The sequence below is a fragment of the Chanodichthys erythropterus genome, chromosome 10, assembly GCF_024489055.1.
Source record: "Chanodichthys erythropterus isolate Z2021 chromosome 10, ASM2448905v1, whole genome shotgun sequence".
In the NCBI taxonomy this organism is placed as follows: domain Eukaryota; kingdom Metazoa; phylum Chordata; class Actinopteri; order Cypriniformes; family Xenocyprididae; genus Chanodichthys; species Chanodichthys erythropterus.
The window spans coordinates 7,566,572-7,688,467 of record NC_090230.1 but is presented as its reverse complement, the minus strand read 5'-3'; the positions used below and the strand labels follow the sequence as shown (position 1 = coordinate 7,688,467).

The 121,896-nt window shown below is 37.2% G+C and overlaps 1 protein-coding gene across 6 annotated transcripts; it reads left to right on the top strand.

The window, feature by feature from the left end:
• Positions 1–2,331: 2,331 nt before the first annotated feature.
• On the top strand, positions 2,332–112,479 carry add3a (adducin 3 (gamma) a). Of its 6 annotated transcripts, XM_067395915.1 has the most exons (17): positions 2,332–2,430; positions 36,566–36,618; positions 79,732–79,954; positions 86,757–86,895; positions 88,745–88,896; positions 90,888–90,968; positions 101,254–101,403; positions 101,555–101,698; positions 101,816–101,914; positions 102,484–102,657; positions 103,653–103,904; positions 104,451–104,567; positions 105,037–105,120; positions 105,353–105,370; positions 105,684–105,807; positions 108,166–108,255; positions 110,252–112,479. In XM_067395915.1, the coding sequence occupies exons 3-17, from the start codon at positions 79,760–79,762 to the stop codon at positions 110,497–110,499; spliced, it is 2,067 nt and encodes a 688-aa protein (XP_067252016.1). In that variant the 5' UTR covers positions 2,332–2,430; positions 36,566–36,618; positions 79,732–79,759; the 3' UTR covers positions 110,500–112,479. The 6 variants fall into 6 exon arrangements, with proteins under 6 accessions (XP_067252016.1, XP_067252015.1, XP_067252020.1 ...); XM_067395914.1 differs by lacking the exons at positions 2,332–2,430; positions 36,566–36,618 and adding an exon at positions 72,927–73,215; XM_067395916.1 differs by lacking the exons at positions 2,332–2,430; positions 36,566–36,618 and adding an exon at positions 73,690–73,850.
• Positions 112,480–121,896: the final 9,417 nt, after the last annotated feature.

Here is a 121,896-nt window from a genome sequence, read left to right as displayed (position 1 = left end):
GTGAGCGAATAAGTATGTCCGAATCTTTAGTATTCAAAAAAAGAGTAGGTGAGAATTACCTGGGTGACGTATAATTCTCGCGAGATTCGGACGTCCGTCTACTTAAAGGGTTAGTTCACCAAAAAATGAAAATTCTGTCATTTATGACTTACCCTCATGCCGTTCCACAACCGTAAGACCTTCGTAAATCTTCGTAACACAAAGATATTTTAGTTGAAATCCGATGCACTGTAAAACCGAACAGTGAAATTAATTAAATTAAATGAGATTGTTTTACTCAAATAATAATGAAAGTTCATTGTACTTAATAGAAAAAAAGTTGCATGAACTCAAAATTTCATTGTAGTAAGCTGAACTTAATATGACTGAGTTGAGCTGCAGCAGATTTCTAATTCCCAGCATGCTTTGCGTCAGACCATATAAATAACTGTTGAAATTAAGTGTTATTTTGTGTGTTTTTGCGCAAGATTAACATATGGAGATATAAGTTAATGTTTAATGTTGTGTTATGTTGGGATTCAGGGTTATGTTAGTTTTGTAGGGTTACCACTGTGGTGAAGAGTAGAGCCTGTGGTTAGGTTTAGGATGAGCTGCAAAACATTTAAGACCACATATGTTGTTTGATTACATATATGTGTAACGACTCTCTGATAATGTCTCTCTGATAGTTATAATAGCATGTGTTATTTGCTATGTAACGTTTAACCAAGATCTGAATGTGATGTTTATGTAAATTAACTGTATGTAATTAACATTATGATGAGTTGGGAAAGGGATGCTGGTGACGGGATTGTTGGTGAGAGACACCTGTGCACCACACTGGCCTTGATCCGCTTCCATGGCTCTCAACCCTGTCCCACTTGTCACAAAAATTTTAAGTTCTACCAACTTTAAAAAAAAAAAAGAGTTTACTTTAATGTTTTGAGGTAATAAGTTTCCTCAAATGTTTTGAGTATCCTGAACTTATTGGGTTGTGTGGCTCTATGAGGCCTTCATAGGGAGCAATGACATTTCCACTCTCAAGATCCATAAAGGTACTAAAACATATTTAAATAAGTTCATGTGAGTACAGTGGTTTAATATTAATATTATAAAGCGACGAGAATATTTCTGGAGTGCCAAAAAAACAAAATAATGACTTAATGATGGCCGATTTCAAAACACTGCTTCAGGAAGCTTTGGAGCATAAATGAATCAGTGTATTGAATCTGCTGTTTGGAGCGCCAAAGTCACGTGATTTCAGCCGTTGGCAGTTTGACACGCGTTCCGAATCATGATTCGACACACTGATTCATTTGTGCTCCGAAGCTTCCTGAAGCAGTGTTTTGAAATCGGCCATCACTATATAAGTCGTTATTTTGTTTTTGGCGCACCAAAAATATTCTCCTCGCTTTATAATATTAATATTGAGCCACTGTACTCACATGAACTGATTTAAATATGTTTTAGTACCTGTATGGATCTTGAGAGAGGAAATGTCATTGCTCCCTATGAAGGCCTCACGGAGCCATTGGATTTCAACTAAAATATCTTAATTTGCGTTCCGAAGATTAACGAAGGTCTTACGGGTGTGGAACGACAGGGTAAGTAATAAATGACAGAATTTTCATTTTTGGGTGAACTAACCCTTTAAAGTGCGACCGGATATACTTACCTACTATGTAGTAGGGGGGAAAGCAGTAGGCGAGCGAATAAGTATGTCCGAAACCTCATAAAATAATCATAAAATTAAGTACAATCACAACATTACGTTATGGTGAAGCACGCTTCCGGTATTGTGATGTAATACCATTTCCGGTCACTAGGTGGAAGCATCGGCTCATAGAAATGAATTCGTATACATCTATGCATAAATCACAATGTTAATTAATGAATACAAATTAATTTACATACGGTTTAGCAAAATGTACAAAACAAATAAATAAAAATGTACATATGTACATAAAAAATAACAGTTTTAGTGCTGTCTTTTTTAAAGAATTAAACATTTAACAGAACATTTTATTTAATATATTATATATTGATTATAATAAATTATGTTAAATATAATTATTAATAAAATAATAATAAAAATATAGTTTGAAAATCCCTTTTGAAGATCATTATTAGTTTACAATTTTAAGGGGCTGCCATATTTTGCTCCTAATTTAAACACGACGAGCGCAGAGCAGCCTTGATTTCCTGCCATATAGTGCGCAGCGCCGTCCTACCGCAGATCGGTATCTTATGAGGATCAGATGAAGCCGTTCAGCCCCCGGTGTGACGTCAATCACTCTACTCGTGTCGTCTGCGCAGTGCTACTGACCTCACGCGCTCTTCACTGCAACTGCCCTGAACTACAGTTCAAATCGCTCGAGCTCTCCGGGCTGAACGTGCGCGTGGACTGAATGAAAGTACCAGATTGGGCGCAACTTCCCAAACGCGAAATAGGTAAGAGGCTTTTAATATCCTTTGCGTGGATTTATTATTTAGGCCTCTGTTAGAATACACAGGGATGTCTGTGACTTTATTTAATGGAAATCCCTCATCGCTTGGGAACGCGCTCGTGCTGTTTCATACATGCCTTCAGTTGCAGCACAGTTTATCCGTTTATGATGCTTGTTTGGAGTGATGGACGCAGTGGTGCCTTTGAAGTTACAGTATGTCCCTCCCTGCGCTGCACTGAAGTTGTTGTGGTTGTAACAGAGGCGCTGTCATGGAGATGCAGCAGTGCGTTTAATCACAGTAATAGTGTGTTTGATGCAGATGAATCAGAGGAATGCAAATGCGTGGGTTATTAGTGTTAGTGAAGTAGACACTGCTATATTTATAATTTCAAATAGAAAATTTAATGTCATTTTAAATAAAATGCATGAATAAATTAAATATAATGCAATCTAATACAGAATATTCTCTATATGTAAAATACAAAATCTTTAAAATATATGCATACAATATAAAATATAAAATATTTAAAACATATTCTATTTTAAGTAAACTATATATAAAATAGAATACATTATAAAGAAATTATTTTATTTTAAAATTATATTAAATTATGTATTCAATATAAAAATAATATTAGTATAATATAAATATATTAATATAGTATATTAATAATAATTATATATATATATATATATATATAAATATATAATAAAAAAAAAAAAAAATATATATATATATATATATATATATATATATATATATATTACTAATATAATCACAGTAATAGTGTGTTTGATGCAGATGAATCAGAGGAATGCAAATAAATTAAATGTAATGTAATCTAATACAGAATATTCTCTCCCTCTCTCTCTCTCTCCCTCTCTCTCTCTCTCTCTCTCTCTCTCTCTCTCTCTCTCTCTCTCTCTCTCTATATATATATATAATGTGTGTGTGTGTGTGTGTGTGTGTGTGTGTGTGTGTGTATTTTAATGGAAATTTACATATATTAAATATTTTTACATTGAATACATAATTTAATATCATTTTAAAATAAAATAATTTCTTTATAATGTATTATTTTAAATAAACTATATATAAAATATGAATATAAATAATATAATTAACATTTAATTTTAATATATATATATATATATATATATATATATATATATATATATATATATATGATAATAAATAAAAAATAATAATATAATTAATATAATAAAAGCCTTTAGATAATAGCTTATAGACTGTTACATCAACAGGCTCAAAACGCTCTAACTTTGGCTCTGGGCCTGCAGGCCATCATTATTGTTGAGGCCTGCTGATGCATAGTCAAAAGTCAAAGGCGCATACATCGATGTGTGTGCACTTTTAAAGCTGTCCTTGCATTTTAGTAATTCTTACATTCTTTAATTGGAGATTCTGGTTCATAATTCATTCTAATGTAGTCAAGTACATGAGATATAAAATCTAAAGATTAATTTGTCTGCAGGGCAAGGTGTGTATGTGCAATAAAAGTGCAATAAAGCCTCTTATGAGCTTTTAATATTTAATTAAGCCTGAACTTGCCCTCTGTTGACATTCAGGCCACTGACTAAAATGTGTTTGGCTCTGTCTCAAATCCTAGTGAGCTGCCTTCCTATTCAGCATTTAGGGCATCATAGATGTACTATACTCTATGCTTATTATGCCCAAAATTGCAGTCTGGGTAGGGAGGATGTAAGCAAATCATAGACTGTAAAAAAGTTGGACAGCGTTTCTCTGCTTCCTTCCACTGCAGTCAAAATATCCCACGGTCATTGCCGATACATCGTTCGGATCCCGAGTTGCAGTAGTAGAGCTGCGGTATCAAGGTCCCGCCCACACTCCCACTCCCACAGACTCAATAGCGACAGTGACCAAAGTGATATCAAAGATGGTGACGTCCATAAAAGACTCTATCGCAACTTTCATTTGCCAAGGACCACTCGAGAGGTCATCTAACTGTCATGTTTAGGGGCGTGAAAATGTAAAGTCGATGTCCCCACAATACCGGACCGGTGGCCAATTCATTCAAGAACATTGTGCAAGTTTACTGCAACAATGGTGCAACAAACTTTTGTTGAATTAGTTGATCCTGATAAGCACTTATCGTCACAGTTGTAAACATGATGGCTTTCTTCTTCCATAAGGGGGCTTGGCATCACAACGGCTTTGTTTCCAGGTGGACCTTTAAAGAATGCGACAAACTCATCTCCCGGAACTCCTGGAGAATTCAACCAATTGCATGACGACTTCGAAACTCCTGAAATGTTTCTCATTTTGTGTGCCTTATGCATCAGATGTTCTAGAGACTATATATCACTTTTGACACAACAAGATTTGCAATTGGAGTTGTCAAAAGTACCGACTTCGCTACCTATTGGTTCTGAAATTTAAAAAAGGTGACGCTTTGAGTGTTGAGCGGATTTGTAAACACCTCAGATTGGCCATTGTGTTGACGCGCTCATCAGATATGTCTGTGATTGGCTACGGTGATCAATGCACGGGAGCGTTTGAAAGGACGCAGAAGTGTTTGAATTTGAAAGAGTTTTGAAAGCGAGAGTGTTTGAAAGCAGGCGTCTATCAGTGGAATGATCGCAATAGACGCCTGCTTTCAAACGCTCCCATTTGCGTCACATTTTTTTTATTTCAGTACCGTAGTCATACTTTTGACAACTCTGTTTGCAAGTTCATACATCAAATCTTCATTAACCAGCAGGTTTTATGTCTGGATGGACAGCGGAGCATTTGAGTCGCACGTAGAACATAAAACTGATGGAAGAAACTCCAGTGGAGAACTGTGACCTGTCCATCCTGTAAATAACTGAACTGTGTGTAAACGTAACCATATTAAGGACTCAAATATTGGACTGACAACCATATTCTGTTGCGGAGTGAAAGAGGCCTTTGTTTGTATTGATAAACAGTTTTCTGGATTGTAGCTAAAATCGACTAGATTTTAAATGAAGGGTGAACATTTTTATCTTTAATACTAGAATTTGAGTTCTTAAACCATTTTTTTAGCATTTCTCCTTTGATATTTTTTCTGGCTCGATGGGTGTGTCTGCTTGTCTCTCTCTTCACGCATTTTTCATAAGGAGCGCATGAATATTGCAGATGATCAGGCTTCTTTCTGTTTTTCTTCTTCAGATCAGGAAAAAACCCATGATCTGACTTAGAATGTTTTCTGAGGTCAGATACATGTAGAGATGCATTTAGAGTATCTGTTATCCAGCAGTGTATAGAGAGAAACACAAATTGAAACCATAATTTTATCTTCTCTTGCCCTGACAAGCTCTGCATGAGTGTGTGTGTGTGTTTGCCTATGTGTGTCGGTGCTTGAGTAAGTATGAAACCATTTGGAAAGCACCAGTCTTTTATTTGAACCTGTCCAGTGGACAAGCATGACTTCATCATTACCTCACAGTTCCCCATTAACGCTTATCAGAAACATATGAGCTCCACATGCTGACTGCTTTCTGCCATGGAAACTTTTCATTTTGTTTTGAGGATGTGTGGAGCGTGTGTTAGTGCTGGTGGTGTTGTTTTTATTGTGTAAGTTACTCTCGCTGTCTTTGGTCTTGCTGCTCCATATGAGTTTAATTTTGGATTTGTTTTATCCTGGTTTCCTTTTTCACCATTTGCATGTGGCACAGCGACTGAAAAGTTGCAGCTGAGCACTTTTGTGTGTAAATGTGTTCCGTGCTGCTAATACTTTGGTTTAAATTAGGTAAAAGCCTACGTATTTTCAAAGTTGACTAGTTGTTGATCTGAATGATTAGTAGTAGAGCTGCACGATCCTGGATAAATTGAGAATCAAATGTTTTTTGTTTCAAATAGAGATCACAATTCTCCAATGAATCTGGACAAACTAAAAAAAATAACATGTCATTTACTAGAAGTTCTGACAAAATGTTAATTGCTGCGACTCACTCATAAACACTTGTTTCTTTACTGGATGATGAATAAGTGTTTTTGAATGAATCTCTTGAACAAATTATTCAATGACAAACACTTTTTTAACAGTCACTTGTCGCCACCTACTGGTGTAAAGATGTAATGATAAAATCGTTAAGTGCCAAGTTAAGGACAATTGAGGGTAATTGAGGACAATTGAGAGGGACTCAAACACAACTATTAAAAAAGCTGCAAACATTCACTGATGCTCCAGATGGAAACACGATGCATTAACTTTTGAACAGGATGAAGATGAGCAAATTTGTCTTACTTTTTCAATATCTTTTTTTCTTCTTCTTCATTTAGTACTGCCCTTCAGAAGCAACAGAAGACACTTAAATGTTTGCCAGAAGACAAATTAACTACAATATTCCTTGATCTTCAAATTCAAAAGTTTTCACCCCCTGGCTCTTAATGCATCGGGTTTCTTTCTGGAGCATCAGTGAATGTTTGAACCTTTTTTAATAGTTGTGTTTGAGTCCCTCTATTGTCCTCAGTGTGAAAAGATGGTTCTCAAAATCATACAGTCACTGTTGTAAATTATTCAAATACACAACATTTGCTGGAAAACTAAATTTTTTGGACCTGGAGGATTTTTTTTTGAAGAATATTGGAATATTGAAGAATATTTTTGAAGGAATATTGGGGTTTAACTACTCAGGACAAACAAGAGACTCATGAACAACCATCACAAAACATAAAAACAGTCATGGATCATCCAGGTAACCACACACAGTATTAAGAATCACAATTCATAAACTTCAGGTTCATAAACTTTTGAATTGGGTCATATTTATAAATTCAGCTATTTTTTGTCTTGTGGACAAAACATTGTTTATGTCAAATATCTTACTCAGGACAGTACTAAATAAAAAATGACATGCATTTTGTATGATCCCTCTTATTTTGTTAAAATTATTCACATTTTCACAGATTCTGCAAGTGGTTCACAAACTTTCAAGCAGCACTGTGTGTATATACACACAATTCATTACAGCAGCCATCTCTCAAGAGTCATTAATTTGTGAATTGGCCTAAAGCCAAAAGCAGTCCTTTTTTTGCATCAGCTTTTTAAGGTCAAGGACATAGGAGGTTGTAGTCAACACATGGAAATGTCCTTTTTCTTGATGTCTTTGACCTAAGAAATAGGCCTAACTTTTAAGAGAGGAATATCTCTTATTATCATCAGAAGACCCCCTTAAACTAGAGTTTTAAAGCCTGAAGTCCATTGGAGAAGAATGTCTGCATTGACATTACAGATTCCTGTAGTTTACCAGTCAAACACAAGATTTATAAACCCACAAAACGACGCTCAGCAGCATAATGTGGCCTTAGACATATCCACATATTGTTCTGCGGGGTTATTTGATTATAGATGAACAAGCTAAATGACAGAGCGCAACATGAGCAAGTCTTGTAATATAATTGGATGAGCCGGTGTAGCATATTAAGACAGCGTCATTGTCAGGAATGGCGTCTCTGTGGGATAAGGGTCAGAATAATCTCTTTATACATGTGTGGGTGGAAACAGGCCCCATAGATATGGTTCTCACAGCCTGTAACACAACTCTATCCCACCACAGGAAGTGAGAGGAGGACAGACCCCATGAGATCGCTTTGGATGTGACACTAAGGACTCCTTTCACTGACTTTGAATGGGCTTATGTCTTGTCTAAGAGATCTTTTCCATGTCCTCTTACACTCTCAACATCCTTCTATTCGGAGATGCGACAAGTTTCCAGAGTCACGTTATGTTTCTGTCCTCGCTGAAAGCATGACCAGTCAGAATTTGATGTTTAATTTGCAGCTAGCATGATTTTTGAGAAAAATTCATTTGGCTGTATCTAATCACACACAATTTTTAAGTTATAGATAAATGGTAGAACTTCACAATTCTGTGTAAATTAAAAATCTTTAAAATATAAAAAAAAAAAAAAAAATTGTTTCAAATAGAGATTGCGATTCTCACATGATTCTGAGCAGACAACTAAACAAAATAACGTAATTTATTAAAGGTTCTGACAAAATGTTAATTGCTGCATTCCAATTAAAAGTGTTAATCATTAATTTAAATGATTTAAAAAAAATAAACAATAGGTTTGAATGAATGATTCAATGACTCCCATAAATACTTCAGTTGTTTTATAACTGGATGAATCAACGTTTTTGAATGAATCTCTTGGATGAATGATTCAATGACAAATATATTTTTCAAGTAATTTGTCGGCACCTGCTGGTGCAATGATGTAATGATACAATCGTTATTTGAAGCTCCTATTTACTTTCAAAAGGGCATCTGCTCTATTTTGATCGAACGATAAACTTTCATCCCAGTACTTGTTCCTTTGAATGTTTGTAACACAGAAATAATGATACTGTGTGGTTGAAAAGACTGTTTAATACCTATACATGATAACTGCTCTCTGGCTCAGCAGCATCACGAACACAGATTTTAATGTTCCGCTGTGATTTTGTCCAAGGTGTAAAAGACAGGCAGATTGTTGTTATTAAGGAATGAGATTGTGATCTTTTAATGATTAATCATGCAGCTCTAATAAATAACACAATGAATTAAACATGACATTTTGAAGTACAAAGTAGAGTTATCAAATATACCGACTTCAGTACCAAGTCGGTACTGAAATTTTAAAAATGTGATGATTTGAGCGCTGCTGAGCAGATTTGTAAACACCCCTGATTGGCAATTGTTCACACACGCTCATCTTATATATATGTTTGTGATAGGCTTCAGTGATTAACACTTCAAAAACATGTTGTAGTCATCAATAACGCTCTTCACTGAATGCCTACACAGATACACACGGGAGCGTTTGAAAGCAGGCATCTATCGTGGACCAGTCCGCTGATAGACACCTGTTTTCAAACGCTCCCGTTTTCAAATTCAAAAACTTCCGTGTGCTTTCAAATCTTTCCAAGCGTTGATCATTGTAGCCAATTACAGACATCCGATAAGCGTGTGAACACAATGGCCAATCAGAGGAGTTTACGAATCCGCTCAACAGTGCTCAAAGCGTCACATTTTTAAAATTTCAATACCGTCTTGGTACTGAAATTTTAAAAAGTCTGTACATTTCTACTCTAGTAGAAAGACTGAAATAGTATGTTCTTGTAAAATTTACTCCAATAATCTTTTAATATTTAAATCTTCTAAAGTCTTTATATTTAAACTTTTGTTGAAAATGGTGAAAGTTTTTAAAACCAATGTGAACTAAAAGAGTGCATTTATAAGAACCTGGCACAAATATTTTCTCTTTGTTGTTTTAGGCATTAGCCTTTGGTGAACAAGCTAACAGCATAGCCTACCAGCATAGCATAGTGATATCTGATTAAGAAACATTCTTTAAATTAGCAAAAACAAGATCTCGATGAAGCCCTACATTTTTGATGAAGGGACTAGACTTTTCTTCTGAAGTTTACACAAGTTTACAGTATCCATTACAGACAGTGGTGGAAATGGCAGAGATTCACTGTAGTTGGTGACATACAGTATATTTTTAACCCTTGAATGTTTCGCCCATCATTTTTACATATTCGGGTCTTTAGCGACCCGGATCTTTATCAAACACAGATGGATCTCTACCTGTCGCGATAATATAAAACTCCTCTGATATTAGAGTAACAATTACAGAAGAATAAAATAAAGCATATTTTGTTACCTTTGGAGCTTGAAAGGGCTCGGTTTGAGCAAATGTTTTATGCCATCATCACTGTCCTCGTCAGAGCTCATTTCTCAGTACATTCAGCAAATGATAGTTTTGAGAATATGTTTGAGATTGCGAATAGTGACCCTATACAATTTTTACAAGAAATGAATGGGAAAATGGGCATTCTTTTAAAAATGTTTGATTTTTTTATTTTCTTGTTATATTGTTAATAATGAATTGATTGAGGAATACTAAAAAGGTTGATGTCTATCTTGAATGAGGAGGATGGTAGTGGTATGACGTGAGGTATGCATTTAACGGTTAAACCACAGGTGCAGAAAATCACACTATATTTTATGTATGAAATTTGCATGGCATTTGGTGGCTGTTATGTGGATAAGATGGAAAATCTCTACATTTTGAACTGAATCTCCATTCCCTCTTTGAACTTCACTCCTTGGTTTTATTCCCCTGAGCCATTTTTAGGACTGAATATAGATGCTGCATAAACTGTTTATTTTTGTCTGGTTTTGTAGTTTTTGGTTTTAAGTTTCTGGACTGTGGGAATGAAAATGCGTAGGCTCCTCAGTCGATTCCTCCTCTGGAGTGGCACTCGGGGTTCCTCCAGTCCAGCTGAATTCCTGCAAGCAGAGAATCCATTTGCATTGATATTAGCAGTCCTTCGCCATGGTTACGAGGTCGTACCCTGTGAGGAAAAAAAATGAGAAAGAGATGCCAAGAGCTGACTCAAATGAGTTTGAAACGAAACCGTTTGATGTCCCAGCCAATTTTTTTGCATGCTGGGTCTGAGAGGCCAGACGTCTTATGCAAGAGATTCAAATCAGACTAAATAAAATAAATTAAATGGTGATTAAAATTTAATTTTAATTTTAAAGAGATTGCATGCGCTTACAAGCAAGGCCATTTTCATGCTAGCTATCAATGTTTTGTAACAATTTTACTTTGCTGATGGTATTGGGAGGGATGTAGCTGTGGTTTGACAGTTTCCAGCTCAAGCAACTCAGATGTAGTTTGTGTGGGTAATAATGTTGTTTGGTGGTGTTTAGGGTGAGGCTTGACCCCGGAGGGCATGTGTCTGTGTTGGGACCACATTAGTAAAAATGTTCCAGGTCAGGAGTTTAATGGGCCCAATCACTGTCATTTCACATCTGCTGAGAGCAGCACAATCACTTCCAGATGTGGCCGTCACGTCTGTCTGTCTTTCTGCTTAAAAATGTGGTCTAAAATACTGTTATTGTGTTGGTACCCCTCTGTGAGCTAAAACCAAATATGAGATAATTTCAGGTGTAAGTAGTTTAGTTTTTTCGCATTTTTTCTTGTTTTGGTAAATATTGTATATGGGTGTTTCATCAATGTCAAGCACTTTATCTTGTTGTACACATGTTAAAACTATAATGAGCATGATAAAATAATGACAAATAACTGTGAACCATTTAAATGTATATTTGTAAATTGAAATGTATATATTTTTAAATTACAGCTTTTAAAAATTGTGCTGTTATTTCTATCTCAACAAATTTATATTTTTAATTTCAACAGTTACAACAGTTTTTAAAAATTAATATATTTCACATTATTATTGTTTTTACAGTATTTTGGTAAGATAAATGCACCCTTGGTGAGCATATAAGAGACTTCTTTCAAAAACATTCAAAGATATTACAGACCCAAAACTTTTGAACGTTAGCATATTTAACCCTTTTGCGTCAATTAAAAAAAGTTACACGTCGGTCCATGTAGTGGACAAAAATGCCCATGTTAAAACAGTCATAAAAATTTTAAGCTTGGGAGCACAGACTTAAGTTTGGTTTCATTTTAAAGAATACCCTTGGCAGAAGTTTATGAAATTGATTTATGAATATTCTTATATAAAATATATATTTTATGAAACATGTTGAATTTTAAAACTGCTAGAAAATCAAAGCCATAAATCTAATAAAGTTGTGTTCCAAATTTGAGGTTATCTCAAAAAATTAGCTTTCAGTAAGATATTTTGTTTGGGTGTAGTACCTAATTTTCCTTGATAGATGCCAGCAAAGCTCCACCGGGGCACACAGTGATTGGATTTGTGATTTGAAAAACTGAGTTTTTCTCTCTCAAATATTACAATCACTCGCGCACACACAATTTTTTATTTATTTTTTTTTTATTACACACAAACCACACTGTGACATCCATACCAACACACCCACACAATTATAGCTGCATAATTTATCCAATTGGCTCTATAATATGCAAAAGCAGAAAACAAGAATAAAGTGAATATTGCTTTATAGGCCAAACCTGAGAAAATGGCACCATCTGGTACAAAATGGTAACAATTTAAATTTTGAAGCCTTTCCAACAAAATGAAAGTCTATTAACAAAGATTGCAACATTTTATAGTTAAATGGCCCTGGGATTAAAAATGGCAGTTATAATGGGTTTCAATGGGGATATTTTTGTCCAAAAGGTCCTGAGACTAACTATTTTGTGTACCTAGTGCAAAGCAAATTTTTTTTAAAGGAAATGGGAGTGAAATACCAAAATTCCAATAAAAAACACACGTGCCAAAAGTTATGCAGTTGGCGTTAACACAGGCAAAATGATTTAAAAAAACAAAACTGAAAAAGACAAAAACGTCTATAAGGTTGGACAAGGATTAAATAACTTCTGACATTTGCATCAAAAGTAGCTTCATTTGGACTGAAAAACATCCATCACTCTGGATGTCACTGACCCTGCCAAACACAGGCCTTTTCCACAGGCCAAAGTTGGATCACTGTGATCTTTTGCTTTGAGAAAAACATAAACATGTCGAGACTGAATGTAGCTCCATACAGTGGTTTTGCATCGCTTCCAGTGGACCACAGGCCTTTGTTGCAGTTTAAAATCAACACTTTGTATCCATAAAATGCCCAAGGGGTCCTTTTGTCCAAAATTAAAAGGTTCCACCTTTGTGAATCTCAGGCGGTACTGCCATGAAAACAAAGACATCCAACCACTCTTCTCTTTATTGATAGATCCTAGGCGCTTATTTAATTTAACGTGTCAGATTCCGAGCACTTCGTTTCTCGGTAAGGTTTAAATCACACAGAGACTCAGATCTGGTCTACGAATCCTGAGATTTTAAATCACAGTCAGTTTAGAGGAAGTGGGTGTGAGCTCACATGGTTGAGGTGATTTTTATGGCCCAAGGAACAGAGCAGTTTGAGGTCAGATTAAAATGTACAGCATTTAGTCAAGCTCTTTTCTAAAGGCATCCTCCCTAATGCCTAGCATCTTTTTGACAACGTAATTGAAGGTGTGAATCGTCAAGTTAATCCTTGACTCGGCTTAATTTGTCATTGAATCTTTTGGAATTCGGAAAATCTACTTTTTTGCCGTCTCTCATGGTTGAGTACACAAACCTGAGCGCATGTATACTAATGAAGATATATACGTGCTGGCAGCCATACATCCCTCCCTCCGGCTAAAACAGCTCAGCTTTCCCAGGAATGCGCAGAGAGCATCTTCATGTGTGGGACTATCCCAAAGTTATACACATGTACGGTGCTCAGCGTAAATAAGTACACCCAATGAACACAAAAAACAATTTCCAAAATGTTGACAAGACTAAGTTTTATATATAACATCTGTTTAACTTTATAATATGAAAGTAAGGTTAATAATATAATTTAGATCAGTGGTTCTCAAACTTTTTAGCGTGGAGTACCCCCCCTGAAGGGATTCCCATCCTTCTGCGTACCCCCTCTCTTCCACTTTGACTGCAGTCACACCTTTTCCATTAAGGGACAATATTTGCCCCCTTAATTGATTTTCCAGTGCATATTTTGACGTTTATGAATAACTTTATAAAATAAAAAATGTTTAATAGAGAAATATGCAATGATGGTAAAACAAAGTGATACTTTTAAATATTAAACTACAACTGCCAGTAGGTGGCAGAAAGTCACTGTTTTTATGAGTGATTCATTGAGTCATTCATTCAGCAAGTGGCTGTGAATGAATCGCTGAATCATTGACTCTCACGATTCGTTCAAAGCCGCATTCGTGTGTTGTAGTTCTGCTCTGGTTTTCGTTAGAAATATTTTTTTTGTTGCAAAGTAGAGTAAATACTGACAGTACTGTGTTTAAAATTGTTGTATAATGCACGTTTGCAGTCATGTGGATATTTGGGAACAGTTGCATTCTTGTTCGTTATCATCATTAAATACAAGAACTCACACAAGGTATGTTTATGTATCGAAGAAAGTTTGAGTCTTAAATTGATATAAATCCACTATCTGTGTCTATATTTGTTCTTCATGCGAGTGCTAAATCCCTACTTTTACAAAGGTGCACTGTCGAGAATGGCAGTAATTTAGCGCGATTTAAGGCAGCAGACTGCACGCAATCTATCATATGCATGCTGCTTCTGTGGATACAGTCATTTTAGACTGCAAAACATGAGATAATTTGATTAAATGTAATGGATTTATGGCATTTTGCCAGTTAAGAAATACAAGCTCGGTTTTAATATTATTTTAAGGTATGGTAGAGTTAAATTAACTATAGTCCACATTTTGTTCGGGTACCCCCTTTTGTCACCTCGCGTACCCAGTTTGAGAAACACTGATTTAGATTACACATTTTTCAGTTTTACTCAAATTAGGGTGTTGCAAAAATGAGTACACCCCACTGAAAGTCTCTGGAGCAAAGCAAAATTTTAGACTACAAATGTCTAATTTAACAAGAATTCAGCCACAGGTGAGTCTAATTATTCATTACTCAGGTTTCCAGCAGACAGTTGACTAAGGGTGTTAAAACCCCTTCCCATTTCATGCTGTCAATAGGTCGCAAACCGGTCTTGCTGAGCACACATGGATACAAAGACGACGAAGAGAAAGTAAGTAGACGAGGAAGACCCCTACAAACTATCCCTGTGTCTCAAACAGCTCCCTAGCTTCCTAGGTCATGTATCAGTATATCATGTAAATGAATGTGGCCGACTCCCTGATCAGTGCCCTGACTATGGAACTAGGGAGCTGATTGAGACACACGCTATGGGTGCTCTGCCACTTCTTGGCCACACCAATAGATGTGTATTATTTCTGTATTTTTACTGTTGAATTTCTGATGAAGAACAGGGTGAAAGTGATTCAGTGGCTCCTGATCTGAACCCAATCGAACACCTATGGGGAATTCTGAAGAGACAAGTTGAGCATCACTCTCCGTCCAGCATCCAGTCTCTAAAAGAGGTCATTCTTGAAGAAAGGAAAAAGATAGATGTTGCAAAATGTCGGCAACTTGTTCATTCCATGCCTAGAAGAATTGGTGCGGTCATTAAAAATCATGGAGGCCATACAAAGTACTATATGTAGTAGTTTTTGTTGTGGGGTGTACTCATTTTTTGCATCACCCTAATTTGAGTAAAACTGAAAAATGTGTCCTCCTAAGTTATATTATTAACCTTACTTTCATGTTATAAGTTAAACAGATATTATATTAAACTTAGTCATTGTCAACATTTTGGAAATTGTTTTTGTGTTCATTGAGATATTGTTTAAAATGTTACTTTTCAAAGGGGGTGTACTCATTAATGCTGAGCACTACATATGTTGTATATTTGTATATGGATATTTCATCTGGATCAGTGCAGTTAGTGTGTTCTTTTTATAGCCACTTGTTACAGAGTATTGCAAAACAGCATTTTATTCAAGTTTTTCCATGTTGCGTATGAACAGAAACCTGCCCTGTAATGTACTTTCATACAAAAGGATTGTAAAACTTCATACACAATTAATATTCCATTACAAAAAAAAATCTCGTTTAATAAGCTTGTCTGTTTAAATGTGTATGTGTGTGACCCTCTGACTGTGACTTTGAGGGTGGTGTATGGCATCCTGCCCACAAAGGAAATGTGCTCTATTGAACTGATTGTGTAAAAAGAAAAAGAAAAAAAATAATAACCTAAATATAACGACTCATCTGCCTGGGCGGACACACCCTACACATAGTTCCTGTTATCGAGTGCCAAATCACATCTCTGTATTAACAAACAGGGTCCAAAAATTACTTTTTGCCACACCTGCCAGTGGTGAGTGAAATGAGAAAGTATAACGCAAGAGTATTTTGCCTTTTGTTTAAAAAAATAAAAAATGTTTGTTGCCATGACAATTAAATTATTTTTAATTTTGTTTTTTTGTTTTTTGCATGTTCGTAACAAACAGCTCAGTATGTCACTGGGGGGTGGGGAGGGATGCAAGATCTGTAAGACAGGAAGTCAGTGCAAAAAATAATTGTTTCTGTAGTGCTTGGAATTAAGATTATGGCTTCATATAGTCCATTGGTTCTCAACTGGTCACTCAGCCGTGACCCAAATTATTAGGAATTTGAACCAAGCAATTTTATTTCTCAAAAAATGGTGGACATACACACAAGTATTTTCCCCCTTTACTTACCACAGGCTCCGCATAAATTGTAAGAATTTCACTCACATTGATGAATAAACCGTATTATAAGGTAAGGCAGCAGTCCCAAACTAGTTAGTAAGTTGGTATGAGCCACCATAGTCATCAAAAATATAGAATTGGTGGTATTCTGGGTTAAAGTTACAGAAAGTACCATTACCTTTGTAAATGCACAATACTAACATGAACTGTTAATAAAACAAATGGACACTGATCCTGATGAATAGAATGAACATCATGCCTGCATGCAAATTCTTCCCAGCTAACACATGATGTACCACTTACGTAATTTATTGGTACTTTTTGGTAAATTTGGTAATTAACAGTGTAACTGTGATGCTATTTATGCTCTTAATTTTGACCGCAAAAATGCATTTTGTGTGAACCTGCTCTAACAATTTATGAAAATAACATTAGAATAATGAGACCTCTTATCTGACAGCAGATACTAAAACAGGACAATGCAAGACAAACAATGGTCAGTGAAATGGGGGAAAATAACCATGGAATGTCTAGAGACATTTTTTTTTTTAACTTGAGCGTAGTGTTTTTAGGATGCTGTGTCGTGTGAGATACTGCAAAAGACATGAGCACAACGGTCAAATATGTCCGTCTAGTGCGTTTACATAGAAAAACTTTGGAATTGTAGCGCAGTGGAATGGAAAAGCACGTTCTCTCTGACAGAAGAGCAAAGCCTCTGCAGAAATGTCAACAGCATTCACTCACGTCTTTCAAAATAAAAGTAAATAAATCTAGTTGTTGTTGTTTCTTTGACTACAAACTCTGCATCCCACCCAAAATGGTCTTGCGAGCCACCAGTTGAGAAACACTGATAGTCGACTCTCCTCATTCAAACCTTTAGAGGTGACTCTTGATGATGATTAGTTTTTCAGTTACCTACTGTACTACTACAAACACCCAGGGGTCATTTTCACAAATAAATATGTATATATATCATGTTACCATTAGAAGTTCTGGGTTTACTTTAACCCTTAAATGCATACCTCGGGTCTTTAGTGACCCGGGACATCATTCACTAGCCTCATCCTCGTTCATTTTTTAAACTTAGACATCAACCTTCTTGGTATTCCTCAATTCATTATAAAGAATATAACAAGAAAAAAAATCATAAAATTATAAAAGAATGCCTATTTTTGTATTCATTTTTTGTAAAAATTGTATAACGACCCGAGGTGTGTATGAGTGTACGTATATTTTTTCTGCACAACAATAATTGAATCTTAGATGACGGAATAAGTGCAATTCACCTTTATTCCACAAGGTGGCAATGTCTGATACACAATGCTGAAGTGACGACTCATTCAGACAGAAAACAAAATAATAAGAAAAACATGAAATGGCTCAGCAATTTACTGCAGAGCAAGTACTGAACGCAATCAAATATGACTGTATCTGTCACTGGATGGATCTGGTGAAGCTGTTAAAACTGTTAAGCTGTTCAAGCTCCAAAAGGTAACGAAATATGCTTTATTTTATTCTTCTGTAATTGTTACTCTAATATAAGAGGAGTTTTATATTATCGCGACAGGTAGAGATCCATCCGTATTAGATATAAATTCTGGGTCGATTAAGACCCGAATATGTATGAATGATTGGCGAAACAGTCATGCATTTAAGGGTTAAAGCGTTAATTTTTGGTGAATTATTCTTATATGAAAAATTCTAAAATTAGGAGTGACGCGCCCCTAATTGTTAAGAGTCGATTCTAAATTTCCATATTAGGAGCAACTTTTAGCCTTAAGATTTTTGGTGAATATGTACCCAAGTGCTTTAGCAGCTAGTAATGGGGATTTTGATTCATCCCAGTGACTGGAATCATGTTCTGTTCACAAAAAGATTTGTTCAGATTCAGTGTGCTTTATCTGCTGACTCTTTCTGTTGGTTACAAAATTACACCAGCAGGTGGCAACCAGTCAGTCTTATGAATATTTGAATCAGATTTGCTCAAAAACACAGTGTCATTTTTCCTTGCGAGTGTTTATTTTCACAAACAATGCATTAGTGTTTCATCTTAAATGCTCATATGACAAACCCAAACAAGACGTCACATGTGTTTCTGTTGGGTGTCACATACAAAATTAAAAATACCTCACAATTAATCGAAGGTCACATCTTGAAATAAATGGTTCCTGCATATAACAAAAGTGTATCACAAAGAATCATTTGGAGTTTGAGAATGATCATCTAATGTGTCTAGATTTAACCGATCTACTGAGAGATCTTTTAAAATTTCTATTGGCGGTTGATGGGAATCTGAGCTAGGAATGGCATTCACTTCGATAATGATTGTGTATGTTACAGTGGGTATTTATGGATGTGTTAATGACCAATAGGATCAAGTTTACTACTGTGTGCTGAAATAAGAGTGCCAAAGCCTTCTGAAGGTGGTGCTACAGCCAAATTATGGATGGACGTTCATGCTAATTCCAAATACATGGAATTCCCTTCTATTATTGGAGTTTCACCATGTACAGCGGGGGTCATGTTCTTCAGAGACGGTAGCTGCCCTGTTAAATATCTGATACACACGACCAGCTTTGATTTGGCATAAAATGACATAAATGATCTGCACGTAACACGGACTCAACAAACAAATGCACTGCTGTTTGACCTACAGTCCTTTGGTTCCAGGCAGTGTTCAAGTCCATGGAGAAGAAGCATGGCTATTTTTATCCAGCTTGTTGCATCCCTTCATAATGGATGAAGTTTAGTAGTTGTAACAGCAGAGTTTGGCCCTTGGTCACATTGCAGTGGTTGATTTCAGGTTTGGGGTGTCTGATCTGATGAAATTTATGGCATTCTTGCTGTCTGTCAGTCTCTCATGATTATGTCTGGCAAAGGCTAGTCTTGCTGAGCTAGAGTTTTGACTATTTACAAAGTATAGTTCACATTTGAGCTTGTTCATGATAAAGTAAAGGAACGTATCATCTAGTTGAATATGCACATACCGGGTTCTTAGAAATGTGTTGTTTCATATAGATTTTGAGAATTTTACACAATTTAAAAACAAATAAATTGCACTTCTCTAAAAAATGGCATGTGGTGTAACCACATCTTATTAAATACATGTGAGTTTACACACCTTTATCATTATTTTCTAAAGTTTTAAACATTTAAGTTAAATTTTTCTAAAGTAACCACATTATATACTATATATATATATATATATATATATATATATATATATATATATATATATATATATATATATATATATATATATATATATATATACTATATTTTCTATATTTTCAATATATAAAGTGTTTTTATGAATGTAATTATTACTTTATAAATATCATTACATTTTTGGGCAGTTGCACCACATGACACTTTACAAACTGAACTAACTTTGCCTTGTTTAACGGGGTCAAATTATCTGATATTTTAAGAGATTTATTGACCTTGACACATGGGCATGAGGGTCTGCATCATTTCCTGTTTTGTTGTTGTTGTTTTTGGTCACACCACATGACATTAAGGCATTCTAAAGGTTTTTTAAATAAGTAACTTACGTTAATAAGCAGCAAAACATTTTTGTTGTTTTTCTTTTTCTTTAATAATTGTGTAAAAAGGTTTTCTTGTCAATAATTAAAATATCTTTTAATGTTTTTATATATATATATATATATATATATATATATATATATATATATATATAAATGAATTTTAATTCACAAATTATATGCATTTCATTATTTTTTATTATTTATTTTATTTTATTTTATTTTATTTTATTTTATTTTATTTTTTATAACTTGATAGATTAAAAAAAGACAAAAAAAAATTGTCATGTCATTTACCCATCAGATAGATTATGGGTGAGGCTAGTCAGAAGCTAATAGAGAAGGATATTGCAGTTTGTTATCGTATCACTGTTTACAGGGCAGGGCCCACTCTTCAGCTGCGGTTAACACTTGCGTTATAATGTCCTAATTTTGCTACAATGTTGCTAAACTGGACATAACACTGAAAAATTTAAAGTGCAGGGCAGTGTTCTTGAATAATGACTGAGGTCTAAATGTACACTCTTTTCCACCAGCTCTTTAACACTTGCAGGCAGTTTCCTGGATGTGGCAATTTAGTCAAGGATGAGGCAGCAGTTTACTCTTAAAAATGACCCTGAAAGTAAGTGGCACAGCAGGTTCTGTCCGCCTGAGATTGTATTTTCTTGACATTTATGGTAGTAGATCTCCCTCGTGATATTTAACAATGGTTTACCTGCTGTTTTTGCAGTCATATTCTTCTGTAATATAAAACACCAGCATCAAGTTCGTAATGTGTTGTCACCTTAGAAACAAAAATCACAGAAAAAGAGGAAAAACAACTCTAGTTTCACTCTCGCTCAAGAGCGTTATTACCGGCCAACAAACCCCAAAGGCTTTTGGTGTCGAGCCACAATCTCTATGTGACGCTTTCAGTTCTTGAAACGACCGGCATCAATCAAACTCTGTCATGGGTCGCTATGCTAGTTTAGCATTTGTATTTTGACAGCAAGCCCACATTGACCCCCTCCCTGAGTAAAGCTGATATCATTGTGCAAAGAGTCTCTTACTGTTGTTTGTCTTAAGTACTTAAACCTTTTTTGACTGCTGCGCTTTTGAATTTGTGAAAAATGAGGCTTTTTGGAGTTCAAGGCCTCGTGGTTGCATTTAGGATATATTGCTGCAGCTGCACCTCTTAAACTTTGTCTCTTTGAGTTTGAAGTGTTTTGTAATGTGCTCTTGAAGATTGTATTAGTAACAAATTAAAATGTTCTTCATAATGGCTTCAGAAGACTTGAAATGTTTTTTTTTGTGTCAAAAATAGAACAGTCATATTGATTACTTTTTCGATGCTAATTACCTAGCTCTTTTGACATTTTAAAATGTTTTAAAAGCCATTTTATGGCATTTTGTACATTTTTGCTAGGGAGGGCACCTCACAGGTCTTTTAAAGTGGTTTGACTGTATTTGTGTGGATATTTTGAAAAATTTTACCTCAGAAAGTATAGCAAAACCAAATCTTGCATACACTGCTGTGCTTTCGCATGTCATCCCTACAGTGTTTTCCTGACCGTGAGATACACGCGGTTCACAGTGAGATAACCGAGCCCTGCAGGTCTGTGGCTTATCAAAGCACAGCTCCATATCATAGTTTCCACTGAGGATGTGTGGCCACAATATCAGTGTTGGGAAAGCTACTTTGAAGCTGTAGTAGCTAACTGTAGCTAAAGCTAGCAGATTCTTTTAAATTAAATAGCAATAAAGCTAGTCTACACTACCTATTAATGAAAAGTATTTTTTTTTTAAACCAGTTTATTGAAATTAACCTTCTGAATGGAAAATTCTCTAACGCTAACTGAATTCCCCAATATTTAGATGAGGACATTTAGGACAGCATGTTTAAAATTAGCGATTCAGCATTTTGTTGTGCTACACCACTACTCAATTATTAAAGCAGCTTTTTACTATTTTGTGAAACCAGCTGAACTCATGCTACTGAAAAATTTAGTAACAGCTACTTGCTACTTTTAGCCAGTGTGGACGCAGTACACAAATCAAGTACTTACAGATACCCTAATAAAATATTACTGCTCAAATACTGTGTATTTTATCAAAACTTGTCACTGAAAACTACTACTGATAATTCAAGTGTACAAACAAGTGAAAATAAAATCTACCATATAGTATATAGAAATGAGGAAAAACAAAATGTGACTAAATGTGTGTTCATAAATATAAACATACAATCTTAAACAGACATCACATAGGGCAAAATGTGTGAACATTTTAACATAGAACTCTATTGCAAACATACTAGTTTTACATCATTTGAAACTGCTACGGCAGCGGGGAAGATGCATGGGTGAGATACAACAAGAAGATGCGTGGATGTTAATAATTGCATTATTTTAACGTTATGATTTGTTTTTAAATAAAACCTACCCAGTTCAGATTGTAATACATAGATTTACATTTCATATAATTGGCTTAAATATGTCGCCCTTTTACAGCAGATTTAAAACAAAAAACAGATTTTAAACAGATTTAAAACATTGTTACTGTCCATCACCGCTTTAAGCTCCCTAACAGTGCTGTAAACCTATATGTGTTTGTTTTGTGTTTATGTTGTGAGTGTGTTCGAATGACAGAGATGCAGTCCGCAGCAGGAACAGGAAAGCATCTCGTTTCCTCTTCCTATTCTCGATTAAGTGGACAGGAAGTGCTCTTTTTCTTTTTGACAGATGGTCTCGTGGGTTACAAAGCTGACACAACAGGCTTTGAAGAAAGACAATGTCAATGGTGTCACTTTCTTTCCTTGAATTTGTCTTTTGTCAGTGGACGTATGTAGGTCACCCCATATGATCTCATGGAGCAGTCATTGTGATGGCTCTATTCAGGGAGGAAGAGGAAAACCGTGACCCTGTGATGTCACAAGATGGGTCTCCGTGATGATGGCAATGCACCGGATGGATCTGGTCCATGGCCTGAGTCACAAAATCCTCAAAGATTTGACAAGAACAATTTTTCAGTATTAAGAATCACAGTTTTGCTCAATGGAACAGTTCGGGAGAGTTATAGTATTCAGATATTTTCTGAAGTAGTGCTTACTTGGCTCTTGTGTGTCAGCCAAGAGTGGCATTTCACAACATGCTGATAAGCAAGATCACATTTGCCTCCGAAACTGAGGGGTATGTGGTCGGTCATTAAGATTACTAGTAGAAGTAAAAGCAGGGTGAAAAAAAGGGGGAATGTGAAGATTTCATGAAAATGGCTTTTTGCTATAGCCATACTTTTTTAGCATTGGACATTTTTTGACTTTGACCAGTATAAAAACTTTGAGATACTTGCAATCTGTTCCATTCCGTTGGGTTCCATCCAGCAGTTTTGGAACTTCTGCTGCACTTAAGCTAGGAAAAGGGGTGTCCAATCCTGGTCCTGGAGGGCCAGTATTCTGCAGATATTAGCTCCAGCTTGTCCCAACCTTCTCAGCCAACATTGCATGGTGGGGCCAATGTAGGCATGATATGGGCTTGAGGTATGGGCTCAACATGGGTTTGTCTATAGGTTCCATGTTGTCCCTATCTGAATTAGCCCCATAGACCCTAAATGTGTTTGTCCATGGCTTCCATGATGGCTGAAATGGAACCCATGGACAGACCAATGTAGAGCCCATATCTCAAGCCCATATTGTGCCTACATTGGCCCCACCATGCAATATTGGCTGGGTACCGGTTTGGAAATTTCTAGTAATCCTGAAGAGAAGCCCCATTTGATGGCAACTAAAACAACATTCTATTGGTTATTTTCAAAGTTATCTGGAATGCAGCACAAGGTCGCCAGTGGGAGATTTGAACTTGGAAATTCTCTTCTCTGACCTTGTCTGCAATGCAGTATTTTGTCTTACAAAAATTCATCCAGTCTCAATCAGGTAAACCAAGAATCCAGCGCAATGATACAGGGCTTCCTTAAAGGTAGTGCTGCACGATTAATCGCATGAGATTGTCATGCGTGTCTCATCAGTAAAGCCGGTTCTGTGATTAGCGGTAAATGTCCATCACCTGCTTTCAAATGGAGCGGCACTTAATATACAGAGCCGTAATTTGCGGATAAGCTACGCAATATCGTGTTCATAATCAAAGGTGATTCATCTGCGATTATGAACGCGATATTGCGTAGCTTGTCCGCATGTCATTATAATCTAGGGGGTGGGATGTTTTAGATTCTATGGAGCATTTGATTGGACATAAAATCTTATGAGAAGCTGAAGTGCAGGGTGATGTCATCAAAATCATTGATCCATATTGGCGGAAGTGAGAGACTGTAAGTTTTGAATGCTTATATGTTCTAAATACGAATTTTGTCATTGTTTTGGAGCACTCTAGCTTATAGATGACAATAAGGCTAACATATTCATACTAAAAGACAAAAAAACTTTTTTGAAACAAAAAGAGTTTTGATTTCATAGCGACTTTAATATCAGTTAGTCTGCTAGTCATACAGCCTGACTAGTAAATTTTGAAAATTTGTTTTCATTCCTAGTTAGTTTGACTAGTATCCGACGAAGTCGGATTCAGGATACTACGAAGTCAGTGCCTTCACTCCCATTAGTAGTCGCCACATCACTCTTCATTTGCATAAACTTGAACTGTTCTAAATTTTGTTACAATGGTATCGGTTAGAGGTGTTGCTAATAATCACCAACTCTCAATGAAAATGAGGTCTATTAGTTTGCATTTACATTTTCGTGTTCAATCCTACATGCAGTTGCCAATTTCATTCCTAGCTAATAGACATTCGACTGTAATATCCATCTATATCAGGAATCCATTCCATTGGTCCATTGCAATTTTGTTGCAACGGTAGCAGTTAAAAATTCTCCCATTAAAAATTAATGACTTTTGGTCTCTTTGTTTGTAAATCAGTTTGAGTGCCCCTTTTCTAGTTTTCCTGAAATTGTATTAAAGAGAGCTTGTCTTAATTATTGTGAGGTCTTCAGAAGGCTTTGGGAGGAAACGTTGTTTGGTATAGGTAGTTTGTGATCCAAGTGAGAGTTTAAACATGGCATTTTGCATATTTTATCCTCATTTGCATAGTTAAAACAAAAGATTGACAGTAAAGAACAAATGAGCCTGACATTGCATGAAAAGGTCACAGCCGCTTCCCCCTCCCGTCCATCTGTGTTTGGGCGTGTGCAGTCATCACGCCTCACAGGACATCTATGTGTATCAAATCAGTTGCTCTTTCAGTGCTAGATGAACTGAAACCCTCCCATCTCCACACTTATGTCCGTAAGATACAAATCATGATACATGAGGGTGTGACTGCAGATCACTGATGAGATTAGCAGTTTGGTGACTCATACCAGCATATAAACATACATTTTAAACAGATAGTTGTTCAGAAAAATGAAAATGTTTTTGTATACTCGCCCTAATTCAAAACCATATGCTTTGTGCAAGTCTTCTGAAAAGATGATAAATGTTTTGTGTAACTGAGATATCAGATTGAAATGACTCTTTAGTTATCTCTTAGTTAGCTCTTAAGTTTTTTTTCTGTTGTAGCCTTTTCCATGGAAAGATAACAACATACAGGTTTTGATGGAACAACAAGAATGCGTAAATAATCATTAAAGGGCATATTGCAGGTTAGAGCTTTAGTGATTCAATGTATAGAAAAATAATGTATGAAATATATTTTCTTGAAAAAACACGCATAAATACGCTACATAGGCTTCTGGAGCCGTTTTTTGTGAGAAAATTTTACTTCCGCATCTGAAAAATGTCCAATCGGACGTGACGTCAGTGAAGGGAGCGTGATCAATGTAAACAATAGGAAAACAATGGATCGCAATGATATTCGGACGCTGAGGAAATTGTAAATGCTTATTTACACTCGTATAACTAATCACAGCCATACAATTAGCCTGCTATGTGGTCAAGAGAGCAGGGACAGGCCAGAATTAGACAGAATAACGGTCAAAAGAGACAAATTGAGCTGTTGTGTGAGGAGAAGCAGTGGAGAACAGGACAGAGACCGGTGTTATCTTATAGATTACGTTAGGTAACGACATGTGCTCAGATCACAATATTGTACAGATTATTATCATGAATCAGGCAATAGCAAAGCTATTGGTCATCTAGGAGTAACTGATTACTAATAACAGAAACGAATAAACTTTGATCAAGCGTATGTCACACGCGTTAATATCCGTCCACTATAACGTTACGTGATATAGCCGTTTCTCATCATTGTTTAGCCGGCGGCCAAACATATAGTTACTGTATGTGTTTCATGTTATCCTTTATTCATTAATTCTGTGTTATGAGTTTATTCCGTGCCCATTCACTGATAGTGTGATGATGTATATGACGCCGTGATTATGTAGTTGTGTGAACTTGAATGTATATATAAGTTTACATACATGGCATGCATGAAATCGGAGTATTGACATTACAAGCACATAATTCAAAACTGTTTTGTGTAAGTGTGAGACTGTATGCATGTGTACATAATTTGTATTTATCAGTGTTGAAATTGATTCAAGTAAAAACGGTGAAGAAGCATAGCGTGTGTAGTTATTAATTTAATATAATCATTTACAGAAGTAGTACAATGTTGAACTCCATCATATCGCCAGGATGATAATCCTCCAGTCTATGTCCTGACAGGCCGAAGTTTGTGCAACCTCCACAAACACAATAATTTACCATTACGATGATAAATAGAATACAAAAACTACCGAAAACACACTGATTCATGGCCGCTGTTGCTAAATACCAATATATTCTGCACTGAATCAACACAGCGCTCTGCGAACATCGCCCTGTAGTGACGTAAAATGACGCGACACTGAAAAAAAAGCGGTTTTTACAGAGACCGTCACTTTATCTACTAAATTAATGCCCTTATGTCTCGCAAAACATTTTTAAACCCTGCAGTACCTTTTTATATGGTATTTTTGTACAAGGTTATATATTAATCTCGAAAAACATGTTAAACCTGCAATATGCACTTTAAATATTAAATAATGACTAATTTTTCCTTTTTTTTTGATGAACAGATTTAACATAATTGCTGCTTTTTTTTCTTTAAATTGGGTCTGTGTTTCATTAGAACTTCATAAATTCATAAGACAAATCAGATATTCAAGCAGTATTTAAAAGTTAGGAAACACCATTTGATGCAGTGACAGGCTGTTTTATATAAACCACATGCTGTTTGTTTAAAAATCTCGTTCTTTCATTCGAGCGATTTCGTCAGCCCATCTGCTCTAGCTATGAGATTGAAAGGACCTTGTATCTCTGCTGAGTGTTTATATGTGCTTTTGCTTTGGCTACGTTCGCTACACACAGAGTTCCTCGTAAACATTGAGCTGGTCGTTCCCAGGGGATTCTGAGTCACTACATCAGATAACCATCAGGCGAGTTAAAAGCAGGTTATCCTCTGGTACAACAGCAGTGTTTCATTGGGTCAATGATGAACCATTAAACCCTGTTTGCCAAGCACAGTCAGCAAAGCACACTAGTTAATGTAAAGCAGTCAATATTTATGTACTTTTCTTTTTTTCTCTCTTTTTTTTTTTTAATAAATCTTGTGCACTTTACTGTAAAAATGTTTCAGGCATTATTGGAAGCTTTTTTCAGTTCTTGTATGCAGTTCATAAGCCCATAGATAAATCATTAATAATTGTAATAATGTTAATATATCAACATGCTTGAACTACTAAAATCTGAATTGCGCCTTAAACAGTCATAATCAGCATAATAATACAGTTAGTAAAAAAGAAAACCACGCTGGCAGCTGGCGGTGTGGTTTTCAAACCTGGCAGCTGTGGTTGGCAGAATTGCACTGTAAAGCTACTGTGACAATTATTCTGGTTTTATGGGGTGCCTGATATTAAAGGGTTAGTTCACCCAAAAATGAAAATGTCATTTATTACTCACCCTCATGTCATTCTACACCTGTCACTTATCTTTGGAACACAAATGAAGATATTTTTGATTAAATCCGATGGCTCAGTGAGTCCTGCATTCAAAGCAATGACATTTCCTCTCTCAAGATCCATTAATGTACTAAAAACATATTTAAATCAGTTCACGCGAGTTTAGTGGTTCTACCTCAATATTATAAAGTGACAAAAATACTTTTGTGCGCCAAAAAAACTAAATAATGACTTTTGAATAATATAGTGATGGGCCGATTTCAAAACACTGCTTCGGAGCTTTACGAATCGAATCAGTGATTCGGATTTCCTATCAAACTGCTAAACTGCTGAAATCATGTGACTTTGGCGCTCCGAGTCACTGATTTGATTTGCAAAGCAACTTAGTTAACCAATTAACAGCTTTTTACTGTGGCATTTGTAGAGTATATTTCTGTAAAAATGTACAGCACACTTGATAAATTATTGTTGATACACGCAAACACAAAACATCATCAGGACAACACACATTAAAAAGCATTAACTAAACCAGAAAATTAAACAAAAACACATTTGATCAAATGAATACATGAACTTGTAGGTTGATTCATATTTTATAAGAAACTTTAACAATTTTAACAATGTTTTAATCAATGTATAAAATTCATGTTAACTATAAATTAAATGGTAATTTATAATTCCAACAAACAAAATTTACAGCATTTTAAAATAAGTAATGTCCTGTTAAATCAGTTTTTACTATGAGGCAGTTTACAAATACTGTACTAATTATAATACAAATACTGTAGAATTTGTATTTATTTTCATTAAAATAATTTTGTAGTGTTGTACTAGCCAATACTCTCCTGTAATGATGGCTGGGACAATCCAGTTTGTTTGTTTGTTACATTATGTAATTCATAATGTATTGGATGAGGTTCTACATCAGAACGTCGACTGATTATTGGCTGGCTCCTGCATCAGCATCACACATTCAGTCACACACTTTCATTAAAACAACTCAAACATGCATTTTAGTCTGGGACGTGGCTTAAGATTTGTCTGCGAAACCAGGGGATAATGTTTTATATACATAAAATATTACATTTTTAAATTTATGTAAAATATAAACTATTTTTGGGCTTGAAGACAAAATTTTTCATGCTTTGAAATAAGATTTTGGTCCATAAACTCTAGCATAAACACAAATGAAACTGCTGGTAAACTTGCTTTTATTGGACTATAAACACAGTCATGTCTCCCCTCCCCCTTTTAGTAACTCTGTGGCTTACTAAAGTAATTAAGACATTGCCTGCTCCTCAATGTGCAAACTATCCATCCTAAATAGTATGTGACATTAGTAATATTCATTACTATTTAGGGTGGATAGTATGCACATTGGGATGCAGGGAGTAATTAGGACCATATCCTTATTATGTCATGCCATGTGTAAGCTAGATGGGTGAATGAAATTCACTTTGTTTTGGGCAGAGAGGCTTGTATTGGCTGCTACATAACAGCACAGAGATTCTTCTCCATTCAAAAGTGCACAAGTGAAGTACCCTAGTAATCACTGGCATGAATGTGTTCTTGTTCTTAGGGCTTGTCAGTCACTGCATTGGTCCTGAGGGGTTTTATCATTTATTGAAAGGATTCCCAGGCACCATCTGTTCTGGCATAGATCAAGTATAAGGATACTCACATACTGAGATGATTTACTGAACGCTCATCTGCCCATTATTCTGTCAAATATAGTTTGTCAGCCATTCAAAGTGGACTTCCTCCTCTCTTTGATCACTCTTTTGAGTGCAGACCATGTCTGGCAACCACAGCAGCTGCCACAGGTGTATCTCATGTACACCTCATTTATACCCCGTAGGGCTGCACGGTTTTGGGAAAAAATTTATGTTACGATATTTCATTTTTCTGCGATTTATATTAGAGCTGCAGCTAACGATTATTTGATAGTCGATTAATCTGTCGATTATTTTTATGATTAATCGATTAATCGGATGAAAAATCTAAAAATTATTGCATGTTAACATTTTTTATTTTATTATTACATTTATTTTAATTCATTATTTTAAACAATATTATTTCACATCCTGCCCAATGCTGTCCATAAAATGTAAGTCAAAGGCATTAAACTGCACATGCATCTGTCAAAGCACGATCATATGGGTTTTGTCCATAGAAATGGGTTATTCACTACTGTAAAGCGACGTGACTGGCTGATGGTTTTTGAGCACAGCACGCAGATCTCACTAATCGATAATCAAATTTGTTGTTTTTATTGTCGATAATTATCGATTTTATCGATTAGTTGTTCCAGCCTTAGATTATATAAGATTATATATTAAATACGGGAAGTTTCACCAGATTACTTGCATAGCTCTATTTAGAAAGAACTAATAATTCTAGAACGATTGGGGTTATTTTGTTGGTGAGTGTATTTGCATAGAAAAATAAAATATTTTTACTCTGAAGACTTTTTTTTTTATAGTGCGAAATCCTTTAAGTTTACTGTTTACAAGAACCAACCCTAACCATAATGTGAACATAAGTGAAACAGCTTTTTAAAATCAAAACAAAAAAACAAACAAAAACAAAACAAATTCCACTTGAGTTTAATAGGCCACATTCACACTGTTTTTGATAATAAGCATGATTTTATTGTGATTATTATTATTAAATATATTAAACAATATAAGACATTTTAATTAAAAAACAAGATTTTTATTTCACTGTAAAATTACAATACTAAGTATATTTTAAAGGTGCCATCGAACGTTTTTTTACAAGATGTAATATAAGTCTAAGGTGTCCCCTGAATGTGTCTGTGAAGTTTCAGCTCAAAATACCCCATAGATTTTTTAAAATTATTTTTGAGGCATAATTAGAAATACACAGATTCAGGCTGCAGCCCCTTTAAATGGTTGCGCTCTCCGCCCCCTTCCGAGCTCTCGACTCTATCATTGCATAAACAAAGTTCACACAGCTAATATAACCCTCAAAATGGATCTTTACAAAGTGTTCGTTATGCAGCATGTCTAATTGCGTAAGTACGGTATTTATTTGGACGTTTACATTTGATTCTGTATGAGTTTGATAGTGCTCTGTGGCTAAAGCTAACATTACACACTGTTGGAGAGATTTATAAAGAATGAAGTTGTGTTTATGAATTATACAGACTGCAAGTGTTTAAAAATGAAAACAGCGACGGCTCTTGTTTCCGTGAATACAGTAAGAAACGATGGTAACTTTAACCACATTTAACAGTACATTAGCAGCATGCTAATGAAACATTTAGAAAGACAATTTACAAATATCACTAAAAATATCATGTTATCATGGATCATGTCAGTTATTATTGCTCCATCTGCCATTTTTCGCTGTTGTTCTTGCTTGCTTACCTAGTCTGATGATTCAGCTGTGCACATCCAGACATTAATACTGGCTGCCCTTGTCTAATGCCTCGATCATGGGCTGGCATATGCAAATATTGGGGGCGTACACCCCGACTGTTACGTAACAGTCGGTGTTATGTTGAGATTTGCCTGTTCTTCGGAGTTCTTTTAAACAAATGATATTTATATAAGAAGGAGGAAACAATGAAGTTTGAGACTCACTGTATGTCATTTCCATGTACTGAACTCTTGTTATTCAACTATGCTGAGGTAAATTCAATTTTCAATTCGATGGCACCTTTAATTTCTTCATATTCAAACAGCATGTAATCAAGCTTTTGTTTTGGCAGGTTGCCATCAAATAAATAAATGTGTTGGTGGTTTTAGAGTGAAGGCACTGGATGTTCATTTACACTGTAAGTGAACCAAGACTCTGAAACACTGTATCATGAACTACACGTGTGTAAATTACTTGCTTTACTCTGAAACCAGTATTTGCTTAAATAAATCAGGCTAAGCCATATCTTGTATTCGATATATCGTGCAGCATAATTTCCCAGATTAGTGCAGTAATATTGTTCATAATTCATAAAAAAAAAAAAAACATCAGCCAATCAGATTGGAGCTGTTAATTTTTAGCCAGCACTTGACATCTTTGTATGCAGCATGCATCAAGCAACCAGCGAATGGGCTGTGGGTGTGCCGTCTGAGGTTGAGGCTAGCATAATGATGGTGTAGGCTACCAAAGTAAACCCCAAAATTTCAGCACATTCCTCTCATAAGCCCCATAATGCTCAGGGTGACAAAAAGAGCCAAACACAGTAGTGAGAGCCTGTGAAAATCAGAGCTGTCTGACAGAATCACACTAACGATCCAGTGTTGCGTAAGTGTCCCGTTTCCCACAAACGCCGTGGTCTGAGTTTTTTAAAATAGCTGGGAGCTCACTGGTCTGCAATAAAACTTTTGTTACAGTTGCAACAGAAATGCGACTAGCCTGCTTGCATAAGTTGCAGAGCAGGAATCACCTCGCTTCAGGGGCCACTTGCTGTCTGTAGGACAACACAGGCCAGACATAATTATGTAAGTACTGATGTTATCTAAGTGACCCTGAACCCCATCGGCACGGTGAATAAAGCATACCAATTATCTGCATGTAGCGTAACAGGATTAAACAAATTTGAGTTTACTGAACATTAACTTTTAGAGTTGTTTTCTAACTGTGTATCTATAAAGGTTCCTTATTAGCATCTATGGATCAGTGAAGAATCTTTAAAGGGATAGTTCACCCAAAAATGAAAATTCTGTCATCATTTACTCCCCAAGTTGTTTCAATCCTGTATAAAAATCTTTGTTCTGCTGTGCACAAAAGAAGACATTTGGAAGAATAGTCCTCTCACTGAAAAGTTTCTTTGGGAACCAAAAATGATTCTTTGGTTGCATTACTGCGGAAACCCCTTATTTGGAATCTTTATTTTTAAGAGTGTAGCATAATCGGACATACAGAGCGAAATGATTCATAGACTTGCTGCATTTACTACCCACTGTGTGGTTGACCTAGCAGTGTTTAGACAGATGTGTTGGTACAGACGATAAAGATGGTTATCACATGCTGCGGAACTCCCAGAGGGCTCTAGACTGGGTCAGTTTGATGGGTTTTTCCCCTCAACTGAACTGGAGGTCTGTCTGTCTCTCGGTATGTAAAGGGGGTCTATAATTTTTAGAGCATTTAAGACTTTCTAAACAGAGTGAAAGGAAAAACGTCACATTTATTTGCAGGTGTCAATCCATAAATATAACAAGATTGTGCCATCTTACAGTTTTAGACAAGAATTGTAAAATGTTTTTGGTGGTGTTAAGTTTTAAAGTAATGGTGCGGTCACTTTTCTGCAAAAAAGGCCCATTGTCGTATAGCGTTGTATGAAGCACAGCTCATGCAGAAGTTGGTTTCAAATCAAGCATCTTTCAGCAATGTGCATGACCAACACAAACTCATTGTGAAATATTTCACCTTTATGCTAAAATTCCCGATTGTGTGTGGATTTCAGTTGACATGATTGGATTTCGCCCACAAACATTTGACAGTAACGATAAATGTGACTGCACCTTAACTTTAGTGGTACCAATAACATTATTATATAACCATTTGTTATTGTCATAAACGGTTTTGTTCACCTGTTGAGACTGTCCATTGTCAACAGAGGGTAGCAGTTTGTGTTGTCTGATCAAAGAAAACTGTATAATGCTTATAAAACTGTTTAACTAAACATAATATAATGTATAATGGTCAAGTCATCTTCATTTTTAAAGCACTTTTCACAATACATATTGTCTCAAAGCAGCTTCACAGTGACAATAGGAAAAATATTATCGAGCTAAAGTGGGTTTTTGATTAAATCACTTCCGTTGTAAAAATTGTTAATTATTAATTTAGGGGCCACTTAAATGACACATTTCCTGCTGAAAAACCAAATACCTTTATACATGTTTAGTCTATAGGTTTGCGTATTTGATCTATGCGAACTGGAATAATTTGCTAATGTTTTATCTATACATAGGGAAAGGAAAGGGAGGAGTCCTTCGCAGGGGATAGTTTAGTTGACAGTTTAGGGCTGCGTTATCATCATGTCTAGATGCAGGTCCTTCATATCATCTAGATACAGCCTGGATCTGGCAGGTTGTGGCAAACCTTGGGATAAACAGAGAGAGACTAATATTAGCGTAGACGCCATTATTCTTATGATGTATCGAGTACATGATCAGGTGTTATGGGAAGAGTTCCGTTTGACCTAATCTATGCAGCCTAACAATTTACATGAATTGAATTATAGGAGTCGATTATGTGTTTTATAGATAATGTGAATTATAGAAGTAGTTGTTATGTGTATGCAAGTTTAAACAGATGTGTTTTTAGTCTAGATTTAAACTGACAGAGTGTGTCTGCTTCCCGAACAGCGATAGGAAGAAAAGTTTAGGTGCCAAATAGGAAAAGGATCTACCACCTGCTGTTGATTTTGATATTCTAGGTATTATCAACTGGCCTGAATTCTGAGACTGCAATACACGTGAAGGACTATAATGCATTAAGAGCTCACTCAGTTACTGGGGAGCTAAACCATTTAGTGCTTTGTAAGTAAGTAGTACGATTTTTAAATCTATACGATGTTTAATAGGGAGCCGATGCAGTGTTGACAGAAACGGGCTAATATGGTCATACTTCCTAGTTCTAGTAAGAACTCTAGCTGCTGCGTTTTGGACCAGCTGTAGTTTGTTTAACAGCAGAACAACCACCCAGTAGAGCATTACAGTAATCTAGCCTTGAGGTCATGAACACATGAACTAAATGTTCCACATTTGTCATTGAGAGCATATGTCGTAGTTTAAATATATTTTTAAGATGGAAGAATGCGGTTTTACAGATGCTAGAAACATGGCTTTCAAATATAATAATATTTGAAAGCCATGCACTTGTGTTACCAGTAAAAAGTGTTACCAGTAAAAAGTGGCCTACATTATTTTAAATGTATCTATCAGCTTCAGAATCATGAATATTTTTATTCTGGTATCAACATTGTCCTGTGCATTGGGTTACCAGCACCAAGTCCAAGCCTATTCATTTCCACCCCCAATGTAATACTAAATTTAGCATTTTAAATCAAAAGGTAATAATTTGTTAACCTTTTACCATATGTCTTAAAGTATCGCAAAAATACTGTATGGTGAGTTCAGTATCGTGATATGCATTGAATCGTGACATGAGGGTATTGTTACATCCCTAATAATAACTATACATTTTTAATACTCATTCTAATTCTGATAATAGGGAAGTCCACAGCACAGCTATAACGATAACGTCAAAGAGGAACTATACCGTTGGAATCACTTTTAGAATTTTTTTTTTCCAGCTGATGGAACACTGACAGCCAATCAAAATACACCAGAGTCTAAAACGGCAAACGGCATAAAACAAAACTGCAGTGCACTTACAATAAACCAAATGTTATTATGTGTCGTGACGTGTGGGCGAAGCTAATGTAGATACTGTTATAGTGATTGTTCTCTGTGTGAACGGGCCTTAAAGGGTTAGTTCACCCTAAAATGAAAATTATGTCATTAATTGCTCACCCTCATGTCGTTCCACACCCGTAAGACCTTCGTTCATCTTGGCAACACAAATTAAGATATTTTTGATGAAATGTACTAAAGACATTGTAAAAACAGTCAATGTGACTGCAGTGGTTCAACCTTAATTTTATGAAGCGACGAGAATACTTCGTGTGCGCCAAAAACAAAACAAAAATAATTACTTTATTCAACAATATCCTCTCTTCTGTGTCATTCTCATACTTTTTTTGCGCTCGGCGCTTCCAGGTTCTACGTCAGAACGCCGACTCATTATTGGCCGGCTCTTGCGTCAGCATCACACGCATGTGTCATGCTGCTCACGTGTGCAGCTTTGGCCAATACTGAGCCAGCATTCAGACGTAAACACTGAAGCCTTCACTGTGCTTACTGTGGCAGCTACGTAAGGATAATGACATGGAAAAGAAGATGTTGTTGAATTAAATTATTTTCGTTTTGTTTTTGCGCACAAAAAGTATTTATAAAATTAAGGTTGAACCACTGCAGTTATGTCGACTGTTTTAACAATGTCTTTATTACCTTTCTGGACCTGAAAGTGTTGATTATATTGCTGTCTATGGATGAGTCATATACCTCTCGGATTCATCAAAAAATTATCTTAATTTAAACCTTGCAAAACGTACATTAACTAAAGAGTTAAAAAAACAGGAAGTGTTAACTTAGTTCTAGAATGCGGTTATCATTACCCTCGTACCCTGTAATGAAACTGTGAGATTTGAAGAAGAGGAGCGTAAAGCATGTTTAGCACAATTCCTGAAGGTTTGTGTGCAGGAGTTATAATTTTTAAGATTCAAAGAGTTTTGCCTGGCCTACTCTCAATGTTTTTCCATTTATTGACTGAGGGGCTTTTCTGGGGAGTTGACTGTCTACGTTTTTTAATCTTTTGGCTTTCGTGTGCATTCCAAGCGTTTGAAGAGATAACAAGTTACGTCGTATCAGGGAGGAAGTGCACCTAGTTATTTGGAAAGCTTTGAGAGAAATCTACTGAAGCTGATGTTTTCTTTCTTACTTCCAGCTGCAGCGTTTATCACTTTGGATGATTGTTATGTGTTTATGTTTATTTCAGGTGATCCAGCAGCGTGAGCATTAACAGGCGGTGTGGTCTCAGGCTCCCAGCAGGTAAGTCTAAATAAAGCTCATTCCCACAGCGAGTCCTCCAATTGAACCTTGACTCACAACACCTTTTCATTCAGCGCACAGCGAGACGTGCCCTCAGGGTACGACCTTTTGAGATGCTTTTAGATTGGAATGTTTTCAGAGGCTAAAAGTGAAAATGCTGTAATGTTTTGAAATGTTGACTTTATTCAATATATGCAAATGAGATTATATGCATATAAAAATTTACATCAGCTTATTAAATATGCATTATAGTCTGTCACAAATAAAAAGTAGTCGTCGATTGATATGGGTTTTTAACCCTTAAATGCATGATGTTTCGCCAATCATTCTTACATATTCGGGTCTTTATCAACCCGGATCAATATCTAACACGGAAGGATCTCTACCTGTCGCGATAATATAAAACTCCTCTGATATTAGAGTAACAATTACAGAAGAATAAAATAAAGCATATTTTGTTACCTTTTGGAGCTTGAAAGGGCTCGGTTTGAGTGGATGTTTTATGCCATCATCACTGTCCTCATCAGTAAATTCAGCAAATAATAGGCTAGTTTTATGTTTGAGGTCACGAACATGAGCCCATTCGCGATCTCAAACATATTCTCAAAACTATATAATTTTCAACATCTTCAAAATCAATATTTTGATTGCTAACAGCTTCACCAGATCCATCCAGTAAGTTACAGTCATATTTGATTGCGTTCAGTACTTGCTCTGCAGTAAATCGCTGAGCCATTTCATGTTTCTCTTATTATTTAGTTTTCTGTCTGAATGAGTCATCACTTCAGCATTGTGTATCAGACATTGCCACCTTAGTGCAATTCACCTTTATTCCATATCTAAGATTCAATTATTGTTGTGCAGAAAAAATATACGTACACTCATACACACCTCGGGTCGTAAGCGACCCTATACAATTTTTACAAAAAATGAATACAAAAATAGAAATTCTTTTATAATTTTATGATTTTTTTCTTGTTATATTCTTTATAATAACTTGATTGAGGAATATCAAGAAGGTTGATGTCTAACTTTAAAAAATTAATGAGGAGGAGGGTAGTGAATGAGGTATGCATTTAAGGGTTAATGGCCTTTGCCAATATCAATATGAGAACAAGGTTGTTTAAAAATAAATAGAAATTAAATTATTTTAATTTAAATACAATATGTGCTCAAAATTTACCACAAATATGAAAACAGAAATTTTTCCGTTAACAAAATTGTCACTAGATTTTAAATGTCAATTTTTTGGGGGGTTGGCATTTTTTGACCACAGTAATTTTAGCAAAATGGGCGAACAGGCAGGTGCCGATAATCTCGAAACGGTCAAATATTGGCTAATATATTGGTATATGACTTGTCAATATTGATATAAAATCAATCATAAATAAATTATAAATCATGTTATTTATTACTTAAAATTCTTTCTGAAAGTTTAGAAGTTGTAAAATATTGTGGAAAGTTGTAAAATTTTTGCCAACTTTTGTAAAATGGTTGGTCAAGTGGTGTTTTGGGCCTTTTTCTGAGTAAATGACATGGATGTAGTCACGACGACCTGGCGAGACATTTTACAGTCCTGGAGCAGGAATCGCTGACGGCTGTAATGACCACAAACCCAAAACCGGCAGCTTACAGCTTCCCTTCTCTGTTGCAGTCTCTCTCTTTTTCTGAGCTCTTGTGATTAATTTAACATCGCTGCAGTTCTTCCCGGTTCTTCGGCCACTAAGAGAGAGAGTGATGACGGTGCGTCCCTGAGCATTAGCGTGCTTTACGGGACTGTTGGGAGAGCCCTCAGAAACGAGGTTTAAAATGCTTGGATTACACTTCCTGAGTGATTTCTGACGTCTGGGAAATGCAACTGAAGCCCTGTAGATTTACTAGTTAGGTTTGCTGGGCTTTAGTGGCATAAAATATAAACGTAGACAGTTGACTTGAGGCAAAGGCGAGGTGGTTTTTGTTTTTGAGTTTCCCTAAATCTCTTCTTAGGGTCAATAACTTAATTTGAAGTGTTGTTTTGGGGTGCTTTTGTGAAGAGACAGAGGAGTTCTTGTCTCTTGATCAGTCTTTTTGCTTCTTGGACTCTTGTTGCAATGATGTTGCAATTCAGGGGCATTTGAGGACACAGACAGGGAATGATGGGCAAACGAACGGTGTGTGTGCAGTCGCTCTATTCAAAGTAGCCTCCACTCGTGTTGCTAAGTATGAAAAGTTTATACATGATGTGCATGTTCAGTGCACAAATGATGTCTAGAGGACATACTAAATGTTCTTTTTGTTTATTTTAGTTGTCTACCAGGCAAAAATCTTACATTTGATTACTCAGTAATAGCATACCTCTCATCAACTCATCAGTGTTTTTGGTTGTTTTTTTGGTTGTTTTTTTTTTTTTTTAAATTCAAGGATTTTCCATAATTTCAAATTATTTTAGTCACCGCAAATTATTCCTGATTAATAATTTAATAGCTTTATTGTTACTGGTCAGATATAAATGTAAAATAAATATTCATACAAAACAATAACAGCCAAAATGTGGCCCTCAATAATCATTAGAGAAATTGGTAATTTAATTAAGAACTCAAACATCAACATGTGGATAAATTGTTTAAATTTGCATTTTGTTAATCAAAATGACTAAAAATCTAATCAAATGAATGACTAAAAACAGAGACGAAGTAAGCAAACTGAAAATGCAGTATTAAGTTTATTAATCACTACATTAGACACAAGATAATTTTTAATGGACAAAAACATTCATCAGTAATCACTTTATTTTTTATTTTAATTAATATTTTATTTTAATCATTGAGTCACATTTGGGCTCCCGTATAAAACATGCCACCTTGCTGATTTGGCAAAGATAGATTTCTGCATTTCAGATTATTACTCCATTTTGCTCCATTGTTTCTGTATTTTTGGTATTTTCCGATTGGTCTTTTTTACTCTGGATAGACTCTGGAGTCATTGCATGAAAGTCATTTTCAGTATTCTTTTGGTTTTTTATGATGGTCTGTGGTATGTTTATGATTGTGAAGTCATCTGTGATCCTTTCCACACTATTGGTGTAATGATCTGTCGCCGAGGTCTTAGTCTCGCTTTACTTGCTGTATGTGATTTTTGGCTAAACCCACTTAATGCGACAGCTCTAATCAGGGTTACTGGTAAAGTGGATTTGGGTCGTGTTGTTATCATAATCCCATAAATCATAGTTCAGTTTAAGCAATGTGGATTTTGATGTGAAAAAGCATGCTGGGACTATAGAGAGCTGTTTTGGATGATTTGTTCACCGTTTTCCTCAGATTCTAAAGCAATGACGCATAATGAGCAATTGTTTGAGTCCAAAATGACTCTGTGTCTTTCTCTGCCTCTCTTTCTTTCTCTGCCTCTGACACAATTTCACGTGTTTTATATGTTAATGAAAGGTGAATAATGTCTTGAGAGCAGTCCAACAATTCACATAATTTTTACATCTTTGAACGACAAACAAACACCGATTTCTGTCTGCAAACCCCTTTAACCGAGCACATCAGAGTCTCATTGGCTGTTCTCTGCTGCCTCATTCTCTGGCTGGACTGCAGAAAACGTCCCAAATGGCTCCTCAAGCCTACACTTTCCTCCCTAGCCCCTCTCCTCCCTTCTTTTCTGTCTCTTTTGCTCTTTTTCACTGCACACGCATACACAAAACCCCTCTGAGCACTGATATCCCTCCCCACCTCCGTTATGATGTCATTTGTGCATTAGTTTGGGAGTTTAAACAGACAGGGTATGAAAGTATTTTACCATGCTACTAAAGTCAGAAACTGGACATTCTGTCCAAACTGAGTGAAGTTGCGAGTTAAATCCTTTGAACTCATAATTTTGTATGTGAAACTGAAAGATTTTTGGTAAGGTAAAAGTAAAATTTTAAGATATTTGGCAGGGTTGGAACTTTACCTTATCTTAATGAGTCAGTGATTAGCTGAATTAGTTAAAAATGTACTTGATTTTTTACCTGATTTTTCTGAGTACAATATATTTTTATGCTTGTTTAGAGTATAGTGCATTTACTTTAGCAACATGCTAACACCTAAAGACCCTGATATACTTTAAGCATAATCGAAGAACAAACTCATGTGAAGTTTTTTTCCGAACAAAATCAGGCCGAAACAAAATTCTTTGGAGCTCATTTCTGAAGTTCATAACAGCTTGACAAGCAAACTTTCCAGAAAAATTGACTCTGGACGGTAAACACTTTTTCAATGTGGTAAAATGTTGTACCTTGAGGAAGGCTGCTTGTCTGCTTAAACGAAAAATGAGTGTGCAGTTATAATGTCTTTTATTTATATAAGTTCATTTCTTTATTTGCACATCCAAAAGGTTTGCATTTGTTTAAAGGTGCCCTCGAATTAAAAATTTAAGTTCAGTACATGGAAAAGACATACATTGAGTTTCAAACCCCATTGCTTCTCTTTCTTATGTAAATCACATTTGTTTAAAAGACTTCCGGAAAACACGCGGATCTGAACATAACACCGACTGTTACGTAACAGTCGGGATCATTAATATGTATGACACCAATATTTGCATATATGCCAGCTCATGTTCGAGCATTAGACAAGGAAAGGCAGTATTAACGTCTGGATCTGTGCACAGACTAGGTAAGCAAGCAAGAACAACAGCGAAAAATGGCAGATGGAGCAATAATAACTGACATGATCCATGATAGCATGATATTTTTAGTGATATTTGTAAATTGTCTTTCTAAATGTTTCATTAGCATGTTGCTAATGTACTGTTAAATGTGTTTAAAGTTACCATCGTTTCTTACTGTATTTATGGAGACAAGAGCCGTCGCTATTTTCATTTTTAAACACTTGCAGTCTGTATAATTCATAAACACAACTTCATTCTTTATAAATCTCTCCAACAGTGTAGAATTAGCCGTTAGCCACGGAGTATAGCCTCAAACTCATAGAGAATCAAATGTAAACATAAAAAAAAAATACTTTACTCACATGATACGATGTATGCACACAGCATGCATGACGAACATCTTGTAAAGATCCATTTGAGGGTTATATTAGCTGTGTGAACTTTGTAAATGCGCTGTAATATAGTCGAGAGCTCGTGAGCACACGATTTAAAGGGGCAGCGCGCTGAAATAATCAGTGTATAGTTAATGATGCCCCAAAATAGGCAGTTAAAAAAATGTATTTAAAAAAATCTATGGGGTATTTTGAGCTGAAACTTCACAGACACATTCAGGAGACACTTTAGACTTATATTACATTATGTGAAAAAGCATTCTTGGGCACCTTTAAGCTATTGCTCTATTTAAGAAACACTTTTGAACTACCATTGGTCCGTGGCGATTATGTAATAGGTAGGTGTGGCTCTGAGGCTCTGCCTTCTCCTTCTGTTCGGTCCATCGAGGTCAAATGCGAATAAAATATGAACAAAGTAAAAACAAATGTAAAAAGTGACATTGACTGTTTTTTTCGTGTTTAATACAGTAAAGCAGCCTTCTTTAAAGCAATATAAAACTATAAAACTACATGAATATTTATTTACTGCAATACTAATTTCTCGCTGGAAATGACATCAAAAGTGGAAAAAGTTGGTCAAAAACATACATTGACACACAAACTGACCACCAACCACAACTTTCAGACACCATCTTTATTTTTTAACTTAACTGTTAAATGGAACGCACAGGATTGTGGGATATCAAAGGCAGTGAAGGATACATCTATGCTGCCTTCAGAAATCGATCAGATGAAGGTATCTCAGAATACAAGAAAATGAAGCTAACTTTGGATTCAGACTTGCCTACATTGGAATGTGTCCTCCAATGGCAGCATTTTTGAACTTTTGGATGCAGCCAAAGCCTTTTAAAGTACTCTCCATTTGATAATGTGCATGAACACAGGCACTCGACACAAATGAGCACACGAGAAAGCTTCATCTTTTTCTAGATTGGGCTATTTATCCCCCTCACACAAATGATTGTCATTGCATTGCTATTGTTGTTGTGTCTCCAGTTACTGTTGTTGTTGTTTTGTTTTGTTTTTTTCATTTTTTCATGTACTTTTTCAACTATGAAACAGCCAGTGTTTCCAACTTGTGGACCAATTAATTAGTGCTAAAAACAAATTTCTCCATGAAATCAAAATTGACAATTATAATATATATTGTTTTAATGAAATATTGCAGTATGTATTATAAATGATTTGTCCATGCACATCATTTTTTTTTTAATTCATGTGCCCTTAATGTGCCCATAATCTTTAACCCATTTTAGCCCACCAGCAACTGTCGCAGTGTATAGTTGTCATTTTCAATATTTTTTTCTAGATGTTATCCATGTTTTATGTCTCCATGACATGCAAGAAAACAACCAAATAAAGGATTTCAAGAACAAAAAAAGGTATTCACTTCCTTCCTGTCACATGAGGCTATCAACTTCCTTCCCCTACTTCCAGGAAGCATGGCGAAGGCAAACCCTCCCAAAGAAACACAATTTTCATGTTACTAATAAATATTTTTTGTTGACATATATATCTACATAATCATGAAGGTCTCTAGAATCATCCAAACAAGACAAATCTTACAAGAGATCTATAGTTTTTGGCATACTTAGTCAAAAGGCCAAGCAGTAACTATAGTTGCTGGTGGGTAAATAACTTGTAAGTATATCATGGGGAAATGGGGTATACTGTGGATGGGTTAATAAATCAAGGTTATTAGTCTTTAGTGCTTTTTGCTTTCATAATATCCCATCTAAAACATGCACGCTAAAAAATAATGGGTTAAAAATAACCCAAGTTGGGTTGAAAATGGACAAACTCAGCAATTGGCTTGTTTTGTTGGGTTAAATGTTTGCCCAACATGCTGGGTAGTTTTTTTTTTTTAACTATTGTTTAAAAATTACTATATGGCTGACTTAAAATGAACCCAAAATAGATTGGAAATTAAAAATCAGACATAATTACTAGTATCCATTTAACTTATTAATAAATGCTTATGCATTAAACCTTAAATAAAGATTCATTTCCAACATACTTTCGGTTAATTTTAAGCAAGCAATACAGTAATTTTTAAACAATTGATGTGTTGAATAAAACTGTCCAGCAGGTTAAGCAAACATTTAACCCAACCGCTGGGTTAAAACAACCCAATTGCTAGGTTTGTCCATTTTTTTTTAACCCATCTTTTTGGGTTGTTTTTAACCCAGCATTTTTTTACAGTGTAACTTCACCCTGTAACTGACATCGCTATAAATAGAATAAAATTAATAAATCTGTCAAAAGGAGGAGAAGAGAGAGCAGTCTTTCCACAGCTCTACTGTCCCACCCCCATGTCCCGTGTAATTTTTTCTTCATTCTATTTATTTTTATTTATTTTCATTTAACTTTTTGATACACACTTCCCTGCTGGGTCAACTTAATGGCTGCACTTTGTTCTGCACTATGCTTCACCTCTTTAAGACGGGATTTGTTGTTTGTTGTTTTTTCATATTCAAGAGATTATAAGCTAGATGCAGCCTTTTTGGGTTTACATCGAACGTTCTTCGACTTTTATACATAATCTGTTTATGAATAAAGATTAATCTGTTGAAAGCAGTTATTTTGAGTTAGTTGCCAAATGTTCTCCTCCTAGTTAAATTTTACATGGAGGGGGTGCATACAACATATTTGCCCACCGGCAATAGTTGCCACATATTCAAATATGATTTTCAAGAGAAAAAAAAAGAAAAAGAAAAAACCTGGGGAAAATAAATGCAAAACATGTTCTCAACTTCCATTTTTTGACTTAAAGGGTTAGTTCACCCAAAAATGATTCTGAAAATCTTCGGAACACAAATTAAGATATTTTTGATGCAATCCGATGGCTCAGTGAGGCCTGAAATCACCAATCACTAGATATTTCTGAATAAAGTCGCTATTTTGTTATTTTTGGCGCACAACGAGTATTCTCATCTCTTTATAATAATAGTCACATGAACTGTTTTAAATATGTTTTTAGTAGCTTTCTGGGCATTGAAAAAGGGAATGTTATTGCTGGCGATGCAGGCCTTACTGAGCCATCAGATTTTATCAAAAATATCTTAATTTGTGTTCCGAAGATGAACGAAGGGTGTGGAACGACATGAGGGTGAGTCTTTTGGGTGAACTAACCCTTTAATGTAGACAGCTAGGCAATCTAGCTTTTGGAGTGGAGCCTGTGTCTTACATGGATAGATAAGATTGTAAAGCTGTTGATTTCTCTGCTCTGTGGTCTTGTAATGTAATAAGAGCCTGACTGCATAAAAGGACTCACTCCCACTCAATACAGTCTGTCGAGTGACTTCACTGCTCTAGAATGCAGAAAACACAGTTAAAACTCAGACACTCTGTATTGAGGGGTGGGATTATTGTGTGTGTGTGTGTGTGTGTGTGATTATCCAGTTGGGTGTTTCCTCACAGGCAGCAGCTGAGTTAACCATGATGGCTCATGGAACTGCGCTGCACCATTGCTCTGCTGCATGTAATTGCATGTACAGTATGTTTGCGTCTGTGTCTGTGTTTACCGAAGGCAACTTCAAAGGGCCCTTTAGGCAGTAAACCAAAGGTTGTTGCGCACTTACTGGAATTGATTTTCTGGAAGAAAAAAAAATGAAAGGTTGTGTTTGTCCGAGTAATCTGTAGTGATAGCAGTGATCAGTCATGAAAATGTTAATTGCATGAGTTGACGTCAAAACATGACAATTTGAGACTGTTTTCTTCAAAACAAAAAGTTGCATGGTAAATGATGTAAGCGTGTGAGTGCGGACCAGTTAGGTAGTGGGGAGGGGGGACATTCGCGCCAGGGCACGGTTACAAGGTGCATGGTGTGAGTACACCCTAAATCCCTACATTAAAAATGAAGATAATAATAAAGAAAACAAAAATACAAATTCAGTGTTAACAGAAAAGAGGAATGTTCTGCATGAACACACACATTCACTCTGGACACAGTGACCTGTTACTGTCATTTCTTTATCCTGTAAATGTGAGATGCTTTACAGATAAGGATATAACTGTAAAATTGTAAAACTGTAAGCTTAGGAAACATATCACATGCAGCACACTCATCTGTCAATGCTGCCTGACAGGGCAAGCAATGTCAAACATTATGCAAATGCATTAGCTTGAAACTTAAAATAAAGAATTCTCATGTTTTGGGCAGCTTGAATCACATACCTTTTTCCAACAGCATTTTTTTTTATTTTTTAGATAAATTTTGTCCATATAAATGTGCTATTTAGTGCTGAAATTTGACATGACTGTCAAAAATTTTTACGCGGACGGTGGGCAAATGCGACTAATCGATAATCCGTTGTCAGCGATTTCATCGAATATTATCAATTTTATCAATTAGTTGTTGCAGCCCTGTATGTAACACTGCACTTTTGCTCTTTTGATCTCGTAACATATGGGTCTACATTGCATCTCTGTTATCCCGAAACACGCAACACAACAAACACATCTCTAATCATGGCCTCCTCCATCCTCCAGTTGTCAACTTCAGTAAATGCAGAACTTATATGACGCTTCTGTCAGTCGCTTCAGAGTTCCTACTCCCGGTGCAAATGCAACCAGGAAATTGTCCTGTGCAGTGGGGGAAATTATTTCTCAGGAAACCACCCTGGTGGCTAGTTCCTATAACTACGTGGTGCGTAAGGGGCTAAAGTTCTGGTTTGACACCTAGCACTTTTCTCATACATTTCTGAGATCTCGTCCAGCACTGCAGATGAACTTTTGCCTTTAGCAGCTGAAATGAGTCATTGTATTCTTTTTTGTGTTTTTTTTTTTCAGCTAAATTTGAGCTTGTCTCACACGGTCCCCTCCCTGCCTGATCTGATACGTTGTGTATCCCCATCAACAGGCACATTGTGCTGGGTGCTGATCTAGTGTGCATTGATGCATTTGGCTTCTCTGGCTGGGCAACCAGGGCAGAGAGATGCTCAAAGGACTGTTTTATTGGTGCTCCCCCTCTCTGACACTTTCTTGATTGTTTGAGGTTGCCAGAGAAAGGTCAAAGCAACCTGCTCCCAACCTGCCGAGACCCCAGAAGCTCTCTGATATAAAACTGTGGTAAATTTACTCTCTCTATAATAGATTCACTCTGAAGCGATGTCCATCACCTTGTTTGTACTTTGAACCTTTTGCAACAGCCTTCACAAATCACAATGGAGCCTAATAATTATCTCAGATCTCAAACACAGAGTGTTTTATTACACATTTTCTGTCATCATCTGTGTCTTGGCACAGGAAACATAAATGACCATCGACTCGGTCCAGCCCCTTTAATCACCCTCAATGTTTCAGACTTATCGGCCCTGTCCAAAAATACTGTTTACCTAACACCAACCCTAAATCTGGCACAGAAACAGGAAAAGGCCTGTAAATATGGTTCTATTTAAAAAAAAAAAAAAAAAAAAACAAACAAAACTTTGCTTGCCAATAATAGAGGTTTCATAACCGTTTCTAGGGAAATTAAGTATAGGCGGCATCACAATCATACATCTTTAAAAGCTCATTTTTGTTTAGATGCCTGTAATTTATGTAATTTAAGTAGTAAGAATCCTAAACATTCTCAATACTAAGTTTGATGGTGATGAAGAGCTGCAAATTCTTCATGTTTAGTCAATGTCAGTGCAGTTATGTCTTTTTGTTTCATGTGGTATTTTGCAAGCCCACTAAAGACCCAAATCGTTGATATAATGCTTGAGTATGCAGTACACCACTTGTCGATTAAACTCTGATAGTGTTAAATGTAACATCATTGAAGTAAAATGTAACTTGATAAAGGTTGAACAAATTCTGCCTTTTGGATGCAGTCTAGATAGGAGCATAAAGTATGCACTGCTTGGGTGGCAGCCTGTGATTTCTTCCCATACATATCGAAGTGTACACTATAGGTCATGCGTGCTTGATGCCTGATTGCTTTTTATATGGCATTCACACTTCATTAACAAGTTGGCCAGTCAAATATGTCAGAGAGCACTATATTTTATAATTAATAAAGGCAAGATGTAGCTGTAGGCTACAGATTTGACTGTTAATTTTTAAAAGACTGTATGTCTATACCTTACAGCCTCATTTTCTTCTGCGTTAAATTCAGTCTGGTGTCTAACCTGACTAAGGTCTATAGATATGCAGCATGCTATTATCTAACTGCTAAATTTGGTTGCAGAATGTTGCTGCAATGTATAATGTGTGAATGTTTTTAATGTATTATTCATCCCCATGGAAAAGATTTTAAGTGTGGCCATTACTCAAGTAAACACATTTTACTTTTCCCTACAGCGTTATTTAAATTCTACTGAGCTGCTTATTCCTGGCTAATTTTTCATACACACATCTGGATGTTGACCTTTGTGAAATGCATCGAGCTCCTTTGAGTAAAGGAGTTGAGGGGAGTTGCAACTACAAATCTGTAATGTGTTGAAGATGCACGTTTTAAAGTGTTTTTTTTTTTTTGGGATGCAGAAAATGCAGATTAGTCTAGCGCCCAAATCAGGTGTGGTGGCCATCTTGGTGACACCCTAAGCAGCTAATTTCTCTTTACAGTGGTATAGCTGTTGTTTAGTTGAATGGGAAAGACTAAAATCATGAAGACAAGTATATCAAGATTATATGTCAATAACATATTTCAAATCAGCCGAGAAATGTGACAAAGAAAAATTTAAAAATGTAGCTTTTTTGAGCTCAAATCATGCCAAAAAGTTGATTGGCTCTTATAACTTGTATTCCTACTGTCACTGAAATGTCTGCAATATTCTGGTGCCAAGATATGAATGGGGCCCCAAATTTGGATTCTATACCCTGCCCCAAATAAAAAATGCCCACCTACATACTGTATGTCTGTGATATTCTGGTGAAGAAATATGGTAGTGTCCTCTGAGGGCCTCTGGGGCCACACATGTCATTGAGCATCTGCTTTTCCGATGTCCAGTATCTGTATATCAGTATAGGCAGGTTTATAGTGTTTTAAATTTTTAGGTTGTTGTGCCTAAGGACACCCGTGCCAGACACGCAGTTGGCTTGGATTCAGAAAAATCCAGAACTTGTCCTCAGTGACTCTGATTCCAAAGCATTAACTATCACAGAATTTTTGTTGCATAACTTTCAATACGTTAACAGAATCTTCCAGCTTCTTGACAACTTTTGGACTGCAACATACTTCCCCTCCTACATGAATAATTGGTTGCATATTGATTTTTAACGTTCCCCGAGAGACCCACGCTAGCAGAGGCCCCACTGAGGGCTTTCATTTGGGTTTTCTGTGGTAAATAGTACACAGTCATACTTTATCCTCCCATAACTGTTGTTCTTCACTGTCTCCTTTGGTCAGCACTCCCTAGCAGAGCTCGGCAGTTCACTGTGCAATTAAAAAGACATCAGGAACCACTGGTTGTGTAGGAAAGAACTCTACGTGGATGTTTTGCTTGTATTAGGCTGTCCTATTTTAGATGATTGATGGCAATTTTTTGTTTACATTTACAGTGCTTGCTTTGGTCTTACAGACTCCAACGGGAGCTTTTGAGACAAACTAGACAGACATTTACTGATGACTTACTCAGCAGAATAGCAAGTAAAGATTCTATAGGCCGAGTTATTCAGATGCTAATTCAGTGTCACTCTCACTTTCTCTTTGTGCCTCTTCAGTTAACAATTGACCCTGGGGCAACCGTTTAACAATACTAAAAACCCATTAAGATGACACAACCAATTGGGAGCCCTACTTTTTGTTAAAAAAAAAATGTTGCAGGAGAAGCTACCCTAGCGCTAACTGTCAAGAGCTTCACCACTGACACTAGAGTAAAGTTTGTGGCACTTCTGGTTTCAACTAGCATATGAGGCGTTAACCAACCCCTGTGAATGAACCACATATGAGAGATGTGTTGAGTTTGGTTTTAATTGAGGTGAATTTATGAAGACTACAAGAGTGTTAGGGTGAACCACAGCTCTCATTCCCCCACTCACTTCCCTCAACCTCAATCAAGATTTACTGAGGATGAGACGATTCCTGATTATACCACAAATTAGATGTAATTATTGTATTTTGCACATTATTTACTCAATATACATCAAATCGGTTGTTGGCCAATATTGGTGAATTTTATTCTATATTAGATTTTTAATTCTACATGCTTATTTTCCCATTTAGATTACCTTTGCCGTCATCTAACATTTCTGGTTACTTTTTTGTAATTTAATTTTTAACAAAATATTTTAAAAAAATAATATCCAGTTTTCGGCCATAACATAATTATCAGCATATCAGTATTGACCAGAACTGTGCATCCTTATCCGGAGTGGATATAAGGGAGAAATTCTCTATTTCTGATTGTGGATCTACAAAGCAAACTCTTGGCAGTCTTTCAGCTTTGAAGGCCGTGTTAGTTTGTAAGACCATTTGAAAGCTGCTTCGGCTTTGTTGCGGTCTGATGCTGGGCATTGTTCGGACCGGGTAACCCTTCAGAGACCAATGAATACCACATCTGAAGAAATTGAGAAGGGGGGCTATCTTTTTTTCTTACCCTGGTAGTTTTTCATTTTGCCTCCCTGCACCTCCCTTCAGTTCCAGAAAAGACTGCCAGAAGACCAAAAGAGGCAGAATCGGAGTGAAAAAAAGACTACAGCCTAAAACTTGAACAAAAGCCAGCCAGCAGGGCTTTATTGCTGCGACGGCCTTCTACAATGTGCCGGGAGAATTTTAATCAGAGACCCCTCCCTTATGTGTGCGTGTCCCTTTCTCTCTTTCTGTTTCTCCCTCTCTCTATCGGTCTCTCCTAACCGTGTGAGATAAGCATTGTGATATCTTCTCCAGTGGAGACTGGAGAGCCCATGTAGGAACACTGGAAATTTGTGCGTTGAGTTTGAGAAGTCTGAAGAGAGACAAAACCTTGAGAACAGGAAGTTCTGGAACTTGAGCAGGTGAATTTTTCTCTCTGTTGCAATTTTTCTTCTGTGCTGAGGTTAGTGTGCCTTTATCTCCTCTGCATTTTTGAGGTGCATTCCTCTGCATTTATATTGGACCAGAACTGCAATGAGTCGTCGATGCCTGGCCAAGCACCACTGTCCTGATAAGTCTGCATTTTTGCATGCATTTCTCTTTAAAGAGTTACTTAAGACAAAAATAAAAATTCTGTACTTTACTCACCCTTATGTCGTTCCAAAAAATATGAAATGAGAGGAAAAAATTTAGTTCGATGTTTTTGCATTGGCTTGCAAAAATGTGTCATTCTTCCAATAACGTTTATATTCCCCTGAGAAACATTGGAACCTTTAGATACTCTCTACAAACTTGTAGGAGTTTCTTCAAAACTTTTTTGTACACTTCAGAATGAGTGTACATGTGAGTTCCTAGACCTCAGTTGTGGAGGTGAGTTGTTCGTATATTATTGTTAAACTCAAACTGAATTCTCAGAGCAGTCTTCTTGCAGTCGTGCAAATAAATAAATCATTAGCGTACAAGGCAGCAACCCTGGGCCCGAATCAAAGTCAGATGGACTTGCCTCAGCAAAGCTCTCTATTCCTGAGAGGTCCGCTTGGGGAAAAACCTTGACAGATAGTTCTTTGTGCAGGTCAGAGGTCAGGATGTCGGCAATATGCTTCAGTTTAAATAGCAAAAGGAGCCACTTTGCCTAAGGGCTGACTTTTTGTGTGTACTGGTTAACGAAGGTGCAAAAGTGTGTTTGATGTAAACTGATGCTGAAACAAGGCCCTGTCGTGTCATTTCACTTCTCCAAACACTCTTTGCCTGAAGGGCAGCATGCGAGTATTTGAGTACAGCAGTCAGCGGGTGAGTTCGTCTTTCATATGTTTCTGTTTACTGACGTGATCTTAAGTGGGCATAAAAGCAGGTTGCTCGCAGGCCCTCTGGCCCATTTTGCTCTGTGTTTCCAGATGAATGCTTCCCGTTCATAGATGAAATGCTGTGAAAACCACACCAGTACACATGATTGCCACTGCCCTCTATATAAACCTCATGCCCTGTATGTGTTTGAATGGAAGAATCCTGAATTGTAGAGCTGTGTATTCATAAAGGTTTAAAATTTGATTCTGATGACAAAATCGTTTTCATTTGATTCTGATTAATTTGTGTATATTTCAATTATATTATCAATTTTACTTGCATATGAAAGAAATTCTCTCTCTGCTAAAGTAAGTTATAAACATCATTGTGTCAGGCTGATTCAAACCAGTAACTCATTTTTTTTTTTTAACTATTCATTAAAAGGATCGGTACATAGGAGTCATTTGTGTTGAATGTTTGTTTTTGCATGCAGACGGCTAGAACAAATCAATTGAAAGATATTTATTTCCATTATTTTGAGGTACATGGCCTTTTTATTGAGAAAAAAATTACTTTTACTTTTCATTTGTTTGTCCAAATGAATGAAAAGTTTCCTCATTTTGAGCTGAAAAAAATGAAAACATATGTAAGCGTGTGAAATGTTGTCAAGGTATAATTACAAACAAGCTTTTGCACTATGACGGCCACCATGTCAAGCATTGGGAAAGCGGAAGAGCCAGCTCCTGTGTCCTCAGGCTAACCATAAATCATTGTTTTTCCCTTTTACAGTGTGAAAAGTTGCTATCACTCAGCTTCACAAGCTCTACATATGCATTGCATAATCCCAAGAGGTACTCAGATGTCATTAAAGAGTCAATAAACTGGAGAACTGGAGTGAGTGCCGCTTTCCCCATTACTAAAATTCCTGATGACCGTCCCAAGAGATTTAAAAGCTTCATTTCAAGAGAAATTTTGCATTTTGCCAAAAACCAGACAATATCCAGTTGCCTGTGGTTTCAACGCTTGCAGTATATTACTTCACATTATTACTTTTGTTCTTTAAACTGGGATCTGAAATCCATACTGGCACTATAAGAGCTGTAAATCATCAAAGCTCTGAAAAAAGATCTTTAATAGATGATCTCTGTAGTGCTATGATATTCAGTACTATTTTCAACACTACTTTCAGTGTCATAAATAATGCCTTGTTTTTGCTCCAATATATTTAGTGATATATGTATATATATATATATATATATATATATATATATATATATATATATATAGTAGCATTCATTTTAGGATGTTCTTTGGGATTGTAGATCATCACAAGTAGTCACACAAGTATTCAGTATATAATGGACTGACATAAGTGTTTATAAATAAGCCTACATGTAGTATATTAAAGTGTTTGATGTATAGTGTGCAGAATCTAGATCTTTAGACCACAAAACATGTGGTCTCTTGGTTTGGGTTCTCAAACACATTTTGGTCAAGGCATTTTCTCTTTTTTGGCTCTGTAAAATGGACAGGTTCTTGATCTGGGTTTTGAAGTCTAGTCTTAGGGTTTGGTCTTATTCTGGATCTGTGTCTACTGTATGTTTTTGGGTTACATTTAGGTCTTGGTATGGGTCTTGAGGTGTCTAATCTTGGTTTGGGGTCTATTTGTGGTCTGGTTTTAGTTTGAGAGTGGGTCTTGGGGGTCTGGTCTGGTCTAGTCTGTCGGAGACCTGGCTTAGTGGATAGTGCATGATCTGATGTTCTTCTTTGTGTTTATATTCAAAGTTTAGCATTGTGGCTAAAAAGTTCATCAAAGTTGTCCTAAGAAGAAGGTTTTAGAACAACTTTAATGAAAGGTTTTGAACCACTTCAAATGTTGACTACTGTACACTCCTGCATGTTGACAATTCACATTTAGCAGATATACCACTGTTCAAATGTTTGGAGTCAGTAAGTTTTTTTATTTATTCTTTTTTAAAAGAAATTAATACTTTTATATTAAAATGTACAGTTTTATCTTCTGGCAAATCAGAACAAAATAAGATGAAGATAAAAAGTTTGGGCTCAGTAAGATTTTGATGTGAATTGACGACTCATCATGGGGCAGTCGTGGCCTAATGGATAGAGACTTGTAACCCAAAGGTCATGGGTTCGAGTCTCAGGTTCGGCAGGGATTGTCGGTGAGGGGAGTGAATGTCCAGCGCTCTCCTCGTCCTCAATACCATGACTGAGGTGAGACCCTTGAGCAAGGCACGTACCCCCCAACTGCTCCCCAGGCGCCGCAGCAATGGCTGCCCACTGCTCCGGGTGTGTGTTCAAGGTGTGTGTGTTCACTGCTGTTTGTGTGCACTTGGATGGGTTAAATGCAGAGCACAAATTCCGAGTATGGGTCACCATACTTGGCCACATGTCACTTCACTTCACTTCACTTCACTTCACTTCACTTCACTTCACTTCACTTCACTTCACTTCACTTCACTTCAATTCACTTACTTGTTTTGTCCAATCACATGCTCTTTAGAAGCAGAATGCCCCTTCCCCTAATACCATCTACCACAATCTAGTAAGTATCAAATCATGGTTTGTAGATGAGACATAACTAAAGCCCCTTTCTTCTTCTTCTTTTTTTAAATTTAAAGTAATGCTAAAAAGTTAATACTAGTCTGATCATTTCCTATTCTGGACAGATCCTAACCTGAGATGTCATGTGACTGATGGTAGGATTCATGCATGCTTCAATGACACAGAGTGTAAATACTGTTATGTAACATTACCTACATTCCGCCTCTGTTATCCTTTAGTCATTTGATCACTTGGCTTTAAAATGAAACAACAGGAAACCTCCCTCTCCCTCTGTACTTGCAGGTGTGCAAACGGTTGTGTGTGACTGTGTGTCTGTGCGAACACGTATGTGTCTTGGCGGCCTGTAGCCCCCAGAGTGTGTAGACTAATGGTGTTAGTTTGAGACAGATTGAGTAATGTGGAGTCAGGCTTCATGATAAACTGAACCAAATGTATTCGGGTTGGGTCTGGGCTCATGGGCCGGGACTCAGTGCATTCTTCTGCTGTGATGTAGATGTGACATGTTTGCAACAATCAAAGAAAAGCAGAAAAAAATACTTTTTTTTTTTTTGCACAGAAAGAGTTTATGAACATGCTGAAGTTATTTTTGTTTCACTGCTTGATTTAGGGTGGCAGAGCCTGATTTGGCAGTAAGAGGGATTGACTCATGAGAGTACGTGTATGTGCATCTTGTTTCACTTGGAGCTCATTTGGAGGACTATGGCAATGTAAAAGTTAATCACTGTTTCCTTGTAGCAATATACAGTTCTCTTAGGTAGGCCTAGAGTTTTACATAATGCAACCTTCCTATGTTTTTGTTTTTGCTCTTAGTATAATCATTCTGGCCGATAATTATTTTCATAGTATGACTGATAACCAATAAATAGGGTGATATTTAAATTCTATTGGTTTCGTCCAAATAAATTAAGAATAAAACACTAAAAAAGTAATAAATGAATAAATCAGTCATTTTAAATGCTACAAGTGAATTTAAGCATCACAACAACATAATGTATTGAAATATATTTTTTGAAATTTGCTGATTTAACTTCAAAATCACTAATATTAGTTGATATTAGACTGATATATTGGTTATATATGTAACCTTACATCCTAGCTTCCATATGCTGTCTAGATTGTTCTGTGTTTCCAATATTGTATTTAATCCAAGATGTCATCAACACACCTGGAAAAAGACTGCCGCATTGGGTGTGTGTGGGGATCTGATCCGACTCCCTTTCGGCCCGTCCCACTCTCACGCCACTCGCATTCCTCCATTCAACCCTTCAAAGTCTCATTTCCTTCCAGATTTGCTATCAGACATAGAATGCCTTCGCAGATTCGGAGCTGACAGTGATATCGTGACAGATCCAGGGAACAATTCTTTTCAGAAAGCACCACATCTGGTCTGCTTCACTGATCTCCATGGGAGATTGTGGATTTGATATGAGGAACAAATAGATCTGCCTCCAAATAAACTCAAAAGAAGATATTTGGAAGAATGTTTCAACTGTATTTGTACTTAGAATGAAGGCAAAAGGTGAACAACAATATCCCGGACGAGCCCCCAGACAGCATTTAGCTTTGGACCCCATTGACTCGTACAGTTGAAACATTCTTCAAAATATCTTCTTTTGTGTTCCATAGATGAAACGAAAACATACACGTTTTGGAATGACATGAGTAAGTAAATGATGACAAATCATAAATCAAGCTTCTCTTCTAAGATTCGATTGTACTACATAATGATCAAAAAAACACTTAAGCCTCTTATTGCAAATCATCATGCTAACTCTGAAAACCTTGAAATCAGGAAACTTTATGGGGCATTTGTGGGTACCAAATCCATGTGATGTTTTTCATGACAGAGCAGTGGACAGGCCCCGGGCCCTGTGGCTGCGTTGAGAGAAGAAAGGGACAGGAAATGTCAGGCCATGAGGCCACACATACGGCATGTGAACCATCGCCACAGGGGGACAGAGACACAGAATTGTGAGAGTGCAGAGGGAAAGTCAGAACTAAGAGGGAGTGAAAGAGGGTGGGAGAGCGGAGGGATGAAGTCATGACAAAGTTTTTTAACTGAGCTTTGGGCCCCTATAGCCGGCTAGAGTCTTCAGGGAGGGAAATGGAATATCCATTGTTATCCAGAAACACGTAAAGCAATATTCCCTATCCTGTCTCCCGTCAACCCACCTCTCCTCTGTTTCTTTGTCTCTCATGAACGTCATACACTTTTAAAGCAGGACAACTTTAATTGGATTTTAAAAACTAGAGATAAACAGTATAGCGGATATATTAGAGATATATAGTATCAATGTATTGGTATCAGCCGATATTGGAAATTCAAATGTTCATGCTCATTTCTTCTATTTTTACATACAGATGACCTTTTGCATCATCTATCAATCACTTTAGTTCAGTTTATCTTTAACAACACTAATAAATTAATGGTAACCATGTAAAATGTAATTTTTTGTAAATCTTGAAATTAATATCAGATTTTCATGCTGTAAATTACAATTTACTCGTTGCATTCATCAATGCATGTTTCATTTTTTAGATCTGCCTTCATCCAATCAACAGCCGATAGATAGAATCAAGTCTCTGCCCTACTTTTTTACTTGGATTTACATCACAATATGGACAAAAAGAAATTTTGCATGACATTGCGACTTGAAAATATGAAAATAACTGATTTTAGTTTTTTAGTTTATATTGATTTACACAAAATAATGTAGAATTTAAAGTTTGGTCATTAATCGTTTATTAACATGAAGACAATGATTGAATAAGTAATATCAGCCAGAATTTTTGTATCTTTACATTAATATCACAAACACATGGACTTCTGTGCTTCCTTGTGTGATGGAAAATAAAATGCTGACTTGCTCAGATCCTGTTAACAGATGCATTACTTTGAGCCATTCTCCTAAACTACATATTTTGTATCCGGGCTTTTATCCTATTCTAGTCGTAATCCTGCTTTTAGTTGTAGTCATAGTTTTAGTCTTTCTTCAAGAAGCCTGAAAGGATTCCTGAAACAAGCATCTGACCATTTCATGTGAGTGTTTGTTACTCAATATTTTATTTCGTTATATTGTTACGTATTGGATTTCAGGGTCAGGACCCCTTTCACAGTTGAGGAAGCACCCCGTACTCAAGATGTACCAGCTGTAGAGAGACAGAGAGATGGGGAGGTTATGAATTGTGCCGGCTGTTGTTTTTTCGTGCATTGTCATTTCCTCTGCAGCTGGAACAGGCAAGAGGGGAGAATAACACAGAGTTTTGGAAAACTAAACATTTACCCAGCGTGAGTTTGGGTGTTCCTCTGTGGAGCATCACAGAAAACAAGATCAGGAGAGATGGATAGAATCTGTTGTCATCAAAGCACCATTTCTAAATGTCCAAACTAGAAATTACTATGTTGTTGTGCTCCAAGTTTTCTACTTGAAGGTTGTGGTTGCACAGACTAGTTGATTGGTTCTACTGCTTTTGACAAACTGTGTCCCGGTGTACATCAAATAACACATTGTGTTATTATGCAGAATCCACAGGTTAATTTGTAAAGTGCTGTAGAGAGATTAAAGGACCGTATTTTTTTTTTTCAAGTCTGTTAATGGTGTGTTACTCTCTCCAGGGTGTTTCTAGAGCACTGAAGATTGATTACTGCTTTAAAGGTCCACTGAAGTGCCTTGAAATGCGCAGCATTATTCAATGTGTTGACGTAATTTCCACTGAAAGAGGAAGACAGGGTGGGACATATTGTACAGCTCCTCCCCTTTAAAAAAAAAATAACCAATAGCGTTTATTTTATATCACAGCTCAGCCAGAGCCATTGAGCTTGGCAGAGCCTCAGTTTCCTCCTGATCTCTAACTGTTTCTCCTCCATATCGCTTTAAAATACAGCATTCTGTGCAGAAATCAAATGGTTCCGATACGTTTTGTGGTCTGCACCGACTCGCGCGTATGATCCGCTCTGTGCTAACATGTCTGGATCAGAACAGACTATGCGTGCTGCGCCGGACGCTAACATGTCTGGATCTGAACAGACTATGCGTGCTGCGCCGGACACTAACATGAAACCAGACTTCATTCGCCCCAATTGATTTACACTGTCTAAATCATTTCCTCTTTTCTATATAGTGCACTATGTGCCATTCACCATGCAGAAAATAGTAAATGTGTGAGCAATTGACCGATTTTAGTCACAGCTTCAGGATCTATTTATAATCTAGGGGATGGGATGCTTTAGATTCTAGAGAGAATTTGATTGGACAGAAAATCTGAAAATCTGTAAGGTGATGTCATCAAAATCATTGATCCATATTGGTGGAAGTGAGAGACTGTAAGTTTTGAATGCTTATATCTTCTAAATGCAAATTGTGTCATTTTTTTGGAGCACACTGGCTTATAGATGACAGTAAGGCTAACATATTCATACTAAAAGCCAAAAACCTTTCAATTTGATTTCATGGGGACTTTAAACTGTTAAGAGTAGGGGATTGTTGGATTCCTTGAACTAGATGTTTTGTGGCCACAATGTGAAGATCTCTGGCTGCATTTGAAATGCATCATTCTGCATCTAGGTATGCACTTTTAACCCATTTTGTTTTATTCTGTTTCTTGCTCTTGTTTTATTTATAGGTGTGGTGGACATAATGTGGCCTAGTTTAGGGCTTTCTAAATAAAATCTATTATGAAAGTGGCAATTTTGCACATCCCTACTACTTTTTGGACAACTAGTTGACTGTAAAACTGAGTAGTCATGCAAACCCTAGAAGAAGCCATAAAGTAATGCACCCCCAGGCTCATGAAGAGCTCTTGTATGCTGAAGTCATGAAAGAAAGGGAACACCACTTTAAAACTCAATATTGAGTCTGCTGGACCACCCAGTGTCTGATAGACCCCCTGTGAAGGAGATCATGCAAACTGTCTTGATGCCAGACCTCATTACAGGGGCCATTCTGTGAGTAAACAGCCTTGTTTATTAAATAAACACAACATTACTGTGGCTTGGTTGGACTTCAGGCCTCAGACAACCGAGTAGTCCTGATCGCACTACAAGACTTATAGGCTAAAAGTCTATCTTTGTGCCCTTTAAATTTTTTTCAAAAAGTTTCATACTTTCTTGTCAGTCCTCTATAGGCTGGTGCAGGTAAGACCCGAAAGTCTAATTCGCCGCTGGTTCATTGGAGATTTTTCTATGGGGTTTCACAATGGGTGTAATTTATGTTGTAGTAGAAAACATTAAAGTACAGTCAAGTTATGTTTACCACAGGCTTTATTTTACTCATAAATTGAAAAGCCCCATTAAAAAACTCCATAGGAAAATCTCGAAGGAACCAGCGGCGAATTAATACTGATTTATACTTCTGCGTCGGACCTATGCCGGAGCCTCTGCGCCGTGGGCTATGCATCTGTTTTCATTTATACTTCTGTGTCCTTGTCCTCGTCGACGTGCATGCAGACCACTAGTAGGCAGTGTCCGCAATCATGTTGAGTATCAAGGCAAAAGCCAAAGAAGCAGCAGCTTCAGGACATGTATGTTGTCAGAGAAGCTTACAAATAGAAGCGGCAAATAGGTAACGACTTTTGTTGCAGTATGACTGCATGTGACCCCTGAAACAGAGCATTTTTTCATTCATATGGAAGTTGAAAATGTGTTCCGTGCCAGTTTTTTGGCCTGAGGGAGGGGTTCTGCTTAGAATAGACGCGTTGTTACATTTTACGCTACGGCGTACACTGGACGCAGAAGTATAAATTAGTCTTCTGGGTTCTGACGACATACCTGCAGCACTCTATTGTTCAGCAAAAAGGTAGTCTATTGGTTGAGCTCCCAGACCATTTAAACTGATTGCAAAGAAGTCTACTTCAGTTTGCTTCAGGAATCTCTGAATGAAAATTCTTAATAGAAATTGACTCAGTGAGATTCAGTGTAAAATACAATTTGTCAGCATTTGTAATATGGACTTTCTTGCTTTTTGGCAGGTGGAGAGCAGAGTTATGGAAGCCATTAACATTCCGTGGCTACATGTGGACACTTGTTTATTTTTCCATATGTGGGTGGGGCAGGGAGAATATTGCACTGTTTGTCATTGGAGACAGAGAGGGGCTCTCTAAAGGGGGCCTGAACCCCTCCACCCTCCCCACTCCCGTCAAACAAAGAGCAAGGACAAACAAGTACTGGAAGTCAGTGAGGTGGAAGAAGAGAGGCATTAGTACTGGATGGAGGGATGGCAGCAGTGAGGAGTTAGAGGAGATGGACAGAGCAGGGGCAATGAAAACAGAGGATAGCAAGACTATGCAGGGACTTTCATTCCAAATATTCATTCTGCACCAAGAAGAACAGGGAGAAAAAAAGAAGGATTTTAGAAAGCAAACATAACAAAATATTCCCATCAGTAACCACGAATATCCTCTTTTTTTCACATCAAATTAAATGGCATCCACTCTGACTAAGATCTGTACTGTAGATATTGATGTCAGTAGGTTGTTCTTGGGGAAAATTACAGAGTGCAGGCTGTCCTTAGAAGATCTTTCCACTGACCGTCACCAAACCTAATGGACACACAGTAGTGTTTAATATCTCCTTGTGTCTGTTGTAAATCCATTTCAGGGACAAAAAGAAAAAAAAAAAACATGGAAATATGAGAGTCATCCACCAGTTCTGAGCTCACACAATCCATACACTACGCAGGACTGAGAGAGATGATGCCTTAAACAGAGAAAGGGAGAGAAAGAGAAATAAAAAAGAAACTGAGATCATAGAGGGTGTTTGAGTGATTTTTCTCCCCATTGGTCACTGCTAAGAAGTGAGACAGTCTGGAAGTTTTATTGGTTTACCAGTGACCAGTAAATTCAGACAAACGCTGCCTCACCTTTAAAAAAAAACTCTCACTCCTACTGTCTCACATTCTGTCTCTTGTGGCAAAAACATTTATCCGAATGGATAGGCCTGTACCCTGTATATACAGTTACATTTTGTGTGTGAGAAAGGGAAAAAAAATAGTAGGAAATAAAATAATATTCAAGAATGAGGCCTTGATACCTGTGTGTGGAAGTACTTTGGGGACAAAATTGTACTCAAATCTAAATATGATCAAACCCTTAAAATGTCCTGAAGGTAAATGATTTATAAATATAGTAAAAATGCATAAATTATATAATCTGTTATTGTATAAAAACAATAGAGGCCTGTTGTATGTCCTTTCTCTATATAAGCGGAGTATGGAGTATGTCCAGTCTAACCTATATTAAAGAATTAGTTGTTGTTCCAAACCCGTAAGACCTTCGTTCATTTTCGGAACACAAATTAAGATATTTTTGATGAAATCCGAAAGGTATCTGACTCCTCAATAGAAAGCAATTTAACCACCACTTTTAAGGTTCAGAAAGGTACTAAAGACATCGCTAAAATAGTCCATGTGACTACAGTGGTTCAAACTTAATTTTACGAAGTGACGAGAATACATTTTGTGCACAAAAACAAAACAAAAATAAGGACTTTATTCAACAATATCCTCTCTTCTGTGTCATTCTCCTATGATGTTCATGTTCAGAACTTCCAGGTTCTACTTTAGAACACTGGCTCAGTATTGGCCGACGCGGTTCACGTAAGCAGAAAAAAAAGAAAAACATTCCCAGAGCACAGGATTATATTTCAGTCTCAGTCTTTGGAGCATGTGGGATCGACACCCTGCACCTTTTATGAGCAGACACTTAGGTGATATCTTCATGCTTCAGTTGGCATGATTTGCGATGAGCAACTTTGCAGAAAGGAAACATTTTACGAACCTGTCTGGATCACCTCAGCATTATCACAGGTGTAAGGTATCAAGGGATTTTACAAGCTGTGACGCAATTCTAAAACTCTTTCCTCAAATGTTCACTTTGTTCTTTAAAATTTCCTACAGATGACTTGCCTGTCTTGCGCCACGTGTGAGTGTTTACAGTTAGATGCAGTGCAACAATTCCTTGAGTGGTCAGTACCATCCTCCCTGAGCGGTCTACACTCTATCATTACTCCCTCACTCCGCGGGGTGTGGAAGGAAACAGCTGGAAGGAGTGACCTTTAGTCTTATATCAACACACAAAGAGGGATACTATCCATATGACTTGGTGAGCGCAAACCTACTCCAGTGAAAAGGCATTGCCGTGCCCCTCGGACCGCCTCAGCGACCCTGACTGTGACAGCTGTGTGCATTGGTGGTCCATTGTCAGGGCTTTTCCTGAGGAACAAAGTTTTCCATACTTGTGGGCAGGGTAAAATTTACAGTGTCCTGGATGAAGTTTTTAGAAGTATGCACAGTGTCAACTATACCATAGAGGACCTTAGAAGACTTCTTATATCAAAAGATCTGGAACAATGTTCCAGGGTGTCCACCCCCAAATGACAAGCCCTGTTTGTAGAAAATGCGATAACTCCAGTTGATTTATATTGGTTATAGTTGTTTTTGGACTTCAATGTTGTTGAACTTGATTGCAATTGTTTACCTCAATGTTCTAGAATTCCTTCCTCGAACTCTTCTTGTAAGTTTAGAATTTACTGTTGGTTCTGAGTCACGTATTACTCATGCTTCTGTCTCTTTGCATTTCGTCCCAGTGGACAGTACAGACTCTGGCTGGATGCCTGTGACCCTGCAGGATCCCTTTGTCTATCAGGAAGTTTGGCTCCTTATTTTCTATTTCTTGATCTTCCTCACTCCAACTGTGGACAACCATCACCACTGAGACATTAATGGCCAATTGAAAAAGCAGTAGAAACTGTTCTTTTCGCTACTCTATTATTTGTGCTGTTCTCGTTCTGAAATTTTGCAGTAAGTCCAGTGACAGGTCCTGTTGTCCCTTGATTGGACAAAATGCGACTCCCACAAACTTTTCTATCTTTTTTGGGAAGGCTGATCTTGAACAGTGGTACTTGCTGAATGGTGTTTCGGCAGGAGGTGGTGCTGCATAAATGGATTTGGCAGGAGAAGTGATGGCTCCCGCTGCTGGTTGAGAGGACGTCTATAGGTCTCTGTCTTGGCCTTTACTGCTGGTTCAGCTTGGAGCTGACCTTCTGCTCACTTCACAGGGGCTCCGGAATTTTCCAAACCCCTGCCGATGGGTGTTTAGCATTGATACACAGTGGGGCATGCACAGTTCTCCTAGAAAAAGTGGAGAAATAACCACCTCGGTGGGAACTTGATTCACTTCCTCCAGCTGAACTGTCTTCTATTACAAACCTGCCAGATTGGAAAAGAGCCGTGCAGCTTTCAGTGCTAGTTAAAAGATCATTCATAATACATTATCATCAAAGACAACATTCAACTACATTTTCCTTTCATCTTAAAGAGATCAATTCAGACCTTGAATATTGAGAACCACTCTTTGATTTAGTGAACAGTCTTCTCAGTTTGCTTTTCCCCATATATTAATTTGCTTTTCGATTTGTGAGTTTCTCCTCTTGCCTATTGCATTGGAATTTCCTGTCCTAGCTGAATTTTTTTTTTTATTGTCTAAAATCCAGTCTCCAACCCAACCCGAAAGAAACTATTTTTAATTAATAAGCCAGAAACTTAGCTGTGTAGGAAACTGTTGTTGCATCTACACTGGTTGTCTGCATCTAAACTTGCTTGTAGCTTGACTGTTCAAAACATGCACAGAAAGGCCTGGGATCAAAGTGTTTAACAAGCCTTTCAGAAGACTCTCTTGCCTTTAGATGAGACCCCTGAATAAAACTTTTCCCCCCCTTTGGTTGGGGGGGAATTCCTGAGCAGGACAAGACGACTGTGTAGGAGAAAATTCAGTGTGATTCCTTCATTCAGTCAGCGTGCTTTGAAAACACAAAGAGACCCAGAGGAAAGAAAGCTCGTAACTCCCCTCAGCAACCCTTCATCCTACAAATTACTCTTTCATCTAGTGGTTGAAAGGGTTGTAGTTCAAGTTCATGACCTAGCACGTATTTGTTCGCGCCTTTGGGATGCCTATGAAAATCTTCACCTCTAGCTCGTTACTTGTAGCTGGTGGCTGATGATAATGTCTTAATCTGGAAAGTACTCGATGTGAGGTCTCATACGAAGAATGAAGATTGAAGGTCATCCTATGTAATTGCATGTTTGCTCCATTACTTCTTAAAGCTGTTGTACACATGGTTTATGTTATCGTGTGTTTGAGATGTTTTCTATATATGAGTCCCTTGAAGATGGTAAAAAGAACCATATGTGAAATTTGAAGGAAAAGAAGGGGGAGCGGGGTTGGGGGCTTACCCAGGTTGATTGCTCTCTTAAGGCACGAGGTGGGGCCACAACATACATCTCCACTGTTTGTGTTTGTCTCCCTGGAAACCTCTAATAGTTCGGCTGAGTGGACAGCAGATGTTTTTAAGTGTGTGTGTGTGTGTGTGTGGAGGGCTGGTCATACAAAACTTGTGAGAAAGTCTTGTGGCTCATGGGGTAATACATCATTGTCTTACACACACACACACACACACACACACACCCACACACAGACTGTTTCTTTTTCCTCACTGCGCAATACCCTTCCAGGAAACAGTCGTCCCTTCCTTCATCCATGCAAGATTTGATTGTTTCAATTTTGCTCAATGACACACATCTGTCACAAGTCCTTGTCAAGGCCAGAAGTTCAGCTTTATATCATGAACTTCTGAATGCAGTAATCATCTCTCTCGTAATCGACTCCACAGTGGACATGACTCTGAAATTAAATTTTTCAGACTGCAACAATGGCATCTGCAGATGTGAATGAGTCTCTTGTTCCCTTTGTCTTTCTAATATTCTTTCTTTCTGTTTTTATTTATTCATTCCCATGCCAGGAATGTTGAAATGGCTCCACAGGGACAGTGAGATGGTTATGATGCTGTGCTAAAGGTTGCCTGTTGACATTCCCTTCGTTTCTGAGTTTATCAAGTAATGTTTTGAGCTTGACCTGACCAGATAATGTAATGCTGATATCAGATCAAGTAAAACGTTAGATGAGACTTGGAGTTAGTAATGGGAAATTAAAATAAGTTTACTGATTCTGGTTCCATTTCCGATTCCACTTGACAACTCCTGTTCCTTAATGGTTCTGTTACCGATTCTTTTAGTAATATTGATAAAGAATGAACGGAAATTCTAGGAAAGCAATTATTTCCTTTAGAGTCCTGTTATTAAAATGAAGAAAAAAAAGTATTAAATAAATTATAGTAGGAAAAACAGGTTTGCAGTTTATGTTGTGGCCGCATTAAATTAGTAAACTATAAAGCTAAGATTTCCTCCTATGAACAGGTTTGACAGCACCATGTGATATCCACCATCAGGATCTACAGGATCTGTGCCTCTAAAATGACTCTGTCCTGAGGGGCTTGAACTTGTGTGGTCATGAAATAGAGAGTCACAGCAGTGCCATGTGATACATAGCAGTACACAAACATCCTCTTTATCAGTATATTTATCAGCATCATCACAAAATGAGGTCTATTACACATGGCTGAATGGTTCTTGAATGGTTCTTTTGGGAAAGGATGTTTTCAATGCATGAGTTATATGGTGATTTATTGGTGTTTGTTTGGTTAGTGCAGTCAGTGGTTGTCAAACTGTGATTCGTGGACAACTGATGGTCTGTGATGGATTCCTAGTGGTCTGTAAATTGATTGGCAAATAAATAAAAAATTATTTTTATTGACCAATTAATCATATCTTAGTAATTAACTGATTTGTTTGGACTTTCATTTTATTATAACTTCTTTGTTGTCTAAATTCAGTAATGTGCCTCCAATGTTTAGTCTATCTTTAATTTCAGAGAAATAAGAACAAAACAAGAGTCCAGCAAAATTATATGGCTCAGGATAAGATTTGTGACCGACCCTCAAATGAAGTTTGGTTGGTTAGGTGATTTATATAAATTGACACATTATATATTTAGTATGCTAATAGAAACACTTGGAGTGTCTGAATGAAGTGTCTAATTTCGTTTCTATTATTCTGAATTGATGTCTTTTGTGATCAAAAGAGCAGCGTGTCTCTTTTTGTCAATAGCTATTACATAATATTTAAGCATGAATGAGCAAGCGAGTTAACAGGTTATTAGTATGAAATTAATGTTGGCACTGCTTTATTAAGAAGAAGCTTTGATCTGCATTGAGAATAGAAGGATAGAATGGATGGCTAATTAAACACAGATCTGTAGCAAGATGAGAATGTACAGTGTTTTATTTCAAGGTTTAAAAATAACTTCTTTGCTCAAGTTGCCATATTGTACACGTAACCAATTTATTTAATTTTTTTTAATGAGCCGTTTTTATATTTATATATTTTCAGGTCTGGTGGACTGGGAAGGGGGCTTTAGATTTTGAACTTTAAAGTATGACAACATTGTACATCAGACTCTTATTTGAAAAGAGCAAGGAAAATCCTGTTTTCCATTATATCCCCTTCAAAGTCTTTCATGCGCCCTGTGATGCTCTGACTCGGATTGAATTAAAACAATCGGAAATCAGCTCAAAACTCAAACAGTTCAAGGTAAAATCATTTCCCCTGAGGAACTCTCTCTCTAGATAAAACACACAATCATGGAGAGGTCACGACTGAGTGAAAACTACGGTATTCGTCAAGCTGCATCCGCTGTTTTTGGAAAAGTTGATGCACCTAGCAGGAAACTTCACCTTTTACTCTCTGACCAGGTCAGATTTTGGTCAAAATAGGTAGTGTCACTTTTATCCAGCCCACATTTTAATATCTTGGTCTATTTGTAGTTGAGTTGACATGGTTGTGCATTCAGAAGACTTGTTTACTATTTGCGCATTCCCATGGTAACTATAAACGGTTATCTGTTTAGAAGCCAAAATATGACAACGTACAAAGAGTCTGTTTATCTACTGTGTGCATGTTTTCAGGTCTGCTGCTCTGTATGTTACGCTTACTACACTTGGGGAATTCGTTGACAGCTATCAGGTGATGTTGCCCTTCAGGAGCTGCGGCGCTTCAGGCGGATCTTGGCACACGCTTGTGCATCAACCATGAACTTTACTGTCTGGCCGACTGACAAACATGAGAATTTGATACTGATATGCAAAAATACCAATACAACCATCCAAGCAGCTGTATTAAGAATGTAAATATATTTTCAGACACATTTTAAGTTCACACACAGAAGCTAACAAAGTCAAACTATTAAAGACTTGCAAAAAAATGTGTTTTACCTACTTGTCTTGAATTGAAAGTTCAAACCTGTAACACTTTCGTTCATCTTTGGAACACAAATGAAGATCTTTTTAATGAAATCTGAGAGATTTCTGTCCCTCTACTGACAGCCTATGCAACTACCAATTTCAAGCCCCAGAAAGGTAATAAAGACATCATTAAAGTAATCCATGTGACTCCAGTGGTTTAACCTCAATTTTATAAAGCGACACCAAGTGCTTTGCTTTGTTTTCGCAAAAAAAACAAACAAACCTAATTTACCACTTCATTTACGCAACGATGTCTGCTCTCGTGTCGACACAATATGCATGCGTCGTGGTGCTCTCATGAACATGTATCGGAGATTAATATTTTGTTACCTTTCTGGGGCTTGAAAGTGGTAGTTGCATAGACTGTCAATGGAGGGAATGAAAGCTCACAGATTTCATTAAAAAGATCTTCATTTGTGTTCTGAAGATGAATGAAAGTCTTACGGGTTTGAATGACATGAGTGATTAAAGGGTTAGTTAACCCAAAAGTGAAAATTCTGCCATTAATTAATGACACACATGATTTTCCTTTTAATATGTCTTGGTGTCTAGATCACGATGTTTGCATTTGCCCATCTAGTTTCACTACTCCAGAACTAGTTTACCTAATAAATTTGTTTCTATCCCTGAATACCACATCCAACAGTCTTTATTAGACTGTATGTGTATGTGTGAGTTCATGATCTTCTTAAATGCTTGAGATCACCAGTTTAATGAATTTCTCTCTGTTCCAAGTTTACGTGCAGGTTCAGTAAGAGTGTCATTTAAATGTGTGTGCTTGTGTGGAAGAGTTCTTCGACATGCACTGTCTGCATTGTTCAAATGTCAAGGTGGGTTAAATATTAGCCTTTGGCCACAATAATTCTGCCCTTCCTTAAGAGATCAAACAAAAAGAGCTGCACTCTGATGGAACATGAGAAATGATGGCCTGATTTGATATCACAACAATGTGTGTGTGTGTGTGGTAAAGCCACAATTGTGGGCTACTTTACAGTTTTTATCAGTGCAAACAATGTTTCACACTGAACGCAAACAGTTCCTTAACACTTAGCAGTGACAAGGACTGATGTTCTGCAGAAGTCTGTTTGACATGAGAGTTCAGGGTTAAAAGACAGGTTATCAAATGTTGGTTCGAACCAAGTGTAAAAACCATGTGCAAAGCCCAGATGCCTGTTATTGGAGAGTAAGGCTGTCTGCAATGAGGTCTTTTGTTTCCATTCCGACATTTTTGCAACACGTAATGCAGTCGGACGTCATACAATGAGATACCTGTGGGAAACATGGGGCAGAACGAGAGGACTGTACCACACACCACAGCACCATCAGGGAGAAAGCAAACAGTGACTGGCGTCTGTTTGCGTAAGGCCACAGGGAAGTACGCACACACTTACACCTGTTCTGCTGGTATTGCTCAAGTCAAATGTTAGGCAGAGAGAATTGTGGGAAAGGGAGCGATAACAGGGCATAATCTCCGCAAAAGTGAGACTTTATTTCAAGCCAAACCACGAGGCAAAGATTTTCCACTCGGTTTTGCTGGCTCACAGGAATTCCTCTCTGTCCTCTGGCTGTCAATCTGATTGACTGTCCTCCCACTGGACTTTTGTGAACTGTCTCATGGAAACCATTTATTTATAGTCTGTCTGTCCCTCTCATTTTATCAGTCATAGCTGAAAGAAAGTTGTTGGTTCACTTTGCCTTTAATCATATCCAAATGCTGTCATTAAATTGCACTCGATTTTTACAAAACTTTACAGTTAGGTCTCATTAACAGTAGTTAATGCCTTAGCTAACACAACTTAATAATGAACAATATGTTTTTTTAAAGCGTTTCTTAAACTTTGTTAACGTTAGGTCTGTCACATGAATAGCAGATTAATCATCTGATTGTGGTTATTCAATCTAACCGCAGTTATTTTAAACCGCAGAAAAGTAGTAAAGGCATCGTTAAAATAGAATGCCGACTCATTATTGGCCGGCTCCTGCGTCAACATCACACGCATGTGTCGTGCTGCTCACGTGAACGGCATCGGCCAATACTGAGTCGGCGTTCTGACGTAGAACCAGGAAGTGCTGAGCGTAAACAGATTAGAAGACTGACGGGAGAGATGAATTTTTAAATAAAGTTATTTTTGTTTTGTTTTTGCGCACAAAAAGGATTCTTGTCACTTCACGATATTAAAGGGTTAATTCACCTCAAAATGAAAATTCTGTCATTTAATTAATCACCCTCATGTCGTTTCAAACCCATAAGACTTTCGTTCATCTTTGGAAGACATATGAAGATCTTTTTGATGACAGAATGCTGTCAAATTTCCTTCCATAGACTGCCTTTATAACTTCTATGATGCTTCAAAAACTTCATAAAGAGATCGGAAAACTCATCCACGAGTTAATCCAAATTTTCTGAAGAGAATTGATCGCTTGTTATGAAAAGATTTAATTTAGGCTTTTACTCGCATGTAAACATTGATCAATGAACATATGCAGAAACTCCACCTAACCTGAATAATGCACAAGAACACTTTCTGTAGGGGTTAAAAAACTTCTTGGATTTCATCAAAAATATCTTAGTTTGTGTTCCAAAGATGAACGAAGGTCTTATGGTTTTGAAACGACATTAATGACGACAATTTTTGGGTGAACTAACCCTTTAAGTAACACGATGCTAAGGTGTTGCTAGGATATTCTGGGTAATTATTATGGTGTACTGGATGGTTGCTATGCTTACTGGCAAGTCTGTAGACCACACCCACAAGCCTCTCTGATATTCTGGTTTAGATTCATGTCTGTTAGATAGTACTGATGGCTCTCTGTGTACACAACAGTCATAGGTGGAATAATCCTTACTTCCCTGATGTCATCTGAGATAAGATGTGTGTCTATGTGTGAGTTATTTATCTGGGTTTACGTTGACAAGAAAACAAGATTTATGATTGCGATAACGATTTCTGATATTTCTGTCTGCTCTTGAGATGAGTTTTGATAGCTCACATTTTACATGCAGTACCCTTTGACAGAGAACAAGACAGAGAAAAAAATAATGTCTTGTTAAAGATGCTAACGTCCCCAGAATGTTGTAGTTACAGCATCTACCTGCAGATGCTAACTGGGCCATGCTAACATTAACCTCATGTTTTAGTCACATATTCTTGTATTACAGATGTTCACACATTAACACACACAAGCACACTGAATAGAAGAGTATGCAAGTCATCAAAGTCAATATCATTATGTGAATGTAAAGTGTCTCAAACCCTCTGGACGGCAAGTCGTGGGAAAATAGTTTAGTAATTTTGTTTAAATACTTGTGCTGGATGCTTTTAGAGGCCAATATGCTTGTTAAGTCTGACGTCACACGTCATTGTTTATGGGTCCAAAAAACACTCTATCAGATGCCAAAAGCAAACAACAAATGGTACTAATATACACTCACAGTGTGCTCTAATCACGATCATAACCTTTATCTCCATACTGATATCCCAGATGGCCAGACAGTGATTCATCTTTTATGAATCGTTAAAATATTGGTTTCCAGGATGCTGTGAGCCCAGAGACTGTAGTATATACACTGAGATTATATATATATATATATATATATATATATATATATATATATATATATATATATATATATATATATATATATATATATATATATATATATATATATATATATTTACATATAGAGTGCTCAACATAAATGAGTACACCCCCTTTGAAAAGTAACATTTTAAACAATATCTCAATGAACACAAAAACAATTTCCAAAATGCTGACAATGACTAAGTTTAATATAATATCTGTTTAACTTATAACATGAAAGTAAGGTTAATAATATAACTTAGATTACACATTTTTCAGTTTTACTCAAATTAGGTTGATGCAAAAATGAGTACACCCCACAACAAAAACTACTACATCTAGTACTTTGTATGGCCTCCATGATTTTTAATGACGGCACCAATTCTTCTAGGCATAGAATGAACAAGATGGCGACATTTTGCAACATCTGTCTTTTTCCATTCTTCAAGAATGACCTCTTTTAGAGACTGGATGCTGGACGGAGAGCGATGCTCAACTTGTCTCTTCAGAATTCCCCATAGGTGTTCGATTGGGTTCAGATCAGGAGCCACTGAATCACTTTCACCCTGTTCTTCTTCAGAAATCCAACAGTGGCCTTAGATGTGTGTTTAGGATCATTGTCATGTTGGAAAAGTGCACGACGACCATCTTCTCTTTCAGTATAGAGCAGTACATCTGTGAATTCATGATGCCATCAATGAAATGCAGCTCCCCGACACCAGCAGCACTCATGCAGCCCCACATAAGGACACTGACACCACCATGTTTCACTGTAGGCACCATGCATTTTTCTTTGTTTTCCTCACCTTTGCAACGCCATACAGTTTTGAAGCCATCAGTTCCAAAAACATTTATCTTGGTCTCATCACTCCAGCAGTCTTCATCTTTGTCAGCATGGGCCCTGGCAAACTCTAGGACGTTTTTTTTGTGCCTGGGCTTTAGGAAAAGCTTCTTTCATGGACTGCACCCATGCATGCCATTCCTCTGCAGTGTACGCCGTATTGTGTCACAGGAAACAGTCACCCCAGTTTGGTTTTCTACTTCTTTAGATAACTGCAGTGAACTTGCATGCCGATTTTGTTCAAACCTTCTCATCATAAGACGCTCCTGTCGCTGGGTTAACTTCTGTGGACGACCTGGAAGTGCTACAGTATTCTGACTGATAAGTAAAGCTTTGCTGATCTTCTTGTAGCCTTCACCTTTCTGGTGTAAAGAAATAATTTTCTTTCTCAGGTCTTGTGACATTTCTCTTCCATGTGGTGCCATTGCTGACAGCATGAAATGGGAAGGGGTTTTAACACTCTTTTATAGTCAACTGTCTGCTGGACACCTGCATAATGAATAAATAGACTCACCTGTGGTTGAATTCTTGTTAAATTAGACATTTGTAGTCTAAAATCTAGCTTTGCTCCAGAAACTTTCAGTGGGGTGTTCTCATTTTTGCATCACCCTAATTTGAGTAAAACTGAAAATTTTGTTCTCTAAGTTATATTATTAACCTTACTTTCATGTTATAAGTTAAACAGATGTTAAATACAAAACTTAGTCTTGTCAACATTTTGGAAATTGTTTTTTTTTTTTTTTTTGTTCATTGAGATATTGTTTAAAATGTTAGGGGGTGTACTCATTTACGCTGAGCACTGTGTGTGTATATGTATGTGTGTATAATGAATGCCTCCTCCATCGATATTGTCTGGTAATGCTCTGCATGTCACACATGCTGTCGATTGGAGATGAACTTGTATTGAACTCAAAACATTGATTGAATCTGGAGTGCAGTAGAAAACAGCACCAAACTTTGCTGTTTATTTGTCATATTTTGTGCTGGAACTAAAACTGGCAGTATTTTTACAAGGTTGCTGTGAATCAGAGCTGTGTTCAAGCTGAATCTAATGCTTTAACAGTGTCAGATCGATGTGTAGATTTCTTGTGTGTGAGCTATGAGGATAATTCAGTTACAGTGTGGATTTGTGTCATACTGTCATTATCTCTCTCTCTCTCACACACACACACGCAGCGTATTGTAAACACTGACCTTTAATTCTTCTGGCTGGGACACGAGAGGGCGGGGCACAGTGGATATCCTATGTTCTGATTGGCCGATTGTATTTGTGCGCTCAGTGAAGGGGCCGGATTAGTAGGTCACATGACCACTTCAGTTTCTCTCACTACTGAAGCAGATCCTCGCAAACACACACACACACACACACACGAACACGAACACTACAGCCGAAAACCCCCCATTTACGAGGGCGAGAGGAGTGTCGCAGTGTGAGAGTTGCTTTTTGCGCTTTATTGAGTGGAATTGCGGATTGTTTGTGGAGTTTTTGGACTGCTTTTGTCGTGTTTAATCCTCTGAGGTAATCTGGGATTCTTCAGGCGGGAATGAGAGAGATGCGCTCGAGCGCTCACTGGACTTTCACTCTGTGAGGGGCAAACAGGTGAGTTTAACGGCATGAAGTGCAGGAAAACCACTCCGTTTTCTTCTCTGGTTTATTTTTTAACCCTACATTGTCGTTTAAATTAAGTTTGAATGATTAAGTAAACGACAAGTATCGCTGCCTGTAATCACAACAGCGTTAAAAAGATTCAAAGAAGGACTCGACTATTTTTGTAAACTTAAACACTAAGTTTTTTTTGCTGCATCTCATGTAATTTTATAACTTAGTGCTTTTTTTTTTTAGCTTACCTTATCGTTATTTTCTGCGCGAGCACGCACACACCCCCTCGCGCGCTGATAGTCCGCTATTCTGAGCGCGAGACCCTTTGCCACTACTGAAATCTGAGTCTGAAAATCTCTCTCGCTCTATTTATAGAGTTGCTAAAGATAAAAAGGAAAAATAGTACGGCATGCTGACGATGATGAGGGGGTGTGGGAGGAAAAGGGGAGGGGGCTGCGCATTGTACAGTTGCCTAAAGGAACCTTAGGGTGCTTAAGACTCATCTAAAAATGTGTAAATGTCATATGACATTCGCTTATTATAATGTTGCTGTTTTTTAATTCTGATTTAATATGAGTTAGTGTATGTTACAAGTTCACATACAGTCCTCCGGTCACTCGGACCCGCTGTGAGTGGTAAGTAGTGATTGTAATGGTTCATTTGAGGGTGGCTGCTGTCTGAAATGGGAATCCTGTCATATTGAATCTAAGCTGTGTGAGAGAAAGCAGTTACACAATGAGGCTTTGACTGTAGTACACACTGTGAATCTTGTGACTTGTACTGCTGGTGTCCCTGTAGTGTATTTTATTGTCTTCTGTGGCTATTATATTACTAGTGTTCTTTCTGTTATTAAAGCACTGCTCTCTATGCATTGTGTGTGAGAAATCCTGTATTCATTATTGCCTGTATTCAGATGTCGAACAGCTGTTATAGTGAGAATTGAGGATCCTCCCCGTTTCTTTCTCCACATTTCCCACACTTTTTTTTCCCCCCAAACACCCACCCTGACAGTTTGAAACAATCAACAACACGTCCCAGATCAACACACTCTTTTACATAAAAGCAGTCGATAAGCTGAGATTGACAGTCAGGGTTATATAATTTCATGTACAGGACATCTGCAGCCTGTCCAGTAGATTCAGATCCAGATTCATATTTAGCAGATTATAATTCCATTATGCAGTTTGTTTTCAACAGATGGAAATTTTTAAAGGGTTAGTTAAACCCAAAAATGAAAATCCTGTCATTCATTACTCACCCTCCTGTCGTTCCAAACCCGTAAGACCTTTGTTCATCTTCGGAACACAAATTAAGACATTTTTAATGAAATATGTGAGCTTTCTGGCCTCCGATAGACTGAAACACAATTACCACTTTCAAGGTCCAGAAAGGTAGCAAAGACATTGTTAAGCCTTAAATGCATGACTGTTTCGCCAATCATTCTTACATATTCGGGGTCTTTATCGACCCGGATCAATATCTAACACTGATGGATCTCTACCGGTCACGTCAATATAAAACTCCTCTGATATTAGAGTAACAATTACAGAAGAATAAAATAAAGCATATTTTGTTACCTTTTGGAGCTTGAAAGGGCTCGGTTTGAGCAGATGTTTTATGTCATCATCACTGTCCTCATCAGAGCTAATTTCCCAATAAATTCAGCAAATAATGGGCTAGTTTTATGTTTGAGGTCACAAATATGAGCCCATTCACTATCTCAAAAGGATTCTCAAAACTATATAATTTTCAACATCTTCAAAATCAATATTTCGATCGCTAACAGCTTCACCAGATCCATCCAGTAACGGTTACAGTCATATTTGACTGTGTTCAGTACTTGCTCTACAGTAAATCACTGAGCCATTTCATGTTTCTCTTATTATTTCGTTTTCTGTCTAAACTAATCGTCACTTCAGCATTGTGTATCAGACATTGCCACCTTGTGGAATAAAGTTGAATTGCACTTATTCTGTCATCTAAGATTCAATTATTGTTGTGAAGAAAAAGTATACCTACATTCATACACACCTCGGGTCGTTAGCGACCCTATACAATTTTTACAAAAAATGAATACAAAAATAGGCATTCTTTTATAATTTTATGATTTTTTTTTTCTTGTTATATTCTTTATAAAAAATTATTGAGGAATACCAAGAAGGTTGATGTCTAACTTTAAAAAATGAACGAAATGGAGGGTAGTGAATGACGTCCCGGGTCATTAAAGACCCAAGGGATGCATTTAAGGGTTAAAATAGTCAACGTGACTGCACTGGTTCAACCTTAATATTATGAAGCGGCGAGAATACTTTTTTTGCACAAAAACAACATTTTTCAACTACTTATTCTCTTTCATGTCAGTCTTATACGCTGTTTACATTAAGCGCTTCCAGGTTTTATGTCAGAACGGCGGCTCAGTATTGGCCAACGCTGTTCACATGAGCAGCACGTCACATGCATGTGATGTTGACGCAGGAGCCGGCCAATACACAAAAAGTATTTTGGTCGCTTCATAAAATTAAGGTTGAACCACTACAGTCACTTTGACTATATTAATAAAGTCTTTACTACTTTTCTGGGCCTTGAATGACAGTAATTGTATTGGAGTCTATCGGAGGCCAGAAAACTCATGCATTTCATCACAATTAAAATATAATTTATTTTAATTAATTCAATTTGTGTTCTGAAGATGAACAAAGGTCTTATGGGTTTGGAATGACAATTTTTATTTTTGGTTTAACTAACCCTTTAAATGGTTAGTTTGCGCAAAATGTACACCAGGGGTGTTCAAACTTTTTTTGCCCGATGATCTACTTTTAAAATTATCAACTAAATGAGATCTACCAACAAAAAAAACAAACAAAAAAAAACAGCTTAATTTCAAATGCTTGTTGCTACTACTGCATGCATCTCTACATGGAGTTCAGGAAAATAAAAATAAATGTTCATTGTTGATATTCAATTTTAAATTTGTAAATTTTAATTCTAAACTCAAAATACTTACAGCACAACAGATTACATTAGCCAGGATATTTACCTTATTCTGATGACTTGCACTGAGTAGAATCAGACAGTTTTACATAATCTTTGTCGACAAAACACAGCTACCAATGTATAAACTGGTGTCAGTCAACACTGACGGAGCACATGCGATGGTCGGCCATTCAAATGGATTCATTATTAAGTAGCTACAAGGAGGAGGATGCTTTTCCCGACTTCCTTAATTATCACTGTATTATACACTAACAAGCTCTATGTGTGAAAATGCAGAACATGAAAGAGAGCGTGGATGTGTTCATGAAAATCGTCTGCTCAATACGTGCACGCTCACTTCAGAGACGGCTGTTTGTTTCGTGTATGTTTGGAGGAAGCCGACTTCGCACTCTGTTCTCCAGCTAGTTGTCATGGCAACTGAATAAACAAAAATCTTGCCTGGTAAAAATGTATTAGTCAAATGCAAGACAGAAACTAAAAGGATAAGAAATGGTATCGTTATATTTTTTATTAAAATTCAACAAAAGCATTTTATTATAATTGTGTGTGATCTACCAGCATTGTTTTTGCGATCGACTAGTAGACCTATCGACCTATTGGGCACCCCTGATGTACACTGACAAACCTCAAAAGTAGCATAAACGTGTTAAATCTGTGCAAAAGTTTGGGGTCAGCAAGAAATGTTTTAATGTTTTGAAGTCTCTTATGTTCACCAAGGCTGCATTTATTTGATCAAAAATACAGTAATGGTTACATTGTGAAATATTGCAATTTAAAATAACTGTTTTATGTTGTATTATACCTTAATGTAATTTCCTGTGATCAAAGCAGAATTTTCTGCATCATTACTTGTCTTCAGTGTCACATGATCCTTTAGAAATGATTCTAATATGCCAGCTTTGCTGCTCAAGAAACATTTATTATTGTTACAAATGTTGAAAAGAATTGTGCTTCTTAGAAGTGTCTTTACGGTCACATATGATTTAATGCATCCTTGCTGAATAAAAGTGCAAAAATCATACAACTACTTTAATGTTTTTTTTTCTCTCTCTTTTACTTTTTTATAGAATAAGTAACTTTTTTTTTTTGTTGTTCTGTGGATGAAAAGTGTTTTTGAACAACATGAGGTTGAATAAACTGAATTTTCATTTTTGGGTCTTGAAGGGACAAATACTGTGGTTTTTGTCTGGTAATATCCACCCATCTGCTGCTGTTGTCATTGTTTAGAGTTGTTCATAGTTCTGCCTTTCAGGCTTGGCAGCCTTCGTGTTGTGTTTCTGTGTGGGTGTGTCAGCGTTGTCGTCATCTGTCAGCACACGTCAGTTGTAGCCAGTGCTCGCTAGGTTTGAATATTGCATCATAAGTTGAAACGCGTGTGTGTGTGTGTGTGTGTGTGTGTGTGTGTGTGTGTGTGTGTGTGTGTGTGTGTGTGCGTGCGTGCGTGCGTGCGTGCGTGCGTGTATGGCTTGTTGTCTAAAGCATAATAAACTTAAGCAGCGTCCCCTTAAGCTCCCCTCTTCCTGTTAGTCACATGTGCTCAGATGGATTTTAGAGTTTGTAGCCTATTTGTTTGTTTTGTGTGTGTTTATTTGGCTTTTTAACCTAGAACACAACTCTTAATCAGGTTAATAGGGCTATTTGTTCTCTTTTTTTTTCAAGTGTTGCACGTGTGTGTAGTCCACATACCTAAAAATGTGTGGCATAGTATTGCTTCCTGTTGGCTTGGGCTCTGTTATTGAGCCCACCCTGTGCATAATTGTGTGTGTGTTTCTAGCAGAGTTGTGTGCCTCTAATCTGAACCATCTTTCCAAGTGCTATTTGACCTGAATGAGCAGCTTAGCAATGTACAGCAGAGAAAAGAAGCCCACCACCCCTCCAGAATGAATTGGAGAAGAAAATGAGTATGAAAGCCTAGAGAGGTACAGGTGAAAGCTTTTTACTGAGGCCTGGGAAAATGCCTGACACAGTCTGGCACAACAGCAGAAGTGATTTGAAAAAAGGTCCGAGCTGAATGTCAAAACATTCACTATTGATCCTTTGAATGCATCCTTGCTGAAAAAAGTATGAATTTCTTATTATATTCTTATTATATATTTCAAATATATACACTACTGTTGAAAAGTTTGGGATCGGTAAGATTTTTACTGGTTTTAAAAGAAGTTTCGTCTGCTCACCAAGGCTGCATTTATTTGATTAAAAATACAGTAAAACAGTAATATTGTGAAATATTATTACAATTTAAATAATATTTTAAATTGTAATATTTGAAAATATTTTAAAATGTTATTTATTCTTGTGATCAAAGCTGAATTTTCAGCATCATTACTCCAGTCTTCAGTGTCACATGATCCTTCAGAAATCATTCTAATATGATGATTTGCTGCCCCAGAAACATTTAATTTGTACAATTGTACAAAATATTTGTGTGCAATTTTTTTTTTTTCAGGATTCTTTGATGAATAGAAAGTTCAAAAGAACAGCGTTTATTTGAAATATATACTTTTGTAACATTATAAATGTCTTAACTATCTCTTTTGATCGATTTAATGCATCCTTGCTGAATAAAAGTATTAATTTCTTTCATTTCTTTTCAAAAAAATAAAAATAATTTTTACTGACTGTTTCAACTTTGATAACAATAAATGTTTCTTGAGCAGCAAATCAGCACATGAAAATAATTTTTGAAGGATCATGTGACACTGAAGACTGGACTAATGATGAAAATTCAGCTTTGCCATCACAGGAATAAATTACTTTGTATAATATATTCAAATATAAAAGTTATTTGTATTGTATAATTATATTAGTTAATTATATTGTAATAATATTTCACAATATAACAGTTTTTACTGTATTTATTAATTAAATTAAATTAAATAAATGCAGCCTTTGTGAGCAGACAAAACGTCTTTTAAAAACATTAAAAATATTACCGATCCTTTTGAACGGTAGTGTGTGTGTAATTATATATATATACTTTTGAGAAATTCATTTTTAGTACTTTACAGCTTGACTCAAACTAGAGAGAGAAATTCAACAGTGTGTGTGTGTGTGAGAGAGAGAGAGAGAGAAAAAAATCAGGCCTAACTAAACCTGATAGTGTTATAGGATAGTGCTGCCCTCCTGTTGGTTGACCTGACGCCACCCTTCACTGTTGGCGGGACAGCCACTCTCTTCTTTTTGTCCAGGGTGAACAAAGAACAAGGTCCATTGTGAATAGTGATACTCTCAGCAAGTGAGTTCAGTTAATGTGCAGGTGCCTGTTTTTTGATTGTATTGATCGATGGGCTTGTGTGCATGTTTGTGTGGGATGATGAGTTTAGCCTCGGGACGTTTCTGATTTTGCCTGTCAAATGAAGTGCACAGACTTCCTCTCGCAGGTTTTTTTTTCATTCAGTGAGTGCACTATGTATTGTATTGTTTATTTGGGATAAATAAGTATTTACACATTTTTGTATCTAATCGGTCTGGATAACTATGTTTCCACACATGCTCAAGCTGAATCTTTTCCTTTCTCTCCAGGTGAAAACAGCAGGAAAATACATTAGAGATGAGTGGGGAGTCGAAACAGGGGGTGGTGACAACCCCTCCGCCCCCCAGCATGGGGAAACGGGAGGGCTACTTTGACCGCATCAATGAAAATGACCCTGAATACCTGCGCGCACGCAACATGTCACCTGACCTGCGACAAGACTTCAACATGATGGAGCAGAAGAAAAGAGTCACACAGATACTACAAAGTCCAGTAAGAAAACACATATACTCACTGTCAATAAAATTTATTTTGATGTTGAAAATAAATCAAAGGTTATTGAATTGTTTTATAAGAAAATACTATTTCTGATAAATTTGTGTTTAATTCACTGGGTTACCTGCAATTTTTGGAAATATTTGTGAAATCTACTAGCAGTTTCACAGTGAAAATTGTTTTTAATTAGAATACTTTTTTCAGTGCACTCCAAAACGACACTTGTGTACACAGTTTTGTTAAAACAAATGTTTTGGTTGGTTTGTACTGTACAGGGATGTTTTTCCACTTTTCCACAGATTTAGTTGGCAAGAATGTGCTGTAATGTAAAACTGTTTACTTATAGATTTTACAGGTTGTCTCAAGCTGTGTGGTTTTGAATAAACACCATGCCAGCATGAAGTTTACATTCAAAGCTTGGCATGAACTTCTAAAGTCAGTTTTGAAGCCAGCTGCTTGCACCTTACTCGGCCTCTCTGTTCTCAATGAAATATTTATGCTTTATTCTTGTAGATTTGTCAGCAAGTTAATTGTGCGTCTGGTGTGATGTTTTTAGTTACAGCTCAATCGTACACACAAAGCCACAGCTGCACCATAAAACCCATCTGGAAGACCACACCCTATTACATGCACACCACCAACATCCACATCTAACATACATACACAATCTTGCCAGTGAAGCACAGCCCAGCACCTCTGACCTACAGTAGAGAGAGATTATAGCGAACACACACAAGATTACAGTTAACACACACTGGAGAGATTACAGTGAACATACTGCACAGATTACACTCCTGCAGACATTTCAGTAAACACATACTGTGTTCAAAGCAACGTTCTGGGTTCAATAAAAGTTAAGCTGTATGGACGACATCTGTCACATGCTGTTGATTAACACAGCGAATAATACAGATTCGTCCCTCACTTCATAAAAAAAAAAAATCCTTAAATGTATCGCTGTTTCCACAGAAATATTAAGCAGCACAACTGTTTGCAACATTAATAATAATGTTTCTTGGGCACTTCTTTCAGACTTCGTTCAAAAACATTTAAAGGGTTAGTTCACCCAAAAATGAAAATTGTCATTAATTACTCACCCTCATGTCATTCCACACCCATAAGACTTCCGTTCATCTTCAGAACACAAATGAAGATCTTTTTGATGACCGAATGCTGTCAGATTTCCTTCCATAGACTGCATTTGAACACACAGTTCTGCTCCTGCGTAAAAGAGACAACTGCCCATTTCTTCATATAAATTCGCAGACTGCAGATACACACACAATGCAGCGCGTGCTTACCGTTTTGAATATCAATCATGCTGATCACTTTCATTATTTTACTCCGCTCATGCTCATCAGATAAATTTAAGGGCATAAAAGTCTTGTTATACTATTTAAGGCACTGAAGAGTATTAATGGTCATTTTAAGGTTCCAGCTAGGTTCCAGTTCTTGTGATGTCTACAGATAATGTTCAACTAAAATATCTTATCAATTAATTATGACGTTCACACCCGGCGTTCTTGGTTTTCTTCCTATTTATTAAATCCAGGCAATTGGTCGATAAAACATTGATTAAAATTAAGATACAATTTATACAAAACGAAATTCACTTTGAAGAAAGGATTACTACAAAACAAAACTTAATGAAGTGGTCAAAATCACGTCCGACCCACTGCATGTCTCCCGACATATTGCTCATCTTATTAGCCTATCTTAGTCATGCTGTTCACTTTTCATAATCAACCTAAATTAAATTTAAAAACTAATATTAGGTTATAGTCTAATATTTAAACATAAATATGAAACTAAATAGGCTACGTTTTCGCGCCGGCGCGTTTTGGTGGTTTTTTCCTCATGACAGCTCAAACAACTACTCCGTCATTTTTGGCGATACAGATTAGTGCAAAACATCATCACAAACTACAAATGGTCTATTTTATTTGTGTACGCTCACAATAAAATCAAAACTTTCTGCTTTTGTAAAATAAAAAAAATTAAAACAGAATGCGCTTTCATCTGTTTTTTTAATCTTTCTGAAATGTCTAAAAAAATGAACTGAAACTCTGTGAATAATTATCACACAAACATGAAACATAGCCTACATCTAAAGAAAGCATGACATGTCTACTTTTAAATAAAACAATTCACATTTAAAACAAATATTCTCCTGCAATGTAGTCTGTAAACTAAAGAGATGCACAATTTCTCCTGACTTATGTTGCGAATGCTGCGAGGGTGTTTCTAATACAACGACATAATGACATTTAACAAATAAAACAAGAGCAACTATTCATTCTGTGGAATATTTTAATAGTTTCCTCAAAGTAGGCTAGGCTACTTATTGTATAGGCATAATTTGCAGGTGGGACATGTCTCGATCTTGCGGCACGCACGGACGTATCTAAAAGAAATATCTCAATTCGATAAATTTATCGGTCAATGTTAAATATGAGGTGATCTCTCGCTGGAATGAGTTGTTTTTTGCTGCTGTTATCAGTTCTCTTGTTGCTCATGCACAATGCGCAGTCTTCACACAGACGATCAAGCACAAAACAAAATGCACACAAACATGTCTTTGCTCTTGATATGCAATCACTGATGAACACCTTAAGTTTTAATGAGAAAAAAAACTACGAGGACGGAATTATACAAAGTTTCAACAAGTTGCATTTGGACGAGTGACTGTTACGTCTTACCTGAAAAACAATGTCTAAAGAAATCGGAATCGAAGTCACCAGAACTAAGCAATGTTAGGGTATGTTGAATTCAGCTGGTTCTTTCTGTAGCTTTCTCAGGTTGTAATTTTTTTTTATAATTTATTGTACAAAAAAATAGGTTACAAACAATGACAAAAACTGTTCCATAACTCAAAAGATATCGAAAAAACAACAAAGTTATAGAAATAAGTATTATTTCATGTTATTATTGTTAATATGTTATTGTCAACATGTTAATAATAAATATATTAAGTGAAAATAGTGACATTCATTTCCCAGAAAAATCAGAGATAAGATGAAAATGCTGAAACTGTAATATAAACACAACAAGATGAATAAAAATAAGTGATTTTAAAAAATTAAGTTCCTTGTTGTTTGGCTCTTAAAAAATTTTTTTCCCTCTATAGGAGCCAATGGCTCCTTAATGATTTTTTTTTTTTTTTTGTCTGGAGCCCTGTTTGGGGTTTCTTGTAGCATAGTAATTGCATAGTTTTCGAGATATTATTGTGAATTTGCTTTTGTAAAGAAAACATAAAATGGCTAAACTTCAGTGTCAGTATGTGAAAGGGAAATGCATTCTTTCTGTCATTATAATCTCTGTTATTGTGATAAAGACAGAGGTGGTGTGATAGCATGGTTAATTACGGCATCACCCACTGGGCTTTATTAGCAGCAGCTGTCTGAGCACGTGTTTCTGAGACACACTATACTATTCTCACTCATCCTTCACTCTGTATGGAGCGGAGCCAGGCAGGGTAGGCAGCAGGTGTATCGGCACACTGGGCTGTGTGTTTACGTCTGCACTATCAGAGCTGATTCAACAGGCCTCTCTTTCATCTTTCTCCCTCTGTAGCATCAGGGTTTCCACGTGTGTGTGTGTGGAAGAGAGCTGCTTAAATTACACGTCTGTCTGTAGACTGTGTTTAAGGTCAGACTATTATAGGCAGGGCGGAGCTTGCTATGCTTAGACCTCATCTGTGCTGTCACGACCAAAACAAATGAAGACATCTCAAGTTCTGGAAACTGAGGAAAAATAGCAGTTTGCTCTGAGGGGCCGCAGGCATTGCTTGTCTGATATTTGCTTAGGAGGTTAAACAACATGTTAATGATATTAAACTGTAATGGCAAAATTGAATTTGTCTTGAATTTCCTCCCTTGAGTTATTTTTAGTTCCCCCACTCTCCCCTCTGTTTCCCTCTTCAGCATTAAACCATGCCATTCCCAGAGTCGTAGCTGTTTTCCAAGAGCGCTGTGGTTTGGGTTGGTCAGGACCCTCACATTTGAGAGGAATTCATGCTGAGAGGCAGGCGGGATCGTTCGTGCCTTGTCCCGGGCGTCCAGTTCTCATTCAAGCACAATTTAATACTCGCACAGGGAATTAGAGCACAGGATATCTCCATCTCACCTTTGTAATTCAGCTACATTTGGCCGGTTTTGGCTTGCACCATTGCGTTTGAAGAGCGGCCCATGTGCTCATAGAGTGAGGTGAATGGGTTACTAAAACAAATTCACCTTGTCGGGTCAGACAGCACTTCAGTACTGACTCTGACCCACATAACGATGTGTTAAAGCTTAGATAACATCTTCCACCATGACTGATTCAGTTTTATGGTTTGATATTAATGTTGCTATGGAGTTAGATCATCACTGCTTTGATCTAATGACAAGTGTGGGCATTATAACCCATGTTTTTGTGAGGGCGTAACCCTGTGCAAGCATGTTGGCTGCTTGGTTTGTTTTGGAGGCATGTTTGATTCTCACGGTTAATCTTTCATCATGCTGTTCACCTCTGAAGCACCTCGCTGAATGAAACCTGCACACCACAAAACTGATCTCAGAGTGATTCTGTGTTCTTTCACACCTATTTAGTGTAGTTTACTTTGACAAGCGTCACTATTACTATTGCTCATAAAGTGCGTTCGCATTAGCAAAATTTCTGCAAAATTTTCCAAGCCAAAAACATCCATTGTCTTTTGTCAATAGTGAAGTGATTTATGAAGCAGAGCTCACACAGAAGTCACTTTCAAACCAAGCAGTACTTTCTTCTGTTAGTCCACTTTCAAATAAAAATTCCCTGATAATTTACTCACCCCCATGTCATCCAAGATGTTCATGTCTTTCTTTCATCAGTCGAAAAGAAATTAAGGTCTTGTACGTGCTTCCGCTTTCCATATTCTTCAAAAAGCTTATGCTGTATGTCCTATGCCTTCTCTATTATATTTATGGAAAAAAACGTAACTGGCACCACTTTCGTTCCGTAAGTTGAATAGGAAGGCGTAGGACATACTGCGTAAGCTTTTTGAAGAATACGGAAAGCGGAAGCACATACAAGGCGATTATTTGTTTATAAAGCATGTTTATAAAGCATATACAGTTGTATTTTTTCCGAAAATGACCAATCGTTTCCCTAGATAAGACCCTTATTCCTCGTCTGGTATCATTTAAAGCCCTTTGAAGCTGCACTGAAACAAATTTTGACCTTCAACCGTTTGGAGGTCTTTGAAGTCCACTATAAGGAGAATAATCCTGGAATGTTTTCATCAAAAACCTTAATTTCGTTTTGATTGACGAAAAAAAAGACATGAACATCTTGGATGACATGGGGGTGAGTAAATTATCAGGAAAGTTTTATTTGAAAGTGGACTAATCCTTTAAGTATGGCGAATTCGCATGACCCACTTGAGCGTGTGATGAAATCTGTGTGGGGAAATTTTTCGCCTTTACGTGATTTTACCAATCTCATGGATTACTATTGAAATGACTGGATTTTGCCCACAAAAATTCTTTAATGTGACCACACCTTTACAGTTAAAACTTTAATAACCCCCTAACTGTAGTTATGAGCTATTATGTGAGCATAAAGGGCATGGATTTATGTGGCTTCTTACTTTCCCTTTATCTTCTCAGTGTATGTTTGATGAATTAGGCTCTCATTCAAAACCAAACAAACTTAAAGGCTAATTTAATTTGATTACTGTGTAGTTTGTTTCACACCTAGACTAGGTAATCAAGCCCCAGTAAACTGCACTGATGGACAAACCATATACATAAACTAGGAGAGAGTTTGGCAGGAACGGTTGCACATGGACGCACTTATTTTACACAGAATCACAAAGCAGAACAGTTCTAGTTAACTTGTATTAAGTGCCTCAAACAAATTTCTGAGTGTCTCTCAAAGATTTTATGTGAATAACCATTGGCAAATTGAGTGATTGATTGATGCTTATTGCAGTCCAGTACTACAGTTGGTCAGATTAAAACTGCTGCTTTTTTGCTCGCCTTTTTTTTTTTGTGCAAAATACATCAGGCTATCAGTGAACAGAGCATGCATGCTAAGACTTGTTTACCTTTCTTATTCTGGTTTATGCATATATGTTTTTTGCATAGTGTTTGCATGTATTCTGAATGCTTAGAACATATCAGTGTAACAATCTCGCATACTGTGCCGAAGGAAGTTTTACATTCATCAGCTCACATCCAGACACATACTCACACCTGGTAATAAGACAAGTCTTTATGCATTGTACAGTAAGAAAGAACTGTCATCATAACTGAGGCATTGTGTCAGTGAATCTCCTGTTATTACCCGCATACAAGCACTCCGTCAGCGTCTGTTTATCCTGTGATTCATTCTTTAGCCTGAACTCTTTGATCATTCAGCCTGAGACTCCGAGCAGGTGTGCAGAATGACAGCACATCATACAGAAGAGCTTTATCACTGGTTTTACAAAGGAGTTATGTATGATTTCCTTCCTTAAACATGGAAAATAAATTTTCAAGTCTACAAGGTTCCCGTGGACTTGAAAGGATTTTGGATATTACCAAAGACAGTGTGCTTTATTGTACTTTTATCCTTCACGGTCTTCTTTTTGTCTGTAGAGAACATCAGATATCCTTCTGTTTGGTCACCTCTAGCTCTTCAGAGTGAGTGGAGTAGGCCTCTAGGTTATTATACTTAACTAGTTTCAGAGATACAAGTGGAAAAAACTGTACATGATGGTTTAAACGGTTTAAATGGTTTAAATCTCTCATTACTGTGTGTGAGACATCTCTAATCTCATGCTTTCTTTCTCTTTCAGGCTTTTAGGGATGAGCTAGAGGGAATGATCCAGGAACAGATGAACAAGGGGAATAACCCAACAGGACTGCTCGCTCTGCGGCAGATTGCAGACTTCTTCATGGCCAGCTCCGTAGCGGGCTTCTCCACATCCCCCCTCAGTGAGTATCGGCATGGTGTGGCTCATCTCCACAGCAAAAGATTGCAACATTCCTTCAATCCTCCATGTCACAGACTGCCACACTCATCCACCTGTTCAGAGATACACAGTTAAATTCCAATTTATTTATAAAGCACATTTAAAAACAACATTGGTTGACCAAAGAGCTGTACAAAAAAAATACACAAATGCAGTTACAAAAGGCTAAAAGCACCAGAGAGAAGATGAGTTGTTAGCATACAGGTCGTTAAATAATAGCTGTTCCCAACAAACATTGAGGGAGGAAATACGACCAGCCAAATAAAGAAAGCCTTTGCATTCTTTTATCTTACTTCTTCCTTCCTTATCACCCCATCCAGCCCTGCACACATGTGTCTGTTTTCTCTCTGTGCTCGGCAATGCGGAACTAATCAGTGGAACTTCAGTGGACCCCTTTCGATACTTACTGTACATTCAGAGTCAGAGCTTAAACCTCATAGGTGTCTGTATGTCTAGAGTATTTTCTAGAATATATCATGGAAAACTGGATCTGATATTCAGAAATAAGAGATTAATATACTATGTAGACCTTTCAAAATGCAAAGCTCCCTTCCCATTTTGCCTTTCCCATTTATGTATACGAAGTTGCAAAAACATGTCATTTAAAATGTCACGGTTGTGGTTTCTGAATCATTAACATAATAAAATATGACTGCCCGCATTTGAATTCAATGGAGATTTTGAAAGCAATTCTCAATCTTACACTGTAAACTCAGCTCCAGATTTATCCTGCTGGAGTTCTATTATGAGTTCTGGAATATTCAGTCAACTGGAGGTTTGAAATGAGTTCTAGAATGTTTAGTCAAGTGGAGTTCTGAAAATAGTTCAAAGATGATTTCTGAAATGTGTTATCAACTGGAGCTCTAGAGTGAGATCTAGGCTGTGTTTCCCAAAAGCATTGTGAGCCAAAGTTGAGTGTGGAGACCACTGCCACCAGTCTTCTCTATGATCAAATTAGCTCTCTATGGTTTTGGGAAACGTAGTATGGGAATGTTTAGCCATCTGGAGTACAAAGATGTATTCTGGAATGTTAGCTAGTGGAGGTCTAGAAAGTGTTCCAAGGTTAATTTCTAGAATGTTTTGTGAAAGCTGGAGTTTAAGGATGAATTATGGAAAGTTCAGCCAAGTGGAGCTGAAGAAACAGTTCTGGAATCCATAGTCAAATGAAGTTCAAGGATGAGTTCCCCAAACTTGTAATAGCTGAAGGTCTGAAATGAGTTCCGGATCGTTTAGCCACCTGGAGCTCAAGGATGAGTTCTGGAACATTTAGCCAAGTGGAGTTCTGTAAGATAAACTGTGCTTTAACTGTAGTTCTAAAAAAATGAGATTATTGTAGATGTGAAGAGCTAATCGAGTTTAATTTCTTTTTAAAAGTATTATTGGATTTCCTTGTTCTTCTTTGACAAGAATCCCTAAAGGTTGTAAATAAGCTATGTTAAATTGATTTCAGAAGTGTTTTTAGCTGTATAAATTCAGTTGAACTAAAACATCTTTATTAGGTTTGAGACATATCAGTGTTTCATGGACACTTCTGAGGTGTTATCAGTTAATCAGGACACACCACTGGCTTTATTTAGAGTCTGAGTTTGATAAGTATCAGGGTATCGATTTACACACCAATTTGTTGTCCATATTCCCATGTGAGCAGTTCTGAAATGTCAATTTTAAGTTATGTGCTCAGGTATTTTTTATAAATCTTAAATTGAAGTCCATCTTCTTAAATTATTAAAATCTATTAACACAAACAATTGGGAAAGAAGTACTGTGTTTTTAATCTGTTCTTGAATTGTTCACAATTGTTGTTTTCTCAGGTTTGGGCATGGTGACCCCAATAAACGACATGTTCAGCATTGAGTCCAGTACTATGGTGAAGGGAGAGAAACAGACCCGCTGCAAACTGGCCAGCCTCTACAGAATAGTGGACCTGTTCAGCTGGGCCCACTTCACAAGCTGTTATATTACAGTAAGGCATAGCTTTCTATCATTAATATTGGTACCAAAGATTAAATATTATAGTTGATTTTGTGTCAGTTTTTTTAGAACAAGGAAATTAAAGTGAATGATGTACATGGTGTTATCCATTGTTTCGCAATCCATTCCTGCAGGCAATAAACATAGTTCAATTAATTGAGCCAAGTAGGTCTGTAATACTTGGAGAAAGATATCTGCTTTTCCATTCGTTTCATCCCCAATAATGTCATATTATACTATTATATTTATTATTGAATTATACATGGCTACATTTGAATGGCCGTCAATAGAGAAAGATGCTGTTTGTCATCATATTTTTTAGGGCTGGGACAATACTATCGACACATTTGTGGATCGTTTCTAATATTTTCAAAATCCATCGCAAATCGATTCTGAGCTTAGGTTTTAACAGCAGATGGCACTCTAGGCTATTTTTTAACATACTCAGATGCTCACGAAGAAGACCGCTCTTGCGTTCAGCTGAGTCTGAGAAGGTATTTACACCTCAGAATGCTTTTGTGATGCGAGATTAATGTAAACCGCCCAATGCAAACACCCTTGTAATTCGCTTCAACCTTTTCGAACTTTATGAATGATTATTTTATAGAAGGTAAGGAATTGGAAGGAAGCAGAGTGTGTCTGTTTCTAAAGCACGCAGTGCCTTCTGCTGTTGAAAACTAAGTTCAAAATCGATTTGAGAGAGAATCGCAATACATACTCAGGGATCCAGACTGCGCATTTTGCGACCATTTTACGTGCCGGTGCAATCAAATTTGTTAGCAGTCATGCTGGCGCGACCACCATAACATTGTTCATCAATAAATGGCAAACGTAAAGGGGAACGAAACTGTGCTACTCATTTGTGCTTCACGGACCGTTTATCAGTTCGGACCAATGTCAGTACAGTGCAAGCTACTCAGGAGCCGATCTTGATAACGGAACATTGTTACTACACAGCGCTTGGAGATCCAGTAAAGAAAGCATTTGAGTTCTCCACAGAATGAATAACATCGCTGCGATCTAGTGAGAAGCATTCAGATTTGGCACAGAGTTCTCCATTATTAACCACAGAGATAAGATCAAATAGAGCTGACGTGGAAACCAGGAGAAACATTGTGCCATGAATAAACAAGTTATAGAAGGCTTTCAGTCCACAAATGAACAACATTCGTCATGGATTTAATCTAGTAACACTAAGTGTAACCGTGGAATTGTGGCAGAAATAGTCAAATGCCTTCAAGTACTTCACACGTCTTTTTCCAGCAATTCAAAACTCTAACATTATCATATTTAAATGTTTTTAATGTGATGACCAAAACATTATTTGTTCATCCTTCATAGATTACCCCCATTAATGAAACTAAAATTTTCAACATGTAGGAAAACTCACACTTATTTAAAAATAAAAAATAAATTAAATTGCCATTTTACCCAGTAGGTGGCTGTCATTTCCACTCCCTAATATATATTTTCAATCGTTTTGCTTTTGAATTAGTATTTAAACATTATGAATCATAGTGCTGCCCTCAAATGTTAATCTGGAGCCTTGCAAACTTGAAATAAAAGTATTGCATTAGTAAAAGCATTGTAATTTCTATAAGTTATGTCTATTTATTACAAAGGCATTTGTCAATAATACAGTCAAAATGGGGGAAAATATGAATAACTGCGCTACTTGTGCTCGTAAAATTTTCAGTAAGGGGCTACAGTGCTCCTGGTAAAAAAAGTTAGTCTGGAGTCCTGATTCGGAAAATATTAGAATCGATCCAGAATCACTTCTCGATTCGCGATGCATCGATGTATTGTCCCAGCCCTATAAATGGTGTAGGTACGGCATTTCTGCTCATGCTGATGGGCTAAAAAGAGAAATATCCAAATTTTGGAATATCTGGATGCCTGTTGGAACGGATTAAGAAACCTTGAGCTGAGTTGATCAGGAGAAGAAAAACACAGCTGCTTATTTGTGTTTTTTAAAACTTGTAGGTTCGTGTCAGTAAGGAGCAGGATCACATCCTCATCATCCCCAGAGGGCTGTCCTTCGCTGAGGCCTCTGCGTCCAATCTGGTAAACAAACTGTCTGTCTCGCATTATCACAGCAGAGCCTGATTGCGGTTCTGGGAACGGCTTGAGCATCACGCCCACAGGCCTGCTGGGGTCACTTTGAGGCTTTTGTCGTTCTTTCCTTTGGAATTCATTTATCAGTCACATATTATGTTAATTAAATGAGAAATTATTTCTTAATGCTTCATTTTGATCAAATAGCTTATAAAATAGGTTATATATTTTGCGCTACTTTGGCATTTCTCTTTTCTTAGTGGTATAACATCCTGTCTAAATTGAGACATTAATATTGCCCAGAGCTTAATGTTTTTTTGTTTTGTTTTGTTTTTGTGAAATGTGCCTTGCACAGAGGGAACATGTTGGCAGACCTTGACTGATCTCTCTGATCGTTGCCAATGTTTGACGTGCTTAATTGGCCGATTCTTTGAAATCTCAGAGTGGGTTTTGGATTCATACTTGCCTGTGTGTTCATGTCAGTCGGAGGCTTTTAGTGCCTGTAGTTGTTTGTGCTTAATTTGTAATAGTATTGTGGTGTTGTCTTTCCTGGTCCTGGAAAACCCCAGCACGAAACATTTTAATTTGGATATTTCCCCAAGTATACTCCAGTTGTGAAGTGAATGCACAGCTTTTTAAAGTATACTTTGATAGCGTGCACTTGACATACTAGAGTGCACTAGAAAGCTGGGTGATAAAACGATAATCGTAATTATCGCTATATAATTTTCTTCAATAAAACATTAACAAGAGTTTTATAATTGTTCAATATAATGTTTATGTGCCAAAAGTGGAATGAAACAGCACTGCTCGTTTGAACCACACCACACAGATCAGTTATCCGCTCGACTCGAGTTCATACGGCAGTGTGACGTGAGCTTACTATAGCAGATGCGTTTACTCGCTGAACGGTCTCGGCTATGCGACCACTAAACAGCACTGTGAGATCCAGTGAGAAGCGTTTGATTTCAATGAAGAACACAAATGTCTTAGTGATTTAAGCTAGTTTAAAGACAGCGCTGACAAACAGGAGAAACACTGTGCGCAGCAATATAGTCAGAAGGCTTTTCAATCTACAAATTGCCATCACTTAGCCAACCCTGGGTTTACTGTAGTAACACTAACTTCACCATGGTATTGTGTCAGAAATGTGAGATATTCATATTGAATTTTATTATATTATTAATGTAGACATGTTAAATGCTTGACTTCAAATGGTAAATTGAATTTAACACTTAATTGCATACCCTTGGGTCTTTATCGACACCTGACATCATTCACTAGCCTCCTCCTCATTCATTTTTTAAAGTTAGACATCAACCTTCTTAGTATTCCTCAATCAATTCATTATAAACAATATAAAAAGAAAAAAATCATAAAATTATAAAAGAATGCCCGTTTTGTTGTATAGGGTCGCTAACGACCCGAGGTGTGTATAAGTGTATGTATAATTTTTTTCTGCACAACAATAATTTAATCTTTGATGATGGAATAAGTGCAATTCACCTTTATTCCACAAGGTGGAAATGTCTGATACACAATGATGAAGTGACAATTCATTCAGACAGAAAACAAGAGAATAGGAAGTATCATTAGCAAAATGTGAAATGGCTCAGCGATTTACTGCGGAGCAAGTACTGAACGCAATCAAATATAACTCACCTGATGGATCTGGTGAAGCTGTCAGCAATCAAAATATTGATTTTGAAGATGTTGAAAATGATATAGTTTTTTGAGATCGCGAATCGCTTATATTTGCGATCTCAAAAATATTCTCAAAACTATCATTTGCTGAGTGTACTGGGAAATGAGCTCTGACGAGGACAGTGATGATGGCATAAAACATCTGCTCAAACTGAGCCCTTCCAAGCTCCAAAGGTAAAAAAATATGATTTATTTTATTCTTCTGTAATTAAGTAGGGATCCATTCGTGTTAGATATAGATTCGGGTCGCTAAAGACCTGAATATGTAAGAATGACTGGCGAAACATTTATGCATTTAAGGGTTAAATAAGACAAGTAAACCGTAATAAGAACAAATGAATTACTAACAGCACAAATAAATACAGCCTAGCCCTAGCATATTGAGGTAAGAAACTGAATAAAGAAACAAAGTAATTATTAAATGCAAATCTGCGGGAATGAGTAGAATTGAGTAGGAATGCGCAATCTTGTGCTGAAATTCAGCCCCGGTCACACCAACACTATTTAACCGGAGTGAATGAGACTACTGATTGAGAGGAGGCTGGTGCGTGTCAACTTGCTGTCGGAGAGTAGAGCAAGAATGCGCAGCTGGTATTGGTGTATCGATACTGCAGAAAGGAGTGTTGGTATCATTTTTGATATTTCAGTATTGATACATATCGAAATATCGATATTTTTGAAAACACTACTATCTTAACAATAATTTTTGAAGGTAACTATCATTCCTTCTACAGTATTTCTACTGAGTTCTAAGGGTTTTTTACCACCACTGTAGCACAAATGTGCACACATCAAATATACACATTTGTATCCGTATTTACGCACTTGCTAAAAGTTTGTTTAGATCTTAGATCTGCAGCCCTGGAATTAGTTGGTGACAAACAGAATTGAGCATTCACTTATGAGCGTTTTTCTCTCCCGCTGGCGTAAAATGAGTTTTGACATGCTGCTCGTGGTGGATGGTGTTTTGACAAATTCCTGCCAATCAGGTGATTTAATGCTGGAATGAATTTGTGAAGCACATTTGTCCTCCTGCCTGCAGCATTTATGACTCAGTGAACAGAATTGAAAACGCCTGAGGTGAGCAGTGGCAGTATATGCGTCTAACTCGCACTCTTGTGCTGGCTAGTGCTGTTTTCTAATGCTGCACTGTGCTGGATTGTGTTTGGGGGTAGAGTTACGGCCACTGCCATGACAAACACATTTTTCACAGTCATGAAAAAATACACTCAGTCATTGTGCCGTTTCAGGATTGCTGCAGATTTCTTTGCTCTTGTGCTTTAATCGTTGCTGTTGACCTTTTATTTATGGATCAAAGCCAGTACAGGTTTGTCCAGTTTCTGTTTGTGTGGACTGTGTTTTAGATAGTGAGAGTTGGATAAAGCCCAAACTCTTTTGCATAGTCAGAACATACGGGATTTTTTTTTATCTGTGTGTGTCTGCAAGAGAGTGAGATCTCAGTGTTGCTGACACAGTAATTCAGAGCTCCTGTTCTCTGCTTCTGTGGGCGTGGCTGTGGGTCGGTGCCCGCTGGAATGAGGCCAGCTATCTGGGTCAGTTTTATTAACCCTCTATGTGATCAGTCACTTTCACACCCTCTTTCATTTGTACACTCATTAGTGCTCAAAGCCCCTTAACAGAGAAGAACGTGATGGATTTTAATATTTCTTGAAGAGAATGCCTATGCTAAACACACTGTCATGACATTGGGGTGTTGTGGGTATTAAAAAGATCCAAATCTTCATGACATTCTGATCTGTAGATTTGGCTTTGTTCTCTGCTTTTTAAGTAAATTTTGACCCCCCCCCCCCCTCAAAAAAATGACCACACTATTTGGGGTCATTTTTAAGATCCTAGCCAGTGCCAGCATTTTTGATCATGTTCACAAAACTTTCATGGCCACCAGAATATTTTGTTGTTTGAATATGTAAACGGTCAATATGAAATGCATGAAAGTTTTATTTAAAAAAAGAAAATCTGAAGAAAAATGTGTTTTGTCAAAGACTTCTTCCTGATCAGATTCAGAATGATGATCAGGATTAATGCAGATTGAGTCCATCAACACCCCCAAAGCTTACACAGTCCATTACCTCTTTGTGGGTTTCGGCATTTCATTCAGTAACATTAGGCAGTTTTGATTTTATATGCCGATGAATGTTTGATTGTGTTAGCTTATGCGTAAACAACTTCTGTTCGCTCCTGGTTTACGCAGATGATATTTTTCTTCACTTGTTTTTAGATCCGGAGATGCTGTAATATTTCAGAAGATGCGTAACCGCACCCCCATAATATAACAGTGAAAACACAGATTGCCATTAAAACTCATGAACGGCAGGGAAGCGTTGTCATAAATGACAGAAAATCAATCAATAGCGTGTAAAGAGTTAATGTCAATAGCACAAACTCTCCAGGATGTTTAATAGTACTACTTAGGGTATGAAGGTATGATCACATTAGCAGATTTTTGGTTAATTGTGGGCAAAAAAGGTCTCAAGTGCTCCTAATAAAAAAATTAGGAACACAGTCAAAAATTTAAGAGCACTTTCTGATCAATAACAGACATTAACGTTCCCATTACAGGGCTATATTTGCCCATTTAAATTAATTTCCACGGGCATTTTTACCATTAATAAGAACTTTTTTTTTTCTAATCTGATTAAATGTATCATATTTTGTCAATTTCCTAAATTAAAATAAAATATTTGTTTTTAAAATCTTAAACAATAAATTCAGTTAGAACAATAAGACCCAATAAGACTGATACCTATCAAAAGAAATCATCAAAAAATCCATCTTTGCACTGCAGAAGTGGCACAGAAGCTCCATCTGAAGTGGTATTATTTAAGCCGGGGACACGCCTAACGATTGTAAGGCCGATTATGAATGTAATTTGATACTTACGACTGATCATGTCCAATCGCGCCGAGTCAGAGCCAGTTGCGTTCAGTCGGTGTTTACAGTTGGTGCTTAAAATCGTGCAGTGTGCTGCGTCTAACGATTCTCGTCTTAGAATTTTAGAAACAGTCATTGCCAGTCCTCCTCACAAAGATTCTTCTCAAATTTGATAATTCCCACTTCTGAAGTAACGTTAGTGATTACGAGCAAATCGCATTCAGGGTTCGAACTGGGGGGGCGTTCAATTTTTTTCAAGGAAAGTCATCTTTACAATAACGATGAGAGCACGAGAAGGCAGCATAATATTTGCGACCGCTAACGTCTCTGTTTCCTTGGAGACTGTGTCAGGCGATTGTAAACAAGCGGCGAAATGGCGTCAAAAAAGTTTGCAACATAAAAACACATTGGACAACCGGTATGGAAGAAAAACTGGTTGAACTCTGGCAAGAGTACGAATGTCTATACAACATATCTTCGAAGGAATACCTTAATAGAAGCGATAAGGAGAGAAGCTGGGCTGCTATTGCGGAAGCTTTGAACGTGTCAGGTACTGGACATACTGGACCGGATTATCCATATACGGGATTGGGCGAGTGTCCTGGGGCACCAGCCAATAGGGAGGCAACAAGTGATAAAGATAATGACTAAGTTAGACTTTTTTTTTTTTTTTTTTTTAAATCATGTTTTGTATATATTATTTATCTGGAAAGATACAGATCAAAATTAACAGTTTATGATACAATATACAGAGAGAATATAAAGAGCCCTACCCTTTGATTGCGAAGTGAAAGTGCCCTTTGAGGTCGCATTGTAGTAGTATACTTCTGTGGTAATTTAATGGTCTGTACAGTGCCGTTTCAAGTCGAACAAGCTTCATTGAGGATCGCAGCTTATCGTTGCTTAACAACGGCGACACCACCGGAGTGCAAGCTCTAAAAATAGATTAATTTAACAAAGTTTACTCACCTCAAATTCTCTCTGTAGAGAACAAATCCATGTTGCCTCTCCAGCCAGGACCTCACCCATATCCTGCGCGTTCTTCGTCTTTTTTTGTTATTTTCCGCACAAATATAGCTGCAGATGAAGAGCGCCAGCTGTTTGTTTACATCCATTTTCAAGATCCCGCGCACAGTGTGTTGCTTAGCAGCGGTCTCAATCGTAAACGTTTGTGTTCTTCTCCGACTGTCAACGATTAAAATCGGCTCCAGTCGAAGGAAACAATCGGTATGTGTGTTCAGTTCAGTCTTAGAATGTTTCAGCTAATCGTTAGGTGTGTCTCCGGCTTAAGACACATTTACAAAGACTGCTTAATGCATCTCATTGGTAAATAATGTTGTACGAATGTTTTTAAATATAATTTTGTGAATTTAGAAATATGTAAAAAAAAAAAAAAAAAAGTTTGATATTTTAAGTTAAAAGTCTATATAAAGTGTAAATATGAAAATAAATGTATTCACATTCACCGCCAGTAGGTGGCGTTAAATCTTAATGTGCGAGTCATTCAATCAGTCATTCAAAACGCCTAATTCATTCAAGAATAACCATTGCTTGGAGATGCGCAACAGTTCTGGTGTGGCTTTGTTTGAAACTGTTTTCGCGAAATAGAGCAAAAACAGACATTATTGTGTCTAATGTTAAATCGCTTAATATCAACTTGTTTATTGGACTTAAATAAGATCAGTAAGTATCACATTTGCAATCATGCCAATACTCAGAGAAACAGTACTCGTGTGATATTACTTAATAACATATTAAAACTGAAGATTTGGTTGCAAAACGAAATGTAAAAGCGCAAATATTATTGTGAGTTTGTCATTGTACGGTTTTGTTGTGTTTTTCATTAAAAACAATAATGAACCCACCCACCATTCAAACAACTGTCGCCTCTGAATTGCTGCTACTTTAAAAGCAAAAGTAAAATGGCAGCACGGGCATTCATAACTGTGCATGTGTTTTTTGATACATTTTTGGAGGCATTTTTGCCCTCAAGTCCCCGTTAATTTCCGACCTTGCTTATGATAATCCAAATATTTCCAGTTAATTTGGCTGAAACATCAGCAGCATGAGATGGTCTGGAAAATGTGCATGGCTGTGTCGTACCCATTTCACCTTGTAAACGATCTTTGAAATGGAGTCCATCACGCACGTCTTTTGCACTTTGAATGAAGGCATGAAAAGCAGACAATTGCAGTACGAAACATGACTGTTGTTCAGTGTAGATGCATTTTAGGTGGTGTACTTTTTGTTACGATTGTATTATAGTTCTATTCATGAGAATCGATCGGGTCACTCGCACCAGTGCGGCTAAATATTTTTAGGTGGTGTACTTTTTGTTACGATTGTATTATAGTTCTATTCATGAGAATCGATCGGGTCACTCGCACCAGTGCGGCTAAATATTTTTTCACACTCGCACGCAGTTATTTTCAGCTGCAAATGCGAGCGAAATGGTCGCACTGTAAAGCCCTGGTGTTGTGATGTATGAAGCACAGCTTACACAAAAGTCACTTTCAAACCAAGCAGCTTTCTGTTGGTCAATGCAGCAAATTCAACGTTAACCTAGGGCTGGACAATTATGACCTAAAATCAAAACCTCAATTAATTGAATATTTTACCTAGATAACGATTAATGAACGATTTTGTTTGTTTGTTTGTTTGTTTTTTGTTTTTTTTTTGCCCTCATAGTTCACTTACAAGGTTTGTACTGTAAATATGCTTAACTATTAAAGATGGGATAATTTTTCCTATTGAAAGAGTGATCTGACATAACAGCTCACTTTCAGCTGTTATGCTATTTTCTTCTGAGACTAAAGTTTCCAACTCTTAACTCCTCCTAGAGCTTTAACTCTACATACTCCAAACTCGGGTCAGATCTTCAAACTGTTCTGACTTAGTGTGCTATATCTTTTCTGATCCGACTTACGGTTTTCTTAAAAAAGACTTGAAGCTCGGAAAAATCCCATTGACTTTCATTGACGGAATGTTCATATGAGCCAAGACTGTTCAAACTCCAACTGTCAAAATTCAACACCCTAGTACTCTATCAAAATTACTAAACTAAAACTGAAAGTTTCAAACTGAAAACTTTTAAAACTGCTTCAAACTTTCTGTACCGGCTTTTTCAAGCCAACTTAAAGTTTGTCTCAACAAACTTTTTTTTTTTATCTAGTTTTATCTATGGTTCATAACATTTCTTACAGATTTCTGCTTGTTGTAAATCAAATACAGATAAATTGGCACAGTACCAGTACGTAATGAGAGTGATTGTGTGTGTGAATTAGTCATACACTCTCTCTATTAATTGTGAAGCTGTGGGTTGTAAATAGTTACTTCAAAAGTAGAAAAATATATGCTATAATAACTTTTGAGTTTCTAAGCTACTTTAGTGATAAATCACAGGACAGTGCTGCTGACAGCTAGTTTCTGCTCCTCTCATGGCATGCGATGTTCACGTTTTGTGCAGCTGAATGTTCGTGCCGCAATGTAGCTACGCGAGCACGGTAGCTCAATATAATAATACACATCTGATTGTCTAAATCGCTTAAATGTCCAAACTGGCAAACACATATAACTGACAAAGTTTCGTGAAGACGCAAGGCTCACTGCTCGCGCACCATCTCTGTGTTGACTCGGCGTTCACCTGCGTGTTGACTGGACGGGGCGGAGTCACGTGGCTACACACGCGGTAGTATGTTTTTAAGTGGGAAGTATTAACAGGATTAAAAATCCGAAATGACTGACATGGGAAAATTACTTTGGTTAGAGGTTCTGAATTTCAGTTTCGATTACTTTTCTATTATTCATCTAGCCCTACTTTAACCCTTTGTGAAATCTGCATGGGCAAATCATTCTCTCTCAAGCGAAACACCAGGTTGTGTAGATTTCTATTGACATGACTGGATTTTGCCCATGAAATGATAAATGTGACCCACGTAAAGGAATGTGTTCAACTGCAGTGTTGCTTAGTAGTGTTTTTTTTTTTAAAGCAAGCATTTACTGTTACATAATGTGGCATGAGATTTCATGTCTATGAAGCAACTGCTGTAAACCTTTCCAAATGTAACCCTTTGTGTAACAGGAAATTGTAATTGTAGCACTTGTTTTTTTGTTTTGTTTTTTTTTCCTTTTTATGCCTCTTACTTGCGCTGTTAAAAATTTATTCCACTCCTCAAAAATCAATTTGTAATGACGAATATAATAATGTTTGCAGGACTATTTTACAGCAAAAGTGACAACAGAAATGAAAGCACACATACACACTAATTAAAGCATCCCTCTTGGATTTACTGTACTCTTACCACTTATTACTTAATAAACAAAGATGAACTTTGAGCTACATCTCTCTTCAAATCAGATGAGAGATTTTGCCAGTTTCCTGACATCTCTTGAGAGAACTGCTAGATCTTGTTTCAGTACATTAGCATTAGTGTGTCAGCATAAAACAGCAGATATGTCCATATTGAAGAGAACTAACTTCCTGTGTCCAGTTTAATAGTCAATATGTAACCAATGAAGAAAGAATTACATGAGAAACAGTCATGTGATATTAGTGGCCGTATGTAAATATGATCGGCATGAGGTTGGATGTCACTCAGAGCTCATTAACAGAGCAGTGGTACTGTGAGTTTATTTTGAGCTGGTAGTGATATGGGGTGCGGCACCAACTTGCATGTGAAGGGCATGTTGGGAGGCTTGTTACAGGACCAGCATGTGATGCAATTCAATATTTAATCAGAGCTCTAGAGGAATCAGACACGCACAAGCATCTTCATTCGCTTCTCATGACAAAAACAACGCACACAATGATTGAAAAATAATTTATGCAAATTCACTGCCATTGAAAAGTTTGGGGTTGGTAAGATTTTTGTTTTAATGTTTTTAAAGAAATCTCTTATACTAAAAAATGCTGCATTTATTTGATAAAAATACAGTAAAACAGTAATAATGTGAAATTATTTAAAAGAACTGTTTTAAGTTTTTATGTATTTTAAAAAGCAAATTATTCCTTTGATCAAAGCTGGATTTTCAGCATAATTACTCCAGTCTTCAGTGTCATATGATCCTTCAGGATTTGATACTCAAGAAACATTTATGCTGACAGTTGTGCTGCTCTATATTTTTGTGGAAATCATGATAGATATTTTCAAGCTGCTATGATGAATGGAAAGTTAAAAAGAACAGCATTTATTTAATATAGAATTATTTTGTAAAATCATAAATGCCTTTAATTGCACCCATGTTGAATAAAAGTATCAATTTCTTTCTTTCAAAAATAAAAATCATACCTACCCCAAACTTCTGAATGGTAGTGTAAATTAAAAGCTTAATTAAGCTGTAAATTTCCTGGATTTTCCCCCTATTGGTTATCCTCTGTTGAGGATACCAGGAAATGGAGGCTTATTAAAAACATTAACTGAATTATACACTGGTTCTCAGTTTATCTGCAAGGGTAGTTCCTTCCTGATTAGGTGGTCGATGTCAGTATTAATAGGAAATGAGAGAATGTGTAGTACACAGAAGAGAAAGGGAATAAAGACCTATAGTCTGTATATTGATACCTCTGGTTTGTTTAATAAGCACTCAGATAGGAGCAATCAGATGCTGTATCTGCACTAATATCAAACTAGTTTAGCCTCAACACTGTTTGTGTTTTAGATTGTCATGAACCACATTATGCATTTCTTACATTCTCCAGGTGAAGGTGAACATTCTCGGTGACGTGATCGATCAGGGTTCCACCAACCTGCATATCGACACGGCCGGCTTCAGCCCTCATGCTGCCATCTACTCCATGAGACCCGATGTGCGCTGCATCATCCACATACGCACACCGGCCACTGCTGCCGTAAGTATCCGCCCAGTTACATCAGCTTCAGCTTCATATGCACTATCACCAAACAAAACAGTTTATTTCAAAGAAATATGTTGCTTGTATTGAAATTATGCCTGTTAATTTTAAATGCCATAACTTGCATTAATTTCTTCTGTTATGTCAGGTGTCGTCTATGAAGTGCGGCCTGCTACCCATCTCTCAAGAGTCTCTGATCCTGGGTGACATTGCCTACTACAACTACCAAGGCAGTCTGGATGAGCCGGAGGAGCGCTTAGAGCTCCAGAAAGCCCTCGGACCGTCAGCAAAGGTAAATTCAATACCCAGTGACAGTTGCATGATGAAAGTTAGTATGGAAGTGAAAAATGCAGTACGTGTTTTAAATGCGCAAGATACTTTTCCCAAGATGTATATGTGTGTGTTGCAGGTGTTGGTTTTAAGGAATCATGGGGTTGTAGCTCTCGGGGAGACCATTGAAGAGGCCTTTCACTACATTTACAACGCTCAGTTTGCCTGTGAAATTCAGGTAAAATTCTCATGATGCTGGGTAATGCATTTTTAAAATGGTTTTGGGTGATGTTTTTATAACATACACAAATGCACATGGCTAACAGAACGTCAGGGGCTCTTTGACCAAATGTTGATAGCTGTAGTCCACAGGGATATATATTTAAAGTTCGATATGCAGTACATCAATCTTTACCTGCACACATACTGTACTCTTACAGCATGTCCTAACCAGATCAATATGAGCAGTATCACACGAGTAGCTATGCGAGAAGACTTTCTATCAGCCTGTGGCCTCGTGCCTAGGGCCGAATTGTAGCTGTGCTGATATAGCTGTGCTGAGCCCCTTTAGGGGCTCCGTACTAATCTGCTAAATGTGACTATAAAGATATTAAAATATAAACATTAACATCATGATTTATTGCAACGCTTCTTTGAAACAGTGTGCTTTGTGAAAAGCACTACACAAATACATTTTACTTGACACTGAAAAGTCACCATTAAGCACACTAAATGTTAAACTGCGCTAACTTTCTGCAGAATGATCCAGAACTGCCATAGATGTCTGACATCATTCTGTCTCTCTAGGTGAATGCATTCTCATGCGCTGGAGGAGTGGAGAACCTGATCGTGTTGGATCTGGAGAAGTTTAAACCTCGTACACAGGGGGTGGCAGAAGCCGGGGTCAACATGGGATCTCAGCACAAGTGGAGGCTGGGAGAGCTGGAGTTCGAGTCGCTCATGAGAATGCTGGACAATCTGGTATGTTTGGTTGAGACTCAAGTACAGAGTTCTCCAAACTCTGTTCTGGAGGGCCGCTGTCCTGCAGAGTTTAACCCCAACCAGCTCCAACACACCTGCTTTAAAGTTTTTTGCATGCCAAGTGAGACCTTGATTAGCTGGCTCAGGTGTGTTTAATTGGGGTTTGAGCTAAACTCTGCAGGACAGTGACCCTCCAGGACTGAGTGTGGAGACCCCTGCTCAAGTACATTTACAATGAGCTCAGTGCCAATCATCTCCCAGTGTGATACAGAGACAGGATTTGAACTCTGCTTTGGATCAAGTGCCAAGTGTGAAAATAGTCAAAAGCGTCTGCTAAATGACTACTTACTACTAGTCCAACTGTGTTTGAGAGGAATAATTACAGCGGAGAGACTGGAAAATCACTTCTTTTAGCCCTTTTCTTTCCCCGCTCCCCTTCCTCTCCTATTAGGCAGACAAAAGGAGACCAATGCAAAGAGAGAGACAAACTGGAGTTGAAAAGCACTCTTTTCTCTTCTTTCTGTCCATGTCTTTCTCCAGCTGTGCAGACTGCGCTGTTTTTTTTTTCTCTCTGTCCGTGTGAAATAGGGAAGAATGCAGGCATGTGGAAAGTCTGTTTTCTCAGCCGAGGCAGAAGTATGGAGTGATGTGGAAGATGATAATGATATGGTGTGTCGCTCAGTCAGCCGCCATTACCCACTTCCAGTGACGTGATATGTTTTTCCTGCTTATGCTGGAGAGATTCAGGATATGGTTACAGAATGCGCTTGATGTACCTTAAAGACTGTGTCTTTTGTAGTTGACTTTTTATGCACCTTCTGCAAAGTCAGTTTTCAAGCAGTGGCTCATTTTATAAACCTATTCAAAGTGTTGAATTCTTCATTAGGCTCATTGATAAAAGGCCTCTGAGTCAATGAAGGCAATTAAATGATTTAACAGGTCTCATCCTTATATCATTTATAATATTTATTTTGAATAATTGTTTTTACTTTCAGGGTTACAGGACAGGCTACACGTACCGGCACCCCATCGTGCGGGAGAAGCCGCGACACAAGAGCGACGTGGAGATTCCGGCAACAGTGACTGCGTTCATGTTTGATGACGACGACACCCCACGTTTCCCTCTGAAGTTGCTGCAGCAGCGACAGCAGAGGGAGAAAACACGCTGGCTCAATTCACCCAACTGCTACATGAAGGTGAACGTGTCGGACGGGGCTAGCGAGGACAACGGACGCACCAAGACCATGGTGAGACTCAGTTCATCTCTGTTATTGTGCTCTGAGATTTGTGCATTCCTGTTTTTGAAAGCCTTGCATTCAGGTAAATCTTTCTCATCAGAAAGTCCTCTGGTGGATTTTGTGAAAGAGCAAGAATGTAGTTATTTCCTGGGTATACCTGATGGTCTAGCTGAAGACGAAACTCATATTTCGTCATTGTCACAGATAAACTTTTAAAGCCTCATAACTTCTGTCAGTTGACTGGAGGATGCCACTGTCTTCAAGGCTAAAGCCAAATTAACACAGTTCCCTACTGACCTCTAGTGGTCGAGGCTTTAGCATTACATCTTTGGCTTTATTTTACAAGAGCAAAATGTCAGCTGGAGCTTAATAGTCTAGGTTTTCTTGGCAAAAATTTGTGCTTGAAAGAAATTTGCTTGCAACTCTTTCAAAACTGCTGTCCCTACTAGACTTCATGCCAATTCGGAATGACTGCAAGGGCATTATCTTTCTAACAAAGTCTGAATTTATTTCTTGAATTCTGTATGAAATCTTTCTTTTACACAATCTCTGCAGTGGATGAAATCAGATGATGGTGGTAACACCAGCGGGACTCCAATCCGCATTGAAGATCCCAACCAGTTTGTTCCTCTGAACACAAACCCCAGTGAAGTTCTGCAAAAGAGAAATAAGGTGAGTTGTGTGTGTGATCAGATGGTGTATCATTGATGCAGAAGTTGTCATAGTTAGGCAAACTTCCATAGTGGGGGTTGAAAACTGCAACAAAAAACTGCGTTCCAGTTTTCCCCAATAGCAAACAAACAAAAAAAATTGTTTCTGTGACTTTTTATGAAGAAATTTTGTTGAGATTATTGAGAGATTATGTTGGTCAGACCATCAGTCACCATCAGTCCCTCAGCTTGTATTAGAAACACAAACATAGCAGTGCTAACTGGCTTTAATGTCAAGGTAATATAACACAAGTTTATGCTAGAAATCTACATTAACATTTAAAAAAAATAAAAATAGGTGTTTTGCAAAATGTTCAATGTTAATAAATGGAAACACATCAGACTCTTATTCACCATTTCATCACAGAATCTTGCTGTCACTGTGTCATCATGCCACTGGGTCTTAAACCGCTTTCCTGTGATCTTTTCAGATTCGCGAACAGAACCGGTTTGATATGATGACAGCAGGACCGCAATCACAGCGGCTTGCAGGGATTGTGGTGGAAAGACCGCCGGTGAGTGTCAGAACAGCGGCATTTTAAATAAACCATGTGTGAATCCTGAACAGTCAAGTAAGGGTTGCGCAGACATCCGTGTCACTAGGTGGCGCCAGATCCTCTCAGAGACTGTTGAACAGTGTGAGTGGTGATGCATCACAGTTGTGCTGGTGAAATTAGCAACAGTATTTGGGGAAAAGGTCTTACATTTTAAAGCAGGGTCTTATGAAGCTCTGTTTTTCTCTTTAAGGGACAATCGCCAGTTAAGGTAAAATCCCAGGGTGTTTTGTTTTGTTGGAAAATCGCAATTTTCAGTTTTGAAATGTCTGCATGAGTCACTGTTATATTTGTAGTTTTGGATTTGCAATGTTCCTACTTCATTTTTTGTTTTTTAATATTAGAGGATTTGTGACACTTTTTTTTTTTTTTTTTTCTTTTTTTTCAATCCACAATGATTAACATGCCTGTTGGTCTGTGTGTTTGAGTCGTTTTTGTCGTCGTCATGACTCATTTCATAACCAAGGTGCAATTCTGGTGTCTTATTTTGTGTTTCTCTGCTCTGCCCACGCACATACGTGCAGCCATACATGGGCGATGATGAGGAACAGACGGGCCCTCTTCCTCCAAACCCCTTCAGCGAGCTGAGCGAGAAAGAGCTGGACAACTACCAGAAGAGAGTAGAACGACAGCACCACGGATTAGATGGTAAAACATGCTCACGACCCCCTCACACCTCCACTTTACGCTACTGTTCAAAAGGTTGTAGTTAGTACGTTTTTCATTTTGTTTTTGTTTTTAAAGAGATTAATACTTATTATTCCGTAAAGATGCATTAAATTGATCGAGAGGGACTGTAAAGACTATTATAATATTAAAATATTAGGGGTGTAACGATTCACTCGTTTTCTCGATGCATCGATTACAAATCCTGACGATGCATATGCATCGATCTTGAAACATGTTTTTTGAATCGTGAATCGTTAATTTCGGTCAATAATGAATGTAAAATGCTAAGAATCAGATTAATCGCAATTCTATGGACACTTTCATGGACACATTTTTGAGAAGCCCGCATTTGAGCTGTCCTCAGGATGGCCACTGTTATTCACATGAGCAGATGACAGCTCTCTATTTAGAAAGCAATAGTCCTGAGTCAAACCGCTCAAGCCATTGATAAAGCTGCCAAGTCTTTGCGTGGTTACTACTGTTGAAATAAAACGCTTTCATTGCGTGGAATGTCACTATTATTTTATATAAGATAAAATACTGAAGTTTTACAGAAGTGGGTCATACCATTGACATTACCTGAGCAGTTGAAGTAAAACCCGCTTATTCAGGGGCGAGCATTTATTGCATGGACGGAGCAAACGCATAATGTAAGTGTCTAAATGCAGCATATGCACAGTTCCAATGAACGATAAATTAAATGTAACTTTATGTTGTTAAACTGAATGTATGAAGGAAACTGCTAAAATAACAACAACATTAACAACACTGAAATAAGAGCGCAAGGTTTATCTATCAGTCAGATGCGCATTAAAGTTGTTTGTTACTATAGCAACAGTAGAAAACCAGCATGTTTTTTTATTTTATTTTTTAGAATCATCATAAAACAGGAATATGCTCTGTATAAAGAGAACAAAGAGGGCTTTTATAACTATTCCATGAAGAAAAGTTAGTTTAGGATTTTTTTGGGAAAGTGCATGATATTCTAAGATAGTCTCTCCATGTAAGCATTAATTTGGTTTAATGTACCTGGAACACTTTAATAAGGTTGTGTAGCCATTAACACTGTCCTGCACTATAGTTAACATGAACATGAATTAACAATACTTTTAAAGCCTTTTAAAATTTTGGCTTATGTAAATTTCTACAAATGCCAATTTTTAGGCTATTAAAATAGTTATGTAGCATCATTAAGAATAGGGCTGGGCGATATATCACATGCGATTGTCACGCGCATTTCGTCAGTAAAGCCGGTTCACTGATTACCGCTAAATCGCCATCACCTGCTTTCAAATGGAGCTGCATTTAATAGACAGAGCCGTAGATCACTGACAAGCTACGCAACATCGTGTTCATTATCGAAGGTGATTCATCTGCAATAATGAACGCAATATTGCGTAGCTTGTCAATGATCTACGGCTCTGTCTATTAAATGCCGCTCCATTTGAAAGCAGGTGATGGCGATTTAGCGGCAATCAGGGAACCGGCTTTACTGACGAAATGCGTGTGACAATCGCATGCGATATATCGCCCAGCCCTAAGTAAGAACTAACATGAACTAACATTAACAATGGACAAAAGGTTGTTTTTTTGTCCTTACTCTCTGACCTCCTGAAGGCCACTGTGTAATTCGCACCCTGACTAAGACACATTTCAATGACCCTAATGAATGCATATAAAAATGCCAAATCGAATTAATCGAATCGCATCGAATATTGATGTGAATCGTCTCGAATCAAATCACTCTGAATTTGCAAAAATTTTGCAAAAACACCTATGAATCGTGAATCGAATCGATTCACTGTCTACCCAAAGATTCACAGCCCTAAATAAATAAAAAGAAGACTTGGGTAATGATAAAGAATTCATCTTTGCGTCACTGAAATAAATTACATTTTCAATATATTGAAACAGAAAACTGTTAAAGTGTAATAATATTTCATACGTTGTATTTTTTCTTATTATATATGTAGCCTTGGTGAACATAAAGAGACTTATTTCAAAAACGTTTAAAGTCTTACCAAGCTCAAAATTGGTGCAAATGAATATAGTCTGCTGAGATGCATGAGACCTCTTTTATTTTAAGAGCACCTCACTTCCTGTTCCCATGTCACTTTTATATGACCCAGTCAATACTAATGTTGTAACTTAGTGCCCCTTATTGCTAGAAATCAATACAGTGTGACTTTCACAGAACTAACATGAAGAATACATACAGCCAAGATGTCTGTCCTGAGTGTCTTACAGCTGTGACAGTATCCTTGCATGCTAACCTGTCTACTTCTCTAACTGTCTCCCTGCCTGTCTATCTGTTCACTAACCAACTCACTCCTGCAGATGAAGAGCAGCTCACGTCAGACGACGCTTCCACACTCTCTCAGTCAGTGTCCCAAACTCAGTCTCCTCAAAACACACCAGCTAAAGAAGGTATAACGTCCTGAAAGAGCCAGCTGTCTGTCTCGCTGAACTACAACTGTCAGTTTTTGTGAGAATATCACATCAATATAAGCAGCAAATGTTTACCAGGGTAGCTGATAACAAGAAAACACAGGCGGCGAGATTGTAACATGCAGGTTATGTGTAATTTAATAGTGCTTTCATGCTGTTTGTGAATCATACTGCAGTGCACATCAGTGTTGGTATTGTTGAGTAAAACTAAAACTATGAAAATGGTTTGAAATTGTATGAAAATTTGTATGAAATGGTATGAAAATTTTCAGTCATTTTTAATAGTTGATGCTGAAATAAAATTAAATACAAATATTATATGAAAAAAAAACTTAGAAATGTTGCCTTTGGAATGTAACTGAAATAAACAAGTTTAAGCTGAAGTACTAGAATTAATTATAAAAATGAATAAAATGAAGTATAAAAATAAATTAAGGCTAAATAGAAATATTTAAAAGGTGAACAAAAAATTACAAATGCACTTAACAAAATTGTAGAAATTAAAATACTATAGTAGTTTATAAATAATACTAAATTAACACTGGTCCACCTGAATCGTAGTCGTAGAAATCAGCTGTCCTGTTTGTTTTAAATCTATTTGCAACATGTTAAAATGGATGTTGCAAAACATTCTGGCAGGATGTTGCAGGACATTACCTTGCTCTTCTGTGATGTTGCCTTTATATAAAACAAGCAATACCTGTTTCCTGTTATAGAAGAGTGCAATTAAGTCAGCTTCAAGAAGTAGAGACCATTGCATAAACTGAAGATAAAGTCTTACATAAATGAAAGAAATACTGATATGTGTTCATACATAGTGAGGATAAGGTGTCTCTTGTGTGGAGAAACAGGATGCGTTTGCCCTAGTCTCTCTGAACCAGTTGCATCAAAATTGCTGGGTTCCTAATTTACATGACCGCATTACATGACCGGTGATAAACAATTGAGGACGCTTTCAACATGTTTTTCTGTAGTGTAGGTCACACTCATGCCAGGACGTTTTGATGAACATTTATAATGATGCAACATTTAACTTCTGTAACCTTAGGTATTATTCATTTAGATGTGAATCTGATGGTCAAAAAGCTTTTTATTAAATATTGATACAACTTTTTATAAATATGCAGTAATCCACTGTCATTCCGTCTGTTTAAAGCAGTGAGTGAGTTAGTGATTTTTGTTTTACCATGTGGGGGTGTCAATACGATTATTTATTATAAATGTATAATTTTAACTCATTTATAAATAACATTAATAAAAAAGTATAAGAAATAATCGCAAACATTTATTCTAAACTACATGTGTATGGTTTTCAAGCAACATTATTTATTAAACAATAAAAAAAAAATATATATATATATATATATATATATATATATATATATATATATATATATATATATATATATATATATATATATATATATATACAGCTATGGAAAAAATTAAGAGACTTGAACTTTTTTTCTGAACTTGGAGTGGTAATATATATATATATATATATATATTTTATAATATTTTATAATTAGTTTAGAATTTGTTAATAATGCAATAAATAATGTCCACCACCATGAACAGTTCTTCTGGCAAATAAAATAATTAATTTAACTTAAAAAATGTATCCTTTTTTATTTCATTTTTTTACGCAACATTGTAACTGAAAGAATTTAATTAATTTATTATTTTTTTTTATTCTAATAATTAAATGTATTAATAATACAATAACAGTTCTTCTAGCAAATAAATCATTACTACAACTTTTGCCTGTTTATGGTTGCCAAGCAACAATTTAACTTAAATAATTATAATAATTATAATTTAATTTACATTGAACTAATTATTAGAAAAATAATAACTAATGTATTAATACAATAAAAAGTAACCACCACAAACAATTCTTTCGGCATATAAAAAATAAAATTCATTAGCACAGCTATTTATGGTTGCCAAGTGTTGATTATGTGTGTTCTTCCAGAGAACCACACCGGCGTGATGCTGAACGGTAAAGACGACCACGGCGACGAGGATGAGCTCATCAAGCGTGTGAGCCAGCTGACTACCAGCGTGGAAAGCGTAGAGATCAACGTGCGCTCGGGAGAGAAGATCGAAGAGGCTCTGACGCCCGAGAGCTCTCCCTCTAAATCGCCCAACAAGAAGAAGAAAAAGTTCAGAACCCCGTCCTTCCTGAAGAAGAACAAAAAGAAAGAAAAAGTGGAAGCCTAGAGGAGAGAGAGGATCCATGCCCACTTTGTCTGTCTTTCTGTTTGTCGTTGTATGTTTTTAAGTTTGTTTTTGTTAAGGTTATGTATGACAAAAACATGGCACATGGCACAGTCGGTGAATAGATGGAGTAACATCCGTGCCATGTTCACGTGATCATAAGATGAGTTTTATACAGGAAGAGAAGCGAGGGAAACTCCTGGGAAACTGGCTCCTCTCACCTGATAGACTGAAAATGTTTCTGTACACAGTTTCCTGATGATTTTATCTCATTGATGAGCCCATACTGCATTATTTTTTCACATTGTATGTTTATTAGATTATCATACAGACCTTTTATGAGCCCCTTTTCTATCCGCCACATCATCTCTCAAGGTGTCAGTTCTGCTTGTTTCTCCAGCTGTAGGTGAACGGTAGGCAATAGTAATTGGTTACACTACACAGGAGACGCTAAAGAATCACACTGGAAACCGTTCTGGGGTTATTTTAACAGGGTTTGTTTTATTTTGTCTCTCTCAGCTGTGATTGTCGAAGAAATGGGTGTGAAATTGAACAGCACGTGTGACGATCCTGTGTAGAGCCGCTCCAGTCTCCTCTCCGTACTGTTCTTTGCCAAACGAAAAGGTTTAAAAGCATAAAAAGCAGAGCAATCACGTTTTAGTGAACTGTAATCTTGGTAATTTTGGTTTCGTGAACATCCACTCTTTATCTCTAATGAAATAATTTAGCTTTTTTTTAATTGAAACAATTTAGGTTTTAGTCATTCAGTTTTGTACTCGTTTCTATACTTTAACAACGAAAAAACAAAGTCTTGAAGCATGTTTTGCTAGCCTGAATTTATATGGCTGATAATGTAGCAGTGCCTGACTTCTCAGTCGTGTAATAGCTCAGATTACTAAACACATGTAACGAAAATATATGAAAACTGGAGTGATGTTAAAGATATATAAATATATAATATTTTTGTGCTGCACTTTTTAATGTGGTATACATAACAAAATGTGTCTATGGATGAACTTGGCAGTCGAAGGAGATCAAGAGTGAAAGAGGCGCGATCCGAAAACATAAGAAACATGTTTTAGCATCTTGAAAAAGGGTGGAGAAGGGAAACATATAAGAAACAATATATATTTGTAAACTGTATTTTTGAAAAAATGTCTCTGTCCCAAAGTAAAGTAGAGGCCTAATGGCTCTCGCGGGTCTACCGTGGGTTCAAATCTGTTTAGTGTGATTGATTCCCATCACGTTAGACATTCAACTCCCTCATGGAGGTTCATTCTGAGCCTTTATAGCGCTCTGGATGACAACATCATTCATTATGACACCTTATGACAGTCATCACCATCACCATCCAACAGGCTTAGAAGTCTCCAAAGCATCAGTGTTACTATGGTTACCTGGGAAACGGCATTGTACAGTGTGGGTTTTTTTTTTTTTTTTTTTTTTTTTTTTGCTGTCTGAAACTGGATTGATTTACTCATCTTCCCTCCGCCAGATGTAAGCCGTGAGTTCAGAGGTTGCTTGTTTCACCTGTTTTGAAGCACCATGCCCCATGAGACACCACTCTGTGGACAGAATGTACTGAGTTTCACCAATCTGTTATGCTCAAGATTAGCAGTTTGACCTCAGTTTGAACTCCGTTAGGCCCGAATGTGGTCGTCATGCATCCCGTGGGGGGAGGCGGAACCACTGAGAAAGAGAGATGTATATCCCAGTGGGCAATGTGAAGTACTGGCTTGGGCACGGAGAGAGAGAGACAGACACTTCTAAGCTGTGTAAATAGCATGTGGTTTTGAACGCGGGCCAGACGTGGATTAAAACACATTTAAAGATGCATCGGCAGTTTAGAGTGACAACTGGGGAGATTAACTCATTTTATTGCTTTAAATTTTCTTGCCGTTTTCCTTATTTTGGTTTTGGCTCTTTTTGCTTCAGTTTCCATAGTGCACTGCGGTTTTTGCTTTCAGGAAGTGCAGTTCATACCCTACAAGCGTTAACTGGAATGTGCATCACATTCTCGCTTTATTTTACTTTTTGTTGCTCTTTTTTTTTCCTTTTACCCCTTCTGACCATTTTGCACCTTGTTTTACTAAAGCCTCTCTGTTGTAGTCTCTGGTTCAGAGGGCCTGTTTGCTTTGGCATGCGAGTTTGAGCCAAGCCTCTGTGACCTGTGAAATCATATATAAATGGTTATCTAACGGAATTGCTTCTAGATGTATTACTAATCAGTGTAAATTCACAAATAAACTATTTTAAGAAGCAAACACTGCACTCAAAGTCTGTGGGGGACAGAACCATGCTACATTTCACTCCATATTTTTAACATTTACACATTTGTTTACATCATTCATTGCATTTCTCAGTTCTTCATATGCAACCATTTCACAGTTATGAAATGCAAATGTTAACGTCTAACTAAATGGGAACATTTGTCTTCAAAGGTTAGTTTACCTAAAAAAAAATCATTTACTTGCTCCTCATGCTGTTAAAAAAAAAACAGATTTTGTTCTGTGGGACATGAAATGAGAAATTTTGAAGATGTTCACACTGCTCATTTCCATTTAATGAGAGCATACCGCCAACAAAATACACCATTAAAGTATCATAAGTGGTCAATATTACTAGTAGGCCTGTCACAATATCAAATTTTCTTTGTAAAATTATTGTAGCCATCTTTTTTTTTTGTCATTTTAGACAGAAAATTTTTTTTTTGACATTTTAAAAATCGCTACTACTTCAGAATGGTATGAAACTCAATGACTTTTATGGCAGTTGCTGTGTGACCACAAAAAAACAAAAAAAACAAAACTTGATTCGAAAAAGTTTAATGGTCATGCGTGTTGTTCGCGGTCAAAAATGACCCCCATTGGAAATTTATAGGAAATATGCAAAAATACAGAACATTTCTTGTGTGTACAATCTACAAATCATCCACGCTGCAGAAAAAGAAGTGCACAGCAATGAAGGGGTGACACTTTAAAATATCAAGAGTGCAAAATAGACATATTACACCCACCCCCTGCCCTTCATAGACACACATATACTGAAAATAAAAAAAAATTCAGGTGTCCAGTCACTTTTGCCCACGAACAACACAAGTGTGACCCCCAAATTAACAATACCAGAGGGTTACCATTAGGGGCCATTCATTTTGCATTTAAAAACACAAGATGCCGGGCATTGGAATAAAAAAACAAAGCAAGGTCTAGAGACACGTTTTTTTAAAGGTTGAACTACTTTTAACTGGAGTGCTGTATTTTTAGAATGGTGTGTAATGCACAAGATACTGAAAAATACACAAATGCAGTGATCAAACACGTCCGTCTAGTCCAGGGGTTTCCAAACTCGGTCCTGGAGAGCCACTGTCCTGCATAGTTTAGCTCCAACTCCAATTAAGCACCTGAAGGAGCTAATCATGGTCTAATTAGGCATACTAGAAACTTTCAGGCAGGTGTGTTGAGGCAAGAACTAAACTCTGCACAGTCGCCCTCCAGGACCGAGTTTGGAGACCCCTGTCTAGTGTGTGTTTTACTAAACAATAGAAAAACTGCAGAAACAATATCACTGTTAATTACCAGTCTTTTAAATATATACAATAGCTTTCGGATGTCATATCCATGCATTTTCAGAAATGGACCATCAAGGTTGATGTCAAGTTTGATTTCATTGACAACACCTTTATTTCTCGTGCGTCTTACAGCCAATCGCTGCAAATTTGCCTATGTTGTTTGAGAGTGATGATATGTTATGCATGCTGTTGTTTAGCACTTAAAAACATATAGATTGACCTCTCCAAAAAAAGTGTAGATATGCTTAGAATGGAATTAGGGGCTCATTTTGTGTTCCACACAGTCTGAGTTTACGGCATGAGGGTGAATAAACGATGACGAGATATTCTTTCTTGAAAACGTGGTTTCACCAAGATGTGTGCACCAAATTATCATGTGCTTTTCTCACTTTCAGTTCTGGGATCTCTGACACAGCAAAACATGTTCCTAAAAGTCTTGTGTATGTGGTACAAAACCACATTCTCATGTAATAATGAGCCCTCGCTATCCCTTTGCATTTACGTTTGAAGCACTTTTAGTTGAAAAGTCCCTCTATGCTTCTTCTAGAACAAATATGCACCGATAACTACCAAAGACCAACCCTGCTGCAGGATACAGTGAATTCTTTCTCTTTACTGCAAAAAAATAATGGTTGTACTTTACAGTCAGACAAGAACATGTCGAATTTTTAACATCCATATATTAACATGTAATTCTCAGAGTTTGAAAATCCAGTCTATTCTTCACTTTGACCTCTCAGAGACTGAATATGCATCTGATTCATTTTGCACAAGCAACAGACTGTTCGTTTGAAAGCAGGCGCTTCACTATTGCGTTTGTGCTGTTGTGCCTTTCTGCGTTTTTCCCATGAATGGAACAACTGAAATATGCAACACACTTATGGAGGCTGTATGCGTTAGTTAAACTGTGGGCGACAAGAGTTGGCGGCAAACATGCTGATTATGGGTCAGCTTTGCTGTTTTAGCCAACAAAGTGGTCATGTTGAGGTCAGGAAAGGCTGATTGTAAATCAGTAGTCTCACTTGGCTCATTTGCTTTCATTTTCCCTGCACATCTAATTTGATGATCCTCAATTTTGCTCTCATAGCACCTCGGTAGAGCCATAGAATAATGCTGCCCTGAGGGCTGATCATGGGTCAGACCTATGCATAGTGAAACTGTTCAGATTAGCCTCTATGGTGTCCCAAATATTATCGGCCTTGTGATTATTTTGCCCATGCAGATGAATGTTTTGAAGATGTTTTGGTTGTATATGAAGCATCAAGATTAAATGGAAATGAATCAAAGAGGCCGTGTGATTATTATTGCTCTTTTATTGTGCTCTTATAATAAACAGTGCTTTAAATTGTGAACCACTGACGTGTATGTTATGAAAATACAAACTTAAGATGGTGAAAATCATTAGATGTGCAAGATGCTTTTGATTGCAAAATGATTAAAGCCATTTAAAATTGCAGGTCCTAATAAAAGTCAGTTTAATTAGACTACTCTTCAAAAAACAATATTTACTCCTTGTATAAACTTGGTCAGTGTTTATTTTGCACCCTTTCCAAGCACTACATATGGAAGCTTGTTTCCCCACAGAATTAAAAAAATCTCACAATTCTCACAATCTCACAATTCTGATGTTTTTTTTCTCACAATTGTGATTTACGTTTCACAATTCAGGCTTTTTTTTTTTTCAGAATTGTGAGATGTGAACTTGCAGTTACGAGAAAAGGTCAGGATTGCGAGAAATAAACTTGCAATTCTGACTTTTTTTGCAGTTTGAGAGTTTATATCTCGCAATTCTCGTATTCTTGGCTTTTCTCGCAATTCTGACTTTCTTGCAACTGACTACTTTTTCTCAGAATTGTGAGGAGGAAAAAAGTCATTATTGCAAGATTTAAACTCTATTGCAAGAAGGAAAAAAAAGAATTGTGAGGTAAAAAGTCACAATTACCTCTTTTCATCTTTCAGTGGCGGAAACAAGCTTCTATAGAATACATCCTAAATAAACATATTAACAAAAGCAGCATTCAAATGTAATGCTAAGTAAACATTTCCATGTAAGCCCTTGCTTCAAAGCAGTTGGTTTTTAACCACATGTGCTACAGCGAGTCCCAAAGCCCAGAAATGTCCTTCCTGTCAGGAAAAAAGGCTCCTCGTTCCCCCAGCTGCATTGTCATTGTGTGTTTGGCCCTATGAGCTCATGACTGCAGGAGCTGTGGGAAGTTGGTCAGTGGGCCGAAACATCAGCTCTTAGACAATACAGCCATTCAGAGCCGGGGCGTCCCTGGAGAGAAGACAGACAAGAGCGCAAGCCGGGGCAGTGCTGGGAAGGAAGGCGGGAAGCTGGTCTTTCTTGTGGTCGTATCGTTTAGATGGGTTCTCGTGGAGGACTGCAGGATCTCGACATTAAGCTGGAGAACATTGAGAGGAATTTGGAGTGGGGGTGTTACAAAGAGAGAGAGAGAAGGATGGGGGCCCCAGGTCTCCAGACGGTGTCTTGCTGTGAGTGTCAAAACAATAAAACTGCTCAAGTCCAGATGGATGCCCAGCCAGAGGGGATAAACAAGAGAGAGCAGATACAGGAGTGCTCCCTCTACAGGCAACTGCAGAGAGCTCCTTTGGAGCATATAGGGGGAGGGTGGATTTGTTTTCGGCAAAACCCTCAAAGACTCTTTCAGCACTCCTATGTCACTCCTGCCCTCCCTGAAAAGCCAGAACAGTTTGTTCGTACACTCTCATGGACAGTCCTAAATAAACCATCAAGAGACACAATGTTCTTTATGAGCCTCGCCAAGTTCACTAAGCAATACTAGAGAACTTGGTTCAGCAGCAGAAGTTGCCAGATGAATTGGATTTATATCCTGATATTTAAAATAAACTATTCTACTTAAGTAATGACACATTTATGGGGAAAAATAATAATATATTACAATTTCAAATATTTATCACATTTTAAGATCTTTAAAATATGAATATATTGAATTATTTAATAAATATAACATTTAATATAATATCTAATAAGAGTATTGTATGTGTGTGTTTATATATATATATATAATATATATATAATATATATATATATATAATATATAATAAATATATAATATTATATATATATATAATATTATATATATATATATATAATATAATATATATATATATATATATAATATATATATAATATATAATATATATATATATATATATATATATATATATATATATATATATATATATATATATATATAATGATGAAGAGTTTCGTTGCTAAAGGAGATAACTCCAATTTTTCAAAAATCTTGTTTTTTGGTTGTGCATTCCAATTAATATCAATTCAACTGCAGTTGGTTTGTTTTGATTTAAACCTTCATAACTTAAAAAATACAGCTAAGTAGCACCATAAAACAAAATAATAACATGATAACATAATAATAAACATGTTTTGACAAAAATTTTAAAAACGGAGTTATCTCGTTTTGAAACGAAACTCTATATATATATATATATATATATTCTAAAATATCAATATAAGTAAAATTTGTAGGTTTATTTTTATATGTTATTATTAACATATGCAAAATGCAGTTTTTATATATAAATTATTTATAATATATATTTAGTGAAGTAAATATGTGTGTGTAACATATAATTTCCTTGGGTAACGAGTAACTACTGTGAACTGGTGTCCAATGGGCAAGACATCTGGAGCAGATGGTGTATTGGAGTCCCCCCAACTACTTTCAAGGAAGAAACCGTCCCATCCCTGTGCCAGGGGAAGAGAGAGGCAGACCCCATCTAAGCTTGAAAAGAGGTCAGCGGGGTCACAGTGGAGGGAGGTAGGAGGATGTCCCAACTAAGGGACAATGCCTTTAATGAGACCATGGCACTGCAGGTCCTCACACACACACACACACATAGACACAATCCCTAAGCATCGGCCTACCCACAATAGCACATGGTGACCTGGCTCACACTCTCTCTTTCTCACACACACAGTGTAGGATGACAGTGTAGGTCAGAGAGGGTTAATCAGGATCAGCCCTTGCGCTCTGCGCATTGTCTCCTGTGCGTCCCTCTACCGTGTTGACCTGAGCAGAGGGTCATGTTTCTTAAGTGACAGAGATGGATGTGCGTGGGTGTGACTTATAGCATTTTCAGACCCATACCCCTGGTTTTACAGACAAGGCTTAAGCTAGTCCTAGACTAAAATGCATGTTTGAGCTGTTTTAACTGAAAGCAACTTGTACTGACATATCTTAAAAATATGTCACTGCCATTGTTTTGTCTCAAGATGCACACAAGTAATGTTTTTTCTAGGGTATGTTTATAAAAGCTACTTAAATACCCTAATTGAAATAAGGCTTAATCCTGGCTTAGCCTAAGCCCTGTCTGTGAAACCGGCCTTTAAAGTCTCAAGGTCTCCATGTGAAAGTAGGTGCATTTCAGCTACTTTCAGCTACCTGTTGCTGTGACTCTGCAAACAACAAGAAAGCAGTACCATAGACTGTTTACAAACTTGTAGAAAAAACAATAGGTTTCGGTTTATATTTCAGCCCGGTGCTATACCACCTTCCTCAAAAAATTAGCATGTTAACATATCTCGTTCTAACTAATTAAGCTTTTTAAAACCTGTTACTGTTATGCTAAGCTAGTAGGCTAGGTTGTTAGCTTGCTCACTGAAAACACAAAGAAATAAAATGTCTTAAGTTTTACCATTTTTAGCTTCTGTAAAATGTTGTGGTATGTACTTTAAAATATATTAACATTTTATTATGATTGATTAAGTAGATGGTATAGCAACTTGGCTTTGATGAGGAAGGACTTGATGACACTGGTGACACTTGCTAATTCCAGTCAGTGGCACATGCTGTCAGGTTATTTTCATAGAGCATTATAAGTTTGTATACATGCCACTGCAAACAAATATTTAGAGGATTTCAATGCTAACAGACATGACTAAAGGCTGCAAAACTGTATTCACAGGAGTTCGGTAGGTTTTAGCATGACGTTGTATTGACCAAACAGAAGTCAGAACTAGAATTATTCATTTTATAACATCTATTTTACAACAGCTTTGTTTTATAATTAGAAGTAAAGCGTACAAGTCCAAATACATTACGCTGCAATTCCACTTAAGCCAAGACTAAAATTAGCACCAGTCAGACTGTAACTGGCCTCAATCCGAGTTTGTTTCAGAGAGAACAGAAGCTTCTTGAATTGAAGCCAAACAGATCCAAAGCCATGTCAGCACTACGATGATAAACACGCTCCCATCAGCCCTCTAAATGAGGACAGGCCGCTATGAGTATCTGAAGGGGATTGTGTTTATACAGAATGACTTTGCAGCAAGACTCTAGGAGGCCAACTCGGCACTGGGATCTGGCTCCGTCTTCACCAGTCCCTCTCTGCCTCCTTCCTAAATCTGATATTAAAAAGGGATTAAGGCACCGAAACAACACTGCCAATATCCGGCTGTATCTCTTCCTCCCTTTACCAGCCAGGATAGTTTAGGAACAGAGAGAATGCAACAGGGAAAATAAAAGGAGGGAGTCACGCAATGTGTCTCCCGTGTGACGGCTGGCTGCCAAGAATGGAAGGAGGGGAGTGAAGAGAAAAAGAGGGAAGGGAAAAGCATGAGATCATATTTAGGTTCATTTTGTACCTGTTGGTTCTCTCTTTCCTGTAATGCAATACTGTGAGAGCCGCCCTGTCCTGCAAACTCTCAGGATATCTTAGCATGCACAACAAGGACCTATCGGCCGTCTAATCCAGGACGACCCTGTGTCATAACGCGCACACACTGGCCTGCTTGTGAGATAAGCCCATTGTGCGCATGTAATGCATCAGTCTCAGGGCAACTATATCGAGCAGTAGGTCACACTGATGCCATTGTGTTTGTCGAAGGGAAAAAAAACAACCATTGATCAGTAACCTGACTCTGCAATGTAACGCGTTCTGAGCTCTATGGATCCTTAGGAACTGTACCTGGGTATCTGTGTCACTAGATCAGTGGTTCTTAAACGGTTTTATTACAGGAGCCAGAATTTACACTGGATATCAAGAAGCAACCCAACAATGTACCAAAATTGTTTAGTATAGTAACTGTTTTTGTAGTAGTATGCAGCCAGCGGTCTTTTGTAATGGTATCGGGTTTCTTGCAGACCTTGTTGATCATTAGTTGGACCAAGCTGGTCTTTAGTTGGTCAACCAGTTTCCATGTTCAGTAAACCTGATATGAAGACCTGGTAGTTGGTTTCCTGCTGGTCCAAGTTGGTGAAGTGATGGTAGACCATCTTGGACCTTCAACAAACCTTTTGTAGCTTTGCTTAAAATTTTCAAGGATGAAGACTGGTAACACAACTTGTCCACTTTGGCATCCGTCTATAGCATATACAAAGTGACAGATGAATTGACAAGTGGGTGACATGACGTCTCTAAACTGGAAAACACCCTTTATAAACATCTGTCAGCAAGTGTTCAGTTTTGCTGATTATAATGGTCAAGTCCTAGATTTGTCATGTTGTTTGTTTACAGGATAGATATGATGTAAGACCTCAGGATGAAACGGCTCTTCTTGGCAGTGGGTATCAGCTTTGCACCCCATACCACACTGACCCACTTGCAGCACGGGCTGAGAGTTGTCACTTCCCCAAGGACACATGGTCTCTGATTTAACAAAAGCAACCCAAACTGTTCAAGACTGAGATTATAGAAGGCACAGATATACCAGGGATAATGAAAAAAAGGACAGAGACGGGCGGTAAATTCAGAGAACATTAGCTGCATTTATATGAGGGGCTTTCGCACCGGAAGAACCTTTACATAGTTCCGAACTATTGGCTAAAGTTCCCGGATTTTGCAAGGTCTGATTTTGCTGTGTTCGCACTGCAGGAAATAGGAACGATTTTAGTTCTTGGAACTCCTTTTGGGGGAACTAATTAGCTCCTACTTCAGAGTAGGCTCTAAACCAGCACTATGGGAACTATCAGTCACGTAAGTGTACGCTGATTGGTCAAACGCATGTCAAACACTGGCACCCGGCATTTTTTAAAAGCTGTATAAATGTATTTACTTCACAAACATGAAAAACGGCGATATTTACCTGCTGGCAGGGTTGTGTTCTTTTCTCTGCCTCGATGATATGTAATACTCAAAGTTGTCATGGAAGATTTTGTATCTTAGCCCCACTTTTTGCTCTTTCGGTTGCGTAATTTATGCATTTACATTCCATCTCTGTTATCATGAAACCCACGACACACAACAAACACAGCTCCGATCACGTCATCCTCCATCCACTGTTTTTTAGAGCTTGTAAATGCTGCGCTTAACCCTTATAGGGTCTTTGGGGTCTGCACAGACCCCAAACGACGTTTGCTCAAATAAAAAAAAATATTCTCTTTGTCCAAATGACATGAAACTTTGTACCGTTGTTAACACTTTCTAGATCTACAAAGAAAAAAAAAATCGGAGTGATATCTTGTTTTTATGTTAGTGTAAAAAAAAGGGTCACACTCAGGGTCTTCGGGGTCTCCACAGACCCCAGGCAATAAAATTTAATTTTGTTATAAAATAACTGCTTTTTAAAAAACAAATGTAATTTTACTCTGTTTATTAATGTTTTTAATTCATATTTGTGCAGTTTTTGGAGGATTTCTCGTATCTTTTAAATTTATATAAATAAATAAATAAATTAATATTTTTACAAAAACAGCTTTTTATGTAAAATTCCCTTTATAAAAGACCCACATTTCTAACTTTCATTCATGGGGATAACATGGATAATTTGACATGGTTTAGTGTAAGATTTTTGCCCATCTTTTGAAAAATGCAGTTTTAAAAGT

What these genes read in the sequence shown, in the direction of transcription:
- add3a (XM_067395915.1), top strand. Translation starts at nt 79,760, where the DNA reads ATGAGTGGGGAGTCGAAACAGGGGGTGGTGACAACCCCTCCGCCCCCC. An exon ending in CACAGATACTACAAAGTCCA is followed by an intron (nt 79,955 to 86,756) that starts GTAAGAAAACAC and finishes TTTCTCTTTCAG; the next exon opens with GCTTTTAGGGATGAGCTAGA. An exon ending in CTTCTCCACATCCCCCCTCA is followed by an intron (nt 86,896 to 88,744) that starts GTGAGTATCGGC and finishes TTGTTTTCTCAG; the next exon opens with GTTTGGGCATGGTGACCCCA.